Genomic DNA, 111,198 nt, shown 5'->3' with positions numbered 1-111,198 from the left:
GCACTAAAATTTCTCTGCTGCTGCAACTACCACATGTATCTTCTGTGATTTCCGCTCCACCAGTGCAGTGCAGTTGATCACCATAGCTATAAACACAAAAAATGTAACCTTACTTAAACAAATCTTCTCAGGATCTCTTTCTTCGGACCTACTCACTGGGGGGCTCCCCAGTCGAATCCCTCACCCTTGGGCTCCCAGTCGAATCCCTCACCGGGGGGCTCCCCAGTTGAATCCCTCACCCTTGGGCTATCCTCTTCTGTCCTTACTGCCTCAGTATATGAAACCTTCATCCTCATCGGTCATTGCTCATCCATATATTTCTATGTACATATTCTTATTCCATCCCTTTACTTAGAGTTGTGTGTTTTAGGTAGTTGTTGTGGAATTGTTAGATTTACTTGTTGATATTGCTTCACTGTCGGAACTAGAAGCACAAGCATTTCGCTACACTCGCAATACCATCTGCTAACCACGTGTATGTGACCAATGAAATGTTATTTGATTTGCTTCCACATGTCCTTGGCACCTAAAGCACCGTACCGAATATAACAGTCTTAGACCGTTTCATCAAAATGAAAGAGAGGACGATGGCACATATTCACCATGTTTTTTTCTACTCGCTCGCACACACACACACACACACACACACACACACACACACACACACACACACACACACACACACACACACACACACACACACACACACACACACAGAGAAATCAGTACCATGGACAGCCACATCATATTTAGCTTACGTTGATTGGACTAAATTGTTTCTGATATCTTTTAGTTGTTACTGTATTAGACTAAGCATAGGTGATTTGATTATGTTTGTAAGGTTCTGTGTTTATTTTCTTAGTCAACCTTGTGTTCTGTTTCGTTGTGTTCTGGAACGTAGCCCCTGTCTTTCATTTTTGTTCATTGATTTCACCTGTTCGTTACTCACCTGGTCTCATCAGCTCCTTATTTAGTTCAGTTCATTCTGTGTTGAAGTTGAAATGGTGCTGGAGTAGTGGAGGAAACTAATTTTTTTGACGACGACTTGCGGTAAAACTCTGTGGTTCTAAATCAAGTTGTTTTGAAGTCTGAAAAATGTCAGAAACATTAACTTGCTTGACCCCTGCTGTAGGTCATGTAACTGTTTGTTACATGTAATATTTGCTTTGTGGACTTCCCCAGACAGATGTTGCTCTCCGGTTTTGTGATGAAACAAAGGTGTGGTTGAATTTATTCTGCCACTGTGTCTTATTGTCTCAGCCTTAGACCTATATATCACGGTGTCAAGGCATATGAACTAACAGGTTATAGAGCAAACAACCCAATTATCACGACACAGATTGTAATATGGCTTTTTTCCCCCTGAATTTTATTTATTTTATTTCATCTTTATTTAACCAGGTAGGCCAGTTGAGAACAAGTTCTCATTTACAACTGCGACCTGGCCAAGATAAAGCAAAGCAGTGAGACACAAACAACACAGAGTTACACATGGAATAACAAACATACAGTCAATAATACAATATACTTGGCTTCCCCACTGATTTTACCCACGCACCGCTACTGCTTTTAACACAAATCGTATTTGTCAAATGCTTCAGAAACAGGTGTAGACTAACAGTGACATACTTGCTTACAGGCCCTTCCCAACAATGCAGAGAGAAAAATAATAACAAGAGGAATAAATACACAATAAGTAACAATACTTATAAACACATGGTGTACAAGTACTGAGTCAATGTGCAGGGGTACCAGGTAATAACATGGCTATAAACACAGTGTACCAGTACTGAGTCAATGTGGCGTAGCAGTCAAACGTCTTTTTGTCCTTGTCGTGTCCGTGTATATATCTTTTTTCTTAGCATATCTTTTTCATATTTTTCCTAAACCTCAACTTCAATATATTCTCCTGCAACCCGCCTCACCCAATGTGGTGTGGATCTGCTATTTTCTAAAGTATTTTTCTTTACTTTCGAACCGGAATTCCCCAATAGAAGCTAGCCAGCTAACTAGCTACTAGCTACTAGTCAGCTTACCACTGCAAGCAGTCATCAGCTAACCTCTAGCTCGGAAATCTCTTGCCAGTTTGCACAACGCGATTCAAACCAGAGCCTACCGGACTTATTTGCTCTCCATATCCCCAGATTCCTACCGCAAGCTCTGAACCTATTAACCTGGATCATCGCAGCTAGCTAGCTGCAATCCGAGTGGCTACTCCTGGCTAACGTCTCTGTCCCGAAGCAAGCACCAATTAGCCTGGAGCTAGCCCATGCTAGACCCATCTCCCGGCTAGCTGAAGAGGTCCATCAGCCACTCTTTGGGCTACAATACCTATTTTGCCGATTGGCCTGGACCCCTTTTACTACACGAAGCCCTGCTAATCCATCACGACTGGACTATCGACGTAATCTGCCTGGGGGTTCTTTTTTCAACAGGCCCCTCCGTCACGCCGTCCCCTGAATGCCCATCTGCTAGCCTGCTAGCCGTGGCCCGCTAGCTGTCTAGAGCACATCGGACTGTTAGCTGAATAGGTCCATCGGCCAATTTCTTGGGCCACTATACCTATTTTGCCAATTGGACTGAACACCTTTACTACACGGAACCCTACTAATCCTCCACGGCTGGTCTGCCGACGGAACCGTACGAGGAGGCTAGGCACGAGGAGGCTACAACAGACTTTTCCCGTCGCGACATCCCTCTAAGGCCCTTCTGCTAGCTTGCTAGCCCCGGCCCGCTAGCTGTCTGAATCGCCATGTCTCCAGCCAGCTTAACTACTCACTGGACCCCTATGATCACTCGGCTACGCATGCCTCTCCCTAATGTCAATATGCCTTGTCCATTGCTGTTCTAGTTAGTGATTATTGTCTTATTTCACTGTAGAGCCTCTAGCCCTGCTCAATATGCCTTAGCTAACCCTTCAGTTCCCCCTGCCACACATGCGGTGACATCACCTAGTTTAAATGATGTTTCTAGAGACAATATCTCTCTAATCGCCATTCTATGCCTAGGTTTACCTCCACTGTATTCACATCCTACCATACCATATTTAAAAAAAAAAGTTCAGTAATAGACCATGTGATTCTAGGGCTTGCAAGTAAGCATTTCACTGTAAGGTCTACACATGTTGTATTTGGTGCATGTGGCAAATAACATTTGATTTGATATTGCGAGGGTTGTTTATGCAATGCGCTGTCTGTGCTTCGGTATGTTGTCTAGAAAAGTGGATCCTCGTGATTTTATTTTCCTTCATATCTAGATCACAAAGGCCTAATGAAATACTTCAAATGATAGGCTTAACCGCTTCTTTTTCTCTCTCTCTCTCTGTGTGTACGTGGTGACTTAAAGAAGAATAAAGTTAAGGCCTTAAACATCTACCTGAATTTCTGTCGCTGTCCTTTTTGAAAGTGCTGAATGAAGGCCTACCCCATCGCAGCTCGTTTGCTTGAACTTGTTGATACTAAGAAAAAACATTATGAACTTACTGAACATTAATGTAATAAATGTTTGTGTATGGTTCAAAAGTCTAAACTCATGTTGGCGTTCGTTATTATTGAAGGACAATGCTGTTCTTATCGAGTTTACACAAATCTACAAGGAGTCAGTAGAAACCACATTTGTTTAATCAAGTCAGCCATATCAGCTATGGTTTTAAAAAAGTCAGTAAGTGAGGCTGAATAAATTGTATCGATGCCAGACGAGGGTCCACTGATAGCCAGGTGTAGCAGTGGTAAGGATTCACTCCGTGGTGCTGTAAAGAAAGCTCCACTGTTGGGACAGCTTTATGTAGGCCTTAACAGTTTGTGGGCACCGTTTGCCACCGTTATAGCGCAATTAATGTATTGTTTAGTGATGTGTAGTGGCTTTGCTGGCATGCATCTAAAAAAAAAATGGGTGAGTTTGCCCCATCAAGATTTATATGATAAAATTGCCACTGCAAAAATTGACGTTCATCATCTTTTACAGTGGCAATTTTAGCATATAAATCTTGATGGGGCAAACTCACCCATTTTTGATTCATGCTTATTATATGATATAATGACAACTTACACTGCTATAAATGCAAGGACAGAAAAGTAAATGTTTTATTTTATGTTTTATGTCACATGATTTTGGACAAATCCATCAAGACACCAACCATGATAAAAGGTTAAACATAGTTTTTAAATCACCAAGTACATTTTATTGACTGTAGTTATAATCTCCCCTTTATATCTTAATGTAATGACATGAAAACAAAATGGCTGATTATTATCAATAACTTATCAGCAGCTGTAACAAGTTGTCCAGTGTAGGAAATCCTCATGGGTACCCTAGTTCATGAAGACCCTTTCGCACTATGATAATGTCGCCCATGACGATAATGCCCACTACGATAATGTCGCCCATGATTGTTTCAGTACATGACATTATTACCAGACCATGGGGTAGTCACTCTGTCTTCTGTCTTGCTTTAGTTTTTCTGAAACAGAAAGTACATGTTTTAACTGAGACTATAATGAAGAGTGCCATTACGGAGAGCAGGGCAGCTGTCACGTCCAGACAGTGGTACTGATACCAGCTCAGGTTATGGGACTCCACTCTCAGGTGCTTGGCCCCCTTGTTGCGCATCACAAACTCAATCCAGAACACCGCTGTATCCAATGGCTTCATTGGCTGGTCGTGGTGGAGACTGGAAAGCCTCATCACGTTTTCTTTGTACCTGGTGAAAGAGATATTAGTTATTTTGTCTTAAAGTATCCAGTCTGTTTATGCCATCACACCAAACTCATTGTCATATTAAGCTTTGATCTGGGATCAGGGAAATCGGGGAGTGGACTTTGAATCTGTCTCCGTCGGTTCGTACATCAGACAGAACTGGCCCAATTTTTACAAAATTTGGGTGAATGATGTGTCTTGACATAGAGATCCGGCATTTACAAAATTACCCTGATAGGCCCAAGGGGGGCACTATAGTAATATCTCTGCTGATCCTACAGCTATTGTGAGCAGTAATCATGTGCCTATGAATCCGATGTATACTGTTATCACTGAGGCGGTGTGCCCTAGGAGGAAGTCCACTGTGTGCAGCTCACCCTGCACTAAAATAAATAACATGAGCATATCTACTTCTGATAAGCTTCCCAGTAAAGCAATGAAAACAAGTAAGCATCCCAGAAGAAAAGTGCTCAAAATATCCCACGTCAACATATGTAGCGTAAGAAACAAGGTTTATGAAATCAATCATTTGCTAGTAACAGATGACATTCATACATCTCTGAAACTCACTTAGATAATACCTTTGATGATACAGTGGTAGCAATAAAAGGTTATAACATTTCCATAAAATACAGAAATGCCAATAGTGGAGGTGTTGCTGTTTATATGCAGAACCACATTCCTGTAAAGATTAGAGAGGATCTCATGTTAAATACTGTTGAAGTAATATGGCTACAGGTTCATCTGCCTCACCTAAAGCCCATTCTGGTGGGAAGCTGCTATAGACCACCAATTGCTAACAGTCAGTATCTGGATAACATGTATGAAATGCTTGATAATGTACTGTATGTGATATCAACAGAGAGGTATATTTCCTGGGGTGATTTAAATATTGATCAAGCTTTCATCAAGCTGCCCACTCAGGAAAAAGCTTCAAACTGTAACCAGTGCCTGCAACCTGGTTCAGGTTATCAGTCAACCTACCAGGGTAGTTACAAACAGCACAGGAATGAAATCATCAACATGTATTGATCACATATTTACTAATGCTGCAGAAATGTGCTTTAAAGCAGTATCCAAATCCATAGGATCTAGTGATCACAACATAGTAGCCATATCTAGGAAAACGTTCGAAATTTCCATATTAGGCTGGGCCTAATATAGTGTATAAGAGGTCATAGGAATCCCTACAAAACGGATTGTATGTTGTTGATATAAAGAATGTTTGTTGGTCTGTGGTTTGTAATGACGAGCAAACAGACGCTGCACTTGACACATTTATGAAATTGCTTATTCCAGTTACTAATAAGCATGCACCCACTAAGAAAATAACTGTTAAAAACTGTTAAATCCCCTGTGGATTGATGAGGAATTGAAAAATGGTATGGTTGAGAGGGATGAGACAAAAGGAATGGCAAATAAGTCTGGCTGCACAACCGATTGGCCAACGTACCGCAAATTGAGAAATCATGTGACTAAACTGAATAAAAACAAGAAGAAACTACACTATGAAACGAAGATAAATTACATAAAGAATGACAGTAAAAAAGCTTTGGAGCACCTTCAATGAAATTTTGGGCAAAAAGGCAAACTCAGCTCCATCGTTCATTGAATCAGTTGGTTCATTCATCACAAAAAACTACTGATATTGCTAACTACTTTTTCATTGGCAAGATTAGAAAACTTAGACATGACATGCCAGCAGCAAACGCTGACACTACACATCCAAGTATATCTGTCCAAATTATAAAAGACAAGATTTGTACTTTTGAATTCCGTAAAGTCAGTGTGGAAAAGGTGAAAAAAGTATTATATTGTCGTCTATCAACAATGATAAGCTACCAGGGTCTGACAACTTGGATGGCAAATTACTGAGGATAATAGCGGACGATTTTGCCACTCCTATTTGCCATATTTTCAAATAAGCCTACTAGAGAGTGTGTGCCCTCAGGCCTGGAGGGAAGCTAAAGTCATTCCGCTACCTAAGAATAGTAAAGCCCCATTTACTGGCTCAAATAGCCGACCAATCAGCCTGTTACCAAACCTTAGTAAACTTTTGAAAAAAATGGTGTTTGACCAGATACAATGCTATTTTACAGTAAACAAATTGACAACAGGAGAGAAATTGATAATAAAAAGATTGTGGGGTCTGTTTTGTTAGACTTCAGTGTAGCTTTGGACAATATCGATCATAGTTTGCTCCTGGAAAAACGTATATGTTATGGCTTTACACCCCCTGCTATATTGTGGATAAAGAGTTACCTGTCTAACAGAACACAGAGGGTGTTCTTTAATGGAAGCCTCTCCAACATAATCCAGGTAGAATCAGGAATTCCCCAGGGCAGCTGTCTAGGCCCCTTACTTTTTTCAATCTTTACTAACGACATGCTTTGAGTAAAGCCAGTGTGTCTATGTATGCGGATGACTCAACACTATACACGTCAGCTACTACAGCGACTGAAATGACTGCAACACCTAACAAAAAGCTGCAGTTAATTTCAGAGTGGGTGGCATGGAATAAGTTAGCCCTAAATATTTCTAAAACTAAAGCATTGTATTTGGGACAAATCATTCACTAAACCCTAAACCTCAATCTTGTAATAAATAATGTGAAAATAAATTGAGCAAGTTGAGGTGACTAAACTGCTTGGAGTCACCCTGGATTGTAAACTGTCATGGTCAAAACATATTGAATCAACAGTAGCTAAGATGGGGAGAAGTCTGTCCATAATAAAGCATTGCTCTACCTTCTTAACAACACTATCAACAAGGCAGGTCCTACAGGCCCTAGTGTTGTCACACCTGGACTACTGTTCAGTCGTTTGGTCAGGTGCCACAAAAAGGGAACAGGGCAGCACGGCTCGCCCTTGGATGTACACAGAGAGCTAATATTAATAATATGCACGTCAATCTCTCCTGGCTCAAGGTGGAGGAGAGATTGACTTCATCACTACTTGTATTTATGAGAGGTATTGACATGTTGAATGCACCGAGCTGTCTGGATAAACTCCTGCCACAAGCTCGGACACCAATGCATACCCCACAAGACATCAACAAGAGGTCTCTTCACAGTCCCCAAGTCCAGAACAGACTATGGGAGGCGCACAGTACTACATAGAGCCATGACTACACGGAACTCTATTCCACATCAAGTAACTGATGCAAGCAGTAACATTAGATTAAAAACGTGATAAAAATACACCTTATGGAACAGCGGGACTGTGAAGCAACACAAACATAGGCACAGACACACACACACACGATAACATGGATTTTGTATTGTAGGTACAGTATGTGGTAGTGGTGGAGTACGGGCCTGAGGGCACACAGTGTGTTGTGAAATCTGTGAATGTATTCTAATGTTTTTAAAATGGTATAAAATAGCTTCATTTTGTATCCATAATAAATACAAATAGTAATCAACTGAAATTTCCCAAAGGGGGGGGGGGGGCTGCATCATCCGTGGGGGACGACATGTTCACTGTTGCTTTGTTTTAGTGTTGGTCAGGACGTGAGCTAAGTGGGCATTCTATGTTGTGTGTCTAGTTTTCCCGTTTCTGTGTTTGGCCTGATATGGTTCTCAATCAGAGGCAGCTGTCGATCGTTGTCCCTGATTGGGAACCATATTTAGGTAGCCTGTTTTGTCTTTTGGTTTGTGGGTGTTTGTCTTCCGTGTCAGTGTTTGTCGCCACACGGTACTGTTTCGTTTGTTCACTTCGTTTATTGTTTTGTTCCAGTGTTCAGTGTTGTTTATTAGAAAGACATGAACACTTACCCCGCTGCGCTTTGGTCCGATCCTTCTTCCACCACAGACGATCGTTACATGAGGCATGACAGAACAACTAAAACGTGATCATTTCCTCCCTGACTTTTTAATACAGTAATGTCCAAAAAATACCTCACTGACACGGGTTATTGGCTTTGAAATAAGCCAATCAGCAAGTGAGGAAACCAATCGTAGAGAATAGTTTTGTTTCGTTTGGTCAAATCTGCAAAAGGACTTACGATGGATCATTGATCACAGAGTTGAGTCCTTCCGTCAGATCTTTGGATGTCATCTTGTTGAAGTCCATGATGACAGCCGCTCCTTTGGTCTTCATGTGCATGATGTTGACTGACTGGTCAGAGAACAGAGGGATACCCACCATAGGAACTCCATGGTAGATGGCTTCATAGAGTCCGTTGGTTCCACCGTGAGTGATGAAGGCTTTGGTCTTCGGATGACCTTTTGGGATACACAACACAACGACAGAGAGAGAACAGGGTTGTAAGGGTCAAAGACTGTGTGGGACCTACAGGGCCCATGTTCATAAAACGTTTCAGAGAAGGAGTGCTGATCTAGGATCAGTTTTGACTTTTAGTTCATAATGAATGGACAGGGGGGGACCAATCCCTAGGTTGAAGATACCCAGGTTAGGACGAGTCTCGGGACCAATCCCTAGGTTGACGATACCCAGGTTAGGACGAGTCTCGGGACCAATCCCTAGGTTGAAGATACCCAGGTTAGGACGAGTCTCGGGACCAATCCCTAGGTTGAAGATACCCAGGTTAGGACGAGTCTCGGGACCAATCCCTAGGTTGACGATACCCAGGTTAGGACAAGTCTCGGGACCAATCCCTAGGTTGAAGATACCCAGGTTAGGACAAGTCTCGGGACCAATCCCTAGTTGACGATACCCAGGTTAGGACGAGTCTCGGGACCAATCCCTAGGTTGAAGATACCCAGGTTAGGACAAGTCTCGGGACCAATCCCTAGTTGACGATACCCAGGTTAGGACAAGTCTCGGGACCAATCCCTAGGTTGAAGATACCCAGGTTAGGACAAGTCTCGGGACCAATGTTGCTGTTAGATCATTTCTGGTCCAATTGTTTAAAATTTTTCCTCAGTTATACATTTTAGTCATTTAGCAGATGCTCTAATCCAGACGCGACTTACAATTAGTGCACTTGTCTTAAGATAGCTAAATGAGTCAACAACACATCACAGTTGTATGAAAATAGCTATGGGATATTAGAATGGTCATCTTATTGACCTTTGTTATCTTCAACCTGATCCTAGATCAGCACTACCGTAGGCCAAGGAATATTAAGATAGACAAGTTATTACCTAGTAAGTCATTCTGTGGAATCCACTCATAAACTCTTGTGTTGGGAGCCAGAGTCTCTGGTTTCTCCCCACTGTATCTCCACAGCACCTAAAACAGGAATAAGAATCTGCAATGAAACACAGTACTCATAACCAGAAGCTATGGTTTTCTGAAGGGGCCCCGATGGCCAAATTCATCAACACCGCTGAATGAATTCTGTGTAAAAACAACAACAAAAAAACCCAGTAGGCTATCTTGTATATTTGTATCCCACAAAAGGATCAGATTGAGGGGACATATGTTCTCCCTGCTTAGTTTCAATGGGCAACTTATAACATCCAAGGCAGAGTCCCAAATGTCTCTCTATTTCGATATTCCGTATATAGTGCACTACTTTTGACCAGAGCCCTAAGTAGTGCTCTAAATAGGGCGTAGTGCACATAAACAGGGCCATTTTGGAACAGAAGCTTGAAACAAACAGAACCAGACTCACCTTCTGCGGTATCTGTCCCAATGCAGTGGCTACGGTGTTTCCTCTCTCTGTAGTCATGTTCTTGACCATGGAGCCCAGTGAAAACACTACGATGCCGTCATCTCCTGAACTCTGCACAAACTCCTCCATGGCCTGATAACCAACAACGACACAGTCCCAGTGTCTCAATGGTACCAAATATTAATGATGGGATTCAATGATAATCAACCTTCATGCCTGACCGTTACAGTATCTTGTTAGACAGTTGACGGACTGTCTACGTCCGTAATGGTGCCCTAGCGCACTACTAGAGGGGAATTTGGGTGCCGTTTCGGGCATCGGCAATCAGCACTGCTTGTAAAATAACGTTTAAAAGCAAAAGCCTTACCTCTGAAAGTGGCTTTGCAGGTTTGCAGTGAAGTCCTCCCACAAATTTGAAGTTTGGCAGGAAAGGTCGAGGATACTCAATGTCCCAGTATGTTCGTATCAACCAGATGTCAGCCTTCCCCATCATCTCACAGAACCTAGTCGGACTTCCTGATACATGTAGAGAATAGAATCAGAACCTTCATTCACCAAGGAGATGTACGTATACCCAGAATTTACACAGTCTACATACATTATATATACAGTATTGACTATATGTAAATTCCTCTGCCTATATTCTCTCTGTATATTTTGTATAGAGACACAGTACTGCTAAATAAATTGCCTTGTCCACAAAACATGTAACTGTAGCGAGAGCCAGTTTCCCAGACACAAAATACTTTTTGTCTTGGACTAAAAAGCCTTTTTAATTGGACATTCTCCATTTAGCATGCATGAGTCCAGGGCCAGTATCCATCAAAGCATCTCAGATGTAGGAGTGCTAATCTAGGATCAGTTCAGCTTTTTAGATTATTTTGTAAAAACAGGGGGGACCTAATCCTTCAGCGCTCCTACTTCGAGACACTTTGTGGTTACGAACCCAGGTCTTCATCTGTCCAGTGTCCAGTAACTCAATTATGTTATTTATAGATTATTTGGACATGAAGCGTGACAATGCTATTATAGGTACCATTTACTTACTTGCAAAAGATAGCATTTGAAACAGTGGCCAGATAAACAAAACCAAAGTGGACATCTAACAGGGTGAGGAAACCCATATGTCGTGTTGTAATTTGGGTGAATTAGCTATTTAACATTGAAGGGGAAGGAGATAATTCCTGTAGCAGGAACAGCACCATCTAGTGGTCATAGCCTGGTTATATCAGGATGTAGGAAAGACTGAGGAAAGACTCTTTATGCATCGCAAATGGCACCCTATTCCCTACATAGTGCATCCTATTCCCTACATAGTGCACGGTCTGGTCTAAAGTAGTGCACTATATGGGAATAGGGTACCATTTGGGACGTAGACAGAATTCTGATCAACTTACCCTTTATCTCACTGTACAAAGTGTCCATGGTCGTTAGTAAGTGTACATTCATAAAGATATCCCAAAATGTATACTCAACAAAATTGTGAACCTGCTCAAAGAAACTCATTTTGTCTGTATACGGCAATTCCGGGGAAGGGACGTAAGAGGAGGGTGCTGGCATCTGTGCACATTGCCTCTCAAATACCATGCCAAATGAGAACCTCAGGGAGAAAATCAGAGGCAAGTCAAGAGCGTCCGCGATTAAGTCACTGCACGGCAACACCGGATCAGAAAGGAGCGTGTCAAACTTGGACTGTCTCAGTGACTCCAGAAGCTCTTCCTTATTGAACATAGACTTACACATGTTGACCGTTAGAACATTCATTTTCTGCATGAAGTTTCTGATCCACAGCCCCAGCTGCAGCATGGACACGTTCTGAGACTCGTTCATCCACCACTTTATGAAGTCATCATTGAGAGCATGCCAGTCTTGTTTTTCATCGGGTACATCGTAAACCTTGAAGCCAAACCTCTCTGGCCTGGAGAAGTTGATGGACGGCGAGGCGGTGAACACCATTACTGTAACACTATGGTTCCTCTCCACTAGCTCCTCCAGGATCACTCGCATGTTGAGCCAGTGACTATACTCTCCGGGAAAGACCAGCACGTTACCACCCTGTGTGCCCAGACACCCGCAGAGCAGGAGGGCCACCAACAGCAGCATCCTCACAGAAACCATCCTGGGGAGTAGACTAGACAGTAGCCTCTGACACCCAGACTTCTGACACCCAGCCTCTGACACCCAGACTTCCGAGTCAACGAGATGAGGTTTGGAAGGATGCCACCCCCCCTAGTCTTAGTAGATAGAGACCGGAGTGGAGGTTGATGCTTTCAAGGCAGCCACATTCACCCAAGAGAGGAATAAGCGAAAAAGCCACAAAGCTTTAAAAAAAACAAAAAAACAGCAGGGTTTGACCTCTAATACGTTCGACAACACTAAAAGAGGGAGTATTCAGTGCAGTTTCAAAGCCTATTGGTCAGATGATGATATGATAATTAACGGTTGTGTGACTCCTGAAACTTGAGCCAACTCTTTTTTCAATGAGGTAAAAGTGCATGTGAACAAAACAAACACATACCTTGCTGTGAGAAGAGCTTGAATTTCACAGTATTTCCACAAAAGGTAGAGACACTTCTGTTTCTGTTCAGATCTTGGCCCTGGTTTCCCAAAAGCATCTTATTAATGCTGAAAGTTCATCCTAATAAGAAGATAACCAACGGAAAACATACGGGGTCTGTAAAATGTATATTGGTTCAGAACTTTTGTGAAATAGCACAGTTACAAATAGAAATCAAACTGGAGGGACATCAGAAATAGAGGAAGGACTAAAAACAAACAAAATATAACTATTGTAAAATAGATCGTATCTGTAAAATGTGTATAATATGTGTAGACTGAAGTTAGAAGCCGAAGTGTTTATTAGTTTACTCCAATTGGGGGATCGGTGGTAGGGTTTGGGGAGTAATAAAGATATATTCTTAAAAAAGTATGTATATATAGTATATGTCTATATAGGTATGTGTATGTATATGTATGTATGCATGCATGTATGTATATGGATATATACATTTACCCAAAAAACATATGGGGGATTGGAAATGATGCAAACAATTACATTGATGGAAGCTACAATCTTTCTGGAATATTAAGCTGATCCTCCCTTAAGAAGAGAAGAACCTTCGAACCTTCGTAGAAACATCATTAAATCTCTAAGCAGTTGTTAGAAAAGGTATTTACCGACTGACCACTTGTAAAACAGCTGAGTGCATCGTTAGATGTTTGTTTTTTTTCCCTTCCGCGTCACTTTATACACAGAAGATCTCTGTTAAACATATAATCAAGATGTTGATCTTGTCTGTCTATGACCTCTGATAACTTGTGAAACGAAGTTCACTACAAACAAAAACAAAAACAAAGAGGTCTTTGAACAAGTGAAGGATAAGACGATGCTTCAAATGAAACCCAGATGAATGGCAGTAGTATATTGAAATCATATTGACGTTAACGTCATGTTCAGTCAACGGAGTTACACATACTGTGTAATAATGTGTCACAACATGCGCAATTATGTGCCAAATTAATCTGTGATTGAGTAAGGCTAAGCATTAGAATAAGTTGCCTCATTAGTTGCAGCCATTAATATTTATAGGAGCTGATCCATCGTCAGTATTGTGAAATTATTGTAATGTTAAGATAAGATTTGAATGGAGAAAGCTGATCTGAGAGCAGAGTTGCCTTTCTTTTGATCCTATCTGTATTGACACATGCTCCATCTACGCACATAGGGCCCGATTCAGACTTAGGTAATGTATGCCTTTCCTATGCTCTTCTCAGTAGTTGGTATTCAGACTGACCTTATGCAGGTGCATAACGGGCTTTCACCTGTACTCCACACACAGAGACGCGTACAAAGCTCTCCCTCACCCTCCATTTGGTAAATCCGACCACAATTCTAATCCTCCTGATTCCTGCTTACAAGCTAAAATTAAAGCAGGAAGAACCAGTGACTCGGTCAATAAAAAAGTGGGCAGATGCTAAACTTCAGGACTGTTTTGCTAGAACAGACTGGAACATGTTCCGGGATTCTTCCGATGGCATTGAGAAGTACACCACATCAGTCACTAGCTTTATCAATAAGTGCATTGAGGACGTCGTCCCCACAGTGACTGTATGTATATACCCCAACCAGAAGCCATGGATTACAGGCAACACCCGCACTGAGCTAAAGGGTAGAGCTGCCGCTTTCAAGGTGCGGGACTCAAACCCGGAAGCTTATAAGAAAATCTGCTATGCCCTCCGACGAACCATCAAACAGGCAAAGCGTCAATACAAGGCTAAGATTGAATCGTACTACACCGGCTCCGACGCTCGTCTTATGTGGCAGGGCCTGCAAACCATAACAGACTACAAAGGGAAGCACAGCCGCGAGCTGCCCAGTGACACGAGCCTACCAGACGAGCTACAGTGGGGCAAAAAAGTATTTAGTCAGCCACCAATTGTGCAAGTTCTCCCACTTAAAAAGATGAGAGAGGCCTGTTGCTGGGCAACACGGACTTTCAACTCCCTCCAAAGATTTTCTATGGGGTTGAGATCTGGAGACTGGCTAGGCCACTCCAGGACCTTGAAATGCTTCTTACGAAGCCACTCCTTCGTTGCCCGGGCGGTGTGTTTGGGATCATTGTCATGCTGAAAGACCCAGCCACGTTTTATCTTCAATGCCCTTGCTGATGGAAGGAGGTTTTCACTCAAAATCTCACGATACATGGCCCCATTCATTCTTTCCTTTACACGGATCAGTTGTCCTGGTCCCTTTGCAGAAAAACAGCCCCAAAGCATGATGTTTCCACCCCCATGCTTCACAGGAGGTATGGTGTTCTTTGGATGCAACTCAGCATTCTTTGTCCTCCAAATACGACGAGTTGAGTTTTTACCAAAAAGTTCTATTTTGGTTTCATCTGATCATATGACATTCTCCCAATCTTCTTCTGGATCATCCAAATGCTCTCTAGCAAACTTCAGACGGGCCTGGACATGTACTGGCTTAAGCAGGGGGACACGTCTGGCACTGCAGGATTTGAGTCCCTGGCGGCGTAGTGTGTTACTGATGGTAGGCTTTGTTACTTTGGTCCCAGCTCTCTGCAGGTCATTCACTAGGTCCCCCCGTGTGGTTCTGGGATTTTTGCTCACCGTTCTTGTGATCATTTTGACCCCACGGGGTGAGATCTTGCGTGGAGCCCCAAATCGAGGGAGATTATCAGTGGTCTTGTATGTCTTCCATTTCCTAATAATTGCTCCCACAGTTGATTTCTTCAAACCAAGCTGCTTACCTATTGCAGATTCAGTCTTCCCAGCCTGGTGCAGGTCTACAATTTTGTTTCTGGTGTCTTTTGACAGCTCTTTGGTCTTGGCCATAGTGGAGTTTGGAGTGTGACTGTTTGAGGTTGTGGACAGGTGTCTTTTATACTGATAACAAGTTCAAACAGGTGCCATTAATACAGGTAACGAGTGGAGGACAGAGGAGCCTCTTAAAGAAGAAGTTACAGGTCTGTGAGAGCCAGAAATCTTGCTTGTTTGTAGGTGACCAAATACTTATTTTCCACCATAATTTGCAAATAAATTCATAAAAAATCCTACAATGTGATTTTCTGGATTTTTTTTTCTCATTTTGTCTGTCATAGTTGAAGTGTACCTATGATAAAATTACAGGCCTCTCTCATCTTTTTAAGTGGGAGAACTTGCACAATTGGTGGCTGACTAAATACTTTTTTGCCCCACTATATTAGCTAACTAGCTACAGTGCAGGCTAACTCAATTGAGCTGCAAACGTAGCTAGATAGATATCTAGCCAACTTTTACAGATTTTATAGATAGCTAGCTAAGTCAATTAAATCATCACCAGCTACCGAACTTCATATTGGCTAGCTATCTTGATGTATTTATCACTGTAAAAAACAAACTTCAAATTTGTAGGTAGCTAGATAACAGCCACGGAGGACGGTGAAAGGATAGCAGCCCCAACTGTCAAAGTGAGAGAGTCGACTATTCTGGATAGGGCAGGTACTTTTGTAGTTCCAGTCCCTAGAAGTGAGAACGGAGATAATAGTAACATAATATTCAGTGTAACTTGACTATAATGAAGTCTGTTTCTTGTGAGGTTTTCTGTCCTTAGATAAAGAGAGCTGGGAAAGCTTGTCTACAGATGAAGAGGTCCCAGTGAAGAGCAGTGGTTCTCAGTCCTGGTCCTGGGGACTCAATGGGGGGGGCACATTTTTGTTTTTGCCTTAGCACTGCACAGCTGGTACAAATTATCAAGCTTCAAATGGTATTTATGTATTCATTTGTGATGTTATCCTTGATATGATCCTGCTATTATCACATGCTACACATGCATCTATCAATCCAATGTTATTTTGATTTGTTATCAGGGATGTAATACTTTAGTAATCCACAATGACCTGGTGATGTAAAAGTCTAATAATTACATTGTCTTCCATATTCCTACAGATACCTTGTAACTAGGGATTCCTTCAAAACGATTGCCTACATTTACCATGTAGGGCACTGCAAGGTTGGGTGACCAGGGCCATCTGGGACTGCCTCCTGGGGGGATTCAGGCGAGGGAAGGCTACCTGTGTCCTGCATAACTTCACGAGGATGGACACGAGAACCAGGAGGGGATCAGATTCCTGTTGAACACTGAACATTTAACTACCTTATTTTCTCAATAACAGTCTCTCTCCTTCACTTCATCCCTCTCTCCCCTTTTCCCTAAATCCTCTAGGTTATATCAGCTGTGTCGGTGAACACCTCCTGCATTTGAACTGGCTACATAGAGGGCACAGCATGATCAGAGGTGAGAGGTCACTTGGTCGGGTCAACAGGGAGTATTATTAAAAGAGATGCGACACATTGAAATACAGATAGAGATGTAGTCGTCCCAGAGTTAATGATCCAAGGTCAGTTTTGCATTTCACCTCCTGATGATTATGATGACTGACAGTGTTAGAATAAAAAAAAACACAATGCTTAAACATGCTTTCTCTCTCTCTCTCTCCATCTGTCTCTCGTCTGCAGGTATGTTTTGATGTGAGAGAGGACGCCAACCCTCAGGACCATCATCGCTACCTCACCCGCTCTTAAGATAACCTTCGGCCCGACTGGGAGCCCAAGGCTGGTTAGGAGACACCGCTAGAGACACTATTATGTAATTGTGATGAACTGACAGAATATTAGGGTAGCACTGTGATTCATTAATCATATGCCGTCTTCCCTGCTCCTATGTGCTTACCTCTTTCCCTTTCTGTCTTTTACACCTCTCTCACCACCTCTTTCTTCCTCTGTTTTTATAATGCACAACAGATGTGCATTGAAGTACAGATTGAACTTGTATTTATAATATATTACAATTATAATATATTTATAATGCATGTATTATGTATTTATAACCATTGGATAATGAACTTCTTTAAATAAAGTGTTTCACATTCTCTACTGGTTGAAATTAAGTCTCTCATTTGATGAAATAAATAGTACACCTGTCCTGTGTTTATCAGATCAATGCAGATGAAAGAAATTAGATATTGAGATTAACCGGTTTTAGAGTATTTACATGATGCATAGGAAGTGTAGTGTACTGTTTAAAAAAAGTATGAATTATAAATCAGCCTTTAACTAGTTAAATCATGTTTCTAGTCTATTGCATAGTTACAATGTGTAACCATTGATGTCCCAGGTCAAGGATTGGTAAACACTATTCAAGTGTATAATTGTAATACACACATTCTCCTGGTATTGAATATGACTGAAACTGCACCTTTATTTACCAAGGTAGAGGACATGATCAAAGCAAATACAAGCCCTTAACAAACAATACAGTTAAGAAAAAAATAAGTAAACATATAAAAGATAATTTAAGAGCAGCTGTTCAGGAGTCTCATGGTGTCACGCCCTGGCCTTAGTTATCTTTGTTTTCTTTATTATTTTAGTTAGGTCAGGGTGTGACATGGGGAATGTATGTGTTTTTTGGATTGTCTAGGGGTTTTGTACGTTTAATGGGTCAGTGACTTGTCTAGGTGTTTGTATGTCTATGGCTGCCTAGATTGGTTCTCAATTAGAGGCAGCTGTGGTTCATTGTCTCTGATTGAGAGCCATATTTAAGGCAGCCATAGGCATTTGGGTTTTGTGGGTAATTGTCTATGTTCTATGTTGCATGTGTGCACTTAGTTCGTTTTAGCTTCACGTTTGTTTTTTTGTTCGTTTAGTAAGTGTTTGTTTTTCTTCATTAAAAGAAGATGTCTTTTTTCCACGCTGCGCCTTAGTCCACTCATTCGTCTCATAACGATCGTGACACATGGCTTGGGGGTGGAAGCTGTTAAGAAGTCTTTGGACCTCGACTTTGCGGTCCAGTACTGTTTGCCGTGCGGTAGCAGAGAGAGAACAGTCTATGACTAGAATGGCTGGAGTCTTTGACAACTTTTATACACCGCCTGGTATAGGAGGTCCTGGATGGCAGGAAGCTTGGCCCCAGTGATGTCCTGGGTCGTACACACGACCCTCTGTTTAGTCCCAGGGTCCTTAGCTTAGTGATGAGCTTAGAGGGCACTATGGTGTTGAACGCTGAGCTGTAGTCAATGAATAGCATTCTCACATAGGTGTTCCTTTTGTCCAGGTGGGAAAGGGCAGTGTGGAGTGCAATAGAGACTGCATTATCTGTGGATCTGTTGGGGCAGTATGCAAATTGGAGTGGGTCTAGGGTTTCTGGGATAATGGTGTTGATGTGAGCCATGACCAGCCTTTCAAAGCACTTCATGGCTACAGACGTGAGTGCTTCGGGTCGGTAGTCATTTAGGCAGGTTACGTTGGTGTTCTTGGGCACAGGGACTATGGTGGTCTGCTTGAAACATGTTTGTATTACAGACTCATTCAGGGACACGTTGAAAATGTCAGTGAAGACACTTGACAGTTGGTCCGCGAATGCTCCGAGTACACGTCCTGGTAATCTGTCTGGCCCTGCGGCCTTGTGAATATTGACCTGTTTAAAGGTCTTACTCACATCAGCTACGGAGAGCGTGACCACACAGTCGTCTGGAACAGCTGATGCTCTCATGCATGCCTCAGTGTTGCTTGCCTCGAAGCGAGCATAGAAGTGATTTAGCTCATCTGGTAGGCTCATGTCACTGGGCAGCTCGCGGCTGTGCTTCCCTTTGTAGTCCGTAATAGCATGCAAGCCCTGCCACATCCCATGAGCGTCGGAGCCGGTGTAGTGTGATTCAATCTTAGTCCTGTATTGATGCTTTGCCTGTTTGATGGTTCGTCGGAGGGCATAGCGGGATTTCTTATAAGCTTCCGGCTTAGAGTCCCACTCCTTGAAAGCGGCAGCTCTACCCTTTAGCTCAGTGCGGATGTTGCCTGTAATCCAGGGCTTCTGGTTGGGGTATGTATGTCACTGTGGGGATGTCATCGATGCACATATTGATGAAGCCAATGACTGATGTGGTATACTTCTCAATGCCATCGGAAGAATCCCGGAACATGTTCCAGTCTGGAATTATGGTCAGATTTGTCAAACGGAGGGCGAGGGAGAGCTTTGGATGCGTCTCTGTGTGTGGAGTAAAGGTGGTCGAGTTTTTTTCCCTCTGGTTGCACATTTAACATGCTGTGCATTAAAGTCCCCAGCCACTAGGAGTGCCACCTCTGGATGAGCATTTTCCTGTTTGCTTATGGCCGTACACAGCTCATCGAGTGTGGTCTTAGTGCCAGCATCGGTTTGTGGTGTTAAATAGACAGCTATGAAGAATATATATGAAAACTCTCTTGGTAAATAGTGTGTTCTACAGCTTATCATGAGATACTCTACCTCAGGTGAGCAAAACCTTGAGACTTCCTTAGATTTCGTGCTCCAGCTGCTGTTTATGAATATACATACTCCGACACCCCTTGTCTTACCGGACGCCGCTGTCCTATCCTGCCGGTGCATCGTATAACCAGCCACCCCTTGTCTTACCAGACCCTGCTGTTCTATCCTGCCGGTGCAGCGTATAACCAGCCACCCCTTGTCTTACCGGACGCCGCTGTTCTATCCTGCCGGTGCATCGTATAACCAGCCACCCCTTGTCTTACCGGACGCCGCTGTTCTATCCTGCCGGTGCAGCGTATAACCAGCCACCCCTTGTCTTACCGGACGCCGCTGTTCTATCCTGCCGGTGCAGCGTATAACCAGCCACCCCTTGTCTTACCGGACGCCGCTGTTCTATCCTGCCGGTGCATCGTATAACCAGCCACCCCTTGTCTTACCGGACGCCGCTGTTCTATCCTGCCGGTGCAGCGTATAACCAGCCACCCCTTGTCTTACCGGACGCCACTGTTCTATCCTGCCGGTGCAGCGTATAACCAGCCACCCCTTGTCTTACCGGACGCCACTGTTCTATCCTGCCGGTGCAGCGTATAACCAGCCACCCCTTGTCTTACCGGACGCCGCTGTTCTATCCTGCCGGTGCATCGTATAACCAGCCACCCCTTGTCTTACCAGACCCTGCTGTTCTATCCTGCCGGTGCAGCGTATAACCAGCCACCCCTTGTCTTACCGGACGCCGCTGTTCTATCCTGCCGGTGCAGCGTATAACCAGCCACCCCTTGTCTTACCGGACGCCACTGTTCTATCCTGCCGGTGCAGCGTATAACCAGCCACCCCTTGTCTTACCAGACGCTGCTGTTCTATCCTGCCGGTGCAGCGTATAACCAGCCACCCCTTGTCTTACCGGACGCCACTGTTCTATCCTGCCGGTGCAGCGTATAACCAGCCACCCCTTGTCTTACCAGACGCTGCTGTTCTATCCTGCCGGTGCAGCGTATAACCAGCCACCCCTTGTCTTACCAGACGCTGCTGTTCTATCCTGCCGGTACAGCGTATAACCAGCCAGCTGTATGTTGATAGTGTCGTTGTTCAGCCACGTCTCCGTGAAGCATAAGATGTTACAGTTTTGAATGTCCCGTTGGTAGTTTAATCTTCCGCGTAGGTCATCTATTTTATTGTTCAAAGATTCCATTCTGCTAGCAAACGTACAATGTAGTGGGGGTTTATCCACTATGGCCAAGACCTGAATTCACCGAAGGCAGCCCGCCCTCCGGACCCTTTTTCTCCGCCTCCTCTTCACGCAAATCACAGGGATCTGGGCCTGTTCCCGAGAAAGCAGTATATCGTTGGCGTCGGCCTCGTCAGACATGTTAAAGAAAAAAAAAACGATTCTGTCAGTCTGTGGTGAGTAATCGCAGTTCTGATGTCCAGAAGTTATTTTCGGTCGTAAGAGACGGTAGTGACAACATTATGTACAAAATTAAATTACAAACCATGCAAATAAACGAACAAAAAAAACACAAATCGTTTGGGGGCACGTAAAACGTCTGCCTTCTTCCCCGGCGCCATCTTACAAAATGGAATGGCATTCTGTGAGAGTATGACATTTTGTACCAGTAGTAAGCATACAGCAGGCCCACATAGACATACAGAGAATTCAATTACTCTGCCATGTGGATTAGAAAACTCAAAATGTCGGTAAACTAAAACAAACACAGAGAATTGATTCACTTTTCAATCAACCCTGAACCCACAATACGCTTCATAGATTATAGTCAATGAGAAAGATAAAGCAACATTTTGCCAGGGGTGAAAACGGTTTATTTGGTGTTTCAACGGAGAGGTGGACATATCTAAAGAGTCACATGTTTGCGGTCAAATATCACAAATAAATGTGAATACAGTATAACTGAAAAGGTTGGCCCACATGAAGACAACCGGAGATGTCTTTCTCCCTCTAACGGCCCAACACAGAACAGAACAGCAGCATGGAAAACATGGTAGAAAATGAAATAACCAAACATTGAAAAGAGTTCGACCAGTATACATAACATGATAATGATGCACCAAAGGGTCAGTTAATTAGTTTGAATCAGTCTAATAATCCAGGTAAATGTGACATATTCAGCATTGAGACCACTGATATGCCTAAATTATGGTAAAATTAAAATTATTATTTCAAAATAAAATCCCAAAACTAAGTAATGTATTTAGAAAAGTATTGTGTGCAGTGATCAGAGAGATGTGTCTGGCTGTAGTGTGCAGTGGTCAGAGATGTGTCTGGCTGTAGTGTGCAGTGGTCAGAGATGTGTCTGGCTGTAGTGTGCAGTGGTCAGAGATGTGTCTGGCTGTAGTGTGCAGTGGTCAGAGATGTGTCTGGCTGTAGTGTGCAGTGGTCAGAGATGTGTCTGGCTGTAGTGTGCAGTGGTCAGAGATGTGTCTGGCTGTAGGATCTCGTCCTGAACTATTGCAGTGACATCCCCCAGACACCAGGTGGCAGAATATAAAGTATTCCCATATCAATTTCCCCTCACTAAACATAATCTTTGGTGGTTTTGACACAATTTGACAGACATCTCATTCTAACTGAATGTATCAATATAATCATGTAGACACTGAGCGGACAAAACATTAGGAACACCTGCTCTTTCCATGACTGACCAGGTGAATGCTATGATCCCTTATGGATGTCACTTGTTAAATCCACTTCAATCAGTGTAGATGAAGGGGAGGAGACAGGTGGTTAAAGAAGGATTTTTAAGCCTTGAGACAACTGAGACATGGATTGTGTATGTGTGCCATTCAGACGGTGAATGGGCAAGACAAAAGATTGAAGTGCCTTTGAACGGGGTATTGTAGTTGGTGCCAGGAGCACCGGTTTGAGTGTGTCAAGAACTGCAAAGCTGCTTGGTTTTTCACGCTCAACAGCTTCCCTGTGTATCAAGAATGGTCCACCGCTCAAAGGACATCCAGCCAACTTGACTCAACTGTGGGAAGCATTGGAGTCAACATGGGTCAGCATCCCTGTAGAACGCTTTCAACACCTTGTTCATGCCCCCACAAATTGAGGTTGTTCTGAGGGCAAAAGGGGGGTGCAACTCAACACTAGGAAGGTGTCCTTAATGTTTTTCACACTCAGTGTATATCTGATGTCTATCACCCTTTTTAAAAAAAAGGGTACCTCATTTAAGACCTGCCGTTTGTGAGCCATATCATGAGATTAACTTCTGAATGCTTTAAAAGATACAGTAATAGGAGAGTCCTCAACGGCACCCTATTCCCTATTTAGGGCACTAGTGCACGATAAAAGGGAATAGGGTGCCATAAGACATGAATAAGAACACACAATTCTCAAATGACGTACAGACACAGATCAACACACTCTTGACGTCTAGGTTCACAGGCTGCTTCCCAAACGGAACCCTAGTCCTTCAATATAGGGCACTACTTTTGCCCAGGCCCCATAGGGCCATAGTGCATGACCAGGGATCGTCATAGGGGCCCTGGTCAAAAGTAGTGCACTATATAGGGAATAGGGTGCCATTTGGGACGCATAACACAGGGTCACACTAAGCCCGGTGCACAGGACATGTAAGCATGAGAAGAAAACAGACCTCGATCATATGGTATCATTCCCTGTGCAACAGTACTCCATCACTTCAGTTAAGTCAACCCTACTTCAGGTACTGTATTTAGTGCAAACCTGCAGTTTAGTTCGGACAAGATATCGTTCAGTAGTGAAGAAACTGAGGGTTCAAACCAAAGCGACGCCTCTACGAGAGAGGGAGGAGATATAATCCATTCACTGACATGACTGCTATAGTCATACACAACCACACACACACACACACACACACAACCACACACACACAGAAATATACGAGTCAATATAGGAGCTGTTAAGTAACTCCACATGGTTTTCTCGTCATGCCAAAAAAAAACAGACGTTCACACTTCAGAGAGAGAGAGACAGAATGATCTAGAAACTCAGCATTCTAAACTAAAACAAAAGGAGAGAAAACAAAGTGCACTCATCTATTCCCTGATTAAACGTCTAGCATTCCTGATCCAGAATGAGAATCTTAATTTAAATGTTCGAACCCTAAGCGATCTGGAACATGGATAGGAGGGTTCCACTAACCCTTAATGCTGCAGCTGGGTTATTGGTTGTTCCTGAAGAGCTACCCTCCTGAAAGGTTCACTCCAACCCCAGTTTCACTCCAACACATGATTCAGCTTATCAATCAGCTATTATTATTGGGAATCAGGTGTGCTAGGTTAGGGTCAGTGGAAACCTACAGGACGGTAGCTCTCCAGGAACAGGCTTGGAGAGCTCTGATGCGTGATGATACCCTTCTAAGGGTCTGGAGCGGCTTGGTTAAACTGCGAGGAGTGAAGGCGAGGCTGGTTTTGTTCCTCCAATGCTCAGGGTTTCTCATGTCTCGCAGTGCATCTGCAGCGGGCAGCTCGGGTTGACTGACAGATCAGAAACAGGAAGGGGTTGTACTTGCACAGGAAGCAGGAAGTCAGAGGAGCGAGTTCAGTTCATCATTGGTTGCGTCCGAAATGGAACCCTATTCCCTACATAGTGCACTACTTTAGACCAGAGCCCTATGGAACCCTATTCCCTATATAGTGCACTACTTTAGACCAGAGCCCTATGGAACCCTATTCCCTATATAGTGCACTACTTTAGACCAGAGCCCTATGGAACCCTATTCCCTACATAGTGCACTACTTTAGACCAGGGCCCTATGGAACCCTATTCCCTATATAGTGCACTACTTTTGACTAGAGCCCGCGTAGTGCACTGAGTAGAGAATAGGGTGCTGTTCCAGATGTAGCCAGTGAGTGTGGGCTACTGGGCCATGCTGTTGAGGCTGCTGTTGGATCCTCCCAGGCCGTTCTCGGTCTTCTGGAAACTCTTGACTGCACTAGGGACCTGCATCCCTGTACTCAGGCTCAGTCCTCCGCACCATACCTGGAACACAACACAAAACACACTGTAACACACTGTAACACACTGTAACACACTGTAACACACTGTAACATACTGTAACATACTGTAACATACTGTAACATACTGTAACACACTGTAACATACTGTAACATACTGTAACACACTGTAACACACTGTAACACACTGTAACACACTGTAACATACTGTAACTAACACACTGTAACATACTGTAACATACTGTAACACACTGTAACATACTGTAACACACTGTAACATACTGTAACACACTGTAACACACTGTAACATACTGTAACACACTGTAACATACTGTAACATACTGTAACATACTGTAACACACTGTAACACACTGTAACATACTGTAACACACTGTAACACACTGTAACATACTGTAACATACTGTAACACACTGTAACACACTGTAACATACTGTAACACACTGTAACACACTGTAACATACTGTAACATACTGTAACACACTGTAACATACTGTAACATACTGTAACACACTGTAACACACTGTAACATACTGTAACATACTGTAACATACTGTAACACACTGTAACACACTGTAACATACTGTAACACACTGTAACACACTGTAACATACTGTAACACACTGTAACATACTGTAACACACTGTAACACACTGTAACACACTGTAACACACTGTAACACAAAACATACTGTAACACACTGTAACACACTGTAACATACTGTAACATACTGTAACTGTAACACACTGTAACATACTGTAACATACTGTAACACACTGTAACACAAAACATACTGTAACATACTGTAACTGTAACACACTAACATACTGTAACACACTGTAAGACTAACACACTGTAACATACTGTAACACACTGTAAGACTAACATACTGTAACACAAAACATACTGTAACACACTGTAACATACTGTAACATACTGTAACACACTGTAACACTAACATACTGTAACACAAAACACACTATCATCTTCACTGAGGGACTTATAAGACACATGCTAGGAAACTGCTGCCCCTTTATGGCAACATGAACAGGGCTATGGACTGAGCACAGGCTTCAACAAGGATTCCTCCTTCCTGCCAGACCAAGGATTCCTCCTTCCTGGTAGACCAAGGATTCCTCCTTCCTGGTAGACCAAGGATTCCTCCTTCCTGGTAGACCAAGGATTCCTCCTTCCTGCTAGACCAAGGATTCCTCCTTCCTGCTAGACCAAGGATTCCTCCTTCCTGCTAGACCAAGGATTCCTCCTTCCTGCTAGACCAAGGATTCCTCCTTCCTGGTAGACCAAGGATTCCTCCTTCCTGCTAGACCAAGGATTCCTCCTTCCTGCTAGACCAAGGATTCCTCCTTCCTGCTAGACCAAGGATTCCTCCTACCTGGTAGACCAAGGATTCCTCCTACCTGGTAGACCAAGGATTCCTCCTACCTGGTAGACCAAGGATTCCTCCTTCCTGGTAGACCAAGGATTCCTCCTTCCTGGTAGACCAAGGATTCCTCCTTCCTGGTAGACCAAGGATTCCTCCTTCCTGGTAGACCAAGGATTCCTCCTTCCTGGTAGACCAAGGATTCCTCCTTCCTGGTAGACCAAGGATTCCTCCTTCCTTCCTGAACACTGAAAGCTGTGATGCCTATGCATATCCAGTAGATTTCATAGTCAAATAAGCTTTATTAATATAGCACATTTCAGACATGAAAGCAACACAATGCGCTTCATAGGAAAAAAACAAATATTTACTACACAACCAACATAAGTGGATAAAAACAAAACAATAACTGAAAGACAAAAAGGAAAAACACCATAAAGAAAACAGAAGATGTTTTAACAATCTCTTTAAAAACAGTTTCGGCCCCCCTCAGGTTCTCTGGCAGGCTGTTCCAGAGGCTGGGGGCATAGTAACTAAAGGCTGCCTCTCCATGCCTCTTGGCCCCCCTCAGGTTCTCTGGCAGACTATTCCAGAGGCTGGGGGCATAATAACAAAAGGCTGTCTCTCCATGCCTCTTGGTCCTAGGCTTTGGGATAGTTAAAAGGCTGTCTCTCCATGCCTCTTGGTCCTAGGCTTTGGGATAGTTATAAGGCTGTCTCTCCATGCCTCTTGGTCCTGGGCTTTGGGGTAGTTAAAAGGCTGTCTCTCCATGCCTCTTGGTCCTGGGCTTTGGGGTAGTTAAAAGGCTGTCTCTCCATGCCTCTTGGTCCTAGGCTGGGGGCATAGTAACTAAAGGCTGTCTCTCCATGCCTCTTGGTCCTGGGCTTTGGGATAGTTAAAAGGCCAGAGGACCTGAGTGACCTACTGGGTACATAACTTAAAGCTTGTCTGACATGTATTGGGGTGAACAATCATGGATTGATTAAAAAAACCAGTAGAAGAATGTTAAAATGAATTCTAAAACTAACATGCAGCCAGTGCCTAGACCTTAAAACCGGTGTAATGTGTTCTCTCCGTCTGGTCTTGGTCAGTACCCATGCTGCAGCATTCTGTATGTTTTGCAGATGACCAACAGCTTTCTTGGGTAGACCAGACAGGAGAGCATTACAGTAGTCAAGCCTGCTTGTAATAAAAGCATGGATGAGTCTCTCTGTATCAGCCTGAGAGAGGAACGGCCACACCATGGCAATGTTCCTCAGGTGGTCAAAAGCTATTTTGGTGTTTTATCTTTATTGCCTGTGAATTAAAATGTGCGGCCAAATTCTCTCTCTGTGCTTTGTCTCCAACAATAAGTACCTCGGTCTTGTCTTGAACAATGAGCTGTTCGCAGGTATTCTAGCCTGCAACCTATGGACCTGTGGTCTGGGACTGAACTAGCCTATGACCTGTGGTCTGGGACTGAGTTAGCATGTGACCTATAACCTGTGGTCTGGGACTGAGTTAGCCTGTGACCTGTGGTCTGGGACTGAGTTAGCCTGTGACCTATGACCTGTGGTCTGGGACTGAGTTAGCCGGTGACTAACTGAGCTCTAAACAGATAAAGCCATTAAGATCCAAGGGCTCCTGGGGTGATTAGAGGAGATCCAAGATGCCCTGGGGGGATTAGAGGAGATCCATGGCCTCCTGGGGTGATTAGAGGAGATCCAAGACCTCCTGGAGTGATTAGAGGAGATCCAAGGCCTCCTGGAGTGATTAGAGGAGATCCAAGGCCTCCTGGAGTGATTAGAGGAGATCCAAGACCTCCTGGGGTGATTAGAGGAGATCCAAGGCCTCCTGGAGTGATTAAAGGAGATCTAATACCTCCTGAGGTGATTAGAGGAGATCCATGGCCTCCTGGGGTGTTTAGAGGAGATCCAATACCTCATTAAGATCCAAGGCATCCTAGGGTGATTAGAGGAGATCCAAGGCATCCTAGGGTGATTAGAGGAGATTACAGCCATACTTGTTTTTACCACAGATTGTCACTGGACTTGTCAGTTGATTCTCTGAAGTAGTGGCTGTTGTTGGACTACAATATATACCATGTTTAGATGGATTTTCTGGGCTCAGAAGTATACCATTCATTTCCATTCTGCAATGTGCATTCAACTTCATTCGTGAAGTTTCTGTGTTACGTATAGTCATGAAACCAAACGTGGATACAGGACTCTGGTGGGTAACTATTTAATTTGACTACATATACATAACACATTTATTACACATCTATAAGCCTTTCATGAACGTGTTATAAACAGGTCACAACGGCATTTTTTTTTTAAAAGGTTAATTCAAAAATATCCATAGCGTACTCACAGCGCATTCATGTCACGCTATGTAAGGGCTAAATATTTAGTGATCTTCATGGATACATCATTACCAAGACAGTGTAGTGTCATCATTATGGCTGTTCTCAAATGTGTGCTTCTGTTATACCCGTGTTAGTGAATATGCCAAAAGGCCAAATCACGTTTTGAAATGATGCTCATATATAACCTGCACCGCCCCTATTTCCCCCACCGGTCGGTATAGGCCTGTGACTTACAGTACCAGTCAACAGTTTGGACACACCTACTCATTTCAGGGTTTTTCTTTACTTCTACATTGTAGAAAAATTGTGAAGACATCAAAACTATGAAATAACACATATGGAATCATGTAGTAACCCCCTAAAAAAGTGTTAAACAAATCAAAATAAATGTTGTATTTGAGATTTTTCAAAGTAGCCACCCTTTGCCTTGATGACAGCTTAGCACACTCTTGGCATTCTCTCAACCAGCTGGATGAGGAATGCTTTTCCAACAGTCTTGAGGGAATTCCCACATGTTGGCTGCTTTTCCTTCACTCTGCGGTTCAACTCATCCCAAACCATCTCAATTATTTCATAATTTTGATGTCTTCACTATTGTTCTACAATATAGAACATTTTTAAAAATAAAGAAAAACCCTTGAATGAGTAGGTGTGTCCAAACTTTTGACTGGTACTGTATATGTATAGTACCAGTCATTAAAGACCAAAAAAATGGTCGCTAGGTTTAGACAAGGCCATAAGCAAATAGGTAAACTGGGATATGACTAAAGAGTTAATCTGGGTAAAGTGAGATACACATGGAGGAGGTTTAATACCCTGACCTAGTGAGATATACATGGAGGAGGTTTAATATCCTGACCTAGTGAGATATACATGGAGGAGGTTTAATATCCTGACCTAGTGAGATATACATGGAGGATGTTTAATATCCTGACATAGTGAGATATACATGGAGGTTTAATACCCTGACCTAGTGAGATATACATGGAGGAGGTTTAATATCCTGACCTAGTGAGATATACATGGAGGATGTTTAATATCCTGACCTAGTGAGATATACATGGAGGAGGTTTAATACCCTGACCTAGTGAGATATACATGGAGGTTTAATACCCTGACCTAGTGAGATATACATGGAGAAGGTTTTGTCAACTCGGGGGATTCGATCTTGCAACCTTTCGGTTACTAGTCCAACGCTCTAACCACAAGGCTACGCTGCCGCCCCAAATTCACCAACACTGGAATGACAGAAGGACACTTTTGAGAACTGCCAAAATGGTGACACTACTATGCCATTGTAATAATGCATCTATTAAAGATACCTAAATATGAGCTCTCTTACATAGCGTGACATAAATGTACTAATAATCCTGTTGGGACCTGTTATAACACGTTCATGACGTAACTTGTTACCTACTGGTGTTATCTAGGTCTTGATAAACAGGACAGGTTCTCTGGTATAACATACAGTCACGATGGAGTGTCAGTTAGACAAGAGTATCGGCCATGATACCGACAGGACTTACCATGAAGGCCGGTACGACAGGTTGGCTAAACTTAGCCTTGAACGTGTGGATCAACTGCTTGGTTTCAGCGTTGTAGAAGGACAGTTGTCCTGAGGAAGAGAAAACTGTATTTAGACCAAAACAAACACTGTGTACATACCAGAGTTAGGGGGTAAACACTGTGTACATACCAGAGTTAGGGGGGAAAACACTGTGTACATACCAGAGTTAGGGGGGAAAACACTGTGTACATACCAGAGTTAGGGGGGAAAACACTGTGTACATACCAGAGTTAGGGGGGAAAACACTGTGTACATACCAGAGTTAGGGGGGAAAACACTGTGTACATACCAGAGTTAGGGGGGAAAACACTGTGTACATACCAGAGTTAGGGGGGAAAACACTGTGTACATACCAGAGTTAGGGGGGAAAACACTGTGTACATACCAGAGTTAGGGGGAAAACACTGTGTACATACCAGAGTTAGGGGGGGAAAACACTGTGTACATACCAGAGTTAGGGGAAACACTGTGTACATATCAGTGTTAGGGGGGAAAACACTGTGTACATACCAGAGTTAGGGGGGAAAACACTGTGTACATACCAGAGTTAGGGGGGAAAACACTGTGTACATACCAGAGTTAGGGGGGAAAACACTGTGTACATACCAGAGTTAGGGGGAAAACACTGTGTACATACCAGAGTTAGGGGGGAAAACACTGTGTACATACCAGAGTTAGGGGGAAAACACTGTGTACATACCAGAGTTAGGGGGTAAACACTGTGTACATACCAGAGTTAGGGGGTAAACACTGTGTACATACCAGAGTTAGGGGGTAAACACTGTGTACATACCAGAGTTAGGGGGGGTAAACACTGTGTACATACCAGAGTTAGGGGGGGTAAACACTGTGTACATACCAGAGTTAGGGGGGAAAACACTGTGTACATACCAGAGTTAGGGGGGAAAACACTGTGTACATACCAGAGTTAGGGGGGAAAACACTGTGTACATACCAGAGTTAGGGGGGAAAACACTGTGTACATACCAGAGTTAGGGGGGGAAAACACTGTGTACATACCAGAGTTAGGGGGGGAAAACACTGTGTACATACCAGAGTTAGGGGGGGAAAACACTGTGTACATACCAGAGTTAGGGGGGGAAAACACTGTGTACATATCAGTGTTAGGGGGGAAAACACTGTGTACATACCAGAGTTAGGGGGGGAAACACTGTGTACATACCAGAGTTAGGGGGGGAAACACTGTGTACATACCAGAGTTAGGGGGGAAAACACTGTGTACATACCAGAGTTAGGGGGGAAAACACTGTGTACATACCAGGGTTAGGGGGTAAACACTGTGTACATACCAGAGTTAGGGGGGGAAAACACTGTGTACATATCAGAGTTAGGGGGGAAAACACTGTGTACATACCAGAGTTAGGGGGGGAAAACACTGTGTACATACCAGAGTTAGGGGGGGGGAAACACTGTGTACATACCAGAGTTAGGGGGGGGGGGGAAACACTGTGTACATATCAGAGTTAGGGGGGAAAACACTGTGTACATATCAGAGTTAGGGGGGAAAACACTGTGTACATACCAGAGTTAGGGGGGAAAACACTGTGTACATACCAGAGTTAGGGGGGAAAACACTGTGTACATACCAGAGTTAGGGGGGGGGGAAACACTGTGTACATATCAGAGTTAGGGGGGAAAACACTGTGTACATATCAGAGTTAGGGGGGAAAACACTGTGTACATACCAGAGTTAGGGGGGAAAACACTGTGTACATACCAGAGTTAGGGGGGAAAACACTGTGTACATACCAGAGTTAGGGGGGGAAAACACTGTGTACATACCAGAGTTAGGGGGGAAAACACTGTGTACATACCAGAGTTAGGGGGGAAAACACTGTGTACATACCAGAGTTAGGGGGGAAAACACTGTGTACATACCAGAGTTAGGGGGGAAAACACTGTGTACATACCAGAGTTAGGGGGGAAAACACTGTGTACATACCAGAGTTAGGGGGGAAAACACTGTGTACATACCAGAGTTAGGGTTAGGGGGTAAACACTGTGTACATACCAGAGTTAGGGGGGGAAAACACTGTGTACATATCAGAGTTAGGGGGGGAAAACACTGTGTACATACCAGAGTTAGGGGAAACACTGTGTACATACCAGAGTTAGGGGGGAAAACACTGTGTACATACCAGAGTTAGGGGGGGAAAACACTGTGTACATATCAGAGTTAGGGGGGGAAACACTGTGTACATACCAGAGTTAGGGGAAACACTGTGTACATACCAGAGTTAGGGGAAACACTGTGTACATACCAGAGTTAGGGGGGGAAAACACTGTGTACATATCAGAGTTAGGGGGGAAAACACTGTGTACATATCAGAGTTAGGGGGGAAAACACTGTGTACATACCAGAATTAGGGGGGGAAAACACTGTGTACATACCAGAGTTAGGGGGGAAAAAACACTGTGTACATACCAGAGTTAGGGGGGGTAAACACTGTGTACATACCAGAGTTAGGGGGGGGGGAAACACTGTGTACATATCAGAGTTAGGGGGAAAAAACACTGTGTACATACCAGAGTTAGGGGGGGTAAACACTGTGTACATACCAGAGTTAGGGGGGTAAACACTGTGTACATACCAGACTTAGGGGGAAAAACACTGTGTACATACCAGAGTTAGGGGGGAAAACACTGTGTACATACCAGAGTTAGGGGGGAAAACACTGTGTACATACCAGAGTTAGGGGAAACACTGTGTACATACAGGAGTTAGGGGAAACACTGTGTACATACCAGAGTTAGGGGGGAAAACACTGTGTACATACCAGAGTTAGGGGAAACACTGTGTACATACAGGAGTTAGGGGAAACACTGTGTACATACCAGAGTTAGGGGAAACACTGTGTACATACCAGAGTTAGGGGGGAAACACTGTGTACATACCAGAGTTAGGGGGAGAAAACACTGTACATACCAGAGTTAGGGGGGAAACAAACGACTCATGCCATACAGCATTGAGGACTGTGTCATCCAGTCACAGAGCAGATGCAAGTCACGTGATCTGTTGGCGAACACCTGATGCCTCTCGATAACTGCTGTATCATCCAATCACGGGGCAGAAGCAAGTCATGTGATCTGCTGTCGGGTGTCGTCATGGTGCGCTGGAGGATCATGTGACTTGTATCTGCTCTGTGATTGGACGATACAGACCACAAGACTCCCGTCATATCATCATGGCCACCTAAATCATCCCCAGCTTCCAATTGGCTCATCCATCTCCCCCCTCCTCCTCTCCCCTGTAACTATTCCCCAGGTCATTGCTGTAAATGAGAATGTGTTCTCAGTCAACTTACCTGGTAAAATCAAACCAACCTACCAGGTCACGTTAGACTCTGATGCAGTCAGGTACAGTGACGTCCACTAAACGATATACCCCTCATACTCAACTCTGGACCTTGAAGCCAGTTCCACTGCGCTTTGTCATTGCTCCCCTCTAATCAGGGACTGATTTAGACCTGGGACACCATGTGGGTGATTCCCCTCTAATCAGGGACTGATTTAGACCTGGGACACCATGTGGGTGATTCCCCTCTAATCGGGGACTGATTTAGACCTGGGACACCATGTGGGTGATTCCCCTCTAATCAGGGACTGATTTAGACCTGGTACACCATGTGGGTGATTCCCCTCTAATCAGGGACTGATTTAGACCTGGGACACCATGTGGGTGATTCCCCATAGGGGTTATTCAACACACTTACATTACGAGGTCCGGCGCCTTCTGGCTTTTCTGTTCTACCTTATAATTAATTGCACCCACATGGTGTACCAGGTCCCCAGGTCTAAATCAGGGACTGATTTAGACCTGGTACACCATGTGGGTGCAATTAATTATAAGGTAGAACAGAAAAGCCAGAAGGCGCCGGACCTCGTAATGTAAGTGTGTTGAATAACCCCTATACTATACTGTATAAACCCACCTGAGTCCAGGTCACAGAAGACTCCGATGCGATCAGGTACGGTGCCATCCAGGTTCTTGGCCTTGTTGTTGTGCTTGGCAGCGAAGGAGGCCTGCAGCCAGTTGTTGATGTGGATACACCACGTAGTGTTGGTCTTACCCAGCTGGTCAAACTTTCCCAGGTTCCTGTAGGAGACTCCAACACTGTAGGACTTACAGTCTTTAAGAGCTTTCACCTCCCAGTAGTGTTGACCACAGTCCATACTGGTATCACCTGGGGGGGGAGATTATATTATCAATATATTATATTACACTACATGATCAAAAGTATGTGGACAGCTGCTCGTCGAACAGCTCATTCCAAAATCATGGGCATTAATATGGAGTTGGTCGCCCCTTTGCTGCTATAACAGCCTCCACTCTTCCTGGAAGGCTTTCCACTAGATGTTGGAACATTTCTGCGGGGACTTGCTTCCATTCAGCCATAAGAGAATTAGTGATGTCGGGCACTGATGTTGGGTGATTAGGCCTGACCTCGCAGTCAGCGTTCTAATTCATCCCAAAGGTGTTCGATGGGGTTGAGGTCAGTGCTCTGTGCAGGCCAGTCAAGTTCTTCCACATTAATCTCAACAAATCATTTCTGAATGGACCTAGCTTTGTGGACGGGGGCATTGCCATGCTGAAACAGGAAAGGGCCTTCCCCAAACTGTTACCACAAAGTTGGAAGCTCAAAATAGCCTAAAATGTAATTGTATACTGTAACGTTAAGATTTCCCTTCAGTTGAACGAAGGGGCCTGAACCATGAAAAACAGCCCCAGACCATTACTCCTCCTCCACCAATCTTTACAGTTGGCACTATGTATTCGGTAGCGTTCTCCTGGCCTCTGCCAAACGCAGATTTGTCCAGATGGTGAAGCATGAGTCATCACTCCAGAGAACACGTTTCCACTGCTCCAGAGTCCAATTGCAGTGAGCTTTACACCACTCCAGCCGACGCTTGGTGATCTTAGGCTTGTGTGCGGCTGCTCAGCCATGGAAACCCATTTCATGAAGCTCCACACGAACAGTTCTTGTGCTGACGTTGCTTCCAGAGGCAGTTTGGAACTCGGTAGTGAGTGTTACAATTGAGGACAGATGATTTATACGAGGCCTGCGCTTCAGCACTCGGCGGTCCCGTTCTGTGACCCGTTGTTGCTCCTAGACATTTAACAATAACAGCATTTACAGTTGACTGGGGCAACTGAAGCAGGGCAGAAATTTGACGAACTGACTTGTTTGAAAAGGTGGCATCCTATGACGGTGCCACGTTGAAAGTCACTGGGCTCTTCAGAAAAGGTCATTCTACTGCCAATGTTTACGTATGGAGATTGCATGGCTGTGTGGTCAATTTATACACCTGTCAGCAATGGGTGTGGCTGAAATAGCCAAATCCACTCATTTGAAGGGGTGTCCACATACTTTTGTATATATAGTGTATATCATTATAATATTATACCAGTAGTGTTGACCACAGTCCATACTTGTGTCACCTAGGGCTGGATATTATATGATTAAATAATTAGCTGATTATAAAATGTTTCTCTTCAGTTAGTGTGCCAATAGAATCAACAGATGTTAGACAAATGTGCTCTGAGTTTCACGTCAACAGCGCCTCCAAAATATCTTACTATGTTAATATAAAATCAGGGATCTTCAACTAGATTCAGCCATGGGACAATTTATTAATTGAGCAGATGGTCAGGGGGCCAGAACATAATTACAAATAATTTGGAGACTGCTGATAAAATAAAAAATGTAAAATAAAAATTGTCCAGAAAACTTTGAAACCCCAAATAAAATCCCCCGTGGGTCAAATTCACCTACTAATAACTATCCTACGTGGGTAGAGACTTCTGTGTTTGGGTGTGTCTCAAGACACCCAATTAAACAATGGGCTGGCATCTCAGACACAGATTATATCTAATCCTGTACTTATTGAACATGCTGTTTATTCAGTGTCTGGGTAAGCAGCCCTATTGGCCTAGCTACCCGACATCCATTATGGGTTGGTTGTGTTTACCCAGTCATAGATATGAATCAGTTGACAGTTTGCCCACTATAGGAATACATGGCACATGAAATACATGTAAGGTTGGTAGTTTTTACCTAGCACAGTGATGTGGTAACGTTGTGTTTACCTAACTAGCATGGTGTGTGTGTGCCTGGGGCAGAGGGAAGAGTGTGTTTACCTACCTAGCACGGTGTGTGTGTGCCTGGGGCAGAGGGAAGAGTGTGTTTACCTACCTAGCACGGTGTAGGACTCTCCAGTGAACCGGTCTCTGCCTCCTCTGATGGCAGGTGACCGTGTCGTTGACGTTCTCTTGGGAGACGGAGTTCCACTTCTACAACGGAGAGGATGGCACAACAATATCACACTGACGTTTGACTGAGATGATCAACTGCTCATAATAATGGTCTGGAACAGAGACAATGGAATGGCATCAAACTCGGGGAGCTGCAGGTAGCTTAGTGGTTGGAGCGTTGGGCCAGTAACCAAAAGGTTGCCGGATTGAATCCCCGAGCTGACAAGGTAAAAATCTATCGTTCTACCCCCTGACCAAGGCAGTTAACCCACTGTTCCCCGGTAGTCCGTCATTGTAAATAAGAATTTGTTCTTAACTGACTTGACTAGTTAAATAAAAGGTTAAAAAAATAAATGATTCCATTCCACTGATTCCACTCCAGCCATTACCACGAGCCCATCCTCCCAAATGAAGGTGTCACCAACCTCCTGTGATTACAACAGACAAGACTACAGAGCAGAGTGAAGAAGGATGCTGTGTAGAAGCCCATCTACTGTCAGCTAGATATTCAGCTCCAAGCACCAATCTAGCTGACAGAAGATTGGTAAAACTCGAAAGACAAAAACAACATCTCTTGCCTGACTGACAAAGTATGATACAGATGAAGCGGCTATTTGAACACCTCTTCAAAACAAACTCAAGCGTAGTGGTGTTAGACACAAGCAAACAAGGGTGATAGACAAAATGAGAGGAGAAACAAAAGCAATAAAAATGAGTTATTATTGTTTGATGTGATCTCAATGTAAAGGGACTATTTAAGGTTGAAATTGAGGGATGGAAGGATACTACTGAACTAGTAAGGAACAGTGCTGTGACAAGGCTGACCGGAATACATCCTCTACAGCAGCGGTCACCAAGCCATCAATCGCAATCGACTGGTCGATCTCCAAGGCATCCCCTAGTCGATCGGCAAACATTTCTGTAAAAAACGCCTGTTCCTATTTTGTTATTCACTCATCTCGGGCTGTTAACGGTAGGTGCACCCGATTCAGCTGTCCTGCGCCGCCGGGTAGGTCAACTGTTGCCATTTTGAACCATTTCATGTGTCTGAAGGTACAAACTCTTCCTTACCGGTGGACCCAGAGAGCAAATCAAGTGTACGATAGGCCTACCGCTGGCCAATCAGATGGCTCAGATGACCGTGTCTGCAGTAATTTAGCAGCATAAAGGAAAGCTACAGCAAAGTTGATACTGTGAGATGTAAAACGTTTAAAACCACGACTAGACAGAGACTGTCAACGAATACAGCAAAGAGTTGCTGTTTTTATGAGTGACTTCATGTTTAAGTTCTTATTCAATATTGTCAACACTTTTATAAACCATAAAATGTGCGTTCACCCTACTTCCACTCAAGCTACTATCAGCCCTGCAGCAGTAATGAACGAGTAGGAAAGTGTCTCTATAGGCTTGTGTTGTTATTAGAGGCTTGGGTCTCTTAATATCGAGGAATATTTCACTTTCTCTGTTCATAGGAGTAACAACGTGAATTTGTCCATGAGACAGAAATAATGCTGTGCGACTCGAGTTTCGCCGTCAGCTGGAAGACGGTGTCCCTTTTTGTCCAGCGTCAGTGGAGGAAAGGAGGACAGAGAGACTTTGAGAGGCTGACCCTCACCGCGTTTAGAAGAGGGATGGAAAAACCTTCATACCAGTCGGCAAGAAAGAGGCTGACGGCGAAAAAGCAAGCCAGCACGACCGTATGAGTTGCTATGGTGATTTCAGTAAACAAACAGTCCAAATCAACGCCACCGCAGACGGTAAAAGTTGAAATATTTTCAACTCTGGTGGCAAGTTCAGTCTGCCGTGGCGGCTGACGGCATTTGCCGTCGTGCTGTCATTGAAAACAATGACATCTGGTTTGCCGTCTATCTCGTACCATCTAAAACTTAAGTCAGTCTGCTGCTCCTTCCGCTGAGACTGATCATCAGATGCAGGCATCATCCGTCCAGTAAAATACAAAATAAAAAGCACATTATTTAAATGTATGCTCACTCGGCTGTTCTTTATAAGTAATACAACAACAGATCTATTACCCGGTGTGATCATATATCCTACCTCAAATTTTGAAATATATATATTTTTAAATTGTCAGAATAACAATGCATTGGCAGGGCAATTCAAGCAAAGCCAATATGCAGTGATAATGTATTAGGCCTATAGCTTACGTCATATAAAAAAATACATTGAGAGGTAGATCTTCCATTTTAATACCTGCTACTATTTAACATATTAACACAGGCCTTCCTGATCTATGGAACCCTGGCTGATCTATGGAACCCTGGCTGATCTATAGAAGCCTGGCTGATCTATAGAAGCCTGGCTGATCTATAGAAGCCTGGCTGATCTATAGCAGCCTGGCTGATCTATAGAAGCCTGGCTGATCTATAGAAGCCTGGCTGATCTATAGAAGCCTGGCTGATCTATAGCAGCCTGGCTGATCTATAGCAGCCTGGCTGATCTATAGAAGCCTGGCTGATCTAGGGGGCCTGGCTGATCTAGGGGGCCTGGCAGTGTGTAACTTTGCTGCAACCAAATTGCTCTTCTTCCATTCTGTCTGGTTGTCCACAGGGATTCCTAGGATCTCTGGTGTATTCAGTCAGCGCTTGGAGGACGTCAGCTGTGGATGCATGCATGGCCCATCTGCTGTCCAGCTCTTATGATCAGGAGACTGGGCACAACAACTGGAACATGACTGATGGCCTCAGTCAATAGGCAGACAGGGAATGACAAGGGCTTAGCCAATAGGCAGACAGGGAATGACAAATACTGTCAGAGTGTTGGAATGTGTCCCGGTCTGTCCCGAAATAAAACAAAAAAATAAAATTGTGCTGTCTGGCTTGCTTAATTTAAGGAATTTGATGTATCACATTTACTTTGTACTTTTACTTAAATATGACAATTGAGTACTTTTTCCACCACTGTACTTAAGTACATTTAAAACAAGATAGTTTTAGACTTATTTTTACTTGGTTACTTTCACTCGAGTCATTTTCCTTTAAAAGACATCTTTACATTTACTCAAGTACGACAATGGAGTACTTTTCCCACCACTGATTAATGCCAAGATTAAGATATTTCTCCATTTCTATTTTAGATTGACGATTAGAAGATATTTTTGTAACTGAGTGTTTATTTACCCATTAAAAACCTTATTTATGGTCATATAACTCACCCACTAGCTATCCAATCCTTGTTTCCTCCGTCCTTGTTTCCTCTATTCTTCACCTCTCTTTCACAGCACATCAGAGGAACAGGCCTGAGGTGAGGAATTCAACGCTCTTCCTCAATGTGCTGTGATAGGGAGGTGAGGAATTCAACGCTCTTCCTCAATGTGCTGTGATAGGGAGGTGAGGAATTCAACGCTCTTCCTCAATGTGCTGTGATAGGGAGGTGAGGAATTCAACGCTCTCCCTCAAGGTGCTGTGATAGGGAGGTGAGGAATTCAACGCTCTTCCTCAATGTGCTGTGATAGGGAGGTGAGGAATTCAACGCTCTTCCTCAATATGCTGTGATAGGGAGGTGAGGAATTCAACGGTCTCCCTCAAGGTGCTGTGATAGGGAGGTGAGGAATTCAACGGTCTCCCTCAATATGCTGTGATAGGGAGGTGAGGAATTCAACGCTCTCCCTCAATATGCTGTGATAGGGAGGTGAGGAATTCAACGGTCTCCCTCAATATGCTGTGATAGGGAGGTGAGGAATTCAACGGTCTCCCTCAATATGCTGTGATAGGGAGGTGAGGAATTCAACGCTCTCCCTCAATGTGCTGTGATAGGGAGGTGAGGAATTCAACGCTCTTCCTCAATGTGCTGTGATAGGGAGGTGAGGAATTCAACGCTCTCCCTCAATGTGCTGTGATAGGGAGGTGAGGAATTCAACGCTCTCCCTCAATGTGCTGTGATAGGGAGGTGAGGAATTCAACGCTCTCCCTCAATGTGCTGTGATAGGGAGGTGAGGAATTCAACGCTCTCCCTCAAGGTGCTGTGATAGGGAGGTGAGGAATTCAACGGTCTTCCTCAAGGTGCTGTGATAGGGAGGTGAGGAATTCAACGCTCTCCCTCAATGTGCTGTGATAGGGAGGTGAGGAATTCAACGCTCTCCCTCAATGTGCTGTGATAGGGAGGTGAGGAATTCAACGCTCTTCCTCAATGTGCTGTGATAGGGAGGTGAGGAATTCAACGCTCTCCCTCAATGTGCTGTGATAGGGAGGTGAGGAATTCAACGCTCTCCCTCAATGTGCTGTGATAGGGAGGTGAGGAATTCAACGCTCTCCCTCAATGTGCTGTGATAGGGAGGTGAGGAATTCAGCGCTCTCCCTCAATGTGCTGTGATAGGGAGGTGAGGAATTCAACGCTCTTCCTCAATGTGCTGTGATAGGGAGGTGAGGAATTCAACGCTCTTCCTCAATGTGCTGTGATAGGGAGGTGAGGAATTCAACGCTCTCCCTCAATGTGCTGTGATAGGGAGGTGAGGAATTCAGCGCTCTCCCTCAATGTGCTGTGATAGGGAGGTGAGGAATTCAACGCTCTCCCTCAAGGTGCTGTGATAGGGAGGTGAGGAATTCAACGCTCTTCCTCAATGTGCTGTGATAGGGAGGTGAGGAATTCAAGGTCCTGTGATAGGGAGGTGAGGAATTCAAGGTCCTGTGATAGGGAGGTGAGGAATTCAAGGTCCTGTGATAGGGAGGTGAGGAATTCAACGCTCTCCCTCAATGTGCTGTGATAGGGAGGTGAGGAATTCAACGCTCTCCCTCAATGTGCTGTGATAGGGAGGTGAGGAATTCAAGGTCCTGTGATAGGGAGGTGAGGAATTCAAGGTCCTGTGATAGGGAGGTGAGGAATTCAAGGTCCTGTGATAGGGAGGTGAGGAATTCAAGGTCCTGTGATAGGGAGGTGAGGAATTCAAGGTCCTGTGATAGGGAGGTGAGGAATTCAAGGTCCTGTGATAGGGAGGTGAGGAATTCAAGGTCCTGTGATAGGGAGGTGAGGAATTCAAGGTCCTGTGATAGGGAGGTGAGGAATTCAAGGTCCTGTGATAGGGAGGTGAGGAATTCAAGGTCCTGTGATAGGGAGGTGAGGAATTCAAGGTCCTGTGATAGGGAGGTGAGGAATTCAAGGTCCTGTGATAGGGAGGTGAGGAATTCAAGGTCCTGTGATAGGGAGGTGAGGAATTCAAGGTCCTGTGATAGGGAGGTGAGGAATTCAAGGTCCTGTGATAGGGAGGTGAGGAATTCAAGGTCCTGTGATAGGGAGGTGAGGAATTCAAGGTCCTGTGATAGGGAGGTGAGGAATTCAAGGTCCTGTGATAGGGAGGTGAGGAATTCAAGGTCCTGTGATAGGGAGGTGAGGAATGAAGTAAACAAGGACACCGGACAGCTAGTAACATTTTAAAAGCCGTGATACACAGGCCTTGTCCAGACATAACCCCTAGCCCGAGAGTGATTGATGGGTGGTGACATTGCGAGAGCGCCACCTTACCCTCTGATAGGCTTGGTGGAATTTTGACCGTATTGCTTACATCTGTCCAACAAGTGTCAATGGGGGGTTAGAGTCTAGGGGTCGTGTCTGGACTGGGTATCACGCCCACTCCCTCACTCTCTCAAAAGCACATTGGGGCAAAGGATTGAAGGTTCCTCCTCTCAGGCCTCCTCCTCTGATGTGCTTTGAAAGAGAGGCGAGGAATGGAGGAAACAAGGACAGAGGAAACAAGGACGGAGGAAGGATTGTATGGCTAGTGGGTGGGGGAGGGGGAAAAATGTAATTTAACCATTAAGAAGGCATGATGATACAAAGTCTGTATGTTTTGAATGTGTCACTCTGTCATCTACATTTCTTTCTTTATAATATATATATTATATTTATTAGTTATACTATTTTGATATTGATTACCGTACTGTTGGGTAGAGCATGCAAGTTAAGCATTTCACTGTACTTGTGCATGTGACTATACAACTTGAAATACCAACAGTGTTCAAATAGACTCCAGGGTTAATTACGTCTCAATACTGCCATCTAGTAGAATTTGATAGGCTACTACATACAATTCAAGTTAATTAAATAAGCCTTTCTGAAATGTTGATATCCATGAAAGCATTGTCAATACTGATGAGTTTTAGGTCTGCATAAAACTATTGGACATTACTACAATAATGTTGTGTACTGTGGCACAATAAATATGTGTGAGGAGTCAGTAAGGACCGACAGGGTGTGAGGAGTCAGTAAGGACCGACAGGGTGTGAGGAGTCAGTAAGGACCGACAGGGTGTGAGGAGTCAGTAAGGACCGACAGGGTGTGAGGAGTCAGTAAGGACCGACAGGGTGTGAGGAGTCAGTAAGGACCGACAGGGTGTGAGGAGTCAGTAAGGACCGACAGGGTGTGAGGAGTCAGTAAGGACCGACAGGGTGTGAGGAGTCAGTAAGGACCGACAGGGTGTGAGGAGTCAGTAAGGACCGACAGGGTGTGAGGAGTCAGTAAGGACCGACAGGGTGTGAGGAGTCAGTAAGGACCGACAGGGTGTGAGGAGTCAGTAAGGACCGACAGGGTGTGAGGAGTCAGTAAGGACCGACAGGGTGTGAGGAGTCAGTAAGGACCGACAGGGTGTGAGGAGTCAGTAAGGACCGACAGGGTGTGAGGAGTCAGTAAGGACCGACAGGGTGTGAGGAGTCAGTAAGGACCGACAGGGTGTGAGGAGTCAGTAAGGACCGACAGGGTGTGAGGAGTCAGTAAGGACCGACAGGGTGTGAGGAGTCAGTAAGGACCGACAGGGTGTGAGGAGTCAGTAATGACCGACAGGGTGTGAGGAGTCAGTAAGGACCGACAGGGTGTGAGGAGTCAGTAAGGACCGACAGGGTGTGAGGAGTCAGTAAGGACCGACAGGGTGTGAGGAGTCAGTAAGGACCGACAGGGTGTGAGGAGTCAGTAAGGACCGACAGGGTGTGAGGAGTCAGTAAGGACCGACAGGGTGTGAGGAGTCAGTAAGGACCGACAGGGTGGGGTGTGAGGAGTCAGTAAGGACCGACAGGGTGTGAGGAGTCAGTAAGGACCGACAGGGTGTGAGGAGTCAGTAAGGACCGACAGGGTGTGAGGAGTCAGTAAGGACCGACAGGGTGTGAGGAGTCAGTAAGGACCGACAGGGTGTGAGGAGTCAGTAAGGACCGACAGGGTGTGAGGAGTCAGTAAGGACCGACAGGGTGTGAGGAGTCAGTAAGGACCGACAGGGTGTGAGGAGTCAGTAAGGACCGACAGGGTGTGAGGAGTCAGTAAGGACCGACAGGGTGTGAGGAGTCAGTAAGGACCGACAGGGTGTGAGGAGTCAGTAAGGACCGACAGGGTGTGAGGAGTCAGTAAGGACCGACAGGGTGTGAGGAGTCAGTAAGGACCGACAGGGTGTGAGGAGTCAGTAAGGACCGACAGGGTGTGAGGAGTCAGTAAGGACCGACAGGGTGTGAGGAGTCAGTAAGGACCGACAGGGTGTGAGGAGTCAGTAAGGACCGACAGGGTGTGAGGAGTCAGTAAGGACCGACAGGGTGTGAGGAGTCAGTAAGGACTGACAGGGTGTGAGGAGTCAGTAAGGACCGACAGGGTGTGAGGAGTCAGTAAGGACCGACAGGGTGTGAGGAGTCAGTAAAGACTGACAGGGTGTGAGGAGTCAGTAAGGACCGACAGGGTGTGTGTCCTTTGATAGGATAGAGACGAGAGGCTTGTGAACTTGTCTCATGAAAACACTACGGTCATACATCTTATACAACATGATATATATTCCATGTATAGTCTATAATAAAATATCATACATGGACACAACAATTCAATAAAAAAATTGTTTTATCTCTTTTCCTATTAGTCAATCAGTGGACCCCTCCTCAGTGTTTAGCCAATCAGTGGAGCCCTCCTCAGTGTTTAGCCAATCAGTGGAGCCCTCCTCAGTGTTTAGACAATCAGTGGAGCCCTCCTCAGTGTTTAGACAATCAGTGGGCCCCTCCTCAGTGTTTAGACAATCAGTGGACCCCTCCTCAGTGTTTAGACAATCAGTGGAGCCCTCCTCAGTGTTTAGACAATCAGTGGAGCCCTCCTCAGTGTTTAGACAATCAGTGGACCCCTCCTCAGTGTTTAGCCAATCAGTGGACCCCTCAGTGTTTATCAGCAATGAAATGGCAGCTGCAGCTCCTGATTACATGGACAAGGGGGACCTGATCACTAATACTAGATAAGCAATGCTACTCTGAGACACTGTTTGAATATCCCCTACATGTTAGGGGAGAGGAGAGTACTGCAGGGAAGTGAGTCAGTACGTGGCAGACAGGGAGAGAGGAGAGGACTGCAGGGCTGTGAGTCAGTACGTGGCAGACAGGGGAGAGGAGAGGTGAGCACTGCAGGGAAGTGAGTCAGTACGTGGCAGACAGAGGAGAGGAGAGTACTGCAGGGCTGTGAGTCAGTACGTGGCAGACAGAGGAGAGTACTGCAGGGGTGTGAGTCAGTACGTGGCAGATGAGAGAGGAGAGGAGAGTACTGCAGGGGTGTGAGTCAGTACGTGGCAGACAGGGGGAGAGGAGAGGAGAGTACTGCAGGGGTGTGAGTCAGTACGTGGCAGACGAGAGAGGAGAGTACTGCAGGGATGTGAGTCAGTACGTGGCAGACAGGGGTGTGAGTGGTGGACTGGCCTGTCATTTGTAAGTCTCTGTAGCCTCAAGCCTTTGGCTCGTAATCTGAATCTCTCACCCTGCTCTCTACCTCTTCATTGTGGCTGTTGAATTATGTAATTCTCTGAAACTCTCCACTCTTCTCCTTTCCATGCCCTCAACAGACAGAATACCAATACCAGCAGAGCTACCTCTCATTCTGAAATGATACCTCTTCAGAAGTAATAGTCGAGGATGCTCAGATTACCAATGAATAACTAGTGAGCTAGGACATATCAGTTTGCTAAACAGTTACAGTAACATCAGTTCATTAATAGATCAATAAACACAATCATTGCTGTGACTATCTTATAATCTTAAATAGAAATGGAGAAATATCGCTTTATCTTGACATTAATAAATACATAACTAGCTATTAAATTGATGATTTAATATATAGTACATTAATAGAATGCATTTAGAAAGGTGAACTCTTATTTTGAAGGGACAGGAAGTGTAGGTTGTGCATTTGCCCAATGACAGGCATTACACATTTAACCACACCCACATGTGAAAACTGAAATATCAAGTTATTTTTTTGTTTATATGCAAAAAAACGAGCGAAAAAAAATAACACGCAATTTTCAATTTTTTTGTTTTTAAGAAGAAAAAAAAACGAGCTGTTTTCATGTTGCTGATTTGTCCGTTTTAATTTGGAAAAAAATTAGCCCAAAAAAGTACATGGACCTCGTTGTGATTTTGGGAACATGATGGAATGAATGACTGGACAAATATGGACATGACAGTTTCTATACTTACTACAGTTGAGTGAATTGTTACTCACCAAAACCATTTGTTGCAAGCATAAGAGAAATTAGTAAAAACAAAATAAATTCGGTGATACTAAAATTGTACATTAATTCTGTAACAGAGATGGGTCGCCTAGGGATAGAAGTTAATGTTATTTATTTTGTCATATTTTCTTTAAAAGGACAAAGGGAAAAAAGGAATTATAGCCTGAGGTTTTTAGAAAGAGAAACAGTTAGGGAAGATGCCATCTACAGATGGAGAGTCTTTCAATGGTTCAGGACAGAATAAGAACACATTATATTCTTTGTTTGTGGGAGGCCCCGGCAAACCAAAATCGAATTTACCCAATTCATTAATTTGACCTAAATTAAGAGTTTATAAAAAAGCAACCATTTCCATCTGTAGATGTCTCCTTTAAGTCAGTCAGTCACACAAAGAAACCACACATATTCTCAATATCAAGTCATTTCAGGAGGTTTCTCTCAGACTAGAAGAGCAACGTTGCTGAAAAGGTTTGTAGCCTAAACTGTTCACACAAAAAAAACCCGAAAGGGGCTTGATGTGCAGAACAAGCCTAAATGAAAGCGATTGTCGGAGCGTACAAACTTAAAACACAGGCAGTCTCTACCTAATATTGCCACTGGTTACACGGTAGCCTAACGCTACATTCAGGTAGCCTAATGCTACATTCAGGTAGCCCAATGCTACATTCATGTAGCCCAATGCTACATTCAGGTAGCCTAATGCTACATTCAGGTAGCCTAATGCTACATTCAGCTAGCCTAACGCTACATTCAGGTAGCCTAACGCTACATTCAGGTAGCCTAACGCTACATTCAGGTAGCCTAATGCTACATTCTACAGCTGAAAAGTCACACATGGTCACCTTGACATGTTCTTCAGATTGGTAAGATGAGCGCTGTTGACGAACACAAAGAAACAATACAAAACAGCTGGTTAAAATAAAGACATTCTGTGGGAGTCATGGTGGAAGCTTGCTATTTAAAAGATCCTAAAACAGATTCCATTTGGCACCAAATAACACAAATTTCTACATTGTAGCTGAGTAAACCAACCTTCAGTAGATGTCTTTCCACATCCAGAGACTACTACTCTCAACTCTCTCTTTAATGAGGGCGCTTCAGCCTACAATTGGGTTTTCAAGAACATTTTCTGACATTATCAATGCTGGAACTTTACAAAGTATACATGTGTTTATCTCTTGAAGGAAATTACGCTTCAACTTGGCAGACAGCGTTTTTGACAAACAACGCTGCAAGGGGATACCCAAGATAGGACAGGAAGCCTTTTAATAAAACATGAGCCTCTAAAGTGTCCGGCTGCTCCTGACAAAAGGTCTCGTTCAAACCGCCCCTCAATAGCAGATAGACAACACAAGCCACCATGACCCAAACACAGAAGAATGTGACATCTAAAAATGGCACTTCAAATGGTAGCCTGGTCCCAGATCTGTTTGTGCAGTCTTGCCAACTTTTACTTTTTTGGTAGCCTGGTCCCAGATCTGTTTGTGCAGTCTTGCTACCTCTTACTTTTTTGGTAGCCTGGTCCCAGATCTGTTTGTGCAGTCTTGCCAACTCCTCTGGTCTTATTTGTCACGCTAATGTGTCGATGACCAAAGGAGTTGGCAAGACTGCACAAACCAAATCTGCGACCAGGCTAGGTAATGACCACAGGAGTTGATTTAGAATTAAATCTCTCCCATGAATATTGGAATAAGATGTTCGACTAGCAGGTGTCCACATTTTTTGGGGTCATGTAGTGTATTTCGCAAATCATCCAGGAGATGCCGATGATTTTGTTACAACGCTGTGAAATGTGTGATGACCGAGAGAGACTGTTGTCTAGCAGCACACTAACAGCTGTGTCTCTGAAACCTCTTTGGGTGTCCCGCCAACTGACAGCTGGAAGGAGGGTCATTTCTTCCTTCTCCTCTTCGTACATATTAGCATCGACTTAGTTTTTTTTGTATTTACCACTCATTTGTTTTGGTAAATAAATAACCTCTTTCAGCTGCCTTACATCATTTCCTGTTACATAGAAAATGATATCGACAGCAAACACGGTTGCTATACAATTGGAGCGCACCAGAGGCAGATCCTTTGCATACAGCAAGTACATAATAGGTCCTAGGCAGCTGCCTTGTGGGACACCATAGCATACAGAATGAGGTTCAGAATAGGCACCATTTATGAATGTAAACTGCTTCCTTTTGACAAGATAGGACTGTAACCATCTCAATGAGGTGTTATCATATCCATAGTGACACAAATTCATCAACAGATCAACAAGGTCAACAGCAGCACACCCACAAGTTGACCGTGGTCACGTGACCTGAGCCACTATTAAATCAACTGGAGCTGTTGCAGTCCAGTGATCCTTACGGAATGCACACTGGTAGGCTGGATCCTTACGGTATGCACTCTGGTAGCCTGGGATCCTTACGGTATGCACGCTGGTAGGCTGGGATCCTTACGTATGCACGCTGGTAGGCTGGGATCCTTACGGTATGTAGACTGGTAGGCTGGGATCCTTACGGTATGCAGACTGGTAGGATTGGATCCTTACGGTATGCACGCTGGTAGGCTGGGATCCTTACGGTATGCACGCTGGGAGGCTGGGATCCTTACGGTATGCACGCTGATAGGCTGGGATCCTTACGGTATGCACGCTGGTAGCCTGGGATCCTTACGGTATGCACGCTGGTAGCCTGGGATCCTTACGGTATGCACGCTGGTAGCCTGGGATCCTTACGGTATGCACGCTGGTAGCCTGGGATCCTTACGGTATGCACGCTGGTAGCCTGGGATCCTTACGGTATGCACGCTGGTAGCCTGGGATCCTTACGGTATGCACGCTGGTAGCCTGGGATCCTTATGGTATGTACGCTGGTAGGCTGTACGGTCTGCACGCTGGTAGGCTGTACAGTCTGCACGCTGGTAGGCTGTACTGTCTGCACGCTGGTAGGCTGTACGGTCTGCACGCTGGTAGGCTGTACGGTCTGCACGCTGGTAGGCTGTACGGTCTGCACGCTGGTAGGCTGTACGGTATGCACGCTGGTAGGCTGTACGGTATGCATGCTGGTAGGCTGTACGGTCTGCACGCTGGTAGGCTGGGATCATTTTATTCTGTTCTATAGAAACCCATATATGGTTACTGACAAATGCTTCCAGAATGTTATGTAGTGATGACTAATGTGTCAACGACCATAGGAGTTGGCAAAACTGCACAAACAGATCTGGGACCAGGCTAGGTAATGGCCATAGGAGTTGGGTAAGACTGAATAAACAGATCTGGGACAAAGCTATTTCAATGGCAGTTCGAGGTCAAATTAAGATAAGGCCCAATCCCAAATTGAACCCTAGACCCTAAGTCCTATGAACTTGTGGAGATCTGAGAGTATTTGACAGGCGCGGTCAATATGGTAATAAGCTCCAGCTTTCCTTCTGATAGGCTCACTGGAAGTTTCACCATATTGCTTGTACCAATCAAATACTCTCATATCTCAGTGCGTAGGGCGTAAGGGTCCATTTGGGACACATTGTGTGTGTTCCGGTTCAGTTCTCACCTGCCCTTGTTCTCCTTGCCCTTGACCTTGCTCTCCAGCCCCTTGCCCCCCTGGGGGTCCCACTCCACACTCCTGTCCTCTACCTTCAGGTTCAGATGGGACGACGACGAGTCGAAACCGAAGTTAAACGCTGGGGGAAAAATCAATCAGTCAGTCAGTCAGTCAACCAGTCAGTCAGTCAACCAGTCAAGCAGTCAAGCAGTCAGTCAGTCAAGCAGTCAGTCAGTCAAGCAGTCAGTCAGTCAAGCAGTCAGTCAACCAGTCAGTCAGTCAACCAGTCAAGCAGTCAACCAGTCAAGCAGTCAGTCAGTCAAGCAGTCAGTCAGTCAAGCAGTCAGTCAGTCAGTCAAGCAGTCAGTCAAGCAGTCAGTCAATTAATCAGTCAGTCAGTCAATTAATCAGTCAGTCAGTCAATTAATCAGTCAGTCAGTCAGCCAGTCAGTCAAGCAGTCAGTCAAGCAGTCAGTCAGTCAACCAGTCAGTCAGTCAACCAGTCAGTCAGTCAACCAGTCAATCAGTCAAGCAGTCAGTCAGTCAAGCAGTCAGTCAATCAGATACCAATAATGTAATAACTACATAATTGTTGAGCCAAGACAACATAGGGCAACAGTCTTACCTCTGGTTTCCAGGGTAACTAACAGTCTTACCTCTGGTTTCCAGGGTAACTAACAGTCTTACCTCTGGTTTCCAGGGTAACTAACAGTCTTACCTCTAGTTTCCAGGGTAACTAACAGTCTTACCTCTAGTTTCCAGGGTAACTGGATCAGAGTATTCTCCAGCTGCTGCCTTGTTGCAAGCTCGTACCCGGAAGTTCATGAACTTGGAGTCAAACTTTAAACCTGGAGGATGAACAGCACATTATCTGTACAGGTTCATTATGTTCTGTAGGTGAACAAGCTTTCAGAGTTTGATAAAGTTACAAAAAGGTGAAGCAAAGCTATAGAGATTAGTCATATTTTAAAACACAAGAAGCTGCATGAAAACACTGCAGTCTTAGCCTGGTCCCAAATCTGTTTGTGCCATCTTGCCAAGTGGCATGACAATGGCAATATGAGTTGGCAAGACGACACAAGCAGATCTGGGACCAGGCTACAGTAGGATCTACTCTAGCTCCGTACCGGACAGTGAGTATTCTGTGGTCTTGATATTATCCACCACCTCCCAGCACCGTTCGTCTTTGATGCGTGGCAGTCCTTCGTGGTCGGTCTTTCTGTACTCCAGTATGTAGTGGTCTATCTTGCTGTCCTCCACTGGCATCTTCCAGGCTATGGACACAGTGTTGTCTAACACCAGACAGTCCCCTACCTCTATCTCTGGGGCTCGAGGGACTGAAACCATACAGAGAAATGGGTATTTAAAAGACAGCAACAGATCTGTGAAATGGAAAATAATTTTAGGGTTGACTAAATAAGCTTTTTTGGATGTCCTCCTAAATGACATTCAGGATTCATTAATGGAAATGTTTTAAAAAAGGAGTGAAAGGTTTTTAGCGAGCGAGAGAGACAGAGAGAGAAAGTCACACATACGCCCAGGCCGTGAGCAGGCAAACAGGCCTAAACCCCCACTCTTACACAAGCCAATGGCATGTACCAGATGCTCAGCAGGCTCTGCTCACACTTACTGGTCTGAGGTCAAACCACACGACTAACAACATTGGATGCTTTATGGAACACAAAGCCTTCACTATCTCATCATGGAATATCCAAGGCCTGAGGACACCCCTATCAGATCAAAGCAAAATCACAGTCTACTTGAACAGATCAATACTCAATCATGAGGCATCAAAGCCAAAGGAACAGAATAATATTAAGAAATGCTGTAGACGTAAGGAAAGCAGAGTGGAAATCTACCAAAAAAACGTTCCTGGACTAAATGTTCCACTGTAATAGTGAAGGTGTAAACTTGGCAGTAGTGAACCTAAACAGTATATTTGACCTTTCACCTTCCCTATCAAATCAAAAAATGTCAAGCAGAAAACCTAAGAAAGTTAAAAATGACAAATGGTTTGATGAAGAACGCAAAAACTTAAGAAATTGAGAAACCGGTCCAACCAAAAACAGAGACCCAGAAAACCTGAGCCTACGCCTTCACTATGGTGGATCACTAAAACAATACAGAAATACACTACGGAAAAAGAAGGAACAGCACGTCAGAAATCAGCTCAATGTAATTGAAGAATCCATAGACTAGGCACTTCGGGGAAAATTGGAAAACACTAAACTAACAACAACGATCTATCCAAAACAGAGATGTATGGATAAACCACTTCTCCATCTTTTTGGCTCTAGAACAAAGAACAAACAGCAAACACATACATGATCAAATACTAATCTTAGAATCAACTATTAAAGACTACCAGAACCCACTGGATTCTCCAATCACATTGAATGAACTACAGGACAAAATACAAACCCTCCAACCCAAAAAGGCCTGTGGTGTTGATGGTATCTTAAATAATAAAATATACAGACCACAAATTCCAATTGGCTATACTTAAACTCTTTAACATCATCCTTAGCTCTGGCATCTTCCCCAATATTTGTAACCAAGGACTGATCACCCCAATCCACAAAAGTGGAGACAAATTTGAGCCCAATAACTACCGTGGGATATGCATCAACAGCAACCTTGGGAAAATCTGCATATTATTAAAAGCAGACTCGTACATTTCCTCAGTGAAAACAATGTACTGAGTAAATGTCAAATTGGCTTTTTACCAAATTACCGTACGACAGACCACGTATTCATCTTGCACACCATAATTGACAAAGAAACAAACCAAAACAAAGGCAAAGGCTTCTCATGCTTTGTTGATTTCAAAAAGCTTTTGACTCAATTTGGCATGAGGGTCTGCTATACAAATTTATGGGAAGTGGTGTTGGGTGAAAAATCATACAACATTATAAAATCCATGTACACAAACAACAAGTGTGTGGTTAAAATTGGCCAAGAACCCCCACACATTTCTTCCCACAGAGTCGTGGGGTGAGACAGGGATGCAGCTTAAGCCCCACCCTCTTCAACATTAGCAAGGGCACTAGAACAGTCTGCAGCACCCAGCCTCACCTTACTAGAATCTGAAGTCAAACGTCTACTGATGATCTGATGCTTCTGTCCCCAACCAAGGAGGGCCTACAGCAGCACCAAGATCTTCTGCACAGATTCTGCCAGACCTGGGCCCTGACAGAAAATCTCAGTAAGACAAAAATAATGGTGTTCCAAAAAAGGTCCAGTTGCCAGGACCACAAATACAAATTCCATCTAGACACATCTAGACACAAAATCTATACATACCTCGGCCTAAACATCAGCTTTGTGGAAGGTAACTTCCACAAAGCTGTGAACGAGCTGAGAGACCTGGCAAAAGGACCTTCTATGCCATCAAAAGGAACTTAAAATTCGATATACCAATTAGGATCTGGTAAAAAAAATACTTGAAATCAGTTATAGAACCCATTGCTGTGAGTTCTGGGTTCCACTCACCTACCAATAATTCACTAAAAATGGGACAAACACCAAATTGAGACTCTGCAAGCAGAATTCTGCAAAAAGTATCCTCCGTCTACAACGTAAAACACCAAATAATGCATGCAGAGCAGAATTAGGCCGATAACCGCTAATGATCAAAATCCAGAAAAGAGCCGTTAAATTCTACAACTACCTAAAAGGAATCGATTCCCAAACCTTCCACAACATCACCTACAGAGAAATGAACCTGGAGAAGTGTCCCCTAAGCAAGCTGGTCCTTGAGCTCTGTTCACACACACAAACAGACCCCACAGAGCCCCAGGACAGCAACACAATTAGACCCAACCAAATCATGATTAAAACAGAAAGATAATTATTTGACACATTGCTCAGTTTTTGTTGGTTAATTCTTTCCAAACTACAAGCTATTTGGCCCTAAACAGAGAGTACACAGTGGCAGAATACCTGACCACTGTGACTGACCCAAACTTAAGGAAAGCTTTGACTATGTACAGACTCAGTGAGCATAGCCTTGCTATTGAGAAAGGCCACCATAGCCTGTCCTCTCTTGAGAGCCAGGTCTGCCTATGTGCACACCGCCCACAAACTGAGGTGGAAAATGCACTTCCTAACCTCCTGCCCAAATGTATGACCATATTAGAGACACATATTTCCCTCAGATTACACAGACCCACAAAGAACTAAAAAACAAACCCAATTTTGATAAACTCCCATATCTACTGGGTGAAATACCACAGCGAGCTCATTACAGCAGCCACAAGAAAAGGGCAACCAGTGAAGAACAAACACCATTGTAAATACAACCCATATTTATATGTATTTATTTTCCCTTTTAAACTTGAACTATTTGCACCTAATATGACATTTGAAAAGTCTTTATTTGTTTGGAGTGTAATGTTTACTGTAAATGTTTGTACTGTTTATTTCACTTTGGTTTCTGATCTATTTCACTTGCTTTTGCAATGTTAACCTATTTTTCCCATGCCAATAAATCCCTTAAATTAAATTGAGAGAGAAAGAGAGAGATGAATGTGACAGTGGGTACACCACTGCAGAGCAGGTGGTTTCTGATGCTCCATTGACCAATCTAAACTAGGGGGTCACACCACTGGTCCTAGGGGGTCACACCACTGGTCCTAGGGGGTCACACCACTGGTCCTAGGAGGTCACACCACTGGTCCTAGGAGGTCACACCACTGGACCTAGGGGTCACACCACTGGTCCTAGGGGTCACACCACTGGTCCTAGGGGGTCACACCACTGGTCCTAGGGGGTCACACCACTGGTCCTAGGGGGTCACACCACTGGTCCTAGGGGGTCACACCACTGGTCCTAGGGGGTCACACCACTGGTCCTAGGAGGTCACACCACTGGTCCTAGGAGGTCACACCGCTGGTCCTAGGGGGTCACACCGCTGGTCCTAGGGGGTCACACTACTGGTCCTAGGGGGTCACACCACTGGTCCTAGGGGGTCACACCACTGGTCCTAGGGGGTCACACCACTGGTCCTAGGGGGTCACACCACTGGTCCTAGGAGGTCACACCACTGGTCCTAGGAGGTCACACCACTGGTCCTAGGAGGTCACACCACTGGTCCTAGGAGGTCACACCACTGGTCCTAGGGGGTCACACCGCTGGTCCTAGGAGGTCACACCACTGGTCCTAGGAGGTCACACCACTGGTCCTAGGGGGTCACACCACTGGTCCTAGGAGGTCACACCACTGGTCCTAGGGGGTCACACCGCTGGTCCTAGGGGGTCACACCGCTGGTCCTAGGGGGTCACACCGCTGGTCCTAGGGGTCACACCACTAGTCCTAGGGGTCACACCACTAGTCCTAGGGGTCACACCACTAGTCCTAGGGGTCACACCACTGGTCCTAGGGGTCACACCACTGGTCCTAGGGGTCAAGGGTCACACTGCAGACCCGCACCAGGATGAAGTGACTAAGGGGGCTGTTGAAATCACAGAGGGGCTACATTTTAACATTTTGGTGGGGGGTTCTTACATTGGAATTATATCGAATTCTGCTTATATAAATGATGCTATCCCATAATAAACATATCAAATGATCAAATGCCGAGACTCCAAGATCACGGAGAGCTTTTTAAATCTGTAGCCCATCTCTGCTGCGCTGTATCAGCACAATGGAAAGCCTCCGACAGCCATTTATATGGGCAATTACCCTATTACAAACAGCCTACGTAAATGTGCCGTCCACACAGCTGTCATACCAAAATAATGCCAACTAAATGCTGAAAGTAGTAGCCTAGTTATTCATGCATGCAAACAAAAATACTGAATAGCAGTTTGGCTCAGAACTGGGAATGAAAACGAATGTGAACAGAACAAAAACAATGGTAAAAGGTAGTAGGTCTAGTATGCTAAATATCAGATTGATGAAGGCATGACAATCTATATTTACACTAGTTACATTAACAGTAAACCAACACAGAAAACAAAAAGGTGAATGGAGATCCAGATAGCCTACTAATGCAGTCTACTACAGTGAGATGCAGCCTACAGCCTACTACAGTGAGATGCAGCCCACAGCCTACTACAGTGAGATGCAGCCTACAGTCTACTACAGTGAGATGCAGCCCACAGCCTACTACAGTGAGATGCAGCCTACAGCCTACTACAGTGAGATGCAGCCTACAGCCTACTACAGTGAGATGCAGCCTACAGCCTACTACAGTGAGATGCAGCCCACAGCCTACTACAGTGAGATGCAGCCCACAGCCTACTACAGTGAGATGCAGCCTACAGCCTACTACAGTGAGATGCAGCCCACAGCCTACTACAGTGAGATGCAGCCTACAGTCTACTACAGTGAGATGCAGCCCACAGCCTACTACAGTGAGATGCAGCCTACAGCCTACTACAGTGAGATGCAGCCTACAGCCTACTACAGTGAGATGCAGCCTACAGCCTACTACAGTGAGATGCAGCCCACAGCCTACTACAGTGAGATGCAGCCCACAGCCTACTACAGTGAGATGCAGCCTACTACAGTGAGATGCAGCCTACAGCCTACTACAGTGAGATGCAGCCTACAGCCTACTACAGTGAGATGCAGCCTACAGTCTACTACAGTGAGATGCAGTCTACTACAGTGAGATGCAGCCTACAGCCTACTACAGTGAGATGCAGCCTACTACAGTGAGATGCAGCCTACAGCCTATTACAGTGAGATGCAGCCTACAGCCTATTATAGTGAGATGCAGCCTACTACAGTGAGATGCAGCCTACAGCCTATTACAGTGAGATGCAGCCACCAGTCTACTACAGTGAGATGCAGCCTACAGCCTACAGTGAGATGCAGCCTACAGCCTATTACAGTGAGATGCAGCCACCAGTCTACTACAGTGAGATGCAGCCTACAGCCTACTACAGTGAGATGCATCCTAATACAGTGAGATGCAGCCTACTACAGTGAGATGCAGCCTACAGCCTACTACAGTGACATGCATACTAAAACAGTGAGATGCAGCCTACTACAGTGAGATGCAGCCTACAGTCTACTACAGTGAGATGCAGCCTACTACAGTGAGATGCAGCCTACTACAGTGAGATGCAGCCTACAGCCTACAACAGTGAGATGCAGCCTACAGCCTACTACAGTGAGATGCAGCCTACAGCCTACTACAGTGAGAAGCAGCCTACAGCCTACTACAGTGAGATGCAGCCTACAGTCTACTACAGTGAGATGCAGCCTACAGCCTACTGCAGTGAGATGCAGCCTACAGCCTACTACAGTGAGATGCAGCCTACAGCCTACTACAGTGAGATGCAGCCTACAGCCTACTACAGTGAGATGCAGCCTACAGCCTACTACAGTGAGATGCAGCCTACAGCCTACTACAGTGAGATACAGCCTACTACAGTGAGATGCAGCCTACAGCCTACTACAGTGAGATACAGCCTACAGTCTACTACAGTGAGATGCAGCCTACTACAGTGAGATGCAGCCTACTACAGTGAGATGCAGCCTACAGCCTACTACAGTGAGATGCAGCCTACTACAGTGAGATGCAGCCTACAGCCTACTACAGTGAGATACAGCCTACAGTCTACTACAGTGAGATGCAGCCTACTACAGTGAGATCCAGCCTACTACAGTGAGATGCAGCCTACAGCATACTACAGTGAGATGCAGCCTACTACAGTGAGATGCAGCCTACTACAGTGAGATGCAGCCTACAGCCTACTACAGTGAGATGCAGCCTACTACAGTGAGATGCAGCCTACAGCCTACTACAGTGAGATACAGCCTACAGTCTACTACAGTGAGATGCAGCCTAATACAGTGAGATGCATCCTACTACAGTGAGATGCAGCCTACTACAGTGTGAAGCAGCCTACTACAGTGAGATGCAGCCTACGACAGTGAGATGCAGCCTACGACAGTGAGATGCAGCCTACGACAGTGAGATGCAGCCTACGACAGTGAGATGCAGCCTACTACAGTGAGATGCAGCCTACAGCCTACTACAGTGAGATGCAGCCTATTACAGTGAGATGCAGCCTAATACAGTGAGATGCAGCCTAGTCTACTACAGTGAGATGCAGCCTACAGCCTACTACAGTGAGATGCAGCCTACAGCCTACTACAGTGAGATGTAGCCTACAGCCTACTACAGTGAGATGCATCCTACTACAGTGAGATGCAGCCTACAGTCTACTACAGTGAGATGCAGCCTACTACAGTGAGATGCAGCCTACAGCCTACTACAGTGAGATGCAGTCTACAGCCTACTACAGTGAGATGCAGCCTACAGTCTACAACAGTGAGATGCAGCCTACAGTCTACTACAGTGAGATGCATCCTACTACAGTGAGATGCAGCCTACAGTCTACTACAGTGAGATGCAGCCTACAGTCTACTACAGTGAGATGCAGCCTACAGCCTACTACAGTGAGATGCAGCCTACTACAGTGAGATGCAGCCTACTACAGTGAGATGCAGCCTACTACAGTGAGATGCAGCCTACTACAGTGAGATGCAGCCTACAGCCTACTACAGTGAGATACAGCCTACAGTCTACTACAGTGAGATGCAGCCTAATACAGTGAGATACAGTCTACTACAGTGAGATGCAGCCTACTACAGTGTGATGCAGCCTACGACAGTGAGATGCAGCCTACGACAGTGAGATGCAGCCTACGACAGTGAGATGCAGCCTACGACAGTGAGATGCAGCCTACTACAGTGAGATGCAGCCTACTACAGTGAGATGCAGCCTACTACAGTGAGATGCAGCCTACAGCCTACTACAGTGAGATGCAGCCTATTACAGTGAGATGCAGCCTATAGCCTACTACAGTGAGATGCAGCCTACAGTCTACTACAGTGAGATGCAGCCTACAGCCTACTACAGTGAGATGCATCCTACAGCCTACTACAGTGAGATGCATCCTACTACAGTGAGATGCAGCCTACTACAGTGAGATGCAGCCTACAGTCTACTACAGTGAGATGCAGCCTACAGCCTACTACAGTGAGGTACAGTCTACAGCCTACTACAGTGAGATGCAGCCTACAGCCTACTACAGTGAGATGCATCCTACTACAGTGAGATGCAGCCTACTACAGTGAGATGCAGCCTACAGTCTACTACAGTGAGATGCAGCCTACAGTCTACTACAGTGAGATGCAGCCTACAGTCTACTACAGTGAGATGCAGCCTATAGCCTACTACAGTGAGATGCAGCCTACAGTCTACTACAGTGAGATGCAGCCTACTACAGTGAGATGCAGCCTACTACAGTGAGATGCAGCCTACAACAGTGAGATGCAGCCTACAACAGTGAGATGCAGCCTACAACAGTGAGATGCAGCCTACAGTCTACTACAGTGAGATGCAGCCTACAGCCTACTACAGTGAGATGCAGCCTACAGCCTACTACATTTAAGTCATTTTAGCAGACGCTCTTATCCAGAGCGACTTACAAATTGGAAAGTTCATACATATTCATCCTGGTCCCCCCGTGGGAAATGAACCCACAACCCTGGCGTTGCAAGCGCCATGCTCTACCAACTGAGCCACACGGGACCACAGTGAGATGCAGTGAGTGAGATGCAGCCTACTACAGTGAGATGCAGCCTACAGCCTACTACAGTGAGATGCAGCCTACAATCTACTACAGTGAGATGCAGCCTACTACAGTGAGATGCAGCCCACAGCCTATTACAGTGAGATGCAGCCTACTACAGTGAGATGCAGCCCACAGCCTATTACAGTGAGATGCAGCCTACTACAGTGAGATGCAGGCTACAGCCTACTACAGTGAGATGCAGCCTACAGTCTACTACAGTGAGATGCAGCCTACTACAGTGAGATGCAGGCTACTACAGTGAGATGCAGCCTACAGCCTACTACAGTGAGATGCAGGCTACTACAGTGAGATGCAGCCTACAGCCTACTACAGTGAGATGCAGCCTACTACAGTGAGATGCAGCCTACAGCCTACTACAGTGAGATGCATCCTAATACAGTGAGATGCAGCCTACAGTCTACTACAGTGAGATGCAGCCTACAGTCTACTACAGTGAGATGCAGCATACAGCCTACTACAGTGAGATGCAGCCTACAGCCTACTACAGTGAGATGCAGCCTACAACCTACTACAGTGAGATGCAGCCTACTACAGTGAGATGCATCCTACTACAGTGCGATGCAGCCTACAGCCTACTACAGTGAGATGCTGCCTACTACAGTGAGAAGCATCCTACTACAGTGAGATGCAGCCTACTACAGTGAGATGCAGCCTAATACAGTGAGATGCAGCCTACAGCCTACTACAGTGAGATGCAGCCTACTGCAGTGAGATGCAGCCTACAGCCTACTACAGTGAGATGCAGCCTACTACAGTGAGATGCAGCCTACTACAGTGAGATGCAGCCTACTACAGTGAGATGCAGCCTACTACAGTGAGATGCAGCCTACTACAGTGAGATGCAGCCTACTACAGTGAGATGCAGTCTACTACAGTGAGATGCAGACTACTACAGTGAGATGCAGCCTACAGCCTACTACAGTGAGATGCAGCCTACAGCCTACTACAGTGAGATGCATCCTATTACAGTGAGATGCAGCCTACAGCCTACTACAGTGAGATGCAGCCTACAGCCTACTACAGTGAGATGCAGCCTACTACAGTGAGATGCAGTCTACTACAGTGAGATGCAGCCTACAGCCTACTACAGTGAGATGCAGCCTACTACAGTGAGATGCAGCCTACAGCCTACTACAGTGAGATGCAGGCTACTACAGTGAGATGCAGCCTACTACAGTGAGATGCATCCTAATACAGTGAGATGCAGCCTACAGCCTACAACAGTGAGATGCAGGCTACAACAGTGAGATGCAGCCTACTACAGTGAGATGCAGTCTACTACAGTGAGATGCAGCCTACAGCCTACTACAGTGAGATGCAGGCTACAACAGTGAGATGCAGCCTACAGTCTACTACAGTGAGATGCATCCTAATACAGTGAGATGCAGTCTACTACAGTGAGATGCAGCCTACAGCCTACTACAGTGAGATGCAGCCTACAATCTACTACAGTGAGATGCAGCCTACAGTCTACTACAGTGAGATGCAGCCTACTACAGTGAGATGCAGCCTACTACAGTGAGATGCAGCCTACTACAGTGAGATGCAGCCTACTACAGTGAGATGCAGCCTACTACAGTGAGATGCAGCCTACTACAGTGAGATGCAGCCTACAACAGTGAGATGCAGCCTACTACAGTGAGATGCAGCCTACAACAGTGAGATGCAGCCTACTACAGTGAGATGCAGCCTACTACAGTGAGATGCAGCCTACAGCCTACTACAGTGAGATGCAGTCTACAGCCTACTACAGTGAGATGCAGCCTACTACAGTGAGATGCAGTCTACAGTCTACTACAGTGAGATGCAGCCTACAGTCTACTACAGTGAGATGCAGCCTACTACAGTGAGATGCAGTCTACAGTCTACTACAGTGAGATGCAGCCTACAGCCTACTACAGTGAGATGCAGTCTACTACAGTGAGATGCAGTCTACAGCCTACTACAGTGAGATGCAGCCTACTACAGTGAGATGCAGCCTACAGCCTACTACAGTGAGATGCAGCCTACAGCCTACTACAGTGAGATGCAGCCTACTACAGTGAGATCCAGCCTACTACAGTGAGATGCAGCCTACAGTCTACTACAGTGAGATTCAGCCTACAGTCTACTACAGTGAGATCCAGCCTACTACAGTGAGATGCAGCCTACTACAGTGAGATGCAGTCTACTACAGTGAGATGCAGCCTACAGCCTACTACAGTGAGATGCAGCCTACTACAGTGAGATGCAGCCTACAGCCTACTACAGTGAGATGCAGTCTACAGCCTACTACAGTGAGATGCAGCCTACTACAGTGAGATGCAGCCTACAGCCTACTACAGTGAGATGCAGCCTACAGCCTACTACAGTGAGATGCAGCCTACAGCCTACTACAGTGAGATGCAGCCTACAGCCTACTACAGTGAGATGCAGCCTACTACAGTCTAGGATCAGTTTTGACCTGTTAGATTATAATGAATGGATAAGGGGGGACCTGATCCTAGATAGAATCTCCTACTCCAAGACACTTGACGAATACCGGCCCAGATCTGTAGTGACATATCGCTGTGCTCCTTCTAGTAATCCCATCTGAGAAGTTATGGAGGTTATATAAGGTTAGAGTTAGGTTTCAGATTTCTATATTTGTTCAACAGCACTGCCACCCTGGAAAACACTGTCAGGTTACTCCATGGGCTGAACTGGTACCCTGTACACTATCTGGTGCCCCGTATGCCTCAGGTCTAAAGTAGTGCACTATATAGAGAATAGGGTTCCGTAGGACTCTGGTCAAAAGTAGTGCACTATATAGGGAATAGGGTTCCATAGGACTCTGGTCTAAAGTAGTGCACTATATAGAGTACAGGGTTCCATAGGGCTCTGGTCTAAAGTAGTGCACTATATAGAGTACAGGGTTCCATAGGGCTCTGGTCTAAAGTAGTGCACTATATAGAGTACAGGGTTCCATAGGGCTCTGGTCTAAAGTAGGACAGGGTTCCATTTGGGACACAGCCCATGCCTACTACACTCCACACTACTACACTCTGGAACCATGCCACAGAGGTAAGGGCCAGTCTGTCTCTTTTAGTTACAGTTGAAGACTTTGAGAGGACTGAAGCGCTGCTCTCACGGTCCACTGAGCATGTCTACTAGCTCCGAGCAACAGAGAGAGAGCGGCGCTGACGAACCACAGCCTTGCCTCAACCGCACACGCGTGAACACGTGAACAGTCGGCTTGAGGAGGATTTGTCCTATACAAGTAGTTCTCAAGTCTCGCCACTGTGACGACTGCCCTCAAAGCGTCTCCAGGTCCACAACAACACATACAGCTGATGTATCAACGTAACCCAGTCAGGTTGAGGTTTGCTCCACTACACTGACAGACTGCCCTTAGAGCTATTCAAAGCTTCCCAGTGCCACAACAACGCATACAGCTAATATGATGTATCAGTAATACTTAAACCTCAAGAATACAGACCGCTGGACCTCAATGAGAAACACAGTGGCTGTACATCCCTACATCCCTACAGCCCTACATCCCTACAGATCTACATCCCTACATCCCTACAGCCCTACAGATCTACATCCCTACAGCCCTACATCCCTACAGATCTACAGCCCTACAGCCCTACATCCCTACAGCCCTACAGCTCTACAGCTCTACATCCCTACAGCCCTACAGCCCTACATCCCTACATCCCTACAGCCCTACAGCTCTACAGCTCTACATCCCTACAGCCCTACAGCCCTACATCCCTACAGCCCTACAGCCCTACAGCTCTACATCCCTACAGCTCTACATCCCTACAGCTCTACATCCCTACAGCCCTACAGCCCTACAGCCCTACAGCTCTACATCCCTACAGCCCTACAGCCCTACAGCCCTACAGCTCTACATCCCTACAGCTCTACATCCCTACAGCCCTACATCCCTACAGCCCTACATCCCTACAGCCCTACAGCTCTACATCCCTACAGCTCTACATCCCTACAGCCCTACATCCCTACAGCCCTACATCCCTACAGCTCTACATCCCTACAGCTCTACATCCCTACAGCTCTACATCCCTACAGCCCTACATCCCTACAGCTCTACATCCCTACAGCTCTACATCCCTACAGATCTACATCCCTACAGCCCTACAGCCCTACAGCCCTACATCCCTACAGCCCTACATCCCTACAGCTCTACATCCCTACAGCTCTACAGCCCTACAGCCCTACAGCCCTACAGATCTACATCCCTACAGCCCTACATCCCTACAGCCCTACATCCCTACAGCTCTACATCCCTACAGCCCTACAGCTCTACAGCCCTACATCCCTACAGCTCTACATCCCTACAGCCCTACAGCTCTACAGATCTACATCCCTACAGCCCTACATCCCTACAGCCCTACATCCCTACAGCTCTACATCCCTACAGCTCTACAGCCCTACAGCCCTACAGCCCTACAGCCCTACAGCTCTACATCCCTACAGCTCTACATCCCTACAGCCCTACATCCCTACAGCTCTACATCCCTACAGCCCTACATCCCTACAGCTCTACATCCCTACAGCCCTACATCCCTACAGCTCTACATCCCTACAGCTCTACATCCCTACAGCCCTACATCCCTACAGCCCTACATCCCTACAGCCCTACAGCCCTACAGCCCTACAGCTCTACAGCCCTACAGCTCTACAGCCCTACATCCCTACAGCCCATCTCCATCAGTATTACTTCAGTAGTACATAGAGGGAATCACTAAATTATGAGAAAGGTCTTCTCCTGCCCGGGTTAGTTCCCTGAAGAAGGGAACTCTCTTCTGGGTTATTTTAGTCTTGTTGAGGTGGTTAACTCTGATCTGTGGTCTGTGGTACTGTAGTGATGTGGTGCTGTAGTTTCTGGCTGCTCAGGACATCTGTAGTACTGTAGTGTCTGGCTGCTCAGGACATCTGTGGTCTGTGGTACTGTAGTGTCTGGCTGCTCAGGACATCTGTGGTCTGTGGTACTGTAGTTTCTGGCTGCTCAGGACATCTGTGGTCTGTGGTACTGTAGTGTCTGGCTGCTCAGGACATCTGTGGTCTGTGGTACTGTAGTGTCTGGCTGCTCAGGACATCTGTGGTCTGTGGTACTGTAGTTTCTGGCTGCTCAGGACATCTGTGGTCTGTTGTACTGTAGTGTCTGGCTGCTCAGGACATCTGTGGTCTGTGGTACTGTAGTTTCTGGCTGCTCAGGACATCTGTGGTCGACTCGTGTGCTAGTCTAGTGCAGTGTTTCTCAAACCTCTCCTGAGGACCTCCAGCCGTGCCATGAATTTGATATTTTCTAGAGCTAGCACATCTGATTCAACTAAACATCAAGCCCTTGACTACTTGAATCAGGTGAGATAGTTCATGGCTACCACAACATTGTGAACCGTCGTGGCGGGGTCCCTGAGGAGAAGTCTGAACCGCCGTGGCGGGGTCCCTGAGGAGAAGTCTGAACTACCGTGGCGGGGTCCCTGAGGAGAAGTCTGAACCGCCGTGGCGGGGTCCCTGAGGAGAAGTCTGAACCGCCGTGGCGGGGTCCCTGGGGACAAGTCTGAACCGCCGCGGCGGGGTCCCTGGGGACAAGTCTGAACCGCCGCGGCGGGGTCCCTGAGGAGAAGTCTGAACCGCCGTGGCGGGGTCCCTGGGGACAAGTCTGAACCGTCGTGGCGAGGTCCCTGAGGAGAAGTCTGAACCGCCGTGGCGGGGTCCCTGAGGAGAAGTCTGAACCGTCGTGGCGGGGTCCCTGAGGAGAAGTCTGAACCGTCGTGGCAGGGTCCCTGAGGAGAAGTTTGAAAACCACTGGTCTAGTGCAGTGCCTTAGGGACTCTGTACGACACAGCGCTGGGAGGAGGACGAGGATGGAGGAACGAATCAACAGCTGAAACCATAGATTATAGACGGTTTCACCACATGCCATTATTACCTCATGAAGCTGAGCCTGGGTGCTCCCAAAAAACCTCCAGAAAAATCCAAACACATCTTCTCCAAATTCAACCAATAACTAGTATTTGACGACACAGAACAGCATCTCTGGAGAAAACCAGCCTCTCTGGAGAAAACCAGCCTCTCTGGAGAGAACAGGCTCTCTGGATGACTGATGTGAAAGCTGACGCTATAGAGCAACCCTCATTTAACGGAGAGATGCAGGGAGCAATTTGTTAGACCATTGCTGGTCACACACACACACACACACGAGAAAGTTGCATGAACCAACTAACCACAGACCACTGCTGCTTCTGCTCTCTATAAGCATTAGGAACACCTTCCTATATTGAGTTGCGCACCCCCCCCCCCCCCCCCGTTTTGCTCTCAGAACAACCTCAATTCGTCAGAGCATGGACACTACGAGGTGTCGAAAGCGTTCCACAGGGATGCTGGTCCATGTTAACCTCAATGCTTCCAACAGTTGTGTCAAGTTGGCTGGATGTCCTTTGGGTGGTGGACCATTCTAGATACACACAGGGAAGCTGTTGAGAGTGAAAACCCCAGCAATGTTGCAGTTCTTGACACAAACCGGTGTGCCTGGAACCTAGTACCATACTCCGTTCAAAGGCATGTAAATCTTTTGTCTTGCCCATTCATCCTCTGAATGGCACTCATACACAATCCATGTCTCCATTGTCTCAAAGCTTAAAAATCCTTCTTTAACCCGTCTCCTCCCCTTCATCTACACTGATTGAAGTGGATTTAACAAGATACATCAATAAGGGATCATAGCTTCTACCTGGTCAGTCTATATCATGGAAAGAGCAGGTGTTCATAATGTTTTGTACACAATGTAGATTTTTTAAATTTTTTAAATTTTATTTCACCTTTATTTAACCAGGTAGGCGTGTTGAGAACAAGTTTTCATTTACAACTGCGACCTGGCCAAGATAAAGCAAAGCAGTGCGACAAAAACAACAACAGAGAGTTAGATTGGATACTACCCAGAAAAATATTGAAAAATCTAAAAAGTAGGCTAATTATGAGGGATAATCAAATGACCAACAGGCTACATTTCCAAACACATTATTATAATAATGCAAATATTAGCTGTCTTTTCCATACTAATTAAATCTCATTGTCTACAGTAATGATATAGACTGCTCTCCACATTTATTTGGACGGTAAAGCTAAAATGTGTAAATGTGGCCCTATTCTCCAGTATTTTGAATTTGATATCAAAATATTTCATGTCAGGCGACAGTACTGAATGTCACAAGTAGTGCACTATATAGGGAGTAGGGTGACATAGGGCTCTGGTCTAAAGTAGTGCACTATATAGGGAATAGGGTGACATAGGGCTCTGGTCTAAAGTAGTGCACTATATAGGTAATAGGGTTCTATAGGGCTCTGGTCTAAAGTAGTGCACTATTTAGGGAATAGGGGCCACTTGGGACACAGGCCACATGTACGTACCAGGCAGAAACTTGAGGTTCTGGAGGAGTTGCCGTTCCTGGTTGAAGTCCGCCATGAGATGGTTCATGTTGTCTGTGGCCTTGGGCTTCATGGTCAATCTGAAGGCTGGGGCCATGGTTACCCTGTAGGGAGGAACAAGGCACAGTGAGGCCACCAGACCACCATAGCAGAGTAACACCACCAACCCTTCAGCTAGCCTGAGTGCCAGTCTGTTTGTGCGATCACATTCAAGTTTAGTACCGATGTCATTTTTTAAAATCGGAACACATACATACGCATATGTTTCGTGAGACATGCCAACTCCTTGTCATGTTTGTCTTGGCCAGCAGGAACAGGTCTGGGACCAGGCTACCCTCCCAGCAGGTGTAGCAGACACACACAAGAGCAATGTTTCCATTAACTTGTGATTTTTGTCACCATTTAGAAAGTTGGCATAGATAATAGATTCGACAATAGCTTTGCTACGTTCCGTTTCCATTTAACTGTCTGGTGTCGATATAAACAGCTGGACATAATGACATCACACCCCCCCTAAAAAATAAAATTTACGTTTTCGCGAAAACCTTCAGTGTCTACTAAAAACGACGTGGTTTAAGTGTTTCCATTATCCATTTAGGCAGACTGCAAAATAATAAATTGGCAACAGCCCCCTGTCTGCCCTCCCACATACAATATCTGCTTCATGGCTCAGGTAGCCCGCCAAAGCCAGCATTGATAAAATGCAATAAATGTATTAATATTTGCTATATTCTAAATCATTCTCATGTGCCAACTGTTCGCCACGTTCCGTGGTCGCCATGGTGAGACTTGCACTCCTGGATATCTGAAATAATTGGTTGGTGAAACTTGCATCCAGCCAATCAGAAAAGCAAGTCGAAGCAATTTCAGGCATTCTTGAAAAGTCAGGACAAGGATCCTGTAGAGAAAGACGATTTTTTTTATTGTGAAAAATAGGATTTAACAAGCAGTGGGTTTTGAGAAATAAAAATGTGGAGTGGAGCTTCATAGTTAGGCTAACGCAATTTTTTCCCCCGAAAACACAGTTTCCATCATAATTTGTCGCAAATAAATGAAGTCAGACAAAAAAAAAAAAAAAATAATCCAGGCCGCCGAACGGATAAAAATGTTGTCGAGCTTTAGAAAACGTCTCCTATTACCGCCATTACCGCCATTACCCAATAAACCTGGGTCAATGGAAACCTGCCTCGTGTCACTTACCTTGGGGTCAGTAACAGCAAACAAAGACTCACACACATATAGACACACTAAAATGCATGTACTTTTAGTTCGCTGATGTCTGACCAGATCGCTGACTACATGAAGAAAAAACAAACTACAAAAAGACATCTAGTTAGTAAAACACACAAGACGTCTAACTATTTGACCAGACTCTAAACCGTGCACTAAGCTAGGCTTCTCACACCACTGCAGCATGACACCAGGCATGTCCATCGCCTGGAAACTCGACGTTGAATTGCATTGAATTCTAAGTTGGGCAAAACATTTAGCATTTGAATCAGGGAAGTTCCCTCTCACGGCCTCTACGTAGGGCCGCAACTCGGGTTTGTGTTTTAGTGAGGTCAGGAAGGAAGCTAAAAACATTCAAATGCTATTTGTAGACCCCAGTCATTATCACCTTGGCTGCTGTAGGTTCATTCCCCTTCAGTCCAGCTACAAACACACAGCCTATTAGCTATAGCAACTGTAATGTTATAAGGGGGGGGGTGATTCACACTGACACAAAGCATCAGCGACGAAACAAAACATTTTTTTTTTAATTGGATCGTTTGTATTTTAATGTTCCCTATAGGGAAGATAGGTCCTATGGAGATGTTTATATTTAAACACACAGTGGTTGTATTTTAATGTTCCCTATAGGGAAGATAGGTCCTATGGAGATGTTTATATTTAAACACACAGTGGTTGTATTTTAATGTTCCCTATAGGGAAGATAGGTCCTATGGAGATGTTCCTATTGGTCAAGTTCGGGGAACCACTGTACTAACCTGTCTCTGTCTCCTCTGCTTCTTCCTAAAAGCTTTGCAGCCTGCCTCAGTCTCACCACATCACTGTATATCTCAGTAACCTACTCTCTGTAAAGCAAAGTTATTATGAGAACTTAGTAGCGTATTTTTTGCTCCTCGCCAACACACCGTCAACAGCATCTCTAGACTAATTGCGTACTGAGCCGACTGCGAGCTGGGTAGTTCGTTTCACGTCGCCCTCGGCCTCTGCCGTCGAGAGGGCGGAGTTAGCCGTTTGAGAGAGTGGTGAATGTGCTGCTAAAGGCAAATCCTGTAGACACAGAACATAATTAACTAACCACTGGTTCACAAAGAGACAGGAGACGAACTAACTAAGTTGTGCACCGGGGATTCCCACTATTTCTATTCTGGTTAGGGCCAGTTTGTGCTGTTCTGTGAAGGGAGTAGTACACAGCGTTGTACCAGATCTTCAGTTTCTTGGCAATTTCTCACATGGAATAGCCTTCATTTCTCAGAACAAAAATAGACTGACGAGTTTCAGAAGAAAGTTATTTGTTTCTGGACATTTTGAGGCTGTAATCGAACCCACAAATGCTGATGCTCCAGATACTCAACTAGTCTAAAGAAGGCCAGTTTTACTGCTTCTTTAATCAGAACAACAGTTCTCAGCTGTGCTAACATAATTGCAAAAGGGTTTTCTAATGATCAATTAGCCTTTTAAAATGATAAACTTGGATTAGCTGACACAACGTGCCATTAGAACACAGGAGTGATGGTTACTGATAATGGGCCTCTGTACACCTATGTAGATATTCCATTTAAAATAAATCTGCCGTTTCCAGCTACAATATTAATTTACAACATAAACAATGTCTACACTGTGTTTCTGATCAATTTGATGTTCATTTAAAGGGACAAAAAAAAAAGAGCTTTTCTTTCAAAAACAAGGACATTTCTAAATGACCCAAAACTTTTGAACCGTAGTTTAAATAACTAGCCACTGGTTCTCAAAGAGGAAGACGAAGAAGAATATTGATCAAGAATATAAGCTTTGATCAACGGTGGGAGAAATATTTAAATGTTGACACGTCATAGATTCTCTTTATTGTGAACAATATATATTTTTATTCTGATTTATTTTTCCAAATGAGAAAATAAAAAAATGGCCAAGGTCTGGACCTTCGTGTCCTTATATGTAGTGAACAAGCCAGAATGTTGTTTTAAAAACTTACTTTACCCGTTATCCGTATGGTTGGTCCTTTTTGGCAGTAGGAATGTGAGACAATATATCCACAGGAAAGTATAATTACATCGACTTTTCAAAGCGCTGGTTCATATTTCTAACACCTGAAGCACACGCAGAACCATGTAAACACGTACACCGGCTCTACTAGTATGCATGTGTCTCATGCAGGTATTTTGATCTTCTGCACATGCTCCAGGTGTTAAAAATCTGAATGTGTACACTACCAGCGCTTTGAAAAGTTGATTTAATTATAAGTTGTGCACCGGGGCCTCCCACTATTTCTATTCTGGTTAGGGCCAGAATTCATTACTACCGCCAAAAGGACAAACCGCACAGACAACCAGTAAAGTATGTTAACATATTATTTTCTGGCTTGTAAAAAATTTGTGAGAGTAAACTTTCCTGATTCAAAACAGTCATTTCTGCACGACTTAGAATTTCAATGGGATTCAACGTCGGGTTTCCAGGCAAGCATGTCCAGAGACTAAAGAAGGGAAGAGTGTACCGTACCTATCTTTGATCTGCTTGGCAGCCTTGGAAGAAGAGGAGGAGAGGAAGAGGAGAAAGAAGAAGTGGGACCGTTAGTACAATAGAGATATATCATAGTTAGTACAGCCGTGCAGGCACGGGATGGGGTACAGGCACGGGATGGGGTACAGGCACGGGATGGGGTACAGGCACGGGATGGGGTACAGGATGGGGTACATACAGTCGGACTGGACACTCGCCAAACTGACGCACACACACACACACACACACACACACACACACACACACACACACACACACACACACACACACACACACACACACACACACACACACACACACACACAGTGAAGCTGAGGAGAGCATGGTGAACAACGTCACACAGAAAGAGCAGCATGACTGTAAACTTAAGATTCTGTTACTGTATTATAGGAAATTGAGAAGGAAAATCATAATTGTTAATTTAGGAGAACACTATTCACATCATAGTATCAATCCTTTGAAAGTAATCCAAAAATAACCAAAGAAACTCCATGTAGTTTCCCTTTAGAATGAAGACATACTACAACCTATGATAGCTATACGAGGCCACCTGACTCGTAAATCAACGTTGACCTTCATTCACTTCCTGGTAGTCCTCGTCAGCTGATCACATTCAAATAATGTTATTGTCCAAGGCTTACATATGGAGTGATTTTAGTGCCAACAAATTGTATTTTTGAATTCCATCATTTAGAATTTGTATTAGGACATTGAATGACATTTTTGAATTTGTAATGCACAATTTAATTGAATATTCAAATGCAATATTTATACACTGCTCAAAAAAATAAAGGGAACACTTAAACAACACAATGTAACTCCAAGTCAATCACACTTCTGTGAAATTAAACTGTCCACTTAGGAAGCAACACTGATTGACAATAAATTTCACATGCTGTTGTGCAAATGGAATAGACAACAGGTGGAAATTATAGGCAATTAGCAAGACACCCCCAATAAAGGAGTGATTCTGCAGGTGGTGACCACAGACCACTTCTCAGTTCCTATGCTTCCTGGCTGATGTTTTGGTCACTTTTGAATGCTGGCGGTGCTCTCACTCTAGTGGTAGCATGAGACGGAGTCTACAACCCACACAAGTGGCTCAGGTAGTGCAGTTCATCCAGGATGGCACATCAATGCGAGCTGTGGCAAAAAGGTTTGCTGTGTCTGTCAGCGTAGTGTCCAGAGCATGGAGGCGCTACCAGGAGACAGGCCAGTACATCAGGAGACATGGAGGAGGCCGTAGGAGGGCAACAACCCAGCAGCAGGACCGCTACCTCCGCCTTTGTGCAAGGAGGTGCACTGCCAGCGCCCTGCAAAATGACCTCCAGCAGGCCACAAATGTGCATGTGTCAGCATATGGTCTCACAAGGGGTCTGAGGATCTCATCTCGGTACCTAATGGCAGTCAGGCTACCTCTGGCGAGCACATGGAGGGCTGTGCGGCCCCACAAAGAAATGCCACCCCACACCATGACTGACCCATCGCCAAACCGGTCATGCTGGAGGATGTTGCAGGCAGCAGAACGTTCTCCACAGCGTCTCCAGACTCTGTCACGTCTGTCACATGTGCTCATGTGCTCAGTGTGAACCTGCTTTCATCTGTGAAGAGCACAGGGCGCCAGTGGCGAATTTGCCAATCTTGGTGTTCTCTGGCAAATGCCAAACGTCCTGCACGGTGTTGGGCTGTAAGCACAACCCCCACCTGTGGACGTCGGGCCCTCATACCACCCTCATGGAGTCTGTTTCTGACCGTTTGAGCAGACACATGCACATTTGTGGCCTGCTGGAGGTCATTTTGCAGGGCGCTGGCAGTGCACCTCCTTGCACAAAGGCGGAGGTAGCGGTCCTGCTGCTGGGTTGTTGCCCTCCTACGGCCTCCTCCACGTCTCCTGATGTACTGGCCTGTCTCCTGGTAGCGCCTCCATGCTCTGGACACTACGCTGACAGACACAGCAAACCTTTTTGCCACAGCTCGCATTGATGTGCCATCCTGGATGAACTGCACTACCTGAGCCACTTGTGTGGGTTGTAGACTCCGTCTCATGCTACCACTAGAGTGAGAGCACCGCCAGCATTCAAAAGTGACCAAAACATCAGCCAGGAAGCATAGGAACTGAGAAGTGGTCTGTGGTCACCACCTGCAGAATCACTCCTTTTTTGGGGGTGTCTTGCTAATTGCCTATAATTTCCACCTTTTGTCTATTCCATTTGCACAACAGCATGTGAAATTTATTGTCAATCAGTGTTGCTTCCTAAGTGGACAGTTTGATTTCACAGAAGTGTGATTGACTTGGAGTTACATTGTGTTGTTTAAGTGTTCCCTTTATTTTTTTGAGCAGTGTATATTCAGTTTCAATATGGTAGATATTGCATTCATTGTCTGTGTTTCAAGTTGACAAACTATAATTTAAAGTTTATCAAAGTTTTATAATATTCGATTTCTCAGATGCATTCAGATTCAGTTCTCGGAATTCAGATCCAAACCAAGAGACAACATCCTGGTACTTCGCAGGCCAGGAAAAGTAGAGGAGAACAGAGAATTTAAAACGCTCACTGTGGTAAACAGAACCTTCTTGCTTCTTTTCTGAAGCCAATGTGGCATGTTGAATTTATTTTTTTCCTACGAATTTGGCTCTAGCGTTTGAACTACTATAAACTATTATGACCCCCATTCCTGAAAGGCTGAGACTCCCTGGTCATGCAGGAGACATGGTTCGAACCCAGTCAGTCACAAGAGAAAGATTAAATAGGGGAGTGGAAAGGCTATCCTTCGAAGGGCTACGACAGGGCTATTCAACTGTATTCTTACGGGGGGGGCCAAATTGTGTTTTTTTTGTGGCACTCTCTTCTAACGTGGCCTGTCATCATCATAGAGGAGACAGAAGGCATACCCATGCGCAGCTTTCAGGAATAGGGTCATAATAGCTTATAGCCGAAACAATTAGAAACGCTAGAGACAAATTCATAGGAAGAAAATTAATTCAACATGCCACTTTGGCTTCAGAAACCGCAAGAAGCTTCCGTTTACCACAGTGGGCGTTTTAAATTCTCTGTTCTCCTCTACTTTTCCTGGCCTGCAAAGTACCAGGATGTTGTCTCTGGTTTTGAATCTGAATTTAGAGAACTGAATTTGAAAAGTGAAATCTGAAAAGTTGAATACATGAAACTTTGATAGACTTGATACACAAGACAATAAATATTGAATTTGAATATTTGAAAACTGAATGCAATATTCACTCAATTCAGTTTCAAATCATGAAATACAAGTTCAATTGATGAATTAAATGATTTAATTTGTGCATTAAAATGCAAAAATATTACATTCTAATTCAATATCCTATGGAATTAAAATGTCTGTTGGTTCCTGAAATCACTTCATACTTACACACCCAATTACAATGTTGTTGTCAGAGGCCTAGGCCCTAGAGAACAGCAGCCTCTACCTTCGTGAACTCGTCCTCGTCTTTAATATCCAGAGCATTGTTTGCAAACTCCAGCAGCTCCACTGCACTCTCCAAGGCACTGCCGCTCTGTGTCAGTTGATGCTACGGAACAAACAGGGGGAAAAAGACATTTCAGAAGGGTGAGCTGTTACAACACTGAATGTAATTGACCTTGATACACCTCATGTTGAAGCCTGACGTTTTATTTATATATATATATATAAATAAAACACACACACACACACACACACACACACACACACACACACACACACACACACTACCAGTCAAGAGTTTAGACACACCTACTCATTCGAGGGTTTTTCTTTATTTTTACTGTTTTCTACTCAAAACTATGAAATTACACATATGGAATCATGTTGTAAACAAAAAAAAGTGTTAAACAAATCAAAATATATGTTATATTTGAGATTCTTCTAAATAGCCACCCTTTGACTTGATGACAGCTTTGCACACTCTTGGAGTGCACTAAATAGGGAATAGGGTTCCATAGGGCTCTGGTCTAAAATAGTGTACTATATAGGGAATAGGTTTCCATAGGGCTCTGGTCTAAAGTAGTGCACTATATAGGGAATAGGGTTCCATAGGGCTCTAGTCTAAAGTAGTGCACTATATAGGGAATAGGGGGCCATTTGGGATGCACAGGAGGCTGGATAGGCTTTCATAACTGTCCTTCCTACAGGACAGAGTTAGCTACAAGGTCTTCTAATGGTCAGCTATCAGGCAGACGATCAGCTGCTATTGCTAAGCCTCCTCTCAGGTTCCGGGGACCCCAAGGAGAGAGGACAAGAGAGGGGGAAAGGTAACAGAGAGTACCCCAAGGAGAAAAGACCAGAGACGGGGAAAAGTAACCAAACACCTGCTTGGTTGGGGAAGGCTAGCTGAGCTCACAGTGACACAATAACATTTTGGTTCATCAGCTGACAGACATACTCATAACAATAGTAAATGCTGGCAAAACAGCTTAAAAGGGCAACTCTTGGAAAAAATGCATTGAAGGGAATACTAACTGTTAAAACGGATCATGAACAACATGGTTTAGTTTGTCTGGTATTAAAGTGCCACTGACACGGATTAATAACTCTGATGAAATAAAACAAACAGCTGTGTTTCCATGGGTCACATGACAAACATCTGTGTTTCCATGGGTCACATGACAAACATCTGTGTTTCCATGGGTCACATGACAAACATCTGTGTTTCCATGGGTCACATGACAAACATCTGTGTTTCCATGGGTCACATGACAAACATCTGTGTTTCCATGGGTCACATGACAAACATCTGTGTTTCCATGGGTCACATGACGAACATCTGTGTTTCCATGGGTCACATGACAAACATCTGTGTTTCCATGGGTCACATGACAAACATCTGTGTTTCCATGGGTCACATGACAAACATCTGTGTTTCCATGGGTCACATGACAAACATCTGTGTTTCCATGGGTCACATGACAAACATCTGTGTTTCCATGGGTCACATGACGAACATCTGTTTCCATGGGTCACATGACGAACAGCTGTGTTTCCATGGGTCACATGACGAACATCTGTGTTTCCATGGGTCACATGACAAACATCTGTGTTTCCATGGGTCACATGACAAACATCTGTGTTTCCATGGGTCACATGACAAACAGCTGTGTTTCCATGGGTCACATGACAAACAGCTGTGTTTCCATGAGTCACATGATGAAAACATACACTACCGTGCAAAAGTTTGGGGTCACTTAGAAATTCTTGTTTTTGAAAGAAAAGCAAATTTGTTGTCCATTAAAATAACAACAAATTGATCAGAAATACAGTGTGGACATTGTTAATGACTATTGTAGCTGGAAACAAAGAAGGCCAGCATCCCGGAGTCGCCTCTTCACTGTTGACTTTGAGCCTGGTGTTTTGAGGGTACTATTTAATGAAGCTGCCAGTTGAGGACCTGTGAGGCGTCTGTTTCTCAAACTAGACACTCTAATGTACTTGTCCTCTTGCTCAGTTGTGCACCGGGGCCTCCCACTCCTCGTTCTATTCTGTTTAGAGACAGATTGCGCTGTTCTGTGAAGGGAGTAGTACACAGCATTGTACGAGTCGGCCCGAGAATTGAACCCTGTGGCACCCCCATAGAGACTGCCAGAGGTCCGGACAACAGGCCCTCCGATTTGACACACTGAACTCCGTCTGAGAAGTAGTTGGTGAACCAGGCGAGGCAGTCATTAGAGAAACCAAGGCAGTTGAGTCTGCCGATAAGAATGCTGTGATTGACAGTCGAAAGCCTTGGCCAGGTCGATGAAGACGGCTGCACAGTATTGTCATTTATCGATTGCGGTTATGATATCGTTTTGGACCTTGAGCGTGGCTGAGGTGCACCCATGACCAGCCCACAAATGCTGATGCTCCAGATACTCAACTAGTCTAAAGAAGGCCAGTTTTATTGCTTCTTTAATTAGAACAACAGTTTTCAGCTGTACTAACATAATTGCAAAAAGGTTTTCTAATGATCAATTAGCCTTTTAAAATGATAAACTTGGATTAGCTAACACAACGTGCCATTGGAACACAGGAGTGATGGTTGCTCATAATGGGCCTCTGTACGCCTATGTAGATATTCCATTTAAAAAAATCTGCTGTTTCCAGCTACAATATTCATTTACAACATAAACAATGTCTACACTGTATTTCTGATCAATTTTATGTTATTTTAATGAACAAAAAAAAAGTGCTTTTCTTTCAAAAACAAGGACATTTCTAAGTGACCCCAAACTTTTGAACGGTAGTGTATGTTTCCATGGTTCACATGATGAGAACGAGTATGTGAGTTCAGAAACAAAGTATTAGGTACACCCATCTAGTATCAAGTCGGACCCCCATTTGCCTCCAGAACAACCTGAATTCTTCGAGGCATGGGAACATTGCTCAAATGGTATCAAGGGACCTAATGTGGGCCAGGAAAACAATCCCCACACCATTACACCACTGCCACCAGCCTGTAATGTTGACACCAGGCAGGATGGGGCCATGGACTCATACTGCTTACACCAAATCCTGATTCTGCCATCAGCAACGCAATAGGAACTGGGATTCGTCTAACCAGGCAATGTCTTTCCTCTCCTCATTTGTCCAGTGTTGGTGGTGCTGCGCCCACTGGAGCCTCTTCTTCTTGTTTTTAGCTGATAGGAGTGAAACCCGGTGTGGTCGTCTCCTGCAATAGATCCATCCGTGACGAGGACAGACGAGATGTGGGTTCTGAGATGTCGTTCTGCACACCACTGGTCTACTGCGCCGTTATTGGTCTGTTTGTGGCCCGCCTGTTAACTTGAGATGTCGTTCTGCACACCACTGGTGTACTGCACCGTTATTGGTCTGTTTGTGGCCCGCCTGTTAACTTGCATGATTCTTCCCATTCTCCTTTCAACCTCTCATCATCCAGCTGTTTTCACCTACAGGACTGCTTCTGATTGGATGTTTTGGTTTGTTGCATCATTCTCAGTAAACCCGAGACACTGTCGTGCGTGAAAAGCCCAGGAGGCCGTTTCTGAGGTACTGGAACCGATCACACCAGGCACCGATCACACCAGGCACCGATCACACCAGGCACCGATCACACCAGGCACCGATCACACCAGGCACCGATCACACCAGGCACCGATCACACCAGGCACCGATCACACCAGGCACCGATCACACCAGGCACCGATCACACCAGGCACCGATCACACCAGGCACCGATCATACCAGGCACCGATCACACCAGGCACCGATCACACCAGGCTCAGTCACTTAGGTCACTAGTTTTGTCCAGTCTAATGGAACAGTAACTGAATGCCTCGATGCCTGTTTGCCTGCTTTATATAACAAGCCACATGACTCCACTGTCCTGTAGGAGCGAAACATTATCATGAACAGGGTGGTGTACCTAATAAACTGGCCAATGAGTGTATATTTTAATATAATAAATGCCAGGTAGCAGACGCTTTTATCCAAAGCGACTTACAGTCATGCATGCATACATTTTACGTATGGGTGTTTCCGGGAATCGAACCACCTACCCTGGCATTACAAGCGCCATTCTCTACCAACTGAGTGAGCTTGACGTAATGAGGACCCGCATACCAGGCAGTGCTCAGGGATAAAGTGGTAATCTCTTATTTGGGGGTAATTTCAGACACTTTTTGTTCCTGCTCAATGGACTTAGAGAGTTGGCTAGGAAACTGCTATAGCAGCATGATGACATCCACCCCCCCCCCCCCAGGCTGCCTGAGAGAGGGGTGTACACTAACCAAGAACCACAATAACACACATCCATTACTACCAGTATAACACACATCCATTACTACCAGTATAACACACACACACACACATACACACACACACACACACACACACACACACACACACACACACACACACACACACAGAGAGAGAGAGCGAGAGACCCCAGGCTGGGAAGGGTGTATGCAGATACTACTACAACACCCATAACTAATACTAGTTGTGAGGAGTGGTGTCACAGGGAGGAGGTGAGACTCCTGGAGGAGTGGTGCTACAGGGAGGAGGTGAGAGTCCTGGAGGAGTGGTGTCACAGGGAGGAGGTGAGACTCCTGGAGGAGGTGAGAGTCCTGGAGGAGTGGTGTTACAGGGAAGAGGTGAGAGTCCTGGAGGAGTAGTGTCACAGGGAGGAGGTGAGACTCCTGGAGGAGGTGAGAGTCCTGGAGGAGTGGTGTTACAGGGAAGAGGTGAGAGTCCTGGAGGAGTGGTGTCACAGGGAGGAGGTGAGAGTCCTGGAGGAGTGGTGTCACAGGGAGGAGGTGAGACTCCTGGAGGAGGTGAGAGTCCTGGAGGAGTGGTGTTACAGGGAAGAGGTGAGACTCCTGGAGGAGTGGTGTCACAGGGAGGAGGTGAGACTCCTGGAGGAGTGGTGTCACAGGGAGGAGGTGAGACTCCTGGAGGAGTGGTGTCACAGGGAGGAGGTGAGACTCCTGGAGGAGTGGTGTCACAGGGAGGAGGTGAGACTCCTGGAGGAGTGGTGTCACAGGGAGGAGGTGAGACTCCTGGAGGAGTGGTGTCACAGGGAGGAGGTGAGACTCCTGGAGGAGTGGTGTCACAGGGAGGAGGTGAGACTCCTGGAGGAGTGGTGTCACAGGGAGGAGGTGAGACTCCTGGAGGAGTGGTGTCACAGGGAGGAGGTGAGACTCCTGGAGGAGTGGTGTCACAGGGAGGAGGTGAGACTCCTGGAGGAGGTGAGAGTCCTGGAGGAGTGGTGTTACAGGGAAGAGGTGAGAATCCTGGAGGAGTGGTGTTACAGGGAGGAGGGTGAGAGTCCTGGAGGAGTGGTGTCACAGGGAGGAGGTGAGACTCCTGGAGGAGTGGTGTCACAGGGAGGAGGTGAGAGTCCTGGAGGAGTGGTGTCACAGGGAGGAGGTGAGAGTCCTGGAGGAGTGGTGTTACAGGGAGGAGGTGAGACTCCTGGAGGAGTGGTGCCAGGAAAATAACCTCTCCCTCAACGTAAACAAAACGAAGGAGCTGTTAGTGGACTACAGGAGATGGGAGCACGCCCCCATCCACATCGACGGGGCCGCAGAGGAAAGGGGTCAACTGCTTCAAGTTCCTTGGCGTGCACATCACCAATGATCTGAAATGGTCCATTCACACCAACGGGGCCTCTTCAACCTCAGGAGCCCCTAGACCCTCATGAACAGTTACAGATGCACCACTGAGAGCATCCTGTCGGGCTGTATCACCGCCTGGTACAGCAAGTCCACAGTCCGCAACCATAGGACTCTCCAGAGGGTGGTGCGGTCTGCCCAACACATCAATGGGGGCAAACTACCTGCCCTCCAGGACACCTATAGCACCCGATGTCACAGGAAGGCCAAAAAGATCATCAAGGACAACAACCACCCGAGCCACTGCCTGTTCACCCCGCTATCATCCAGAAGGCAAGGTCAGTACAGGTGCATCAAAGCTGAGACCGAGAGACTGAAAAACAGCTTCTATCTCAAGGCCATCAGACTGTTCAATAATCACCACTAGCCAGCCTCCGCCCAGTACCCTGCCCTGAACCTTAGTTACCGTTACTAGCCGGCTACCACCTGGTACTCAACCCTTCACCTTGTAGACTGCTGCCCTATGTACATAGACATGGAATCCCTGGTCACTGTAATAATGTTACTCAACCATTCATCTTAGAGGCTGCTGCCCTCTATACATAGACATGGAATCCCTGGTCACTTTAATAACGTTTACATACTGTTTTACCCACTTCATATGTATATACTGTATTCTAGTCATGGTTCATCCAATATATACACAATCACCGGCCAGTATGTCAGGTATATACGGAAATGTATCTCTCCTACAGACAGTGAGTCGTGGTTTGCTGTATAAAGTAGTAAGGCGTTGGGAAATTCAGTTACTGTTCCATTGAACGTTAGAATTGTGTAAAACTAGTGACCTGAAGGACTTTGAGCGTGGTATGATCATTGGTGCCAGGCAGGCCGGATCCAGTACCTCAGACTCGGGTACTAGATGGGTGAGTGTATATGTATACACTACATGATCAAAAGTATGTGGACACCTGCTCGTCAAACATCTCATTCCAAAATGATGGGCATTAATATGGAGTTGGTCCCCCCTTTTGCTGCTATAACAGCCTCCACTCTTCTGGGAAGGCTTTCCACTAGATGTTGGAACATTGCTGCTATAACAGCCTCCACTCTTCTGGGAAGGCTTTCCACTAGATGTTGGAACATTGCTGCTATAACAGCCTCCACTCTTCTGGGAAGGCTTTCCACTAGATGTTGGAACATTGCTGCTATAACAGCCTCCACTCTTCTGGGAAGGCTTTCCACTAGATGTTGGAACATTGCTGCTATAACAGCCTCCACTCTTCTGGGAAGGCTTTCCCCTAGATGTTGGAACATTGCTGCTATAACAGCCTCCACTCTTCTGGGAAGGCTTTCCACTAGATGTTGGAACATTGCTGCTATAATAGCCTCCACTCTTCTGGGAAGGCTTTCCACTAGATGTTGGAACATTGCTGCTATAACAGCCTCCACTCTTCTGGGAAGGCTTTCCACTAGATGTTGGAACATTGCTGCTATAACAGCCTCCACTCTTCTGGGAAGGCTTTCCACTAGATGTTGGAACATTGCTGCGATAACAGCCTCCACTCTTCTGGGAAGGCTTTCCACTAGATGTTGGAACTTTGCTGCTATAACAGCCTCCACTCTTCTGGGAAGGCCTTCCACTAGATGTTGGAACTTTGCTGCTATAACAGCCTCCACTCTTCTGGGAAGGCTTTCCACTAGATGTTTGAACATTGCTGCAGAGACTTGCTTCCATTCAGCCACAAGACCATTTGTGAGGTCGGGCACTGATGTTGGGCGATTAGGCCTGACTCTGATGCTGGGCGATTAGGCCTGGCTCTGATGTTGGGCGATTAGGCCTGGCTCTGATGTTGGGCGATTAGGCCTGGCTCTGATGTTGGGCGATTAGGCCTGGCTCTGATGTTGGGCGATTAGGCCTGGCTCTGATGTTGGGCGATTAGGCCTGGCTCTGATGTTGGGCGATTAGGCCTGGCTCTGATGTTGGGTGATTAGGCCTGGCTCTGATGTTGGGCGATTAGGCCTGGCTCTGATGCTGGGTGATTAGGCCTGGCTCTGATGCTGGGTGATTAGGCCTGGCTCTGATGTTGGGTGATTAGGCCTGGCTCTGATGTTGGGTGATTAGGCCTGGCTCTGATGTTGGGTGATTAGGCCTGGCTCTGATGTTGGGTGATTAGGCCTGGCTCTGATGCTGGGTGATTAGGCCTGGCTCGCAGTCGGCGTTTCAATTCATCCTAAAGGTGTATAGTACCTGTAGTTTGTGTGTCTTCTTGGCCCCTTCCTGTTTGAAGGTGTTGGGTTAGGGGTTAGGTACCTGTATTTCCTGTGTCTTCTTGGACCCCTTCTGTTTGAAGGTGTTGGGTTAGGGGTTAGGTACCTGTATTTCCTGTGTCTTCTTGGACCCCTTCTGTTTGAAGGTGTTGGGTTAGGGGTTAGGGGTTAGGTACCTGTATTTCCTGTGTCTTCTTGGCCCCTTCCTGTTTGATGGTGTTGGGTTAGGGGTTAGGGTCAGGGGTTAGGGGTTAGGTACCTGTATTTCCTGTGTCTTCTTGGCCCCTTCCTGTTTGATGGTGTTAGGTTAGGGGTTAGGGGTTAGGTACCTGTATTTCCTGTGTCTTCTTGGCCCCTTCCTGTTTGATGGTGTTGGGTTAGGGGTTAAGGTCAGGGGTTAGGGGTCAGGTACCTGTATTTCCTGTGTCTTCTTGGCCCCTTCCTGTTTGATGGTGTTGGGTTAGGGGTTAAGGTCAGGGGTTAGGGGTTAGGTACCTGTATTTCCTGTGTCTTCTTGGCCCCTTCCTGTTTGATGGTGTTGGGTTAGGGGTTAGGGGTTAGGTACCTGTATTTCCTGTGTCTTCTTGGCCCCTTCCTGTTTGATGGTGTTGGGTTAGGGGTTAAGGTCAGGGGTTAGGGGTCAGGTACCTGTATTTCCTGTGTCTTCTTGGCCCCTTCCTGTTTGATGGTGTTGGGTTAGGGGTTAAGGTCAGGGGTTAGGTACCTGTATTTCCTGTGTCTTCTTGGCCCCTTCCTGTTTGATGGTGTTGGGTTAGGGGTTAGGGGTTAGGTACCTGTATTTCCTGTGTCTTCTTGGCCCCTTCCTGTTTGATGGTGTTGGGTTAGGGGTTAGGGTCAGGGGTTAGGGGTCAGGTACCTGTATTTCCTGTGTCTTCTTGGCCCCTTCCTGTTTGATGGTGTTGGGTTAGGGGTTAGGGGTTAGGTACCTGTATTTCCTGTGTCTTCTTGGCCCCTTCCTGTTTGATGGTGTTGGGTTAGGGGTTAGGGGTCAGGTACCTGTATTTCCTGTGTCTTCTTGGCCCCTTCCTGTTTGATGGTGTTGGGTTAGGGGTTAGGGGTCAGGTACCTGTATTTCCTGTGTCTTCTTGGCCCCTTCCTGTTTGATGGTGTTGGGTTAGGGGTTAGGGGTTAGGTACCTGTATTTCCTGTGTCTTCTTGGCCCCTTCCTGTTTGATGGTGTTGGGTTAGGGGTTAAGGTCAGGGGTTAGGGGTCAGGTACCTGTATTTCCTGTGTCTTCTTGGCCCCTTCCTGTTTGATGGTGTTGGGTTAGGGGTTAGGGGTCAGGTACCTGTATTTCCTGTGTCTTCTTGGCCCCTTCCTGTTTGATGGTGTTGGGTTAGGGGTTAGGGGTCAGGTACCTGTATTTCCTGTGTCTTCTTGGCCCCTTCCTGTTTGATGGTGTTGGGCTAGGGGTTAAGGTCAGGGGTTAGGGGGCAGGTACCTGTAGTTCCTGTGTCTTCTTGGCCCCTTCCTGTTTGATGCGGTTGATCATGCTCTCCTTCATCTCAACCAGGACGGTGAATAACATGTCAAACTCCTCCTCCAGGTCGGACACTGCTTGTGGGGAGTTCACCTTCAAAAAAATCACACACGTATATATTGATTATCCTCTGAACCCAGAACCATATCTCTGCGTCGCAAGAGTCTATAGATTGATTACCATGGTAAATGGAAATGACTGTACAAGATTGTAATATCGAGATTATTATTGCTGTATGTTATGTTTAATGTAATTGACTGGAGTGTTGTGTTATGTTATTGTGTTATGTCTTACCTGGACACCAGCCAGAGAGTGACTAAGTGTTTCCATGAAGTTATGGAGCTCCTCATTTTTATTGGCCAACGTAGTTATTATTCTTTGTAAGGCCTCCTGCAACACAGAACATTAAAAAAAATGTTTTTTATAATAATATATGTAATTTATATAGCACTGTTCATTACACAGGAATGTCAAAGCTCTACGTAGAATATAGGGGGTGTTTCTCAAATTGAATATCCAGCTAGTTAAACAGGCAAAAATGACCTAAATATAATGTAATGTAAATATATATGCAAGGTAGATGTAAATTCATCGTGGGTAGCTAGCTAGCAAAAAATGATTTGTGGCTATCTGGCTAGCTAACAGTAGTAGCTAGCCAGTTAGCTCTATTGACTTGCTATCTATGCACACGACAGTGGGTAAAACATGCCGAAATTAACACAGCATGTATTAATCAACGTATCAAGATTAGGGCTTTTATGGTGACCTTATTACCGCCAAACCGGCAGTCACGAGTCATGACCTCACAGTAACTAGGTTTCTCCCAGCTCTGATGATGCTGATGGTAATTAGTAGCCTACCAAACTTGCTGACTGCCTGGTACTCAGCACTATTGTCCCTCTAATCAAACTTTTTATGAGAGCCCATGAGCTCATGTTGCGCAACATTTCTATAGGCTATGCAATTGAGTGAGAAAACAGAGTGATGGCCTCTATTAAAAATAGGAGGGTCAGCTTTCTATAGGCTAGGCATATTATATTTATTTATCAACTTTCCTAATATTAAGCAAATTGTTTCGCTTTACAACAGGACTATAGCCTAGCTGGCTGGCATGAAAATGAACCAAGGGAAAAGCGTCCTCCATTCGCTATTTAAGACATATAATAATGATAATGGTCCATTCTAAATCAAAACTAATTTCACACATATACAGTGCATTTGGACAGTATTCAGACCCCTTGACTTTTTCCACATTTTACAGCCTTATTCTAAAACGGATGAAATAATTTTTAGTCTAAAACACATTAATCTAAAACACAATACCCCTTAATGACAAAGTGAAAACAGGTTTTTAGATTTTTTTTTGTTGAATTGATAAAAATAAAGAAAACAAACACCTTATTTACATAAGTACTCAGACCCTTTGCTATGAGACTCGAAATTGAGCTCAGGTGCATCCTGTTTCCATTGATCATCCTTGAGACGTTTCTACAACTTGATTGGAGTCCACCTGTGGTAAATTCAATTGATTGGACATGATTTGGAAAGGCACACACCTGTCTATATAAGGTTCCACAGTTGACATTGCATGTCAGAGCAAAAACAGTCATGAGGTCGAAGGAGTTGTCCGTAGAGCTCCGAGACAGGATTGTGTCGAGGCTCAGATCTGGGGAAGGGTACCAAAACATTTCTGCAGCATTGACGGTCCCCAAGAACACAGTGGCCTCCATCATTCTTAAATGGAAGAAGTTTGGAACCACCAAGACTCTTCCTAGAGCTGGCTGCCTGGCCAAACTGAGAAATCGGGGGAGAAGCTCCTTGGTCTGGGAGGTGACCAAGAACCCAATGTGGCGATTGGAGAACCTATCCAGAAGGACAACCACCTCTGTAGCACTCCTCCAATCAGGCCTTTATGGTAGAGTGGCCAAACGGAATCCACTCCTCTGTAAAAGGCACATGACAGCCTGCTTGGAGTTTACCAAAAGGCACCTAAGGACTCTCAGACCATGAGAAATAAGATTCTCTGGTCTGATAAAACCAAGATTGAACTGTTTGGCCTGAATGCCAAGCGTCACATCTGGAGGAAACCTGGCACCATCCCTAGGGTGAAGCATGGTGGTGGTAGCATCATGCTGTGGGGATGTTTTTCAGCGGCAGAGACTGGGAGACTAGTAAGGATCAAGGCAAAGGTGAACGAAGCAAAGTACAGAGAGATCCTTGATGAAAACCTGCTCCAGAGCGCTCAGGACCTCAGACTCTGGCGAAGGTTCACCTTCCAGCAGGACAACGACCCTAAGCACACAGCCAAGACAATGCAGGAGTAGCTTCGGGACAAGTCTCTGAATGTCCTTGAGTGGCCCAGCCAGAGCACATACTTGAACCTGATCGAACATCTCTGGAGAGACCTGAAAATAGCTGTGCAGCAACACTCCCCTTCCAACCTGACAGAGTTTGAGAGGATCTGCAAAGAAGAAATGGGAGAAACTCCCCAAATACAGGTGTGCCAAGTTTGTAGCGTCATACCCAAGAAGACTTGAGGCTGTAATCGCTGCCAAGGGTGCTTCAACAAAGTACTGAGTAAAGGGTCTGAATACTTATGTAAATGAATTATTTCAGTGTTTTATTTTGAATACATTTGAAAACATTTCTGAAAATCTGTTTTTATTTTGTCATTATGGGGTATCGTGTGTAGATGGATGAGGACATTTTAGAATAAGGCTGTTATGTCACAAAATGTGTAGAAAGTCAAGGGGTCTGAATACTTTCCGAATACACTGTATTATATGTAAAGACAAGATTAAATCAAGAATAGTGTGATGGGTGACAATATTAGCCTATCACTTGTGAATGATGCTTAGCTTGCCTTTTTTTGCGACTTTTTCAAATCATAGTCCCACACCTCATGTTTATTTTTTAAATTATTTTTTAAATTTAACTAGGCAAGTCAGTCAAGGACAAACACTTATTTACAATGACGGCCTACCAAAAGGCAAAAGGCCTCCTGCAGGGATTAAAAATTAAAAATAAAATAAAAATATTGGACAAAACACACATCACAACAAGAGAGACAACACTACATAAAGAGAGACCTAAGACAACAACATAGCAAGGCAGCAACACATGACAACATGGTAGCAACAACGTGACAACAACATGGTAGCAACACAACATGGTAGCAGCACAAAATAAAAAAATTGTACAAACATTATTGAGCAGAGACAACAGCACAAAGGGCAAGAAGGTAGAGACAACAATACATCACGCAAAGCAGCCACAACTGTCAGTAAGAGTGTCCATGATTGAGTCTTTGAATGAAGAGATTGAGATAAAACTGTCCAGTTTGAGTGTTTGTTGCAGCTTGCTCCAGTTGCTAGCTGCAGTGAACTGAAAAGACGAGTGACCCAGGGATGTGTGTGCTTTGGGGACTTTTAACAAAATGTGACTGGCAGAACGGGTGTTGTATGTGGAGGATGAGGGCTGCAGTAGATATCTCAGACAGGGGGAGTGAGGCCTAAGAGGATTTTATACATTTTTTTTTATTTTACTATGTAAGTCAGTTAAGAACAAATTCTTATTTACAATGATGGCCTAGGAACAGTGGGTTAACTGCCCAACCAGTTGGTCTTGCGACTGGTATACAGAGATGACCAGTTTACAGAGGAGTATAGAGTGCAGTGATGTGTCCTATAAGGAGTATTGGTGGCAAATCTGATGGCCGAATGGTAAAGAACATCTAGCCGCTCGAGAGCACCCTTACCTGCCGATCTATAAACTACGTCTCTGCAATCTAGCATGGGTAGGATGGTCATCTGAATCAGGATTAGTTTGACAGTTGGGGTGAAAGAGGAGTGATTACGATAGAAAAAAACAAGTCTAGATTTAAATTTTAGCCAGCAGCTTTGATATGTGCTGAGAGAAGGACAGTGTACCGTCTAGCCATACTCCCAAGTACTTGTATGAGGTGACTACCTTAAGCTCTAAACCCTCAGAAGTAGTAATCACACCTGTGGGGAGAGGGGCATTCTTCTTACCAAACCACATGACCTTTGTTTTAGAGGTGTTCAGAACAAGATTAAGGGTAGAGAAAGCTTGTTGTACACTAAGAAAGCTTTGTTGTAGAGCGTTTAACACAAAATCCGGGGAGGGGCCAGCCGAGTATAAGATTGCTTCATCTGCATATAAATGGATGAGAGAGTTTCCTACTGCCTGAGCTGTGTTGTTGATGTAAATTAGCCTAGCCCATAGTCCTATATGTTTTAATAAGGTTAGTATCACACCTCATGTAGCATAGTCCTATATGTTTTAATAAGGTTAGTATCACACCTCATGTAGCCTAGTCCATAGTCCTATATGTTTTAATAAGGTTAGTATCACACCTCATGTAGCCTAGCCCATAGTCCTATATGTTTTAATAAGGTCAGTATCACACCTCATGTAGCCTAGCCCATAGACCTATATGTTTTAATAAGGTTAGTATCACACCTCATGTAGCCTAGCCCATAGTCCTATATGTTTTAATAAGGTTAGTATCACACCTCATGTAGCCTAGCCCATAGTCCTATATGTTTTAATAAGGTTAGTATCACACCTCATGTAGCCTAGCCCATTGTCCTGAATGTTTTAATAAGGTTAGTATCACACCTCATGTAGCCTAGCCCATAGACCTATATGTTTTAATAAGGTTAGTATCACACCTCATGTAGCCTAGCCCATAGTCCTATATGTTTTAATAAGGTCAGTATCACACCTCATGTAGCCTAGCCCATAGTCCTATATGTTTTAATAAGGTCAGTATCACACCTCATGTAGCCTAGCCCATAGTCCTATATGTTTTAATAAGGTCAGTATCACACCTCATGTAGCCTAGCCCATAGTCCTATATGTTTTAATAAGGTTAGTATCACACCTCATGTAGCCTAGCCCATAGTCCTATATGTTTTAATAAGGTCAGTATCACACCTCATGTAGCCTAGCCCATAGACCTATATGTTTTAATAAGGTTAGGATCACATCTCATGTAGCCTAGCCCATAGACCTATATGTTTTAATAAGGTTAGTATCACACCTCATGTAGCCTAGCCCATAGTCCTATATGTTTTAATAAGGTCAGTATCACATCTCATGTAGCCTAGCCCATAGTCCTATATGTTTTAATAAGGTTAGTATCACACCTCATGTAGCCTAGCCCATAGGCCTATATGTTTTAATAAGGTTAGTATCACACCTCATGTAGCCTAGCCCATAGTCCTATATGTTTTAATAAGGTCAGTATCACACCTCATGTAGCCTAGCCCATAGTCCTATATGTTTTAATAAGGTTAGTATCAGTTGAACAGTGATTCCTCGACACGCTGGGTGCAGTGGGCGGGTGTTAAGAAGCGACCTTTGCCTCCCGAGCACATTGGGGAGTTGCAGCAACGAGACAAGATTGAAAGTAGGGCGATAAAGGCGGTAAAAATGTCAATAAATTATAATTATTATATTCAGCTCAAGGGCACAACAGCCGCAAAAGGCCTACATTTTTTTAGGGGGCATTACGGCCAAACAAAGGGGATGTCGCACGGGAAATTTGAGGCTTATTACCAAGTACTTGTCAAATTGTGAATGAGAGACTGATGTAGTGTGTACAGCCTGCGCATAAAAACAAAGTAGAGCTCATATCTTTCAAGAAACTTTTTTCAAATCATCATTAGACTCGCATCATGCAGCCTTAGAATGTATTACAAATCAAAACACATAGCCCAACGTTTTGTACCACAACTAAAGTTGAATAAATTACTCTAAATGAAGCATATAGGAGGACCTGTTCTCTATTAACTGCTGAATATATACAGGAAGAACCAGATCAATGGGGAGCTATATACAGTTATATTCCGCTCAACACAGAATAGCAGTATGTGTTCACTCCCTCAAATCATTTGGAGAAAATATCCTTTCTATTTTATTCAGCTTCGTTCAATTATATTCTTCATAATATAAAATAATGCCACATAATTATGAGCAAATCTTGTCTGCTAAATGAACTAGTGTAGCCCACAGCCATTTGGCATAGCCAGATCAGGACCCTAACATAAGGACAACTCAGAGTATGCTATTCTGTTCTTCTGAAATAGACTACATTTTCTACATATCATGTTTCTTTAGACCCGTCTAAAATAAACATTGTATTTATTGTGAAGGTGGAGGCTACATTAAATTGATTTATTAGACTTTTTAAAATGTAGAAGTTCCAAAAGGTCAGCATCAGTGGCTTGTCGGCGATATGTGGAAGCCAAGAGATGCTAAAATGTGTTTATGTTAATTCATGGTCAATTACTATGAGACCGGCAGTTATTCGCTTGACAATCAACGGCTGACAAAATGTAATGATCGCCACGGCAACATCAGAAGTGTCAGTCAGAATCAACATAGAGAAGTAGTCCTACCATCAGTTTACCAGACTGGTGTGATGCCAAACACAACTACTAAACGTATTATCATGTACTAAGTATAACACCTAGGTCTAGACCCCTCGTCCACTGTTTTGTCCATATAGATTTAAGAACTAAAAACGGCCTCTCAGTTTGAGTTTTAGAGTGTGAGACAGAGACAATGTATGAGACAATCTCTAGTACTATGGCACCCAGCCAGGCAACTTCAGGCTTTTTCCAGACAGGCTGCCAGTTTCAGGGTCAACCACACCTGGTAATGACTCCAGTACCACTACTGATCTACACTGTCTTGGTGCAGAGCGCTACACTGTCTTGGTGCAGAGCGCTACACTGTCTTGGTGCAGAGGGCTACACTGTCTTGGTGCAGAGGGCTACACTGTCTTGGTGCAGAGCGCTACACTGTCTTGGTGCAGAGCGCTACACTGTCTTGGTGCAGAGCGCTACACTGTCTTGGTGCAGAGCGCTACACTGTCTTGGTGCAGAGCGCTACACTGTCTTGGTGCTGTGTGTGCAGAGCGCTACACTGTCTTGGTGCTGTGTGTTCAGAGGGCTACACTGTCTTGGTGCAGTGTGTTCAGAGGGCTACACTGTCTTGGTGCAGAGGGCTACACTGTCTTGGTGCAGAGGGCTACACTGTCTTGGTGCAGAGGGCTACACTGTCTTGGTGCAGAGGGCTACACTGTCTTGGTGCAGAGGGCTACACTGTCTTGGTGCAGAGGGCTACACTGTCTTGGTGCAGAGGGCTACACTGTCTTGGTGCAGAGGGCTACACTGTCTTGGTGCAGAGGGCTACACTGTCTTGGTGCAGAGGGCTACACTGTCTTGGTGCAGAGGGCTACACTGTCTTGGTGCAGAGGGCTACACTGTCTTGGTGCAGAGCGCTACACTGTCTTGGTGCAGAGCGCTACACTGTCTTGGTGCAGAGCGCTACACTGTCTTGGTGCAGAGCGCTACACTGTCTTGGTGCAGAGCGCTACACTGTCTTGGTGCAGAGCGCTACACTGTCTTGGTGCAGAGCGCTACACTGTCTTGGTGCAGAGCGCTACACTGTCTTGGTGCTGTGTTCAGAGCGCTACACTGTCTTGGTGCTGTGTTCAGAGCGCTACACTGTCTTGGTGCAGAGCACTACACTGTCTTGGTGCAGAGCACTACACTGTCTTGGTGCAGAGCACTACACTGTCTTGGTGCAGAGCACTACACTGTCTTGGTGCAGAGCACTACACTGTCTTGGTGCAGAGCACTACACTGTCTTGGTGCAGAGCACTACACTGTCTTGGTGCAGAGCACTACACTGTCTTGGTGCAGAGGGCTACACTGTCTTGGTGCTGTGTTCAGAGCGCTACACTGTCTTGGTGCTCATATCATTCACAACCACCTAAAAGCCCATCACCCTAAAGGCTCGTTGTGAATGGCCCATCACCCTAAAGGCTTGTTGTGAATGGCCCATCACCCTAAAGGCTCGTTGTGAATGGCCCATCACCCTAAAGGCTCGTTGTGAATGGCCCATCACCCTAAAGGCTCGTTGTGAATGGCCCATCACCCTAAAGGCTCGTTGTGAATGGCCCATCACCCTAAAGGCTCGTTGTGAATGGCCCATCACCCTAAAGGCTCGTTGTGAATGGCCCATCACCCTAAAGGCTCGTTGTGAATGGCCCATCACCCTAAAGGCTCGTTGTGAATGGCCCATCACCCTAAAGGCTCGTTGTGAATGGCCCATCACCCTAAAGGCTCGTTGTGAATGGCCCATCACCCTAAAGGCTCGTTGTGAATGGCCCATCACCCTAAAGGCTCGTTGTGAATGGCCCATCACCCTAAAGGCTCGTTGTGAATGGCCCATCACCCTAAAGGCTCGTTGTGAATGGCCCATCACCCTAAAGGCTCGTTGTGAATGGCCCATCACCCTAAAGGCTCGTTGTGAATGGCCTACATAATAGGTCATGCTGAAACTTCACAACTGGCACCAACACAGTATCTGGCACCAACACAGTGCCTGTCTCTATATATAGGGTATAGGGTTCCATAGGGCTCTGGTCTAAAGTAGTGCACTATATAAGGAATATGGTTCCATAGGGCTCGGGTCTAAAGTAGTGCACTATATAAGGAATAGGGTTCCATAGGGCTCTGGTCTAAAGTAGTGCACTATATATGGAATAGGACACCATTGGGGACGGTGACTTGCCATCTCTTCCCCAGCATTAGTTTTCTATTTTGCATTTATTAAGGATACTCTTCCTGTTGTCCAAACAAGATTAAGGCAATTACGTCACAAAAAAATCCTAATTAAAACAGTACATCATACAATACATTATCACACCACTACATATCTACAATACATTATCACACCACTACATATCTACAATACATTATCACACCACTACATACTGTATCTACAATACATTATCACACCACTACATATCTACAATACATTATTACACCACTACATACTGTATCTACAATACATTATCACACCACTACATATCTACAATACATTATTACACCACTACATACTGTATCTACAATACATTATCACACCACTACATATCTACAATACATTATTACACCACTACATACTGTATCTACAATACATTATCACACCACTACATTATTACACCACTACATACTGTATCTACAATACATTATCACACCACTACTCTACCAATACATACTGTATCTATTATACAACACATTATTACACCACTACAATACATTATCACACCACTACATTATCACACCATTACATACTGTATCTACAATACAATACATTATCACACCACTACATATCTACAAAACAATACATTACACCACTACATACTGTATCTACAATACATTATTACACCACATTATCACACCACTACATATCTACAAAACAATACATTACACCACTACATACTGTATCTACAATACATTATTACACCACATTATCACACCACTACATACTGTATCTACAATACATTATCACACCACTACATAACTACAATACAACACATTATTAAACCAATACTCTTGATTGGCCTGCACAGAGCCCTGACCTGAACCCCATCGAACACCTCTGGGATGAATTGGAATTCCAACTGCGAGCCAGGCCTAATCACCCAACATCAGAGCCAGGCCTAATCACCCAACATCAGAGCCAGGCCTAATCACCCAACATCAGAGCCAGGCCTAATCACCCAACATCAGAGCCAGGCCTAATCACCCAGCATCAGAGCCAGGCCTAATCACCCAACATCAGAGTCAGGTCTAATCACCCAACATCAGTGCCCGACCTCACTAATACCCATGGCTGAATGGAAGCAAGTCTCTGCAGCAATGTTCCAACATCTAGTGTAAAGCCTTCCCAGAAGAGTGGAGGCTGTTATAGCAGCAATGTTCCAACATCTAGTGGAAAGCCTTCCCAGAAGAGTGGAGGCTGTTATAGCAGCAATGTTCCAACATCTAGTGGAAAGCCTTCCCAGAAGAGTGGAGGCTGTTATAGCAGCAATGTTCCAACATCTAGTGGAAAGCCTTCCCAGAAGAGTGGAGGCTGTTATAGCAGCAATGTTCCAACATCTAGTGGAAAGCCTTCCCAGAAGAGTGGAGGCTGTTATAGCAGCAAAGGGGTGGACCGACTCCATATTAAAGCCTTCCCAGAAGAGTGGAGGCTGTTATAGCAGCAAAGGGGTGGACCGACTCCATATTAAAGCCTTCCCAGAAGAGTAGAGGCTGTTATAGCAGCAAAGGGGGAACCAACTCCATATTAATGCCCATGATTATGGAATGAGATGTTCGACGAGCAGCTGTCCACATACTGTACATGACCAAAACTAACTACAATCCAAATAGTCTAATACCACAATATTAAAACATTACTATGTACATGTGTGTAGTGTGTTTGTGCGCCTGTGTGTAGTGTGTGTGTGCACCTGTGTGTGTGTGTGTGTGTGTCTTCACAATCTGCGTTGTTCCATAAGGTGTAGTTTTCTGTTTTTTACATTGTATTTTACTACTCGCTTGAGTTACCTGATGTGGAATAGAGTTCCACGTAGTCAAGGCTCTATGTTGTACTGTGGAATAGAGTTCCATGTAGTCATGGCTCTATGTTGTACTGTGGAATAGAGTTCCATGTAGTCATGGCTTTATGTAGTACTGTGGAATAGAGTTCCATGTAGTCATGGCTCTATGTAGTACTGTGGAATAGAGTTCCATGTAGTCATGGCTCTATGTAGTACTGTGGAATAGAGTTCCATGTAGTCATGGCTCTATGTAGTACTGTGGAATAGAGTTCCATGTAGTCATGGCTCTATGTAGTACTGTGGAATAGAGTTCCATGTAGTCATGGCTCTATGTAGTACTGTGGAATAGAGTTCCATGTAGTCATGGCTCTATGTAGTACTGTGGAATAGAGTTCCATGTAGTCATGGCTCTATGTAGTACTGTGGAATAGAGTTACATGTAGTCATGGCTCTATGTAGTACTGTGGAATAGAGTTACATGTAGTCATGGCTCTATGTAGTACTGTGGAATAGAGTTCCATGTAGTCATGGCTCTATGTAGTACTGTGGAATAGAGTTCCATGTAGTCATGGCTCTATGTAGTACTGTGGAATAGAGTTCCATGTAGTCATGGCTCTGTGTAGTACTGTGGAATAGAGTTCCATGTAGTCAAGGCTCTATGTAGTACTGTGGAATAGAGTTCCATGTAGTCATGGCTCTATGTAGTACTGTGCACCTCCCATAGTCTGTTCTGGACTTGAGGACTGTAAAGAGACCCCAAGTGGCTTTTCTTGCACGGGGGGGGGGGGGGGGGGGTATGCACGGGTGTCTGAGCTGTGCACTAGCCGTTTAAACACTTTCAACATGTCAATACCTCTCACAAAAGACATGTAGTGATGCAGTCTATCTCTCCTCTCTACTTTGAGATTGACATGCAGAGTTCATGCCAACATAAGCAGACAAAAGGCCCAATGCCTTTTTGAGTTAAGCTAATTCTCTTCATTAGGACCTCCGTCGTCCTCCTGTCAATTGAATTAGTGTACAGTGTCAATATTGCCTACAGTATTGACTACAGTACAGCCTACAGTAACTGACAGGACCACGATGGAAATAGAGATGGAGGTTTTGTTGACATTGTTTCCGATGTGGGAGGTTTATACTAACATCGCTATTTGGAAATCAAATGCCAAGCTAGAAACAAGAAGAAATAGATTGTTACTTGGCTAATTGACATTGGTCGCATGTTATGTTTGTCTGTTAGCTCAGGGTTAACAAATGCTATGTGTGACCAGTCTAGCCTGGGGATAAGAACAACACAGTGGGAAGAAGGCCTATTGTGTTCTATCCTTTTAAAATGTCTTGTTCTCTGTTCATTAGTAACTTATGTTGTAGTGCACATGATGCTTGCTGAACTATATGTTGTACACTACAAAGTATTACCGGAGATTTGGTAAAGGTTTGTACTACAGTAGTTCCAATTTAATACCATCAAGATGGATTTGATTTGGATTGCTATTTGAATGAGCATCAGGTAACATGTTCGGGAAAAACACCTAAATACCAGGCTATACATCGAACAGGGACAAACAGAAAACACCTAAATACCAGGCTATACATCGAACAGGGACAAACAGAAAACACCTAAATACCAGGCTATACATCGAACAGGGACAAACAGAAAACACCTAAATACCAGGCTATACATCGAACAGGGACAAACAGAAAACACCTAAATACCAGGCTATACATCGAACAGGGACAAACAGAAAACACCTAAATACCAGGCTATACAACGAACAGGGACAAACAGAAAACACCTAAATACCAGGCTATACAACGAACAGAAAACACCTAAATACCAGGCTATACAACGAACAGGGACAAACAGAAAACACCTAAATACCAGGCTATACAACGAACAGAAAACACCTAAATACCAGGCTATACAACGAACAGGGACAAACAGAAAACACCTAAATACCAGGCTATACAACGAACAGAAAACACCTAAATACCAGGCTATACATCGAACAGGACAAACAGAAAACACCTAAATACCAGGCTATACAACGAACAGAAAACACCTAAATACCAGGCTATACATCGAACAGGGACAAACAGAAAACACCTAAATACCAGGCTATACAACAAACAGGACAAATACAATCATAGATAAAATAATCCACTGATTCTAAGGAGCCGTTGCCCCAGTTCAGTTTCTACGTCCAACTACAGTAATATCAGATATCCACTGTACAATAAGATATACAATACATTAGGAACACCTTATTGAAGTCACTTGTTAAATCCACTTCAATCAGTGTAGATGAAGGGGAGGAGACGGGTTAAAGAAGGATTTTTAAGCCTTGAGACATGGATTGTGTATTTGTGCCATTCAGAGGGTGAATGAGCAAGACAAAAGATTGATGTGCCTTTGAACGGAGTATGGTACTAGGTTCCAGGCGCACCGGTTTGAGTGTGTCAAGAACTGCAACGTTGCTGGGTTTTTCACGCTCAACAGCTTCCCTGTGTATCAAGAATGGTCAACCACCCAAAGGACATCCAGCCAACTTGACTCAACTGTGGGAAGCATTGGAGTCAGCATGCATTGGAGTCAGCATCCCTGTGGAACGCTTGACACCTCGTTGGAGTCCATGTCCCGACGAATTGAGGCTGTTCTGAGGACAAAAGGTGGGTGTGCAACTCAATATTAGGAAGGTGTTCCTAATGTTTTGTACACTCAGTGTAGATACGCAGTACTGTGTATGTGTATCGTCTTGGACAGTGTACAGAAATGTTTCTGTATGTTCCTCTATATCATGTGAATGTTGGCAGATGTCTGTTAGTTCCCTGGGAGGGACCGACCGGCTGAACGAGGGACCACGCTACTGAGCAACACAACATGATTAGGCAGATTGGAGGATTGGCCTTCACAGATGTCCGTTAGTTCCCGGGGAGGGACCGACCGGCTGAACGAGGGACCATGCTACTGAGCAACACAACATGATTAGGCAGATTGGAGGATTGGCCTTCACTTCTATTTAAAGCTGCTGCATGACACCACAGACTGATGATTATCTTAATGCTGTGCATTAGGTCAGCTAACACTACAAATGTTTTCTGACCTTCTCTATAGACCCCCAATCCCTAACTCCTAGGCACTATGTAGATGTGAGAGGATTTGACAGTTTGAACAGTACAGTAGGACCTTCTCTGTGCCCTCTGAAAAGGACAGGTTTAATGTTGACCTTAGACTATAGCCCACCCATCCAACCGATAGATAACCCCATGCTAATTGACAACAACTCAGATGAACATGAGGTTACATAACAATGGTGTAGCAGAAGCCTGCAGGCCTACACATAACAGCAGTGTTACAGCAGTAGCTTGTAGGCCTACACATAACAGCAGTAGCTTGTAGTCCTACACATAACAGCAGTAGCTTGTAGGCCTACACATAACAGCAGTAGCTTGTAGGCCAACACATAACAGCAGTAGCTTGTAGGCCTACACATAACGACAGTAGCTTGTAGACCTACACATAACAGCAGTAGCCTGCAGGCCTACACATAACAGCAGTGTTACAGCAGTAGCTTGTAGACCTACACATAACAGCAGTAGCCTGTAGGCCTACACATAACAGCAGTAGCTTGTAGGCCTACACATAGCAGTAGCCTGTAGGCCTACACATAACAGCAGTAGCTTGTAGGCCTACACATAACAGCAGTAGCTTGTAGTCCTACACATAACAGCAGTAGCTTGTAGGCCTACACATAACAGCAGTAGCTTGTAGGCCAACACATAACAGCAGTAGCTTGTAGGCCTACACATAACGACAGTAGCTTGTAGACCTACACATAACAGCAGTAGCCTGCAGGCCTACACATAACAGCAGTGTTACAGCAGTAGCTTGTAGACCTACACATAACAGCAGTAGCCTGTAGGCCTACACATAACAGCAGTAGCTTGTAGGCCTACACATAACAGCAGTAGCCTGTAGGCCTACACATAACAGCAGTAGCTTGTAGGCCTACACATAACAGCAGTAGCTTGTAGACCTACACATAACAGCAGTAGCTTGTAGGCCTACACATAACAGCAGTAGCCTGCAGGCCTACACATAACAGCAGTGTTACAGCAGTAGCTTGTAGACCTACACATAACAGCAGTAGCCTGTAGGCCTACACATAACAGCAGTAGCTTGTAGACCTACACATAACAGCAGTAGCCTGTAGGCCTACACATAACAGCAGTAGCTTGTAGGCCTACACATAACAGCAGTAGCTTGTAGGCCTACACATAACTGCAGTAGCTTGTAGGCCTACACATAACTGCAGTAGCTTGTAGGCCTACACATAACAGCAGTGTTACAGCAGTAGCTTGTAGACCTACACATAACAGCAGTAGCCTGTAGGCCTACACACAACAGCAGTAGCTTGTAGGCCTACACATAACAGCAGTGTTACAGCAGTAGCTTGTAGGCCTACACACAACAGCAGTAGCTTGTAGGCCTACACATAACAGCAGTGTTACAGCAGTAGCTTGTAGACCTACACATAACAGCAGTAGCTTGTAGGCCAACACATAACAGCAGTAGCTTGTAGACCTACACATAACAGCAGTAGCTTGTAGGCCTACACATAACAGCAGTAGCTTGTAGGCCTACACATAACAGCAGTGTTACAGCAGTAGCTTGTAGACCTACACATAAAAGCAGTAGCTTGCAGTCCTACACATAACAGCAGTGTTACAGCAGTAGCAGATACACGTCAGCTACAAAAGGCAGGGGTTTAACAGGACTTAAAGCTACTCCCAACAAGCTATTTCACAGTAGAGATACACAGCAAAAACCCCTCTGTGGACATTCCCTAGGGCTGTGTCTGGTATGGCAACCTATTTATTCCGTATATAGATGCACTGTTTTTGACCTGAACCCATAGTAGTTGGAGGAACTCCCCCCCTCACCAAAATGTGGTGATGTTTTCCTAAATTGAGAAAAACATGTTATGGAAGATCAACATGGAGTAAGTTATGGAGGAAGGATGTTTGACGTGTATTGGTTCTAAAGAGCAGGATCTGCAGTACTCAGAAACAGTCTACTAGCCATTTTATGCTGTGAATAGAAATAATACTACTACTTGAGCTGTGGCCACTACCAGTAGTAGTGGACTGGATACTGTAACCACAGCAAAGGCCCCTGCATAGGAAACACATGTCAACTCAATGCTGGCCTTAGGCCTGTATCTATTTCAGTAGCATTCTGTTCAGCCCAATGGATACTCCACTGTAAAACACTGTCAAAACGTCAGGAGCCTAAATGACAGAGCTCAAACATGGTGAGTTGGTTTTAAAAGTCAAGTGGGAGGGAAAAGTGGTTTGATTCAACAACAAAAAAATTAAATCTGAAACTAAAATGAATTTCCAGGTGCGTGGCTGGTATGAAGTTCCTTTACTGGACACGACTCTCTAGCACTTAACAAAAAAACAAAACATACAAAACATTGATGAACGACTAACTCAAACCCCAGCCAAATCGAACAGTAATGTTTTCTATTGGAGATTGACAACTACTGACAATATACTGTCTGTCTGCCCTCCCATCTGTCTGAGGTGCTGGCTCACAACTAGTGCCACTTCCTTCTTGAGTGCCCCTGTGCCTTTCAGAATGATGTCACACCTCTCCTCTCTGACTGAGGGTTATAATAGACCTGTACCACTGGTGTGACCTCTCTCTCTCTCTCCCTCTGACTGAGTAATAGACTTAGAAGAAGCTTAGGTTGACAGCACGTGCTAAAGGCTATACTGTCTTTTTCATGTACATCTTTCCTTCCTCCTTTTATTTCAGTAGAAAGGAGAGGTAGCCATACAGGTCATTTCCTGTTAGATAGTCACACCCTAGTTATGCTGATAACAAACAAAAAACAAATACAAACGATAAGCCCATCCTGTTGCTATAGGCCCTTGACAACAGACTTAAAGCAATGTGTCTGACATTTCATAACAAATATAATGTTTATTTTTTCAGGACGACTTCAAAAAAATATTGTAATATTCTGAGATGCATGACAAGTCCACGAAAGACGTGTAAGCACAAATATTGACTTTATAATGATATGATGTTTTGTTATTGTTACAATAACAGACCTAAAGTGGCAGACAAATAAACAAACAGCCTATAGGACAGGCAAAGCTGTATAATAAAAGACATGAATAACTTTGACACCTACTGTGACTGTCAAAACCACAAAAGAAATTAGGAAGTGAATTACTTTACAGAAGTGTGTCATCATATTTCAATAACAAGATCAATGTCAAATGTGCCAAATCATTGCTGGGTAGAGGAGCTGTCCCTGTCACATGAAAGACGTGTGAATACCAGTCATTGGAGAATAACCAGAAGGAAACGTTCGACAGAAACATTGTATCAGAAAATATCTAGTTTCCAAGTCAACAGATTCTTCTTAAGCAACAGAACGAATTTGAACATGTTTCCAGCCCTAAAGCATCACGCATATTCGTGATAAACAATGACAAAAATCACGTAATGTTGGACTAATGTTCGTTCTCAGCAAGCTCGTCTCGTTACATACAACTATCACTTCGACTAACCGTGAAGCTTGAAAGCCGTACACAATGTTGCCAGTATTATGGCATGCACAGCTGACGACCGAATCATCATCGATATCGGTTCCTAATACGCCGGGTACACTTACTTTTTGAGAGTCCATACCGAGGACCGAAACACAAATATAATCAAATCCAATGCATAGGCAGGCGAAGTTCTCTCCAAAGAGGAAGACGATTACCCCACTGGATGGCGGAGCATAGTGCACGTACATGCGCAGTAGTTTTTTAACCCTCGCCCTCATAAATTAGAGGCAATATACAAAATGTAGACTTGTTGCGCCCTCCACTGGACTAAAGAAGAATGTCTTTGATGTGTTAGTAAACGTTTCATAAGTCAGTGGTCACGAAGGGCAGGGTTTTGCAGAGGGATTCCACTTCTCAGAGATTTCCCCCAAAGTCTCGCGGTAATGGTTGGTTGCTGTGGTAACGTCAAAAGAAGTGTACTGGTAGCTTGCTTGCTACAACAAAAATACTAACAATCAAATTGAGCGGTTTGACACCTATACAAAACACGAGGTAAGTTGGTACACTTATATTAGGCATTATAGCTACCTTGAAATTGTCGAGACAAGAGACAACGGTTTCATTAGCAAACTAGCTAGCAACATCCAGCTAACATTAGCCTAGCTAGCTAACACGTTACTAGTAACTAAGCTAACTAACGGTACATCGCTCGGAAATGCACCATGCCTCTGTTTAGTTTAGCTTTGCTAACGTTACTCCAGGCAGTTGCTTGTCGTTGAAAGACTGATTTTCTCCTCCAGGATTTTGTGGTGAGAAGAGAAACCAGTGAAGAGATGGCGAGCCAGAGGCCACCGTCAGGTAGACCGATGAGTCGGGGGTCTCTAGTACCAGGGACTGGGAGACCTCCAACTACCATCAGACCTCCACCCACAGCCATTAGGGTCGGAACTGGGGTAAAGCCAAGTCACAGTTTTTATGTTTTCTTGCAGATTCCTGACTAACTATCATCACCCTTTACACACCTTCTGTAGCGTATGGACATACAGTACAGTTCCTAATGAAAGTCTACACACCCTATTTTGCTGGCTTAAAATTAAATCTAAAAAGGGATTAAAATTGAAAATGTTTCCCTACAGATCTACACATCCTGCGCCACGTTTTCAAAGTAAAAGAAAAAGTAGAGAATATTTTCAAAAAAGAAATAAACAAAGATGTCTTCACGCCCCAGAGTTAATATTTGGTGCAAGCACCTTTGGCAGAAAATACAGCTGAAAAACACTTTGAATACGATCCTACCAACTCTGGACAACTCCAATGGCAACATATATCCATTGTTGTTGTAAAATTTTCTCAAGCTTATTGAGTTTAGTTGAGAATCATTGATGGACAGCAATATTCAAACCTTGTTTCTGATTTTCAACCAGATTTACTGTGCACTCGGGGCTCCAGAGTGGTGCAGTGGTCTAAGACACTGCATCTCAGTACAAGAGGCGTCATTGCAGTACCTGGTTTGAATCCAGGCTGCATCACATCCGTGATTGGGAGTCCCATAAGGCGGCGCACAATTGGCCCAGCGTCGTCTGAGTTTAGCCGGGTAGGCCGTCATTGTAAATAAGAATTTGTTCTTAACTGACTTGCCTAGTTAAATATAAAGAATTAAAAAATCTGGAAAATATTCAGACCCCTTGACTTTCCCACATTTTGTTACATTACAGCCTTATTCTAAAAGGGATTAAATAAAACATGTTCCTCATCAAACGACACACAATACACCACAATGACAAAGAGAAAACAGGTTCTTCAAAATGTATATAAGTATTCAGACCCATTGCTATGACACTTGAAATTAAGCTCAGGTGCATCCTGTTTCCATTGATCATCCTTGAAATGTTTCTACAACTTCATTGGAATCCACCTGCGGTAAATTCAATAGATTTGACATGATTTTGAATTGCACACAGCTGTCTACAGTGGGGCAAAAAAGTATTTAGTCAGCCACCAATTGTGGAAGTTCTCCCACTTAAAAAAGATGAGAGAGGCCTGTAATTTTCATCATAGGTACACTTCAACTATGACAGACAAAATTAGAAAAAAAATCCAGAAAATCACATTGTAGGATTTTGAATGAATTTATTTGCAAATTACGGTGGAAAATAAGTATTTGGTCACCTACAAACAAGCAAGATTTCTGGCTCTCACAGACCTCTAACTTCTTCTTTAAGTCCTCCTCTGTCCTCCACTCGTTACCTGTATTAATGGCACCTGTTTGAACTTCTTATCAGTATAAAAGACACCTGTCCACAACCTCAAACAGTCACACTCCAAACTCCACTATGGCCAAGACCAAAGAGCTGTCAAAGGACACCAGAAACAAAATTGTAGACCTGCACCAGGCTGGGAAGACTGAATCTGCAATAGGTAAGCAGCTTGGTTTGAAGAAATCAACTGTGGGAGCAACTATTAGGAAATGGAAGACATACAAGACCACTGATAATCTCCCTTGATCTGGGGCTCCACGCAAGATCTCACCCCGTGGGGTCAAAATGATCACAACGATGAGCAAAAATCCCAGAACCACACGGGGACCTAGTGAATGACCTACAGAGAGCTGGGACCAAAGTAACAAAGCCTACCATCAGTAACACACTACGCCGCCAGGGACTCAAATCCTGCAGTGCCAGACGTGTCCCCCTGCTGAAGCCAGTACATGTCCAGGCCCGTCTGAAGTTTGCTAGAGAGCATTTGGATGATCCAGAAGAAGATTGGGAGAATGTCATATGGTCAGATGAAACCAAAATAGAACTTTTTTGGTAAAAACAACTCGTCGTGTTTGGAGGACAAAGAATGCTGAGTTGCATCCAAAGAACACCATACCTCCTGTGAAGCATGGGGGTGGAAACATCATGCTTTGGGGCTGTTTTTCTGTAAAGGGACCAGGACGACTGATCCGTGTAAAGGAAAGAATGAATGGGGCTATGTATCGTGAGATTTTTAGTGAAAACCTCCTTCCATCAGCAAGGGCATTGAAGATGAAACGTGGCTGGGTCTTTCAGCATGACAATGATCCCAAACACACCGCCCTGGCAACGAAGGAGTGGCTTCGTAAGAAGCATTTCAAGGTCCTGGAGGGGCCTAGCCAGTCTCCAGATCTCAACCCCATAGAAAATCTTTGGAGGGAGTTGAAAGTCCGTGTTGCCCAGCAACAGCCCCAAAACATCACTGCTCTAGAGGAGATCTGCATGGAGGAATGGGCAAAAATACCAGCAACAGTGTGTGAAAACCTTGTGAAGACTTACAGAAAACGTTTGACCTCTGTCATTGCCAACAAAGGGTATATAACAAAGTATTGAGATAAACTTTTGTTATTGACCAAATACTTATTTTCCACCATAATTTGCAAATAAATTCATAAAAAATCCTACAATGTGATTTTCTGGATTTTTTTTTCTCATTTTGTCTGTCATAGTTGAAGTGTACCTATGATGAAAATTACAGGCCTCTCTCATCATTTTAAGTGGGAGAACTTGCACAATTGGTGGCTGACTAAATACTTTTTTGCCCCACTGTATATAAGGTTCCACAGTTGACATTGCATGTCAGAGCAAAAACCAAGCCATGAGGTCAAAGGCAGGATTGTGTCGAGGCATGATCAGGAGAAGGGTAAAAAAAAAAAATCTGCAACATTGAAGGTCCGCAAGAACACAGTGGCCTCCATCATTCTTAAATGGTAGAAGTTTGGAGCCACCAAGACTCTTCCTAGAGCTGGCCGCCCGACCAAACTGAGCAATCGGTCAGGGAGTGACCAAGAACCCGATGGTCTCTCTGACAGTGCTCCATAGTTCCTCTGTGGAGATGGGAGAATCTTCCAGAAGGACAACTATCTCTGCAGCACTCCACCAAGCAGGCCTTTATGGTAGAGTGGCCAGACGGAAGCCACTCCTCAGTAAAAGGCACACGACAGCCCGCTTGGATTTTGCCAAAAGGCACCTAAAGGACTCTCAGACCATGAGAAACAAGATTATCTGGTCTGATGAAACGAAGATTGAACTCTTTGGCCTGAATGCCAAGCATCACGTCTGGAGGAAACCTGGCACCATCCCTAGGGTGAAGCATGGTGGTGGCAGCATCGTGGTGTAGGGATGTTATTCAGCGGCAGGGACTGGGAGACTAGTCAGGATCAAGGGAAAGATGAACGGAGCAAAGTACAGAGAGTTCCTTGATGAAAACCTGCTCCAGAGCGCTCAGGACCTCAGACTGGGGCGACCCTAAGCACACAGCCAAGAAAACGCAGGAGTGACTTTGGGACAAGTCTCTGAATGTCCTTGAGTGACCCAGCCGGAGCCCGGACTTGAACCCAATTGAACACCTCTGGAGAGACCTGAAACTAGCTGTGCAGCAACGCTCCCCCGTCCAACCTGACATAGCTTGAGAGGATCTGCAAAGAAGAATGGGAGAAACTCCCCAAATATAGATGTGCCAAGCTTGTAGCGTCAAACCCAAGAATACTTGATGCTGTAATCTCTGCCAAAGGTGCTTCAACAAAGTACTAAGTAAAGGGTCTGAATAGTTTTAATTTAGTTTACAGCTGTAATTGCTGCCGAAGGTGTTTCCACCAAGTATTGACTTGTTTGAAAACATACAGTGTCTTGTGAAAGTATTCACCCCCTTTGGTATTTTTCCTATTTTGTTGCCTTAAAACCTGGAATTAAAATAGATTTTGGGGGGGTTTGTCTCATTTGATTTACACAACATACCTACCACTTTGAAGATGCTAAATGTTTTTTATTGTGAAACAAACAAGAAATAAGACAAAAAAAATAGAAAACTTGAGTGTGCATAACTATTCACCCCCCCTCCCCAAAGTCAATACTTTGTGGAGCCACCTTTTGCAGCAATTACAGCTGAACGTCTCTTGGGGTATGTCTCTATAAGCTTGGCACATCTAGCCACTGGGATTTTTGCCCATTCTTCAAGGCAAAACTGCTCCAACGCCTTCAAGTTGGATGGGTTCCTCTGGTGTACAGCAATCTTTACGTTATACCACAGATTCTCAATTGGATTGAGGTCTGGGCTTTGACTAGGCAGTTCCGAGATATTTAAATGTTTCCCCTTAAACCACTCGAGTGTTGCTTTAGCAGTATGCTTAGGGTCATTGTCCTGCTGGAAGGTGAACCTCCATCCCAGTGTCAAATCTCTGGAAGACTGAAACAGGTTTCCCTCAAGAATTTCCCTGTATTTAGCGCCATCCATCATTCCTTCAATTCTGACCAGTTTCCCAGTCCCTGCTGATGAAAAACATCCCCACAGCAATGATGCTGCCACCACAATACTTCACTGTGGGGATGGTGCTCTCGGGGTGATGAGAGGTTTTGGGTTTGTGCCAGACATAGCATTTTCCTTGATGACCAAAAAGCTCAATTTTAGTCTCATCTGACCAGAGTACCTTCTTCCATATGTTTGGGGAGTCTCCCACATGCCTTTTGGCGAACACCAAACATGTTCGCTTATTTTTTTCTTTAGCAATGTGACCACTCTTCCGTAAAGCCCAGCTCTGTGGAGTGTACGGCTCAAAGTGGTTCTATGGACAGATACTCCAATCTCCGCTGTGGAGCTTTGCAGCTCCTTCAGGGTTATCTTTGGTCTCTTTGTTGCTTCTCTGATTAATGCCCTCCTTGCCTGGTCCGTGAGTTTTGGTGGGCGGCCTTCTCTTGGCAGGTTTGTTGTGGTGCCATATTCTTTCCATTTTTTAATAATGTATTTAATGGTGCTCCATGGGATGTTCAAAGTTTCTGATATTTTTTTATAACCCAACCCTGATCTGTACTTCTCCACAACTTTGCCCCTGACCTGTTTGGAGAGCTCCTTGGTCTTCATGGTGCCGCTTGCTTGGTGGTGCCCCTTGCTTAGTGGTGTTGCAGACTCTGGGGCCTTTCAGAACAGGTGTATATATACTGATATCATGTGACACTTAGATTGCACACAGGTGGACTTTATTATGTGACTTCTGAAGGTAATTGGTTGCACCAGATCTTATTTAGGGGCTTCATAGCAAAGGGGGTGAATACATGTGAACCCCCCACTTTTACTATTGTTTTTTTATTTAATTATTTGAAACAAGTACAAATGTTTAGTTTCACTTAACCAATTTGGACTATTTTGTGCATGTCCGTTATATTAAATCGAAATAAAAATCAATTTAAATTACAGGTTGTAATGCAACAAAATAGGAAAAATGCCAAGGTGGATGAATCCTTTTGCAAGGCACTGTATATATTCAAGATATCTTCGTTTAAAACATTTTTTTTAATTAATTTTGAAAATGTTCTATACTTTTTCTTTCACTTTGAAAAAGTGGAGCAGGTTGTGAAGATCAGAAGAAAAAAAAGTTATCCTTTTTAGATTTCAATTTAAGGCAGGAAAATGTGACAATTGCAAGGGGTGTGTAGACTTTCACATGGCACTGTAACAGCGTTCTCCCCAAAGAATGTAAGAGGGGGGCTGCTCCACCTTGTGGACTGGCTGGGCCACTGTTTAAACTGCATCTGTTATCATTTAAGGCCATTTGTTGCTCTAGATTGCAGGAAATGGCAGTTACAGGTGTTTTAAAAAATAAAATAAAAATCTCTGAGTCTAAGGGGGGTCATGGCCCACCTTCAGGCCTACCCCTCCCTCCGCTGTACTTAGCAGTACCACCTTGTTAAAAAATCCTGGGAGAACCCTGTGTAGCTATATGCTTAGAGATTATTTAAAGTAGATAGGTAGTGCTTACCTAAAACATTATGTATGCTAGCTATTTAAAATAATTTATAAATTGTAGCCCTTTCTCGTTCGTTTTTAAAAGTGGAATCTAAGCAGCATTTCTAGTTGAAAAATGTGTTGTGTGTAATGTGTAGATTGTTCCGGGTACTGGGCGTCCTGGAACCAGAGGAGGAGCCCTAGGGACCCCTGGTGTTCTCTCTGCTCAAATTAAAGTGGCCGACCGGCCAGTCACCCAGCAGGGCCTGAGCGGCATGAAGACTGGCATGAAGGGTACAGTATTATTATTGACCTGTATTATACACCCGTATTATACACCTGTATTGTTGACCTGAATTATACACCCGTATTATTCACACATATTATACACACGTATTATTGACCTGTATTATAAACCCGGATTATTCACCCGTATTATTGACCCGTATTATTCACCCTTATTATACAACCGTATTATTGACCCGTATTATACATCCATATTATTGACCTGTATTATTGACCTGTATTATACACCCGCATTATTCACCCGTTATTTTGACCTGGATTATTCACCCGTATTATACACCTGTATTATTGACCTGTATTATACACTCGTATTATAAACTCGTATTATGCACCCGTATTATACACCTGTATTATTGACCTGTATTATACACTCGTATTATACACTCGTATTATAAACCCGTATTATACACCCGTTTTATACACTCGTATTATTGACCTGGATTATACACCCGTATTATTAACCTGTATTTTTCACCCGTTATTTTGACCCGTTTTATAGACCCGTTTTATAGACCCGTATTATTGACCTGTATTATTCACCCGTTTTATAGACCCGTTTTATAGACCCGTATTATTGACCTGTATTATTCACCCGTTTTATAGACCCGTATTATTGACCTGTATTATTCACCCGTATTATACACCCGTATTATAAACCCGTATTATAAACCTGTGTTATTCATCCGTATTATACACCTGTATTATACACCCGTATTATAAACCTGTATTTTTCACCCGTTATTTTGACCTGGATTATACACCCGTATTATACACCCATATTATTGACCTGTGTTATTCACCCATATTATACACCCGTATTATACACCCGCATTATACACCCATATTATTTTCCTGTGTTATTCACCCGTATTATTGACCTGATTATACACCCGTATTATAAACCTGTATTTTTCACCTGTTATTTTGACCTGGATTATACACCCGTATTATACACCTGTATTATACACCCGTATTATAAACCCGTATTATAAACCCGTATTATACACCTGTATTATTGACCTGATTATACACCGTATTATAAACCTGTATTTTTCACCCGTTATTTGAGACCTGGATTATACACCTGTATTATTCACCCGTATTATTGACCTGTATTATAAACCTGTATTATTCACCCATATTATACACCCGTATTATAAACCCATATTATACACCCGTATTATAAAACCATATTATACACCCATATTATAAACCCATATTATAAACCCATATTATACACCCGTATTATAAACCCATATTATACACCCATATTATACACCCGTATTATAAACCCATATTATCCACCCGTATTATACACCCATATTATACACCCGTATTATAAACCCGTATTATAAACCCGTTATTTTGACCTGGATTATACACCCGTATTATACACCCGTATTACAAACCTGTATTATTCACCCATATTATAAACCTGTATTATTCACCCATATTATACACCCGTATTATAAACCCATATTATACACCCATATTATAAACCTGTATTATTCACCCATATTATACACCCGTATTATAAACCCATATTATACACCCATATTATAAACCTGTATTATTCACCCATATTATACACCCGTATTATAAACCCATATTATACACCCGTATTATAAACCCATATTATACACCCATATTATAAACCCATATTATAAACCCATATTATACACCCATATTATACACCCGTATTATAAACCCATATTATACACCCATATTATACACCCGTATTATAAACCCATATTATTCACCCGTATTATACACCCATATTATACACCCGTATTATAAACCCGTATTATAAACCCGTTATTTTGACCTGGATTATACACCCGTATTATACACCCGTATTACAAACCTGTATTATTCACCCATATTATAAACCTGTATTATTCACCCATATTATACACCCGTATTATAAACCCATATTATACACCCGTATTATACACCCATATTATTGAACTGTATTTTTCACCTGTATTATTCACCCATATTATACACCCTTATTATAAACCCGTATTATAAACCCATATTATACACCCGTATTATAAACCTGTGTTATTGACCCGTATTATAAACCTGTGTTATTGACCCGTATTATAAACCTGCATTATACACCCATATTATAAACCCGTATTATACACCCGTATTGTACACCTGTTATATACACTGAGTGTACAAAACATTATATTGTGTTGCACCCTCCTTTGCCCTCAGAACAGACTCAGTTCCACAGGGATGCTGGCCCATGTTGACTAAAAGATGTTCCCACAGTCGTGTCCAGTTGGCTGGATGTCCTTTGGACGATGGACCATTCTAGATACACACAGGACACAGTTGAGTGTGGAAAAACCCAGCAACGTTGCAGTTCTTGACACACTCAACCCGGTGTGCCTGGAACCTACTACCATACCCCGTTCAAAGGCACTTAAATCTGTTGTCTTGCCCGTTCACCATCTGAATGGCACACATACACAATCCATGTCTCAAGGCTTAACAATCCTTCTTTAACCCATCTCCTCCCCTTCATCTACACTGATTGAAGTGGATTTAACAAGTGACTTCAATTGGGGATCATAACTTTCACCTGGATTCAGCTGAACAGTCTGTATGTCAGGGAAGGAGCAGGTGTTCTTAATGTTTTGTACGCTCATTGTATTCACCAACCATATCTTTCCTCGGACATCAGTCCACGTTAATGTGTGGCACACTCCCCAAAATATGTTCTTCGCCCCCTCTCTGGTAAAATATATACATACAACAGTTTAGGACCTCCATATAAAAACACAACTTAATGTGATGATTTTGGTATCGAAGTCTTGTCTCACACACAAATTATTTTCTTATCTGTCTGTCATGACATGAGATCTCTCGCTCTTATTTTCCAGGACCTCAGAGGCAGATTCTGGATAAATCCTACTACCTTGGCCTTCTCAGGTAAGGCTGAATAGAAGATATAGAACCACGTGTTGTACACTGTATCGTCATGTGTCATGGTCTTCTATGTGACTCAACAGGAGTAAGATCAATGAACTGACAACAGAGACCAGCAAACTGCAGAAAGAGATTGACACCTTCAATCAGGAGAACTCTGTTTACCTCTCCTATGAGAAAAGGTAAAGTAATCAGCGAGGAAATACACGATGCACAAATAGGCCTTGGGTTGTTTTGTATCGACAACTCGGAGACACCCTTTTTTTGTTTTTAATCGTCAATCGGTTCTCATGTTTTCATCATCCAAGGTTTATATGGATGGTCTCTCATGGTCCTGTTGTTTTATCCCCTGCAGAGCAGAAGGACTTGCTGGTGAACTGAAGGATCTACAGGGACAACTGGCAGATTACAACATGGTAAAGGGACACACGGGTCTATTTGATGAAGACGATATGATGTTATTATTTTAGGATGTACTTAACACTGCTGTTACCCCTTTTTCCTCCCCCCTTTTTTTTCAGCTAGTAGACAAGTTGAACACCAACACTGAGATGGAGGATGTCATAAATGACTTCAATATGGTAACTACATTTGATCATTTAGCAAACTGTTTTATACGTGAATTGTCTCCAAGATAGGATACGTTTAGTTCAGTCCTAACCCTGACCGTTTGCATACTATGTTTGTGTAGTTGAAAGCACAGAACGACCGAGAGGCTCAAAGTATGGATGTCATATTCACAGAAAGACGAGAGTAAGTACTCAAATATTTATTTAATATGACAAAACCTTAGACGACCTACACCAGGGGTCTCCAACCTTTTCTAACATGAGAGCTACTTTAAAAAATTGTAACATGTCGTGAGCAACTAATTTTCTAGCTTTCAAATAGGAACATTCTCCTCTTCTCTTCTCCCCTGCAACTCTTTCCTGAGTCCTTGGTATACAAGAGAATGTAGTGCACTATGTTGTCAACTCTTCCCCTGGTCCTTAGTGCACT

The 111,198-nt window shown here is 44.5% G+C and overlaps 3 protein-coding genes across 5 annotated transcripts; 1 reads left to right on the top strand and 2 right to left on the bottom strand.

Moving 5' to 3' along the window:
* Nucleotides 1-4,054: 4,054 nt before the first annotated feature.
* On the bottom strand, nucleotides 4,055-12,596 carry LOC120042624 (UDP-glucuronosyltransferase 2A3-like). Its single transcript, XM_038987442.1, has 6 exons — nucleotides 11,673-12,596; nucleotides 10,643-10,791; nucleotides 10,276-10,407; nucleotides 9,803-9,890; nucleotides 8,701-8,920; nucleotides 4,055-4,699 (listed from the first exon to the last, which is right to left on the bottom strand). The coding sequence occupies exons 1-6, from the start codon at nucleotides 12,391-12,393 to the stop codon at nucleotides 4,429-4,431; spliced, it is 1,581 nt and encodes a 526-aa protein (XP_038843370.1). The 5' UTR covers nucleotides 12,394-12,596; the 3' UTR covers nucleotides 4,055-4,428.
* A 12,215-nt stretch (nucleotides 12,597-24,811) lies between these two features.
* On the bottom strand, nucleotides 24,812-100,446 carry LOC120042625 (FSD1-like protein). 3 transcript variants are annotated; one of them, XM_038987445.1, is made up of 13 exons: nucleotides 100,341-100,446; nucleotides 83,520-83,615; nucleotides 83,187-83,318; nucleotides 73,833-73,934; nucleotides 70,367-70,389; nucleotides 66,626-66,747; nucleotides 50,738-50,947; nucleotides 50,360-50,458; nucleotides 49,620-49,749; nucleotides 36,553-36,650; nucleotides 34,291-34,542; nucleotides 30,297-30,385; nucleotides 24,812-25,049 (listed from the first exon to the last, which is right to left on the bottom strand). In XM_038987445.1, the coding sequence occupies exons 1-13, from the start codon at nucleotides 100,353-100,355 to the stop codon at nucleotides 24,927-24,929; spliced, it is 1,491 nt and encodes a 496-aa protein (XP_038843373.1). In that variant the 5' UTR covers nucleotides 100,356-100,446; the 3' UTR covers nucleotides 24,812-24,926. The 3 variants fall into 3 exon arrangements, with proteins under 3 accessions (XP_038843373.1, XP_038843372.1, XP_038843374.1); XM_038987444.1 differs by lacking the exon at nucleotides 24,812-25,049 and adding an exon at nucleotides 25,961-26,687; XM_038987446.1 differs by lacking the exons at nucleotides 24,812-25,049; nucleotides 70,367-70,389; nucleotides 83,520-83,615; nucleotides 100,341-100,446 and adding an exon at nucleotides 25,961-26,687 and having other exon boundaries at nucleotides 83,187-83,302.
* A 215-nt stretch (nucleotides 100,447-100,661) lies between these two features.
* LOC120042615 (intraflagellar transport protein 74 homolog) lies at nucleotides 100,662-110,952 on the top strand (the record flags this gene model as incomplete). The annotated part of the gene is made up of 8 exons (XM_038987430.1): nucleotides 100,662-100,770; nucleotides 101,019-101,171; nucleotides 107,112-107,247; nucleotides 110,154-110,202; nucleotides 110,283-110,381; nucleotides 110,555-110,615; nucleotides 110,721-110,780; nucleotides 110,891-110,952. Coding segments are annotated over exons 2-8 (587 nt in total), but the record flags the coding sequence as incomplete, so codon positions are not given.
* Nucleotides 110,953-111,198: the final 246 nt, after the last annotated feature.

The sequence above is a fragment of the Salvelinus namaycush genome, unplaced genomic scaffold (assembly GCF_016432855.1).
Source record: "Salvelinus namaycush isolate Seneca unplaced genomic scaffold, SaNama_1.0 Scaffold73, whole genome shotgun sequence".
In the NCBI taxonomy this organism is placed as follows: Eukaryota; Metazoa; Chordata; class Actinopteri; order Salmoniformes; family Salmonidae; genus Salvelinus; species Salvelinus namaycush.
This window is presented reverse-complemented; position numbering and strand designations above follow the sequence as displayed.

Coding starts and splice junctions, on each gene's coding strand:
- LOC120042624 (XM_038987442.1), bottom strand. CDS start 12,393: ATGGTTTCTGTGAGGATGCTGCTGTTGGTGGCCCTCCTGCTCTGCGGG. Junction 10,408..10,642: donor CTGCAAAGCCACTTTCAGAG/GTAAGGCTTTTG, acceptor GTTGGTTATCAG/GCCATGGAGGAGTTTGTGCA. Junction 8,921..9,802: donor TCCACAGAATGACTTACTAG/GTAATAACTTGT, acceptor GTATCCCAAAAG/GTCATCCGAAGACCAAAGCC.
- LOC120042625 (XM_038987444.1), bottom strand. Junction 83,319..83,519: donor ACTCTCTGGCTGGTGTCCAG/GTAAGACATAAC, acceptor ATTTTTTTGAAG/GTGAACTCCCCACAAGCAGT. Junction 73,935..83,186: donor AGAAGACACAGGAACTACAG/GTACCTGCCCCC, acceptor TTTGTTCCGTAG/CATCAACTGACACAGAGCGG.